Source organism: Scleropages formosus, chromosome 22 (genome assembly GCF_900964775.1).
Source record: "Scleropages formosus chromosome 22, fSclFor1.1, whole genome shotgun sequence".
Classification (NCBI taxonomy): Eukaryota; Metazoa; Chordata; class Actinopteri; order Osteoglossiformes; family Osteoglossidae; genus Scleropages; species Scleropages formosus.
The window spans coordinates 22,897,074-23,010,218 of NC_041827.1; the positions used below are offsets into that span (position 1 = coordinate 22,897,074).

At 46.5% G+C, this 113,145-nt stretch overlaps 1 protein-coding gene across 2 annotated transcripts; it reads left to right on the top strand.

Moving 5' to 3' along the window:
* The first annotated feature begins 258 nt into the window (after positions 1-258).
* srgap3 (SLIT-ROBO Rho GTPase activating protein 3) lies at positions 259-81,346 on the top strand. Of its 2 annotated transcripts, none has more exons than XM_018734119.2 (22): positions 259-403; positions 33,741-33,936; positions 42,660-42,822; positions 47,470-47,532; positions 55,379-55,564; positions 57,720-57,848; positions 58,997-59,218; positions 59,580-59,681; positions 60,769-60,966; positions 61,451-61,535; positions 63,403-63,430; positions 64,900-65,002; positions 66,262-66,322; positions 67,543-67,620; positions 68,378-68,512; positions 69,167-69,272; positions 69,716-69,943; positions 70,247-70,320; positions 74,626-74,806; positions 76,318-76,467; positions 77,316-77,631; positions 79,945-81,346. In XM_018734119.2, exons 1-22 carry the CDS (start codon positions 337-339, stop codon positions 80,356-80,358), a joined length of 3,285 nt encoding a protein of 1,094 aa, XP_018589635.2. In that variant the 5' UTR covers positions 259-336; the 3' UTR covers positions 80,359-81,346. The 2 variants fall into 2 exon arrangements, with proteins under 2 accessions (XP_018589635.2, XP_029103541.1); XM_029247708.1 differs by lacking the exon at positions 64,900-65,002 and adding an exon at positions 65,739-65,769.
* The last annotated feature ends 31,799 nt before the right edge of the window (positions 81,347-113,145 follow it).

Here is a 113,145-nt window from a genome sequence, read left to right on the forward strand (position 1 = left end):
GATTCTTCCCGTGGTGTTTGACTTGCCGGCACCTGTGTGTATATCGGAGAAATTAAACAGACGCACGCGCGCATACATACGTTCACCCCCCCTCCCCCCTTCAGCCTCACTGCAGGTGGGCATCCAGAGCGGAGCTCGTGTGAGCGCGCGCGGCCCGCCGCATTCCGTCCGCTTTGTTTACCGTGGATTGCGCAACATCATCGGCCGAGGGCGAAGAGGAGGAAAGAGAGAGAGAGAGAGAGAGAGAGAGAGAGAGAGAGAGAGAAGGAAGGAAGAGCAGAAAGAGAAAGGCGATCTGATCGGAGAGCAAACATCATCATCATCATCATCATCATCATGTCATCGCAGACCAAATTCAAGAAGGACAAGGAGATCATAGCGGAGTACGAGACCCAGGTGAAAGGTGGGTGTTGCAGCTCTACTCTTGTGGGAAGTGAAGTGTCTCCTTGCGGGGGGGTGGTGCCCGTTCACGGAGGAGCCCGTCCGTCCGCAGCCAGGCTCTGCAGGGGCGCTTCTGGTGCTGCTGCTGCTGCTGCAGGATCAGGTGGAGCTCCGTGGGGTTGGGGTTGGGGTTGGGGTTGGGGGTGCTGGGGTGCTGGGGTGCTAGGGTGCTAGGGTCTGTCCTTCATCGGGGCCTCTTTTGATTTCTTTTCTTTTTTTTTTTTTTTTTTTTAACCAGCATCAAATCAATAGGTAGAGATGCCAGTGCGCTTTTAGCGCACTGTTAATGAAATGTATGTGTATGAAGTGCGATGCGATGGCGGCGGGGGGCTGCAGGGGACCGCTGTCATGGTGCTCAATGCAGGGACCCCCAGCCAACATCCCCCTGACACCCCCCGGCCACGCTTCCCATTCCATGTGCTTCATTTCATCTGGTTCATGTAGACCCTGGAAAGGTCCCTTTTAGTGCCCTGTTTTTGTGTAGTGTGAAGGGCTGGAAAAAAATGTAAACTTTTGCTGCAAGAATTAACTGTGTAGTGCGCCAACCCCCCCCCCCCCCACACACACACACACACACACACACACACACACACACACACACACACACACACACACACACACACACACAGACAGACAGACAGACAGACAGACAGATTATCCAGGGACACATCTTGATCTCCAAAAGACAGGGAGCGACTTCCAGCTAGTGGCAGTATCGCTTGGACCCTGTGACGACTGAATATTCCCTGGAAAATGACACAACGCGCTCGTCTAAACGCGTGATCAGAGGACAGACTGGAGCCCGGCGTCATGCTAATGAGGTGGGGAGGATAATAAGGGCTGACTGGCTCCCGCCGAGGCACTGCTCACAAGTGGAAGCAACACAGATGGGTCGAGGAAAGAAAGAAAGCATCCGCCTGTGAAAACACCACCTTTGACTTTGATCGTAAGCGTCGCTCAGGGGTTCGTCTTCAAGAAAGGGAGGAACGAGAAGCTTGGAGGTGGGTGGGTGAAGATGCCTGTCCGTTCTGGTGCGTTACAATGATGACAGAGTGCAGCTCTGTCTGGGGATTGGCTCTGCGGATCTGGAGAGGTCGGCAGTAAGGGCGGTTAGTAGGGTCAATGGCGTGCGTTGTGTCCCCCGTCCCGAAGCTGGGGGTGCCAGGCGTGCTCGGCCTGCGGAGATGCCCATGGAGGCTTTGTCACCCATCGCTCTAAGCGCCGGCTCTTGACACCGTGGCGATTGCCAGGTTCGTCGAGCCTAACGGATCGGATCGTTTCCTCCGGTGCTGACTGGGTATTTGTGCTGAGCCCCTGGGATGGTGCCGAACCGTTGTCAGTCCTCGGCATGAATAATTCATTATCTTTGTCTGAGGCCCGGTACGTCCTGCTGACACCTCTGCGAGCGTGGAGGACGAAATCTGGTTTAGTGTTATTTTGCTGTCAGACAGTCCGAACCTTCGTGGTGGAAGTTCTGCGCGTAATTATTTGTTATTTCTTTAAAATGCTACGAATAAGAAGGAGCGCGAGGAGGAAAGCCACCGCATGACTTAATTCTTCTCGTTTACATATTTATGGTGCTTTTTATTGCGCCTTTGTGGAGCACAGGATTGCATCTTGTCTCTGCGCCAACAGGAGAGAATGAAGTCGACATAAACACGTGTTGTGATGAATGTGCTACTGCCTTTGATGGCACTGCCCACGTGTGAGCGGTGAGGACTTGTTGCACAGTTCACGATGACCTTGTGTCTTTTCTGTCCTCTTTCCTTCCCAGCAACCTACTGATGCTCATTCGCTTCCAATCCCTCGCAGACCCCTCCCCGGTTGCACAAGTATTCACGTTTCCAAGCAGCCTCTTGTTCGTTACAATATTTAGTTTACTCTTGTTCCTACTTGTAGGAAGAGCCTATCAGTAGCACGGGTCGCTGCAGTACACCTGTCCTCCATGATTCGGTCTCCCGCTTTTTCACTTATCTGCTCTGAAATTATTCATACCACCGCTTATCGTTAATCGGTCCAGATTTTTATTAACCCGGTCTGCGACATTTACTCTGGTGTGAAAAACCAAAACCATATTTGAAAATTGTGCCAAACAGCTGTGTGAGACAGACTGTGGACCGCACAGCATTGTGGGAATGCGGTACCCACTCTCTCATTTGCCATGCGGCACTTGCGTACTCGCGTGTTCGTATTTGCATCGTCCGTTTTGCCCAGTTGAGCTTTAATTTTCTGGTTATTCATTAATTTAAATCTGACATGAAGCCTTTGTCACCCTAAAGCCGGCCCATGCACACTATCGCAGTGAGTTTATGAAATGTTTATTTTCTTAAACTTACATTATATGCGACGCTCCTATTTATTCTATTGTAATGTGTTGCGCAGTTTCCTCCTTACGGTATCTGACATCACTTAGGGTGATTGTGGGGTGAACTTGGGGTCGACTTGGAATTGGATTTTTTCCCCTGTACGAAATAATGGAATAAGTAATTGCGTGTGTCGATATTCAGCCCGTTATCAGGAACAAATTAGGACGGGATAACGGGGGATGAGTGCACATTGCTTGAAGAAAATTCCCTTATTGGATTTGAACCTACAACCTTTTGGCTACAATTCCAGTTCCTTAAACACTATGGCAATCTTTTCATCTCCATTGTTGCAGTGTATTTTGAATATATATTTGAACATATTTCGATTGTGCGTCTCTTTTCTAGGACTCCGTGTACGGAACGCAGAATCCATTTCACAATACGTTGTCAGCGTCCGTAATGGTCTTCTGATGTAATGCATTTCTCACCGGCGATGACAGTTGCCTGCATCAAATACGCAGACTGTGTTCTTTGAAAGCAAAGCAATTCCCAAAGGTGAGAAAATACCTGAAAGTAAACATTTACTGTAGGTTAAACGCAGCCAATGAAGAGTCTCCTGCTGCCAAACCACATTCGGGGTTTCGCGTTGAGGGAGCCGTCTGGGGATCGTCTTTGCACAAAGCATCGCGAAAGGGCCCTGTATGGAGGAGCAGACCTGCTTCTTTTACTGTAAGAACATCTGACGTAAAGCTTTTTGGCATCAGTATTACTTTGCATAATATTTCTTTGTTTATTATTACATTAAAGCTTCCTGCACCATATACTGTATGAAGAACGAAAAACGGAGTAAAATAAAATGAGGACGAGATTGTACGTAGAATTGTATCTCAATGTTTTTCATTGGAACATTGATATTTTTGCAATTGTATATGAATTTCAGACTTGTGATTGCTGATGAGCAAGCCAAAAACATTGATAAGCGGGCCCTCGAGTGTCGCAAGCTCCTCCATTTATTTGTTTTAGCTGATTCTTCTTTCCAAGGCAGCTTACAGTGGTGGACTGTTTACCCGTTTATGTAGCGGGGTAATTTTACCAGAGCGATTTAGGTTAAAGTACCCGTAGGTTAGGGCTATTACAGCTGGGGGTGGGATTTGAACCCGCAGCCTTTTGGTCTGAAGGTAGCCGCTTTAGTCACCACACTACCAGCTGCCCCTTTTGAAAAGTGTTTCAGGTTTTTGCTGAAATGGTGACATGAAGTGAGTAAATCTGTTGGACAGGTTGTGGTGATCATGTGCTTTTGGTGAATATGACGACTCGCTGGACTGCGGGCGCTTTGCTGGGCGCCTGAGGCACGGGGTAGAGCGGTGTGGTTCGAAACCCATGTGGTTTGAGGGAGCTGCCAGTCTGGTACCTGTGTGAGGCTCCCAGGTGGGAGATTTGGTAAAGTCAGGTGAAGGGATTTCTTCCGTGACGTCGGGTTCGTTGGGTTCAGGTCGTTCTGGCGGGCGCTGATTGTGAACGTGACGCCAGGTCTGTGCGTTACTTCTTTGTGTTATGAAGTTCCAGTTAGGAACTTCTAAAGACATGTACATTTTCCAGGATATTTATTTATTACTTACTTATACGGTTTCCTCACTTTACAAAGTATTTGCGGTTTGCTGGGAAAACGTAACCCGAGTTTCAACAGCCACCAGTGTGAAGTGCCTTCGTTCAACTCGCTTGCACAGTGTTTACAGCTCAGCTCCAGTGTTCCTTACTGTTGATCCAGAAGTTTGACAAACCTCGCGTTTGTTCATCGAATGAATCGCCCAACAATCGGAATTGAATAATAGGCATTTCTGTTCTCAGCTGTTTTTAATTACTGTAATTTTCACGTAGCTTGAAGTTGATAGAGATGTTGATAAAAATGTCACAAATGGTTAATTATTGCAGCTAAATATGAGGTTTTACGGAATCTGGGCTCTCGGTGAAATGAGGGACATTTGTATTATTAAGCTTGAACTCATTGCAACTCGTGATTTTGCTTTTGGGGAAAAAATCAGGATGGGAACCGTGTTCGTGCAGCATAGTTTTCTCCCCGACGTGTGTAACGGTGCTTAGAAGTTACGCTAAGAACTGTGAGCATAAATCTCGAAACATCTCGTACTGACCCCATGGCCTGTTTACGCTTTGGGTGGAATATTTACTATGGCACAGCCTTGCATAAAGCAAGGAAACGAAATCCACTGGAGTTTATTCGCACGGTCGGCGCTATTCAGAAGCGATCGGACTCGTGCGTATGTCTCGCGTCGCGAGCCTCGTGTAAGACCGCGCTCGGACTGTTCGCCACGAGGCCCCGAATAGGGTTCGAAGCCTTTGTGCCGGACAATGGCTGCGCTGCTGCCTGTGGCCATTGAAACGAGGCTGCGTGGCTCAGCTGGGGGCCTCCTCCTCCTCCACGACCAGAAACGACCCTGAGGGCAGAGCTGGACTTCGGACAGACACGCCGTGCAGTTGAGCCTCCTCCTATCTGCTGGTTACATTTACATTTACCACGGTGACATACACTGGGTCACTCATCCATACATCAGTGGAACACATACACTCTCTCTGTCTGTCTGTCAGTCACTCACACGCTATGGAGGAACCTGGACCGCATGTCTTTGCACTGTGGGAGGAAACCAGAGCACCTGGAGGATCACCGCTAGACATGGGGAGAACCTGCAACTCCGCACAGTAGGTTTGTTCTCCTACGAGCTTTTGCATGGTAAAATCCGACGTGAACGCGCGCTGGGCTCAGGAGGTCGTGCTGTCAATCCGCTGTGGTTTGCGCAGGCGAGAGCCCCACGCTTTGGTCGACGTCTCTCGCTCGCCGGCAGGAAACGCCGCAGTTCCGGCTCGTCGCTCGGCCCTTTTTCGTCGCGTTACTTGTGCTTTGATCGCGCGATGGGACTCCTGCGCCGACTGGATGGACATCATTTCTGTAGCTCTGCGCTGTGAGGTTAATGCACTTAATGCAGTGACTGAATCTGCTTTTAATTGCTAATAGAGCAAGAAGAAAAGCAGCAAAGCGTTCTTTTTTTAATGAAGCGCTCTGAGATTTGGCAACTTCGTGGGGTTCTTTCGCGAATGTGCTTTTCTGCGCTGGACGCAGCTGCGTGTAAGGCCCCCCCGCCGAGGCGGCTGCTTTCTTTACGCGGTGCGGGCGACGCGCTGGCGCGTTGCAGAGTGACGGCAAACCCGAGCGGGGGTCCGTCTCTGGCTGAGGCCTGCGGTGCCCGACGTGTGCGACGGCTGCCCACGTAACCTCGCTCGAAAAGTCAGATGTTCCACTGTTGCGCTACTCCTGGGTCGTACCTGAAAACACGTCTCCGAGTGTTGCGAATGAATTATACATTAATTTATGAGGTCACATAGAGGACAGTCCTGCTCTTTTGTAATCTGAACGTAGTTGGTTCACATCCCACCGCCTTGATTGAGGTTCTTACCCTGAACTAACACAGTAAAAGTGACCAGCTGTGTAAATGCGTTAATCGCTGTAAAGAGCTCAGGGTTCGAAGGAAACGGAGTAAGTTCCACTGACGTCAGTAAAATGAATGACGGTAAATGTGTGTACAGTACAGCATATATAATATGTACAGTTCTGACCAATAACTCAGTTGCGATGATGAACACGTTTTAAGTGGTGTCACTGCCTGGCAACTCAGATATATTTATTTCCTGTGTTTGGTCACAGCTTTAATGCTTCGTGAAGCAGCTATTTAGTTTTAGCGCACGCAAATACGGACAGATTTAGTCACGTATACTGAGCCCCATTAGCTGTGATCTCGGCCCGAGGATTTAATCCTCTAGTTTGAAGTCTGCCCTTCAGCTCGAATAATACATTAAAACAAGTATTACGTTTTCTTCTCTCTTGCACGGCGCGGTGTAAGCGAAAGGAAGCGTTCTTTAAATTTATCTAATTAAATTCGGTGGTGTGGCCAGACTAGAAAGCACTAGGGATTATGTCCCCCCCCCCCCCAATCTCACATTTTGACAAAGTGATTGGCCAAATGTCACATTCAGTTTATCAGACGCCCCGGGAGTCTTTCTGATATGCCAGCAGGAACCAAAGTGTGCGTGTCGATGTCTCAAATGACCGTGGAACTGGCAGTGCGTACGTGGCCCGACGGGATGACGGGGTAAGCCACCCACTGTGTGTGTGGATGTCTCCGGCCGCGTGCCCGGGATCGAAGTGCCGGAACGACGAGCGAGCGCCGGCGCTGCGATTAAAAAGGGTCCGACATGAAGAACGCAGGGAACGGGAGGGAATAGATGGGCGAACGTTTAACGTGACGCCCTCCAACGTGTTGTGAATAATGTAGGCTGTTTGCACGAATAATAAAGGGAAGGAAGCGGCAGACAGGCTTTGGTAGAAAATGGCCAAATAAGTGACCGTAAAGCTACCAGGAGGTGGGCGAGAGGGAGTCTGCGGAGGAAGGGGGGAAACGGTGGTCAGCGGCGCTAAATGGGAAGTTGGCCGCGTGCTCAGAAAAGGGAAGCGTCCCGGGCCAAAGAATGCGGCACTTGGGTACGCATTGCAGCGGAGCCATATGGCCGCGTGGAGCGGGGAAGGGGGCTAAATATGACCCTGGCTCTTCTTCGCGCTCGGCTCTGATGGGGTGCGACGATGGCCGCGGGAGCTCTGCGGTGCGACTCGGCTGCGGTACGAACGGCGCTTCCGGACCTGCCGCGTAAAGAGCAGCTTGGTTCCGTAGAATCCCGACGCTGTTTGTCCTGATCTCGGTCCAACGCCGCCGAGATCTCGTAGCGTTTCCCGCGGCAGCTACACGGCAGCCACCGGTCAAGAGGTCGAGTACACCTTCCGGAACATTTTCCGCAAAGGCAGGAGGCGCCGTGTCGTCCCGGCTCTTCTGCAGCACTTCCCAGAGATGCAGGACGCCTTCGCGTTGCTTTGCTTTCGCTTCTCCGTCCGGTTCGTCCCGTACAGGTACTGCTCGGGTTCCCCAGGCGCACTCAAACTTTTGACCGGCAGGAGCCTCGAATGAAGCGACACTCCGTTTAGTCCGGAGGTTTGGAAGCACCTCGGCAGCCCTGACGTTTGCGTGTTGTACGTATATGGTGTGTTTGACCAGCGCTCCGACTCAGTAAGAGGTCACGGTTGAGGGCCTCACGCTCACACGAAATAAGGAGCTCGTTCGTAGCGCACGTCGGAGCCGTGTCTGTTGCCGAGGCCGAGTCCGGTCGAGAGCCGCTCGGGTGCCGTTATGCAGGTGGGGTCCCGTTTGGGTGAAGGGCCGTGAGAGTCGAGGAGCGGAAGGAAAGCCGGTAGACGGTTCGTTAACATTTCCGTGGGATTTATTGCTCTTTACCAGATGCGGGAACGCGTGCCAGTCTCATGCCAAGACCCGGGGTAGGAGGAGGGCCCTGGAGGCGGGTTGGGGGCTGCTGTTAAACCCCAGGTCTTTTGTCTGACGGTTGGTGAACAATAACGGCGACGCTCTGGTTCCTCGGGGTCGGCGGGAAGAGCGCCGATAATGAGATTCAGCTCCGGAATTGCATGCTGTCATTTCGTGACTTATTGCTTTTCGCTCGCATGTGCGTTTGTGAGGGAGAGCGAGGGTCGCGGGCGGGTGGGCGGGGGGCTCCCGGGTAACGTCCCGACAGGCTGCGGCGCGACTAGGTAGCACCGCTGATTAACGCGAGAGTGATGGATGGCGCGGGCTGCCCAACATACACACGGAACGAGTCATTTTCACTCTCCTAATGGTCGGCGGAAGGTAATGAATGCTCGCATTAAGGCACGCGGAGGTATCATGCCGGTTATTACTCGGCTGATATTTAAGAGACTTCCGCACGTATCCTTCTCCGTCGCCCCCACCCGTGCTGTTTTCCGGATCGTCACGCTAATTGAAAACGTCCGCCCGATAGCTACGCTGCTGCTCTTCGGTGAAGGTTAACACTTCCTTCATCTCGCGGCGCGGTGGATGTCGTCCCGCCGAGATGTTTCTGGAAAGTTTGTGATGAAGGAGCACGCTGGCTCTCCGGCTTGTGAATGTAACCGGGACAAAAAGTCTCTTTGCAAATACCGAGTCGTTCGGTTAAAAACTGAAATAAAATGTACGAAACCAACCAGACAGGAGCTGTAAACACTGCGAGATCAAGCTGGATCAAGGTGGTCCCACACTCCCTATTCTCCTTGGGTGCCTTTTAGTGATACCGAGCAGTGAGCCATGTAAATACAGGTGGTGTTCTCTCTGCTGCAGTCCCGTCTTAGAAAATAGACGCACGTACACACACACACACACACACACGCATTGTCTGAAACAGCTTGTCCCGAGTGGGGTCGCGGTGAGCCGGAGCCTAACCCAGCAACACAGGGCGCAAGGCCGGAGGGGGAGGGGACACACCCAGGACGGCACCCCAAGCAGGACTCGAACCCCAAACCCACCGGAGAGCAGGACCCGGTCCAACCCACTGCGCCACCGTGCCCCCTTCACGTAAGGAAAACAATTGGAAAATATTAATTGCATAACTGTCGTTTTTGGTGACCTTTCACTGACATGTGAAATGCCTTTGAAATCATGCTGATGACTACAGATCGATACAAAAATAAAATTACTGCATATATAATTTCATCAAAGCAAGAGCAGGATTACTTGAAGGTGGTGTGATTTTGGCCACGCAATAGCGAGTCAGCAGGAAGAGCGAAATGAAGGAAAGCGATTAATTCTCAATACGGCAGTAACTTCAAAATTCTGTACTGGTAGAAGATTTACTGCTGCAGCAACTTGTGATGGGAAATCTTAACTGTAGAATGATTTTATTTTTTTTTTTCCTCCTTCTCGAAAGAGAATTGTTAATTCCAGACGATTCCCAACACGATTGTTTTCCTGGCTCTTGCTGAACGTTTTCAGTTTTCCTTAATGGTCCAAGGGAGTAGAATTAGAAAACGTTTAGGAAACATCTGTAGGCAGAGTCACCACCCCCCCCGGCAGTGAATGCTGTGCTTGTTCGCACGCCGTAGGACACACCCCTGTGTACAGGGAGAAGGAATGCAGGGAACACACAAGTGCTGGGTGCTCTGGTTTCCTCCCACAGTCTTGGGTTTCAGGTGACATGGTGACTCTAAATTGCACGTAGTGTGTCTCTAGTATGTGTGAGACTGACCACCAGTCCAGTTACGTAAAGGTGTACTCTCACTTTCCTGTGTTTCTGGGATAGGCTCTAAACCATCGTGACCCTGACTTGGAGAAGTTGTTTCTAACAATTAATAAGCAACTGTCCGATCGGTTTGTAATGTTAAATCTTCAAATTTTGCGGATTTACTGCAGCAGATGTGGTTATTTCCCACAGCAGAGGCCTTCTGGCAATATGAACCTGGTGTGTTTGCAGTGCGGGTCCCCCAGACAGCAATATACTGGGCGTCATTTTGTGACGGCCTTTGGAAACACGCTAATAACTGCACATTCGTACGCTGAGGAATCGGCGTTTTCGTCTCAAAGAGTAAAGACGGGGTAATACAGACCCAGCGTATGTATTCTAATGACTACAGGACTGTATTCTGTTTTTTCTTGGGGTTTGGCAGATATACTGTAGTTTCTCGCTTCTTTGCAGCTCTGCTCCTCCATCGTGCTTGAAGTGAAAGGCGGCGCAAATGGAAGTTTATTTGTTCTGCTGAGAAGGAAGGGTGTTGCGGTCATGCTTCGAATAACAAGCAACACGTTTCAGGGTGGCGGTCGGGGGAAAAACCGCAAGTGGCCGAGAGGCCCTTCGGGGATCCGGGCTCTCCTTCACCTGTTTTCGGGCCCCTCTCCTCATTTGCATTTAAATGGAACGGAGCCCAGGCTGTAGGAGACTGGGGGGCCGCTCGGCGACGAGGATGACGATGGTTGGGTGTGTGGATGAGGATAAGCTGAGGGGCGCTGGGGGCAGGACCTGATGGTAATTCCAGAGTACCGGCTGGATACCAAGTGGGAGCGGTCAGGCTTTGCGAGTCTCCCTTCTTGCCAGTGGTTTTTCTTGCCCCTCTCTGGAACGGTTGGGTCAGGGGGGCAGCGGGGTCGGGGGGGGGGGGGGGGGGGGGTTGGCTGCAGTTACCCGATACGGAGACGGCTGACCTGTTGTTACACCGCCGGGGGGTGACAATGAGATCCATCGAGTTCCTTGTGTGTAGAAACCAGTTCGTTCCAGTTGGAGCCATTTGATACTCTGCAATGCAGAGTGAAATGTCATCATAAGAGTGTTTTAATGATGTTAGGAGGAGTTAATTAAGGGGGAGAGTAAAGCGGTGAAGCCCGTATTGTGTTTGGAGCCGTGGGCACGGGGTAAACCGAGACGTCGGCGAAGGTTTAAATCATCAGTGGATCTGTAGTCTGTAAGCAAGATGTTCCACCTGAAAGTGACTCCAGAGTGTTTGGTCAAGAGCTTCATGGCTTAATCCCATATTACATTATTACTCTTTATTCAGGGAGCATCTTTACACAAGTTGACTTGCAGTGTGAGGTTTGATCAATAGGCAACGTGCAAACGTTTACCTGTTTTTTACTCTATTAATGCAGGGTTTGTTCCACGGTCAAGGGTTCTACAGAAGGAGGTGGGATTCGAACCGAGAACGTTCGCTTTGTAAAGCAACGGCCCCTGATCACGTTGCCGCTTGCTGCCCTGAACTGAAAGTCACCTGTCACGCAGGTTCGGGAAACACCGCCAGTCCACTGTAAGACAGGTGTCCGCAATAAGATTTAAAAAAGTCTCGATTAAGACTCGGCGCTTATCTCGTTGCTGCTTAGCACAGTCTGTGTATTTATGTGACCCCCCCCCCCCCATCTCAGCTTGATATTCTTTTAATTCTGAGCATCAGGCTGCCAGGTCATGCTGCTTCTCTTTAATCACGATTGGCTGGACTCAGCTTAATACTGTCTCGTTCGCAGCGGTTGAAGCCTTTCTTCCCCTGTAATCTGCGTGCAGCGCTCAGTCGTGTGTTCCAGCCACATGGCGCGCCTCTCGCGCCGAGGTCTCTGAAACGAGCCCTTTTATTGCATTCGTCCGCAGTTTTTCTTCCGGCTGCCGTCACCGTCTCCCCGTCCCGCTGGGACGGACGAGCGGGGGGCCGGGGGGGGGGGGAACAGTTTTGCGTCCGTAACCGGGCTTGTTAGGACCGAGCCTTCAGAGGAGCGCAGGCGGACGGGTATCGCTTGGTCCTTCGTGACAAACTGCAGCCTTAACAAGCATCTCAGTGAAAAGTTCAGGGGTGCAGTCATGTATCTGTACTTTACTGCGTTTCTTGATTTACTCTTGTTTATGGCAGCAAAGGCTGTTGGGATTTTTCGCTTCCCTGCACTCCTGACCAACGCGAGCCGCACAGATTTTCCTTCAAGAGGAAGGATGTTTTCTTGTTTTGTCCTCCTGTTTTTAGTGTGAAACACCTGCCGTTATCCAGATTTCTTAGAATAAAACTGGACAAAATGCGAATTCAGGTCTGGAGGTACCCTATCGGAGAGGGAACAGTGCGCGTTTTCACCATTTCTGCTTTGGGAGAATTTTATTTGTCCCTGGACTGTTCTGAGTCAAATGGAAGTACTCTGTAAATGAACTCTGCTATATTGGTGACAGATGGTAACGTAGTGGTTAGAGCGGCTGCCTTGCGGTCCAAAGGTTGTAGGTTCGATCCCCACCTCTGGCTGTAGTCCCCTTGAACGAGGTACTTACTCTAAATTGCTCCAGTAAAATTACCCAGCTGTATCAATGGGTAAATAAGTGTAACCTTAACATTGTAAGTTGATTTGGACAAAAGTGTCATGAATAAACGTAAATGGTGTGTGAAGGCACCTCTTCGCTTGGGGAACTTCTTCCTGAAAAGCGTAGTTTTAGTGCACGTGAAAAATGGGTTTGAAGCAGTTCGGCAGGTTTGGTCATTTCTCTGGGTCCTCTTTTGTCTTCTGAGCTCAGGAATGATTTTTGATCGCAGCCTCGTATAGATGACGTTGTCCGGCAGGGGAGGACACATGCGTCCGAAACTACAGCAAAGCTGTCATTCGCCGAAAATGCAGACCGCGTTTCGGTGCGGTCTCTGCCCAGGACAGTTCGCAGTTCGTGCTCCTTTTAAATTGGTTCAACTGGTCCACAAAAATGTGGAAGGAGCTTTAAGATTTTAAAAAGCAGCAACAGTTGCATTTGCTACGTCAGACTTTGTTGTATAAGGACTGTCACCATGGTTACATACAGTAAGGGATACATATTGCAGAGAGATAAAACTTTATTAATCTCTGCAGGGAAATTCACGCACAGCAGCTCAACATGACACACCAGAACAGAGTGCACAGTTCTACTGACCTCAATTAGTATTTTGTGCTGCTTTGCAGCAATTAAGTCTAATTATTTTAACATTGTTTAATTATTTGTTATGCTGTGTTGCAAAATGAATTGGAGAACATTTATAAATCTGAGCATTTTTACGGGTGCAGTTCGAGGTGAATACGTTGACCAGTGCCACTGTAGCTATAGTGGGGAAGTAGGGCTTGAACAAGCAACCTTCAGGTTGCAATAGCTTAGGCAGCAACCAGCATAATGGTTAGATCATCTGTCTCTAGATTTGAAAGACATGGGTTTGAATCCCATTTCCTCCTCCAGTTCCTTTGAGTGAAGAGTTTACCTCGAAGCACTGCAGTAAAAGTTACCCGCGGTCAGGAGGCTCGTTTGGCTGGAAAGTGCTTTTCCTTTCATGGGTTCTTAGTTCAGGCCACAAGTGCGTTGGGTCCTGCTTTTGAGTCACGCGACATTTCCAGCAACATTTGATGCTGTCCCCGTTGAGTCTGGATGCCTTTTGTTGAGTATGATGGCTTGTGCCTCGAAGGTCACTTTGGAAAACATTTAATCTTATGCAGTATTTGTTGGAGGGTAAAGTTGCAAAAACATGGTAAGGTGACAAAAGTTGGACTTTTGTGCTTCCCCACATTCTCTCATACAAAACATATATGACTTGGACCCAATAAAAGTGTTGAAATGCTCATTTCAGGCAGTGCCAGTTAAATACTGTGGCCTACAGTGCATTAACTGTGAAATAATTCTGTGGTTTTGTTTTCTGTTGAATCACCACATGAACCGTTTTCTTTCCTAAAGAACTTCATATAATGTGTTTGGTGAAATGTAACTTTTTCCGTCAAATCTAAAGTAGGTATGACAGTCCATGGTTGACGGTGTCAATCTTTCTACAAGGAGAAGAGAAAAATAAGAATGGAAAGGTCTTAAATGAGTTTAACAAGTGGTTTTGGTCCCACATCAAGAGCTTTCCATCCATTTTTATTTCTCAGTACGTCTGATTCCACGGCAAAACGTCCTTCACATAAAACAGACCCGTTGAGTTCCAGCAGTTGACGTTGGGCTTTCCTGAGATTTACTGCTGTTGTATAAGCATTTCAGCTCAGTTCCCTTTGTAGGGAAAGACTTGGTGCTGTGGAATGGCATTAAATGCTGAGCACAGTGGTTTCAAATTCGTTTAAAAGGCTTTGAGGGTCGAGAGTTTGGAAACGGCTCAAGAATGTGCGCGCCGTCCTTGCCAAGTGGAAAGCGGACTCCTGAGCTGTGATTGAAGATGAAGGTGGCCATGAAAACACCTTCGTATGTGGGAGCCAGCGGGGAACGTCGTGATGAAAGTCACACACCTTCAGGTTATGGCGTCTCTTCCCAGCTTCTAAAGCACACTTACATTGTTGACCATCCAGCTGCACTGGAACTTGGCAGAACGTGCCATTCGCTTTGGATTAAAGAAACTGCTAAGAAAACGAGTTTTGGGAATTTAAAAACAAAAAGGGGGAAAAAAAAAAAACTGGTGTGATTCCAGTGTTTGTGCTGGAGAATGAGAGCAGATGGGATACACAGTGCTGTCAGCAGGGATCTGATACCTTTCCTTCCAGGGCTTAACTTGTGGAGAAAAGAGAGGAGAATAAAGCGGCTTGTGAAAACAAGCGGTGTAGGACAACGTGTCCCTGTGCTCTCCGACGGCTTAATGTCATTCGTACTTCGTGTTGTGCTTCCAGATCCCGGAAGATGCGCAAGCGCTGAAAATAGCCCCGAAAGGTGCTCTCCCTTTGCATCACGTTGTCTTGTTATAATTCTTTCCGAAATAAGAGGATGTATTACGGGATGCTTTGGCTGTCATTGCTTTCAGTGAACGGATCACACTGCTAGTTCCCCCAGAGAGGTAATTATTGGCTCTTTCGTAATCTGTTCATATGACTGACTGCCTTCTGCTTCTTCCTTTTAGCTTGGCTTTTTGGTTGGATGTGGGGTGCCCTGACTACCTCATAGGGGTACTGCTCTAAATATCACATCTTTAAAATGATAAATAAAACACTTTAATTCACTGGACAGCCCAAATTTTGTTTTTCTTTAAGATAGGGAACTCGCACACAGGCTATGTGGTTGACTCAGGTGTGTAACTGACGTTCCTAAGACAAGTTCACATTTGTCCTGCGTGATGCTTATAATAAATTTGGTCAACTTTTTGGAACTCTTTGTGTAGCACTGCTTTTGCCCTGTGTGGTATTTACTTGCATCTGGATCTGTTGGCATCTCTGTATACAGTTTCATTATCAATATTGCTGCAACCCAGTTCAGTTCTTTTCTATGCTTAATTGAAATAAAAATTTTATATATATATACATATATGTAAACACTGACTACCACAGTAGAAAAGGCTTATATGACTTCAAATAAAGCAGAAAGCTGAAATGATGAGGAAGCTCTCATGATTTTTTTTTTTTCTCTATTCTTTTTTTGGGATGCAAGATAATATTTTCAGTCCTCTCACCCTTCTATGAAGTAGTCACATGTACTGTAGTTTTGCTGTATCTCTCTTCTGGACAAAGAGTAATAAGTATGAAGCACATCTGGGTGACTATTTTACAGTGTTTCTCCAAGTCATCCACTGACTGATGACAAATGATTGGTTGCTAGTATTTAGTAGTATGCAATATGTGTGTGTGTGTGTGTGTATAAATAAGATATTTTCTGTATAATGCAGCATGCAGACCCAATAGCCTGCACTGTGCTGGTCCGTGATGCTTTAAGAGGAAAGGTGAAAGGTCAGCTAGGATGGCATGGTAAGAATAGTGTCAGTCATCACACAGGGTGGAACAGCCCTCCCAGTGTAACATGAAGCTCTCGCTGTTGTGAGAAGATGAACCCATTTGCAGAACAGCGGGAGGAACAGTGCTGTGATTATTTTGGCACATTCCCCCGCTCACGATTTTTCCATAGACAGTGTATGCAACTGTTCCACTGGCAAACTGTCATAACCTCCCTCCCGTACCCCTTTGCCGGACAGTTCTAAAAGCGTAACCTCTTTTACAGGAAGGTGCCTCTCATCCTCCAACACTGTTTCTGAGGAACTAATGGTTGTGAGTTTGGGAGTGTGTCACATCCATGGAGTGACCAGGTGGGGAGCAGTGGTGGGCGGATTTACGCAGTGGTTTATTTCTTCTCCCCATAATTGTTGAATAACAGTAATCAAACAATGAAACTCAAATGTAGAATCGGCAACTGCTGCGGGTCAAGTAAAGGTCAAGAGCAACGAACACAAATCAAACCTTTAACATAAAGCTCTCCGTTTCCTTAATTCACATTGAGTCCCTCCCTTCCCCACAAGTTCAAACTTCTGCTCAGGAAGGATAGTCTCTCCAGCCTGAAAAGACCCCAACCTGACTTCAACTTTCACTTTCATTTTTAAAGCTCTCATGGTAGAACTGGCCACATCTGGTGCTCGGTCCCCTCCCCCCCAACCTTGGCTGTTTGTCCTGGAAGGGAGTGCGCGTGGACGTTGGAGCGGGTGTGGACGTGTATGCGGACGTGGCCTGCTGCCTGATACAGGGTCTTTAGGAAAAGTCATTAATAGACTCCTAATTACGTCTGCACCTGCTTAATGAGCAATAATGCATGGCCATGTAGCACATGTTCCAATGAATCATGGCAATTAATGAAAAAAGCTATTAGTTTGGACACTGATGAGGACCACAGATGGTCTGAATTGCTCTCCTCCGGAAGATAACTGCATTGTGCTGTACGGCCGGCACCAGAATATAATTCGACAGATAGAAAGAGCGCAGGCGGTAGCCTCCATCTCAGGGTTAACGGAGAGTTTTCTCCGTTCAGCGCGTGTGAAGGGTGTTACCTAAAAGGTCTAAGGTATGTGTGTGAAATGTGGTCACTGTGAAGTCCTGCTTATTACCAGAACTGCTGAGAGGAACCTGTAAACATTTTGCCAGCAGAGACAGAGTCGCTGTGCAGGGCTTGAAAGATAGGGCGAAGGCTGAGCTGTCGGCCGGGGTGCCCCCCCCGCGCGCACGCACGCACTGTGGTTTCCACCCAGCCAACATAACGGAGAGGCTGCCCGTGGTCTCGTCTTACTCGGATCCTCTGCTCCCTCTAGGCATGAGAGTCCTATGAATAATTGATCGCACTTTTGAGACGCAGATGATCTTCTTTTGTCCGAGGAAGATGAGAGGCCTGCTGCTTTCCGTGGCTCCGCCGCCATCGGGGGCTCGTGAGCACCCGAGTTCATCCGTGAAAGGAGCTTCTGGGAAGCAGCCGTTGTGACTGCTGCTGCAGTTCGGGTCTTAAACCGGCTGAAGTGCTTTGGTGCTCTGTATTTTATTATTTTAATTAAACTTAACATTGCTGCAGGTTTTTTTTTTTTTTTGGGGGGGGAGGGGTTGGAAATCCACTTTACTTTTTTCCAGAAGGTGACCCCATTCAATACCCCAAGGGTAGAGTCTCCTTCCTGCCTCCTTCCACCTTCACTTTGTTTTTTTATCCTTTTTTCACTTGAGCAGTTCAGGGCAAATACCTTTATCCAGGATGTTATAGCAGCAACTTGGATTTGAACCTGGGTCCTCCATCTCCCGAGGCAGCAGCTCTAAGAGCTCGCTACCTTCTCTGCCGTGACTTTGGCACATTTACCCCTTACCGTTATATTTAAACCTACTAGTGTTTCTTTACTCCAGTGCTTTTCTTTTTATCATTTGCATCCAACTTTGATTATGACATTTGGTGCCTTTTTCACACATTTCTTAACATGACGCAAACTTTATATAAAGATGTTAAATGCTTGGTCTGGGGGGTGAGGCGGGATGTGGTGCTGCGGTACTGTATTTATAGAGCTTCCACAGACGCTGGGATGGAGATCCACTCCAATAATGACAACGAAAGCGCGGCCCCCCTGGGAGGGGGCCCTCCGGACAGAATAAACGTGTTGTCGCAAGCGATGCCGCGTGCGCCGTCCACCCCTGCGCTGACCTCTCAGAGCCGAGCCCCAGGGACTGGTGAGCACGTCCATGGCTTTGCGAGTGTGTCTTTGCTGCCTCTGCTGTCACCGATCTTAATGTGGCTGAAAGATGTTGCTTTTCTAAATGTATTATTGCTTTCTTAAATATCATGGGCTTGCTGCTACCTCACTTCATTAAAACACATCCAGATGTACATGAGTGTGTGTGTGTGTGTGTGTGTGTGTGTGTGTGTGTGTGTGTGTGTGTGTGTGTGTGTGGGGGGGGGGGGGGGGGGCAGCAGGTGGCGTAGCGATTAGAGCCTTCGCCTTACAAAGAACCAGGGTTCAATTCCTCCACCTGCTGTTGTGCCCTTGATCAAGGTACTCACCCTGAACCCATAGAGTAAAACTTACTCAGCTGCATAAATGGGTAAATATTTTAACCGAGGGGGTGCGGTGGCGCAGTGGGTTGGACCGGGTCCTGCTCTCCAGTGGGTCTGGGGTTCGAGTCCCGCTTGGGGTGCCTTGCGACGGACTGGCGTCCCGTCCTGGGTGTGTCCCGTCCTGGGTGTGTCCCTCCCCCTCTGGCCTTACGCCCTGTGTTGCCGGGTAGGCTCCGGTTCCCCGCGACCCTGTATGGGACAAGTGGTTTGGAAAGTGTGTGTGTGTGTGTGTGTGTGTGTGTGTGTGTGTGTGTGTGTGTGTGTATTTTAACCGATTATAAGCTGCTTTGCATAAAAGTGTTGTAAGCTAAATGAATAAATACTAAGTAATTGTGCACTGTACATGTGCCTGTCTGCACATTTGTACATGTGTGTGAATACAAGTGTGGCTGTTTTGTTGCCCCTCCCTGGTGGTTGAGCTTAAAAGGGTGCATCCAGTGTAGCGCGGCATTGGGTTTCCCAGAGCATCAAGCTTGGGTATCCAGCTGAAACGGTAATAATTGCACACAAGAGAAAAAATCAATAGCACGGATTAGTGTCTGGACACGGCTCCTCGCTCCAAGCTGGTCTGTTTGAAACTGAACTTGCGGTGGTGAGAAGACATCAGTAGCTTAGATTGTTATTTCTGGTCCTATTAGGAATTTCACACCTGTACCTCATACTGGTGACACTTTGCTGCTTCGTTGTGACAAACAGGCAATGATTGTACGTTTTATTTTTTTTCTAAATGGTTTCCAAAACATGATACTATCTGCTAAAACTTTCTAATATTTCGGTAAAAATGTGACCGTTATTACAGCGATCTGGTGTTGTCACACTCTAAATGGTTTAGCTTGTATTACAGTTTGTCTGTGCTTAATATTCAGATACAACAATTTCTCCACCCTGACAAATAATAAATTGGGTTTATTTTTCATCTTCTAAACGTTAGTGTTCTGAGCTTTACCTCTTCCGCTGATGCACAAACACTGTGAAGCTGTAAGCAAATAAATCTTAATAAACGCCTCCCAGCCAGACAGTAAATGGTATTTTATATGTATTTTCTGCGGATATCTAGTTATGCTGTATTGATCATTCTTCGCAGTGGTGAGCAAAGTGAGAGTTTATTTAACCTGCAGGGCACGGGGCCTGTCCTCACGTGCCCAGAGGAGAGCTGTACTCCGTGGGGGAAGAGGAGGTCCGACGGCTGAGGAAAGATCTACCGTAATGGAGATGAGCTGTGAGGTTATAAGGGAAAGGAATCGAGGAAGAAGGTTATAAGGAGGACGAGCCAATGCAGGACGCTCGAGCTTTATGCCATCTTATCAACACAGAAGCTGTCAAAGTGACGTGTAACACCCTGTGGTAACTTCATGGAAGTGGCATCACGGAAGGACACGTTATCTGTTTCAACACATATTTTCCTTCAGCGCTGATACATTACCAGTGAATCGGGAATAGAGAAGAAAAGGAAAATGACCGTTAGCCAACAGCACTGTTGGCGTTATCGGCATGGGGCATCACGTTACCATCCCTTTTAGTCCTCAAGGACCAAGAGGCATGAAGAAAGGAGCCGGAGTCTGAGTCTGAAAGAAGATTGAATAAGGCGGGTAGATTGTAACCCTTTAAGCCTGGATAAGCGGGATGTGGTTGAGGATGACGGGTGTGGGATGGGTCAGAACAGACTGGTGTTCAGCACCATGGCTCCTCCGTTCCATTTCTGTCATTATTGTTCCTTCTTGAGAGCCTGCACCGTCTTCAGGGTTGAACCAGTTCTTCTGTGCCACAGGCTTTCTTTTCTTAACTCGGTCTACACCTAGAAGTGCTAGCGCTAAAGACCCAGCGAGACTAGGGCAGTGCATCCCTGTGGAATCATTTTTAAGGGGTTGGGTCAGAGATGCGGGTCCTTTGTGTTGCTTTACTATGCCAGGCTAAAGTAAGGAGAGCTCAGCCTGATCACTATTGCCTTTCTCACTATGGCTCACTATGGGCCCATATGTCTGGGCATTTTAAGTGGGTAGTGTTTCCCTTTGGATTTCCTGCTGCCGTTGCTTGGCACATTGGTACAGACACCCCTCTGCTGACGTAAATTTGACTTGCACTATGTAAATCCGGATTTACATAAAAAATTCCCGGCGTACACATTATTTACGGACAGTGCTTATGCAAAAGAGCTGAAAAATGTTCAGTGCAAGTCGGCGTATCCAGGCAAAGCAGGAAGCTGCATCTTCCCAGTTCTTGCGTGTTTTGAGCCGTAAACGCATCGCCTCTCCATAGTGTGGTGCTTTATTCCCATATGTTTTTTTTTTTTTTTTTTAACCCATTTCATTATTCACGATGCCTGGTGGTAAATGTGCAGTTGAAGGAAAACGAGAAGCATCTCGCAAGCACAATCCATTTGGAGATGAAATTGAAAATAATAAGGAAGTATGAAGGTGGACAAAGATTATCATCTACAGCGCGGGAACCAGGTTTAGCCGCATCGACTGTGACTTCGATAGCGAAGGATGCTGCACGTATAAAGGAGCATGTGATGATGTTGAATGGTGGGGGAGGAGGGGGAATCTGACATACGTAACTCCTGACTTACGTAAGGGGTTGAAGAACCGTCTATTTGCCTAAGTTGAGGACTGTCTGCCTGAATTATGGCGCCGTCTTGTTAATACAGCCACTGTGAAAGTCATATGTAACATCCTTGTGGTCCTCCTTTGAGTGCAGGTTCTGTTGACACCCCCTGTCCTGCTGTTGCAGACTGTTTTCACTATTGCCTTTGGTTTCAATGTTGACATGAGCATCGAGTGAAGGAAAGGGCTTATTAGTGTTTCAATGAGACAAGTACAGTGGAAGAAATTATTTTGCTTCACTCATAGTAACACTACAATAGCCAAGGTCTGGCTGGCATTGCTGCATCACTGCAGCCTTTTTCATGTGATTTGTGTAAGAGTGTGTGGCAGTGTACTGTCAGCGTAGTGGTTTAGTGCTCGAGGAACTACTCTGACTTGAAGGTGACAGGTTTATATCCCAAGAAAGGAAGAGTATGGACATCGTGTCCTTGCCAAAAGTAAGAACTTCACCATCATTTCCTCGGAGAATATCGGCCGCTTGTACAAGTGGATGGAAAGACTGGTCTTGGACTGACTCGGAAATGAGAAAAAGAGAGTCGGAACCGAGTCCCAGAACCTGAGCCACAGGTGCATCAGCTTTGGGATTTAAACCAATAAGCAGCTTCAGAATTGAGTCCCAGGGAGAGAAGAACAGGGACATCAGCTTCAGGTCTGAGTCCCAGAGGCCCAGGAAAGGTACCAGCTGCAGAACTGAGTGACAGGGACGTCAACTTCATATCCAAGTTGCGAAGCACTAGCAGCAGCCATGGTAGCTTCAGAACTAAGCCATAAATGCACAGGGAGAGGTCCACCAGCCTCAGAACTGAGATACAGATCCAGAGAAACAGGGGCATCACCTCCCGAAATGAGACCAGGGAACTTGGTTCTAGAACAGCGTTCGCTCTAGTTGTCCCTCTTTGCTTTTGATATATGGGCCACTTTGCTATTGAGAGCATGTGCTCTACGTGTACAAGCAACAGTTGGACTTCACAATGTCTTCCTCCTTTTGCTTTGAGTGGATGATGGTTATCATGGGTAGAGCACGTTGCAGGCTTAAGAGGTTCAGCTCTTCACATTAATTGCAGCAAATTTGTTTTCAGAAATGAGTAAAGTGCAGTGCAGCAGTTCAATTGGTCAGTGTGAGAATATCTTAACATAATTTTCTGAACGTTGACTGTGTCTTCTCAGTTATTGTTTGTGGAAAGGGGATTTCTTCATTGCACTTGTCTAGCATTTTCCCCTTGATTCAGAGCTCACTTTGGCTCTCTTTCTGTTGTGGGTACCAAGATTATAGGGGCTGCTTCCTGAATCCCTGCCTCACTGATTCTCTGTGGAATATGGCCTTGATGTTACCCTGGCTCAGTCAGAGTCCTTTTCTCTGGTGTGGGTGGGTGAAATGAAAATGTAACTACCGTAATCTGCAGAAGGCATTGGAAGAACATTCCTCTTAGTCCTCAAGACCAAAGGTCATGAAGCAATGTTGTCTTGGTTTAGAACTACACAATTTGATCACTTCAATGATGTGATGAACACCTTTACCCAGATAGAGCTGCACTATGACATCCGTGTTGCAATAATACGTATTGATCCAAAGACACCGGGTAAGAATTAGATTTGAGTGACTGAGAGTAATTGCTCTCCGTGACAGGGTGAGGAGTTCGGCCGTCCCGGAGGAACTCGGAGTGGAGCCGCTACTCCTCTGCATTGAGCAGAGCCAGTTGAGGTGGTTTCGGGCATCTGGCAAGGATGCCCACTGGGTTCCTCCCTTTGGAGGTGTACCAGGTACGGCCAACTGGGACGAGACCCCGAGGTCGGCCCAGGACCCGCTGGAGAGATTATATCTCACAGTTGGCCTGGGAGCGGCTGGGGATCCCACAGGTTGAGCTGGAGGAAGTTGAGAGGGAAAGGGATGTCTGGGCTTCTCTGCTCTCCCTACTGCGACTGCGACCCCAGCTGGACAAGCGGTCAGGAAGATGGATGGATGGATGGATGACCGAGAGCACTTATGACATATAAAAATGATGAAGATATGTATACATTTGCTTAACTGCTACCAGGAGGGGATTGATAGTTGAGGTCATGATCCGGTCTTTCACTCTTTCCTTCCACGAAAAGTCATCAGCAACCGATTCCCCCCCCACCACATTTACAGTTAAAGCTCCACTACACTCCCAATACGCTTCAGTAATGGTCCGTAAACAATCAATTGCTTGCTTCTCTGAGTAATGCAGTATCTTCACCTTGTAATTTAGTGTAATTTAATTTAATTTGACTGTTCAACACGTAGGCTGTTACATGAAAGCTAATTATATTACCAGCAGGTGAGTGCAGGAGAAGCAAAAAAAAAAAGACTCCACACTAACAGCCTGGGGAAAATCAGCTGTGTATTCATGAGCCTGTTGTCTTTTCCAGGCCTCCAGCAGTGGGGTAATTGAGACGGCCAGTACTGTGAAATTAAATTACTTAAACTGTAGCATTTTCAAACCTACATTAGTTAATATTTTTAAAGCATGGGCAAGAGATGGAAAACATGTCCCTGACTGATCATGTCTTAACTCCAAACTAGGGAGTCTAACACTGGCTGTTTCACGATATGTGACCTGCAAGAGCATGTGCAAAATTATTAACGTATATCGTACTATAGCTACCATAAATAGTGCAAATTCTTTTGGATCACATTGTAGTACGATTGTAGACACGCAATCACGAACCCAAGTGGCACCTAAATAAAATAAGCAATTATTCAATTTCAACATTTAAGATTCAGTGTGCTGCTTGTTATTTTACCTATGAAGCCATTAGACCAGTTTCTTTACTTTTGTCCAAAGCGACGTAAATCTCGGAGAAAATACAGCGTGAGCATTACATCAACAGAAAGAGGCACTTAGATGCAGACGTGTGATTCTGAAGCACAGTTAATTTGTTACTTTCAACCATATGAACCAAAGATAGTTATGAACCAACTATGAATCAGTTGAAAATAATGATTGTGGTCCTTGGACACCCGTACTCTACACTGTCTAAATTATTTAGGTAAATTATATCTTAGGCTGTGCTGCGTTGGCACTATATTAACAGTTTTCCTTGCTCAGCAATCTTGGCCTGGGACCCTCAGCGAATGAGGGGGAAAAAAAAAAAACCCTTCTCGGTGGGTTGGGGGGGGCTTGTTGTCAACAGTGCTTTCAGCACATCTATAATCTTGCTGCGATAAAACTGCCTGCTTGTCACTGACCCTGCACAGTTTTGGCCTCCTCCGGTTTCTCATCCACTGGCCCTGGACTCTCAATGTAAATGTAAACCTCATGGTGAAACCAGTAGAGGTTAATGATCTATTTTACTGACCTGACAGCTTCGGGAGACTGTGCAATTCACTGCTTCGCAGTGTTTCACAGATACTGTTGTCTCTCTTTGTGTCCTCATACAAAGAGTGAAGGAGGATACAGGGTCATGGTCTGTATTTCAATGGCAGCAGTGATTTTTCTGAAGGGCAGGGTAAAGTGCCATTGAGTCAAAGTCGATTAAGTGCGGCCGTTTGCATGGTTTTCAAGGTAAGGGACCGTGCGGAGATGGTTTACCCTAGCCTTATTCCGTCGATGGAGAACACGCACAAGAACGGGGTTCGAACACACACACTCTGCACAGACTGAGCACCAATTCGAATCCAGATCTGAAACCGGAGGCCAGGACCTGTGGGAGAAGAGCGCTACCCACCGCCTCATGGTGCTGCTTCCTTTCGGTTCCAAAGGATATAATTATTGTAAGAGGCATGTCATTAAGACTAGTGTGTGACCTCACGGAATTGCATTTATTTCCTGTGGCATAATACTGCCAATTATCATCATCTAATGGCAGCTGATTTTCCACTTCTGTGAACAATGAAATTAGGAAGTTACTTGGTTACCAAGTTTGCGGTTTCTTCGTTCGAGCCTGTAGCCTGATGCTGCGCAACGTTAAGCCACATCTCGAGCGAAGTTGCTTATTTCCAAACCTGCCGCTGGGGTCCCGGGCCGAGACGAGCTGCGAGGGTGGGTGGGACACTAAACATCCTCTCATGCAGATGGAGGATTGCTCTCTTTCGGCGGTTTTACCCAAATCCCATTGTGTTGGATGCTGCCACCAAACTTTGGGATCTACTGTTAAGTGCATTGCCTTGTCCGTCCATCGTCAACAACCGTGTGAATACGGGCAGGACGTCTCCTTCGTACGTTCAGATATTTGTCAAAGGTCATACGTTAAGCAAGAGACCGGGGGCACAAAGGGTGCGCACGCGGACGGTTTGTGACGACCGCACTGCAGCCGAACGGTGACCTTGGACATAACTGCGTGGTGTGTCCACTGCTGAAACTAAAGGACAAGGAGCAGATCAGATATCGGTAACGTGCTTTTCCCAAAAAAGAGCTACTTGGTTTTGGATGAAAATAATCCAGTCCAGTCCTCAATTGGGTGTGGCACCCAGTCATCCGCTACCCAAGCTAACAATCCAGCATATTTCATAATATTTAATACATGGTCTATTTGACCGGCGTGAAAGAGTCGGAATTCAGCTTTTTCGATAAACCTTTCTGGAGGTTTTTCTGTTGCATCGTTTCCTGGGATTTGTTAACGTCGCCGTGTTTTCGTTTGTTTATCAGTTGCCTCATGAAGTGACGCGCCTGGAAATAGACTCCGTGTGCGATCGCTAGGCCTCATTAGCAAGCAGAACATGCTGCCGAGAGCGACTGTGTGGGATTCGGCTGGCTGTCAAAAAAGAGCGCAGGAAAATAAACCAAACCGTTTCTTCTTTCTTTTCTTTTCTTTCTTTTTTAACTTCATCTGCTTGCAGGGAAGCAGCAGCCGTAACCCTGGGTGGGGAAAGCTGCGAACAATGTGCAGCCTTGTGCCGAGCTGCGTACTCCAGCTGCTGGCTGCTTCCTCGACCAAAGGAGGAAACCACAGACGGAGAGATAAAAACATCTCCGATTAAGTGAGATTTATTATTTCTCGGGGGAAGCGGTGAAGGCCAGGGTCTCGTTTTCCTACAAACCCGCCCATCACCCAGTCCTCCCTTGCAGCGGCGCTCCGTCCTAGGGGTCGCATGCAAAGAGATGTCACAATATCATTCGGCCGTGGACTGGTGCGGAGGTGGGGCTGCGGGGCTGCGGGATGTTCGGGGGTCTCCTATTTCCAGCAATTGTTTTCCAAGGCTCTCCAGCTTTTGAAGACGGGAAGGCCGTTCAGCATCTATCTCAGCACATCGTAGCCTGAATTACCGCGTAGGGCTGGGGGCCTTCGTGTGAAACGATGTATGTCGGCCGACCCCTGACCCCAGGGAGCCGTTTCACTGAAGCGCCGCCGTTCAGTCGATGCTGAAGACAGTCTTCACACGGTCGCCGCAAGATAGCCGGTGAAATAGTTCTCTAACGGTGCAGTCGACGAGCACGTTGGATGCGCCTGCGAAGAGTAGGCAGCTTTATAATTCAGCTTAATCACAGCAGCGCTTCACGTATGTTTTTGTACGACTGGTATGCAAACGATGTGCGGTGCTCGAGACCTTGATTGTGCTTTGACGAGATGCACAAATCATCTAGCCTTACGTTTGAAGGGTCGATGTCCGAATCCCAGTGTGGTGCCCTTCGTCGCGGTATTTACTCTGAATTACCTCAGTAAAAATCACCCAGCTGCATTAATGGGTACACCACTGTAAGCAGCCTCACATTATAAGTGGCTCTGGAGAAAATTGTTGGATAAACAAATAAAAAGAATGTAGTAGGCGCAGATACCGCGACTTTTAGAGTCATTTCCTTGCTGTCGGAAGCCCCGGGTTCGAGTCGCCACTCCTGCCGTGTGCAGCATACAGACATTCGGAGGGCCATTGCCGTCCCAGGCGGAACCCCAGGTCACGTCTCGGGGGATAAATAATCGCACTTACGGTTCTGCCGATATGTAACGTCACCAGTAAACGTACAGTTTCTGGATTCGCTGGTAACTGACTTGGAAAGCGGTGGGATTTTTATCGCTACCAGTGAAACTGGTGCGTGCTTCTGTCAGAGCACCTTAACCGCACACGCGTGCGCTGTCGGTCATTCCTTCCCCGACGTGCCATTTTCCGAGCTGCCGCGGGGTTCGTTCCGAGCGGCCGCTCTCGGAGCGCATCATTCATCCGCATCGCATAGCAAGGCCATTCAGGAAGATACTAGCGAGTGTGTTTCTACAGAGGGGTGGAGTGTGACAAAGCGCAGTCTGTGCATCCAAATGCATCCATAACAGGGGAGGCCTGTGTGTCTGAGGGCCCCGTGCCACGTCGCTCTCGCCGGCTGCGAAACGATTTGAGAACATAAGTGTTTCGGAATTAGCAGCACTAACTGATGTAAACGATCCTTAGACAAAGGGATGAGGAGTTAATAGAATAAATTAAATGATAAAGTGCATCGTACAGACGTGCGTCGCTTAACGACAGGGATACGTTCCGAGAAATGTGTGCTTTTGTGATCTCGTCGTCGTGCCAACATCATAGAGCGTACTTATACAAACCTAGATGGTACAGCCGTGATGCAGTGAAGAGACGCGGTAAACACGAGATTTATGATGCTGCTGCTGCTGGTGTAACACAGAGTACTGTTTTACAGTAAACTTTTATAAGTAGAAAGAGTACACTGTAAAATGATAAAAAAATACTGTATAATAAACACATAAACCAGTAACACAGGTGTTTATTATCATTATCAAGTATTACGTAGTGTACATAATTGCATGTGCTATACTTTCATACGACTGGCAGCGCGGTAGGTTCTTTTACAGCAACAGCACCATGAACACGTGAGGAACACTTTGCGCTGCAACGTCGCCGGTCGATAAGAATTTTTCAGCTCCATTATAATCTTATGGGAGCACCACGGTATATGCGCTCAGTCGCTAAGCGAAACGTCATTAAGCGGCGCATGACTGCGTTTCTGAAAAGCCGGACCTCTGAGCTGAATGACACATTTAAGTATTGAATAAAATCTTCCTACAGACTAAATAAAAAAGTTGCACGTGCAACGTGTGTTAAAATGGCTTCGTTGGTGCCTTGGGACCGGCGTCTGGCGGTACTTGTGGTTACGCAAATGCGTCGTGATGAATGCGTTATGCTGGTTTACCAATAACGCACACATTGTACACGTGTTGAATATTTAAAAGTGATACGGGTCTTGTCTGTTACGTTCTGCACCCTTCTTCACCGTGTCTGTCTCTTTACACGCTGTTCATCCCTCAATGTCTTGCATGCTCCGGACCTGCATGGATATACGTGCTGTAGGTACACGGCTGGTAGCGCAGCGGTTAGAGCTGCTGCCTTCATACCCAAAGACAGCAAGGTACTTGCCCTAAAAATCGCTCCAGTAAAAATTACCCAGCTGTATTAATGGGTAAATAATTGTAAGCAACGGGGTAAGAGGCTTTGGAGAAACGCGTCAGCTGGATGAAGTGATGTAATATAAGGGCGTGCTCCTAAGGCCTGTTGGTGCGTCTCCTCCGTCGTCCCAGCCGGTAATGTGAGGACTGCTGGCTCTGCTGCCGGAGTGGGTCTCCTTGCTCCGGTTTCTGAAATAAACGCGTAAACCCAGACACGGAGCCATGCGGAAAGAGTGGGTGGTGAGGAAGGTGCTTTCGGTTCCTGCGTTTCTCAATTAAAATAACAGAAAAGGAAGGAGAAATGACGGCCTTAAGATAAAGGTCTGCGTGTGAAGTGCCCCGTAATTTTGCCGCCGCCGCCGCTGCGCTCCCCCCGTCTTATGGCTCATTTCTCATCCCGAGACGTGCTCCACCCCACTTGTTTTTTCGTTCTACGAACACTCATATTGCTGCACTGCTGTCATAATTTCGCTTTACCGTCAGGTTCGCAGCATAGTCATAGCAGATCTTGCACTTTTTTTCTATAATTGTGTATTGCGACTATCTATCTATCTATCTATCTATCTATCTATCTATCTATCTATCTATCTAATTAATTTAGCTAATGCTTTTCTCCAAGCAACTTTCATATTTGGTTTATGTTTTAAGCTACTTCTAGTTGTAGTTTACCCTTTAATACAGCCAGATAATTTTACTGTGTCAGTTCAGTGTAAGTACCCTGTTCAGGAAGAGGGTTTCAAAACCCAGGTGCGAGTGCAAGGCGATAGCGCTGTGCACTAAGTCACCTGTTGCCCCCAGCATTTTCTAGCATTTTCTAAGCAACTCCCATTAAAAAGCCTAAAAGCAAGAAAGCAGAGACCAGCGAAGTGGCAGTACGATCAAGCACACGTAGCCGGTTTTAGTGGTCCGTTTTCGACTGGGTGGTGAAGATTTATAAACAAACAAACAAATACACAAAAAGTTTGTTTTCAGTGCCTCCTCGGTGGAGATCTTGTAAGAGCCAACTTTGTGTGTCACCAACGGGCTTTTACCGCGGTTCTAAAAGGTCAGTAGAGCGATCATCACCGGCAACCGAAATTCCCAGCATTCCTCTTTGGCTACGAACGAAGAGGAACGCAGAGGTTGTAACCGCAAAGTAAACTTCAGAGTGGTTGTTATGGGAAGGAGTTCAAATCATTCTTGATTCAGGGAGTGTTTTGCAAGGCTTTTGGAGACGTGAGAAGCGCTGTAGTACGCAACCCGTTTTCCCCGCTGGTGTGTGTTTGCAGGACTCCTTAGCTTCCCAATGTTCTTACGGAGTCACGGTGTTGCCTATCGAAACCCATAGGCTTCCGCGGCTGGTGTCAGCTGACTGGGGATTTAACTCTTCTGGATTCGCTACACGACGCGGTCGAATCCAGAAGAGTTAAATCCCCGGTCAGTTGTCCCCGTGTTGCCATCGATGAGCGTCAGGGTAGTGTTTTCGGGCGTGGTACGAAGCTGAGAAAGAGGGAAAACTGGATAGACGTGGAAAGTGAAGAATGTCTGGAGTGGACTTTTCTCTCAGCTCACTGGCGATGGTTTTGGTCTCTGGGCTGTGTGAGGTATCTGAGGAATGGCATGATGATAGCTAGATGCAGGAAAATCACACAAGGCTTTATTGTGCCCTCTTCTGTCATTTCTCTTAACTTTAACTATTTTATTAACTATGCTTTCTGTTCTATTTGCTATAATTTAGGTGACTCTTCCGTCCAAAGCAACCTGCAAACTTACGTGTGCTCTACTAAACTACTTACAGTGATTTACCCATTTTGACAGTTGGCACAAACAGGAACCAGAGCAGCAATAAAGAATATACCTGGTTCTGGGTCCAAGCACCGTATTGGGGGAGGATCACATCTTGTCAATAATCATGAATGTCTCAAAAGTGAAAGAGGTGGAATGATACTTTAAATGATTCAAAGTTTTAAACAGCACAAATACACAAGTAAAGAATACACCTGGTTTCACATCACTGTGCTTGCTTAACAGGGGTGGGCGAAACCAGATCCCGAAAAAGTAATTGCTGTTACCTTAAAAACAGAAACTGCACAAATTCTAACTTTCATGCCGCACAAGAGCACAGAAGCAGCTGTACCGAACAATGAGAGATTTTTTTTTTATTTGTGCTATATTGTTGGGGGGGAGGGGACAGTGGACTTGCTCGTGGATTCTACAGCTAGAGAGAGGATTCACACCCTGCTCCTTTGATTATAAGGCTTTAGTTATGACCGCCAAGCTTCCTGCGGCCCCTGAACTTGCTGCTGTTACTTTCCTTTGTCCTGCGTCTCAGGACAGCTGTACGAGGGGCTCGACAGCGTACGCTGATGGACGCGGTAAGTTACACTGTTTTCCATCTTCTGGTACTATGTGGGCAGCAGTCTTTTGCCAACAATTAGTCAAGATCCTTTTACCTTCTCTTCTCTCTTACAGCCTCTGTTTTACAAGCTTTCTGGTCGTCCATCCAGTTTCTGGTATGAACACAACAGACTCTTTGCTCATATTTGATGCCGATGTGCACTTTAATTTACACCCGACAGGCCTTGGAACGGAACCTCCTGATCTGTTGAGAACTCTGCAAGGTGACGCAGAATTAGCGTCATGTTGCTACAGCTTGTCGACCAAATTGGCCTGTGACAGGGGCCATGTGGTCTGTTGTTCGTTTTCACTGCGTTCCGTGTTATTTGCAGGAACCTCAAACCTGACTGTGCTCTCAAAACGCTCTGTCAACACTCTTCCCCCACTTTGCGAAGTAAATGCCATCCGAGTTACTTATCATGACACAACGCAGTGGAAGTGTCCCTTCATTTATTAAATAACTCAAATACTGCATGGAGGGGAGTGCTGTGGCACGGTGGTTTTGGCCAGTGCCGGCTGTGTGGTGGGTCTGGGGTTCGAGTCTCGCTTGGGGTGCCTTGCGGCGGACTGGCGTCCCGTCCTGGATGTGTCCCCTCCTCCTCCGGCCCTACGTCCCGCGTTTCCGGGTTAGGCTCTGGTTCACCGTGACGCCACTTGGGCCAAGCGGTTGTAGGCATTGCAGAAAAAAATAAATCAAAATGCTGCTTACATGTGTCCAACTCTTTCCTGGCTGTTATGTACCGTACGCTTGCAAACAAGACATTAATACACATGATGAATTCACCCTTTACCGCAAGGAACAAAATTTAAGAAACAAAAGAAATCAATGAAAACAATGCAAATAAATTCACACTCGCTGATCAAGCTGAAATGGTGCCTCGGCACTTGGGCTGTGCAATATGATACTGTATAGGTTCACAGAAAGAAAGGGAAAAGAGTCCATTAAATGAATAAAAGTAAATTTAAGGGTCTTGCAGCACACGGCTTTTACAAGGTTCACCAAATCCATACTTGGTCCTTATAAATGGAAAGAATTGCCTCAAAAGTTGATGTCGGGGTATTAAATGCAACAGTGGGAACTGTAAATTCTTTTAACACGAAGGGGTCCGTCTTGGAGATGACTGTACTGAGCCCGTTCACTGATGAATTCACTCAACCAAAGGTCGCTGTGTGAAGTGTGACATTGGGAAGAAGGTTTGCACACAGTTGCATGATCTCAGCTTGGGTTTAACATGAGTCTAGATCTGCAAAGTCATCCAGGTGTGAAGAGGGACCAAGAGCGAGGCATCTGGAGGAAGTGGCAAGGGCTCGGCCCATGCGTGACACGTTGGCAAGAGCTGTAGGGTGAAGAACTCTCCAAGAGGGGTTCCACGCTTTGTGGATTCGTCTTTCATGAACCTCAACGATGCAGGGAGGCACATGAATCCTTCTGAGCTTCAGGCGAAGGCGAGGTGCCAGGACCACTTAGGATCTTGGTGCGTTCCTCCCGTCGTCTCGAGTTTCCGTCATTGGAGCCCGCGGATAACCTTCGGTTAAGGCAACGTTTGGTGGTGCAGGAGAACCGACCGCGTGCAAAACCTTTTGTTTCAAACTGCACACGCTGGCTGCCCTATCACTGTATGGAAGCTGCCTTGATTTCAATGGCACAACTGCAAAAGCAGGCAAAGCTGTAGTTTTGTTCTCGCAAATCCCGCTGTAATTGGGAGGTTGGGAGACCGGTGTCCCGCGTTTTCAGCAGAGCCAGAGCCAAGGCGACGAATCGTGATACCTAATCATTGACATCTGAGCGTGGGATTACACGTCTGTCTCTCGGAGCTGCTGTTTGCACGCATGTGGAGCGTCGGGAACCTGCTGGAATGTCCCAGCTTCCCAGTGCTTGTTTTAGGGTCAGCAAAACCTTGAATGACCAAGACACACTGCAGAAAATGGAGGGATGGTATGTGTCTCATTCCTGCTGAGACTGTTCTCTTGCTAAATGCGATTTTGCTTTAGATACAAACTGTCAAATATATCCAGGGAGCTAAAAGCAGCTACTCCAATTTACTCCTCTTTACTCCGGTGTAAGTGTACATTGTATGGGGCAGTAATGCTGGAAGAGTGAGTGATGTTGAGGCTGGGACTTACATATGTTTCTTAACTTTTAATGACATTTTCCCACTCTGGCACAAACTTATCGTGCTTGAAAAGTAATCCGATTTAGGCATCTTCAGTGGAATTATAAAAATTTATTAGCGCTTCATCAACGGATAAAAATAATTGAAAAAAATCGCAGTTGGTTTGTGTTTGCAAAACCTTAAAGGAAATGACTGAAAATGACTCTTGTCTTTAAGCAGCGGTGAATCACAGTGCGACACTTGGAGATGAGTTGGGTGTTTTGTCAGATTTCCTCTCCTATTTTGGCTTGTGCTGTACTTTTGAAACAGATGGTTGTTGTTGTTTATTGAGTTCGCTGATGCTTTTCTCCAAAGATACTTAAAACGTCGGGTTTATATCAGTTCATATGCATTCTTTCTTGACTTAAGCATATGCAGCGTACAACTGGGTAGTTTTTACTGTATCAATTCAGGGTAGGTACTTTGACTTTGACTTTGGGTTCTACAGAAGGTGCAAGATTGGAACCTAGGCCCTTCAAGTGCAAGGTGACCACACTCTACCTTGCCCCCTACTTTAACTAATCCAGCTGATGAAGAAGATATCGAAATTCCTCATCTGTCAATACACCTCTGCTCCTTGGTATAGTCAGTATAGGACATCTGTGCTGAGGCCGGTTCCTTCCCATGTGTGCTCTTTACCCCAGTTGATATCGTGCTCATCGTGTCTGCGGCGAAGAGTATCATTCACCTGCGAACGATGAGCTGAGACCGTGACAGAACCGGAGCCCAACGCTCGCCGTTGTCGTCTCGCAGTACGGAAGGGAGACGTCTGACCTCCAAGTCCACTAGTGGCTATGAAAAAATGACCGCACCTGTGTGTTTTCGGCCCGCAGAGATCCGCAACCAGCTGGTGGAGCAGTTCAAATGTCTGGAGCAGCAGTCAGAGGCACGCCTGCAGCTGCTGCAGGACCTGCAGGAGTTCTTCCGCCGCAAGGCCGAGATCCAGCTGGAGTACTCCCGCAGCCTGGAGAAGCTGGCCGAGCGTTTCTCCTCCAAGATCCGCAGCTCCAGGGAGCACCACCAGTTCAAGTAAGTGCGGGACAGCCTGAGCGAGAGCGGGGGCGTGTGGGAGGTGGGGGTGTGGCCCGCACAGACAGCCAGGAACCCATGTGGCTGGAAACCATGCGGCCGCTCCCAACTGGGTCACGTTTGTCATCCAGTTTGTGTCGGCACGGGGTCGCTCGTGTAGCCCTGCCCTCCCGCTGCTCCACCTTTTGTTTTGGTAATTCTCCAGGAAAACATTGCTGGTCATGACCGGAGAGGACAGACCTCCTTCGGTTGTTATTTCGAACACGATTGTTTATTATTACGATAGCCGTACCGTGCAACGGACGTGGGCAGCGTCTTCCCTTTTCCTCTTCGATGTCCAAGTAAAACCGAGAACGTTGTGATGAGCCGTCGAGTGAGTCGCGCTTTCGATTTCGGCAATCGCAGGTTCCCATAACTGGAGTGGCTCCCATCCAGACAGAAAATCTTCCCAGAGCTCTTTAAGCACCTCATGACTATTTATGAATCATTGTTTAGACAGGGTCCCAATGCAAGCTTGTCTATAATTTACACCGCATTATTACGTTACATTATTTATTTGCTTGGCAGGCTCTAAAGTGACCTACATAGCTGATGGTTTCGCAGCTCCAGCGTCTTCCTTATGTTTACTTGAGCAATTCAGGTTAAGAACCTTGCTGAAGGATAGCAGTTCCTCTGCTGCCGTTCAGACTTTTGACCACGCTGTGCGGCGGCACTCTGAGGTGCTGCGTCGCCCTGGAAATTGGTTTGTGTGCAACAGTACGTATCGCGCGTGAGGCGAACTCTGCACGCCGTACTGTGGAAAACGGTCCGTAGGGATGATCTGCTGCCTTGTTGGGCCGCCGCCGTGTTCCCGTGCTCATGTTTGGCTGAGATGCTTTAAATGTAAATGCATTGTTTGAAAAGCTCTCTGTTTTGGCCCCCAGTTATAAACAGCATTAGCAACACGGCCTTATTCGTGGCGTGCAGACTGCCGCTTCTGGCAGAACATCGAAACTGGGGCTCTGATGTCGGAATGTATGCGTTGCGTGTAACGGAAAATAAAAATAGCTAATATGTGTCCGGAAATGCAGATCTCCAAAATCTGTTGTGTGTTAGAATGTGAGAGGTTTAGGGGAACGATGGAGGCGGAAGGGGCGGAGCTTGTGGGGGATGAGCTGCGATCTGGCCATGTAACGGAACCTGGCTCTGGCTGGTCAGCAGCAGAACGAGCCTCCGGCAGAGCTGAGATGGGTGAGCGCTGTGGGCCGATGCATCTACATCTTTATTGCTGGGCAGCCCCCCCAACCTCCCTTCCCCCATCCTTAGCCGGGCCATCTTGCTCATGCCTCCAGATGAACGTGCCCCACATCCACCACCCAGGCACATCTTTCAGAAGCTCCACCAGCCCATCCCCTCCCCCAGTCTCGTCCCACTGATCTGTCACCTTAGTGCTAATGAGGGTGTCCGCACTCACCAAGCTTCAGCAGTGCAGCCACAAAGGGTGGGTGTGAGCCAGCTGGGAGCGGGCAATGCCACGCCACCATACCTCCTGGGTAGGCGAGCTCGCAGCCTTGGTGCTTCTGTTATGACCCCTCTGTCTACGGCAGCTGGTAATGTTGGGGTTAGGGTTGGTGTCTTTACACCCAAAGGGGGCAGGTTTGAATGCAGCCTCCAGCTGTAGTACCCTTAAGCAAGTTACTTACCTTGTATTGTTCCAGCAGCTGAGGCTTTTTTTCAAAGCAACTTACAATGATTTACCCTGTTATTCAGATGGGTAGTTTTTACTAGAGCAATTTTAGTATCTTGCTCAAAGGTACTACAGCCAGGGGTGAAACTCAAAGCCTTGACCTTTGGGTCCAAAGGCAGCAGCTCTAACCACTACGCCACCAGCTGTATAAATGGGTAAATAATTTTAATTAACACTGTAAGTTGCTTTAGAGAGGCCTTTGTTTATGAGGCCTATGACAACTGCTTAACTTGGTGAAAACAAGATGGTTAATGCATCTTGCCATTTGGAGATATGCCTGGCAATGGGCTTGTGTTTATTTCCAGTAAATAAACAACTGAGGCTTACCAGATGTTCTTGCGCAGCAACTGGCCCTTGTCATCGTCAGCTTTGGCATATGTACATCCTCCGCAGCTGGATAATAGCAGAATACACGTTGAGCGTTTGCTCTGAAGATCTCTGCGAGATCATTGCTGTGGCCTTGGATCCCTCTTTGGGTGCTTTGGTTTTGCCCTGTCATGCCTGATCCTGGGTGGGGTTACCTGCTACATTAAATCATAGACATATGACAGTTTTCGTAGTTTAAAAACTATATGAACAGCACTGGGTTACAGTAACATAGACACTTAAACAGTACGTAGAGAAATTTAGGGGCAGCTGGGAGTGGTTAGAGCAACTTCCTTTGGACCCAAAGGTCGCAGGTTTGGGTCTCACCTCCAGCTGTAGTATCCGTGAGCAAGGAACCTACCTTAAATTACTCCAGTAGAATTGCTCAGCTATATGAATGGGTAAATAGTTGTAAATAGCTGAACACTGTAAGTCACTTTGGTGAAAAGCATCAAGTAAATGAGTACATTTCAAATTCATCCACATACTGTAGACTTTCAAGTTTTATGTATTTTGTGTGTGGTCACACCATGCTAAGTTCAAGACTGGTTTCCAGACCTTCAAGAATACCTTTGAATTACATTTACATTACATTCATTAATTCTCCAAAGCGACGTACATCTTGTTGTTGTGCAGATCAAATTCAACTTCCTTCCAGCAGAAGAATTTATAACACTTGAATTGACCGGCAAAGTTTTGCAGTTTTGATGCATCACCTCCAGTGGCTGTGAAACTGACTTCAGAATAGATGTGAACGCAGACCTTGCTTGAGTATTGTGACAATATTATTAACCATTGTTTATTTGACATCTTTGTCCAAATCAACTTGGTGTTAGGTTTGTGCACTAAGCTACTTACAAGAGCTTACCCATTTATAAAAGGATGAATGTGCGCTCATAGTGACCGCTTGGTGATTTCCAAGGCCAGGGAAAAACAGAAGTGGTTTTTTCCTGCCTATTTCGTGCATGTGCAGGGGGTACAAACACGGGGGGAAGCATGCAAACTCTGCACACCCTGAGCTGATCTCGAACCCCACACCCACCGAGCAGCTCAGGAGCTCAACACTCTGTTACCATGTCTTCACCCATTTATACAGTTGGGAAATTTTTACTGTGTCAATTCAGAGTTATTCAGAGTTGATCAAGGATACTACAACAGCAAGTGTCGATTCAAATCAGGATCGATCGAGGCCGGTAGGTAGCACGGCACTTTGAGTCATTGGCAAGGCCGCCGTGCTACCTACTGGCCATCAGTAAGCAGGATAGGGGTATTTTTTTAGCAACGGAGTTTTAATTTTCAAAAGGAGACTGCTAATTTAAAAAAAAAAAAAAATGATGGTCAATATAATTACGAAGAGACAAGCAATGAATGTCTGGTTGAGATAAGACTTTTCCTGCAATGACAAATGATTTTAGCCTCCAATCTGATATGCTTGGTCATTAAAGGTTTTGCAGTATCTCTCTGAAACAGACAGACTCCATCAGCATCCACCCCTGAAAAAGCGGTGGTCTGTTTTAACAGTGGTCAGTGCATTTGCTACCCTTTCATTTTTTTTCCCCCACATCTGAAATCTCTGCCCATAGCCCAGTGAACTGAGTAGGCCTTAATTTTTTTTAACGGAAGATACCCCCTGAGAATCTCCCTGGAGAATGGATTGTGCAGTATGTTTCAGATAGTGAGTGATTTTCCTTATGCAAATTGCATGTGTGCTAAAAACTTGTCAATCCAACTGCTCTTGAGTCTTCCAAGAAACCCTAATGAATGTTCAAGAATCAATATAGACGTTTTCCTCACAGTCTGAACATTCAGGTTATGAGTTTTCCAATTTTTTTTTATTGCCTTTTAGTTGCTTTTTCCTTGCTGTTCTCTTATCCAAACTTGTATGTTGTGCAGCAGATATTACCTGCTTTTCCATGGCTTGCCTTTAGTTAACAGAAAAACGCACTCAGAAGCAATAGAACCACAACGGAGGTACCACCCGGAGCTGCATTGGACAAGCTGAGTCTAACATTGTTTCTAATGATAAAACAATAAAATATTAGTTGTTATTGCTATCCTATTTATTCCTTATTTGTTTCAGCTCTAGTTTTGTAGTGCTGTTTGCACATAGATCTGGTACTTGCCAAGAACTTGGATATTTACGTATATGTAATGTCTAGACTGAACTTTACTCTTACAGAACAGGCTCACTGGGGTAACTAGCAGACATTCTTTGTAGGGGAGCAAAAACTATGGTTGTTCTAGTCTCAGAGCATCTATTTTGCGGCCTTGAGCTGGAAGGAGCCGCAAAGGATTCCCAGGGGAAATGGCTCTTCCATCATCTCTGAAGGCTGTGTTAAGGTTCCACAGGGGTTACTCTGTATCTTTTGCAGTGACTCTCAGTCCACTCCACTTCCTCTGTTCAGGTTCGCAGGCCAGCCATGTTCCAGAAAGTGAGTAGTATTGAATAGTGACTTGTGACCTTCTTAATACGAAGTTTGAGCTGGGCAAGTTTTGGAAACAGGACTCTGGGGTAACTCTTGGGTCGGCATCAGCTGATCTGCTCTGTGCTGCACACCTGAGTGTCCTGAGCTAACAGCAGGCTCTCTGTCATCATATTCCTGCATTTGTAATGTGCGTTAACTAGGGCACAACCTGGCTCTTTGTGATGTCTGTCCAGGATTGCTCGCTTCTGTGCTCTAGGTATGCCTGGAAGGCACCAGATGTTTCCTATCCAACATGGACAGTCCCAAAACGGTAGGACAGGTGGCCTAAAAGCATGTACCACACTCGAGTAGGTCTCGAGCCTCTGTGAACGTGCTTGAAAGCAGAGCGTTTGAAGATCCAGGCTGGGCAGCTATTGCCTACATTGCGGGGCCTTTCATTTTGTCTTTGATTTCCTCGCTCATCCCTCCCCACCAGCCTTCGCCTTTACTCACAGATAAGCAGCCGTGATCGAAAGGAATCAAAGCTTTTCCCGAGGGCCGGGTCTCAACGCAGAAGAAGGAAGTGGTGCGATGTGTCTGATTGAATAAACACGCTGTGAACTTGCAGCACCCATTGCTAGAGCATGAAGTCATGTTACTTATCAAATTCTGAATATCAAAGTTTTTCCTTCCTATGGGCTATTCTTATTATTCCCTTTTCATCCATTTTTTTTTTTTTTTTTCCCACCGTGACAGATCAGACTTTGTGGACTAGAACAAAAATTAGAATTTTGGCTTTGACGTCATCAGTCGGCGTTTTAAATCCGTACCATTTTGCTCTTTGCATAGCGTGCTGCTTTGATTTTATTGAAGGTTGATAAAGCATAAAAATGTAATTTTAAACTCATATTTGTTGAGGCTGGGTTTGTATGTGGCAGCAGGTAGTGTATTGGTCATGTTGATGTGCTCAAAATACCCGACTCAGGTTTCTATTCCCACTCCGACTGTTGTACCCTTGAGCAAGGTACTGACCATGAATTGATTACACTGTTGTATTAGTGGTTAATTCATCGTAAGTAGCCTTATGCTGTTGCTTTTGAGAAAAGTATGATGGCATGATGTCTCTCTGATCACAAAAGTAAACCCTATTCTTTGTGCTCCTTTTGCCGAATAAGTACAGCCACTCTTTGTCCATCCAAATGTGGTGCTTACAGCCACAAGAGACAAATCACTGGGATGGTGGGGCAGAAAGAGGGGAAAAAACAATACAAGGACCTGTATCCCTCACTTGGACAGTATCCTGGTGCAGCCATAGTGTAAATGGTCTAGTCTGGGGTAACCAAGAGGCTGTCAGTTCAAATCCCAGGGTTTTCCTTACTGTGGTACCTTTCTCTTCCTCAGACCCAGGATCTAGTGTGGTTGTAGAGGGCGGCACGTGTGAAATGGTAATTGGATCCATGAGATGGTGTTTATTGTTGTTACGAGAGTAATGTCTTGGTCTCCAAAGGCCTGAATACGTGCCGATGGGAGCCCTAATTGGCAGCCTTTTGCACTCAATTCCCGTTTAATGTGGAAAACAGCCGGCAGCTTTTGGAAACTCTGCCTTCCAGGACCAGTGTCCAGGCCGCATCTGCCACAGCTCTGCCCTTTTGTGTGCAAATGATGGCCGACGAGGAGATTTCAGGTGACTTTCTTTGCAAGCTGGAGTTTGAAGCTAAAACAAATCCTGGTGGCTTGGATCGTGCAAGTTTCTTGTTCAGTGTCGTGTTGATAGGTTCCTTTCTTCATCACCCTTCTGACGCCACCCAGTGCCCCGCAGAGATACCTGGGAAGAGCAGGGGTGACCATGAATCAGTCCTCACCACCGCCAAGTCTCTTTTTCTGCCCAGAGTTATAGAAGTATAGTTTTTGATAGCTGTTACTGTGCATCCTCTGATGAAAAAGGCCTTTCTTTACCTTCGTTTTCCAAGCTTTTTTACTTCTGTCGCAGACCTTTAGGGCTGCATGTGACTAGTTGAAGTTAACGGACCTCATTTCAATAACTAGTTTTGGGGAGATGTGTCTTGTAACAGAATATCTGAAGTTCCCGCTGAAGAAAGGCAGCGGGGGCTTTTGAACCCACCGAGAAGCAGAGTCTGGGCAGGACTGCATCGCAATGCCTCAAGCTGCGAAAAATAGTCTCTTATATGAAACATCCATTCTGCACCACGAGAGGTTTTATGAAACATGTCCAGCACATGTGCTATAAAATAAAATGCCATATTCTTCATAATTTAAAAACACGATGGTTCTGTAATTCTGTTGAAAGAAATATTGAATACTGGGGCAGAGGTAGAGTGGTGGACCAGCCAAAGGAGCTTACCCTGAACTGATACAGTAAAGATTACCGACTTGTTCAACTGGGTAAAGGAGTTTTTTTTCCTGATATATAATACCTTACAGTTGTGTTTCTGAGGTCACATTGCCGCACACCTTGTAAAGGGTCATTTCAGGGTAATTTCCATATTCAGTCAGTCCACTCCTGATATTTTCAGCTGACCTCAGGCATCGTTGGTCTCTGCAGTAGCATAATGACTATATTCTTTCTCATATTTAGTCGCCGTAGGATATAGATATTGCTGTCCAAATGTACCCTGCACTGGTTGTTTATCATCTGTGTGTGTGTGTGTGCACGCTAGGAATTATGGCGAATGGCAGTCAGATTTCCTGAAATGAGATTATCGCGTTGGCACATACCGTGCCGTTGTCATTAACGGTGATTAATTTGAAGGAAAACAGTGGGGCATTGCAACGAACGAGACGCCTTTGATGTATTTGTTAGCTCATGGTCTCCATCGGGAGATTCCCCCTCTGGGACTCTATCTGCAGTCTCAAAACCAAAGTGTTGTTGTTTTTTTTTTTCCCTCTACTTTCCCCAGAGATCTTAACACTTATTGATTTGCGTTCAGATAGGATTTGGACAGCGTAGAGATGAAGTTTCAAAGAGACAGCTGAGAAAGCGGCTTACGTTAGTTAGCCTGAGACGGTCGCTTTCGGTCATCAGGGTAACCGGTGTAAAGGAATTATGCGGTCAATATGGTGTCAGCTGCAGTGTAGCTGGGGACAAGTGGACGAGCATCAGTTTGCTCAGAGTCCCCATTTCACAAACCAGAACAGGCTCTGTGGTGATCAGGGCTTCCATTAACCACTGTGAGGAGCCCATGGAAACTCGCGGTTTTGGTCCTCAGTAGCTAATGCTAATGTACCTCATGTACTGTATACGAAGATGATTTCATACAAAGTGCCTGTATGAAACTGGACATTTGTGGAGTGCAAGTCAGTCTTACGGAGCAAAGAGTGAGAATTAGAAATAGTTGTGTCCAGGTGATGAGTATTTCTAAGACGGTCACCACATGAGTTGTCACTGCAGGTTTCCCGCTCTCTAGTATGGGGGGGGGGCGGCAAGGGTACTGCATAAGTAGATGGGATTTGAACTTGTGTCCTTTGGGTCTTAAGATGTTGGCTGTAACCACTATGCTACCAGCTGCCACTAATGTTCGCACTGTGCTTGTGTGGGTTTAGTCCAGGTGCTCTGGTTTCCATCCTCAGTCCAAAGTCAAGGTTTCCAGGTGAATTGGTAGCTCCGAACTGCTCATAGTGTGTGTGTGTGTGTGTGTGTTACATTGCTCTGTATTATAGAAGGGTGAGTGATTTTTAGGGAGTTTAGTGCTGCGTATCTAGCAGTGTAAGTTTTGCTAGATAAAGTGTCCGCTGAACACTAGATAATAATCATTTTATGTTGCTTTGGACTAGAGCATCTGCTGAACGAGTAAATGCAAATGTAGTTTACGAAGGCCGTGCCCGTGCGCGTCAGACGTTTGCGCTAATTAACTAATGCAGCGTGTAACAGAATGCAAACGCTGTCGAGTGTCGTTTCACTGATGTACGCAGTCACTTGCTCTTAATGTAGTTCCGTGCACTACGGCGATCGCGTGGGTCGGAAGCATGAGCTGCGATAAACGGAATGTACGAGAATTTAATGCGATCCGGCAACGTGCGTTTTTGTCACGCTGAACTCGGCGAGCAGCAGGAAATGCCCTGACTTTCATTTGCAGAAGTTGGTCAGCTTTGTCGAGGTGCAATCTAAGAGTGTTAAAAAGCAGCGAGCAGAAAAAGAGAAGTGTGAACTGATGCTTTGAAAGGTGTCAATGCTCTTTTTTTCTTTTTCTCGATCTTTTCTGCTGCAGGAAGGACCAGCATCTCCTGTCCTCCGTGAACTGCTGGTACTTGGTTCTGAACCAGACCCGGCGAGAGAGCCGCGACCATGCCACTCTCAGCGACATCTACGTGAACAATGTCATTGTGCGTCTCTCGCAGATCAGCGAGGATGTCATCAGGCTCTTCAAGAAGGTCAGTCCCACAGAAGGTCCTCTTAACACACACACACTCTCATTATTATTACTATTTTTATCTGACATGACTTACAGTGGGGGGGCGCAGTGGGTTGGACCGGGTCCTGCTCTTCGGTGGGTCTGTGGTTCGAGTCCCTCTTGGGGTGCCTTGCGACGGACTGGCGTCCCGTCCTGGGTGTGTCCCCTCTCCCTCCGGCCTTACGCCCTGTGTTACCGGATTGGCTCCGGTTCCCCGTGACCCTGTATGGGACGAGCGGTTCTGAAAATGTGTGTGTGTTTGTATGTGTATGTGTGTGACTTACAGTGTTAAGCCACCGGCAACAATTGATCCATTTATATAGCTGGGTAATTTTTACCGCATCAGTTCTGGGTAGGTACCTTGCTCAAGGGTACTACAGCAGGAGGATGGGTTCAAACCCTGGTCATTTGAGTGGAGGGCAGCAGCTTCAAGTGCTCACGGTTTCACAGCTGTGTTCCTCAGCAGTGCCCTGAATAAAGTGTGAATTTAAAATTGATCGTTGACCTGAGTCAAGTGCGCAGTGCAGCGGGAAGGCCTTTCCGAGCGGAGCGGGGGGGCGGGGGCACGTGTTTTTTTTGCACCTTCCTGTTGGGGGGGTTAGCTCGGTCAGCACATTGCAGGAAAGCCTGAGGTCTGACTCAAACACGGCCCAGTGTTTACACCTGGCGGGGCTTCCTGTAGGTGGGCCTCCGGTGTCCGGTACCGCAGGAAGCCCCCCCGTCACGTCCTTCGCAAACTGCACCCAGCAGGCCGACAAGGTGCGAAGCAAAAACGGTGCCGCTCGATGCCGTTGCTGAGACGAATGACCCATTTCCTTTGTCCGTGTCGACGCGTTCGGGATTCGCTTTTTTTGAAGACGGGCTTCCGGGCGTGAGGCCACGTAAAAAAAAAAAAAAAGCGCCCGTTTATTTATCACTCTGCCTTTTTCATTAACATCAGCTCTGTACATCCAGGAAAAATGTTCCAGTCGTCACCATTTTCTTCCGAAGGAGATCAAGTTTTGTTAGGAGCTCTTGCGTGCGCACGCCACACACACACACACACACACACGCGCACACACACACACACACACACACACACAACAGCCAGCTAAATTCAAGCTTTTCTTTTTTTTTGTTTTTTTTTTCCTAAAGTATCTGTGCCATGTCACTTCCGAACATTTCCTACTTGGACTCCCACAAGGCGTTTTTCTGAGATGTCGTACAGCCATTGGCTGTTATAAATTGCGGCCGCACTCCATCCTTGTGAGATGATGTGAAGTGTGCAAACTGCCTGCGCACCGTCGCATGTTGATGATGAACGCTTGAGTCCCACGGGGAAGCAGAGAGGGAAAGTGTGTGAGTTCGCTGTTGACGCCCAGGTGGCTGTCTGTCTTGTCTGGCATTTCTGGGATGTTATTTTTTTGAGCGACGCCTCCATACTGTGTTTGTAACCTAGTTTTTGTGCGCGCCGACACGCTCCGTGTCCCATCTGTGTTGTTGTGTGTGTTTTTTTTTTTTTTTTTTTTCTTCCTTGCGATGCAATAGCTTTGGGGGCCACAGGCACTATTCAGCCTCTGCCAAATGGGCCCTTTAGCTCTCTGGCAAAGGAGGGGTTCCATGTACCACAATTGCAGTTCGATATCCGAGTAAACCATAAACACAGAGAGCTCGACAAGGGGTGTCCCCCGAAGCCTGGTGGAGAGAGAAAGTGAGAGGATGGGGCGAGACGGCAGGGTGTTTCACTTACTTGGACAGCTTCACAGCCTTCGTCCTGCAGCTGTTTGTTCTCCATCTCTGGGGAGTGTTTTTTGCAGAAGGTGCTTCAACAATAGCAGTCATTTCTGCAAAAATAAATTAAAAAAAAAAAAAAAAAGAAGCCAGTACCGACTGGCACTAGTGCGAGGGTTCCAGCCCTCCTTCCCTACGCCAAGCCCGTTCTCATGGACCAAATTATATGAAATGGCAGGTCGCACGTAGCCCTTGGGCCTCGTGTTGGACGTCCCTGCCTTAGACAGTGCTACGTGATCACACCCTTGGTGAAATGGTGTACTGGTCCCGCCTCTGTGTCGCTCCGATCCTGTGCGGTTCCGTTGTAAATCAATGAATGAAAAATGTATGAAACAGCGTATTGAATTCAAGTGCAAGTACTGCTTTTTTTTTTTAATGTATGAAACCTGAGGTCTCCACGCAGCGGTTGGTCGCGAAAGCCTTTGTTCCAGACAAAATGTTAGTTTGGTCTGAGACTGTGACAGTGATTTAAGATGATAGTCGCTTATGGTTGAAGTACTGAGGTGGGAGGGGCCTGTGGGGGACCGAGAAGAGTGTGGAGCGGGATCTCGAAGGATCGTGGCAATCTCACTGCAGCCACTTACAGCACCCAGACCTTGGGCTGTCATCTTGTGTTTGCGGCGAAGATGAAGATGAAGAAGAGTGTCCGTTTGTGAGCATGTGCAGTGTCTGCAGAGAATATCCCTGCTTATAAAACAATGCTCCGAATGACACCGCTGTTACCTATGGGCTTCGGGGGCATGTATTGAAGTATTGATCTCTATGTATTAAAGTCCATGATGATTTATGAGCAGAAGGGGGCTTCTTGGGAGAGCAGGACTCTGCCTGGCATCAAGTTGGGGAAACGTGATGCTGTAAGTGGAAACTTCATGTCTGGGGACGGAAGCCTCTTAAACAACTGAAATTAAGACTCGAAGGGGTGAGTGTATAGAAACCGCTGAGTTGGTATTTGATAAAAAGAGGAAAACTACACTGGATCAGTAGAAATGTGAGATTATTTTGTGAGCACAAAGGGAAAGAAAAGAGAACAGCTGCAAGAGTGCAAACACTCCCATTTGTCTGGGAGTCGCCAGACTGAGAATATCGACAAATTGGAGACGACTGATCACAGGATCACTTTGTGGCATCCATATACCTACTGGCAACCAGCCTTAATGTTTGGACTACTTGAATATTTATGTTTATTTATTCATCAGACACTTTTCTCCAAAGCAACTTCCAGTGAACTCTATGTAGTGTTACCAGTCCACACACCTTATTCACTGCGGTGACTTACACTGCTAGATACACTAGTTACACTGGGTCACTCATCCATACATCAGTGGAACACACACACTCTCTCTGTCACTCACACACTATGGGGGGACCTGAACAGCATGTCTTTGGAGTGTGGGAGGAAACCAGAGCACATCCACGCAGACAGCATGCAAACTCCACACGTCCTCTCTCACCACCCAGGCGCTATGAGACAGCAGCGCTACTCGCTGTGCCACCGTGCCACCTGTTTACATGTATTCATTTAGCAGACAGTTTTCTCCAAAGTGATGTACATCTCAGAGAAAATGCAGAGTGCATCACGTGGACAATATGTATGGAAAAGGACGCTCATCATCGAGATGCGTGGAAATGGATGGGCGGAAGTGTTACAGCGTATTTCTTTAATTCACTGTAGCTTTGTCTGGAGTTTGTACAGGATGTAACATGTTAGAATGTCGGTGGACGTGTGAATTATTCAACTTTAATTTTTGTGACACGGTTAGAGCGACTTTCAATTTACTAACAAATCCAGTTATGAACAAACGGTCGGGCCCAGCGTGCGTCACATTTAACTGTCACACGATGCGTTTGCCAGACAACACGGTTGATGGTTGCAGGATTTTTTTTTGCTCGCTATGTCCGAGTGAGCTTGAGGGATCGTTGGTCACCGGCCGTGTATGGGCGCCGTGCTCTGCTGTAGGGGGCGACGTCTCTGCGATCGGAGCCCCCACTGTTGCAGTCGTACCCGAACCGTTCACGCCACCCGTCGGAGAAAAATCTGCCACTAAGTGCCGAGAGCAAATAGCAACCACAAGAGAGTGAGAATAACGCAACGTCAGTTTCACGTCCGCAAAGCGAGAAAACGTGAACTTCGGATTTTTTCGTTCAGTTCAGCGGTCGTTCTGGCCGCCGGAGTCCCCCTGCCCCAGATCTGGTCTTTCTGCTCTTGTTTTTACCCACATTCGATTCTCTTGCTCGTTTCCATGCTGCGAGTGAGCTCTGGGCAATACGCAGCACGTTGCTCTCGCCGTTGCATTTCGGTTTGCTTGGCTGCAGTTCCGATGTGACTCGCGGGTTTCGTTGCCCGGAAGAGGCGTCGATTCCGTGGTGAAGCAGTCAGAAGTTCTCATTCGCCAGAACCTCTTTGTTCAAACTAAAACCTCTTCTGCTGAAGGGAAACTGCTGAAAAGCCACTTGTTTTGTTAATGCTACCGACCTTCTTTCTGGGACTTAGTTACGAGACGTCCGCAGACCAGTTGGACGGTAAACTATGGAGATGGGTTGGAATTAGGGCCTGGAGAAAGAGCATCAGCGGTGATGCTTGGTCAGACAAACGCTGGACAAACTCAACAGAATAATAAAGATACAGGAATACAAAAACAAACTCTTGAACATTTGCAAGCTCGCTGTAAAGGGAGGAGCCGCTGTATTATTCTGAACATACCAACTAATACTGTGCTTTTTGATTCTCCAACAGCTTTAGACCTGAGTCTGCTTTCAAAAATAAGTACAGCGAAAGTGACAAATTCCGTGCCGAAACTCGTGGCAGTGATGTTCTCGACCCCTTCCCTCAATGTCGTCTCGTTTGTTTGATTTTCAGAGCAAAGACATTGGAATCCAGATGCACGAGGAGCTGGTGAAGGTCACAAACGAGCTCTACACTGTGAGTAGCCTCTTCTGGTTCCTGCTCCTCTTCACCTGTCTGTCTGCAGTTACCTGAAAGCTCGCTGGGACGTCGTCTTCTTAGCACCGCCCTGCACCGCACAGCACTGGCCTATCAGGCTGCAGGGCCAGTACGGCACCTCGTGTCTGATTGGTTAGCAGGATGATGAACAGCTCTGTTGCCCGTGTTGACCAATCACAGTTTAGCATTTTCCCTCTGCCTCTTGCGGGAGGAATATGTGATCCCCAGGCAATGTCTCTTATCCTCTCCTTTCTGCAGACACATTTCAATATGTGACACAACGGTGCAGTGGGTTGTGTCGTAGCATTTGGGTAGTGAGTTCAGATGTGGGCTTGAGTGTGGACAGATTTTTGTGGCGTTTGATTCTTCTCATTATGTCATTGTGGGTTTCCTCTGGATGCTCTGGTTTCCACCCACAGTCCAAAGACATTTTTCAGGTGAATTGGTGACTGCCCAAACTGTGTGTGTCTGTGTATGTGCCTGCTCTGCATCCAGGGTGTATCTATACCCCCAGGACAGGCTCTGGACCACCATGACCCCTCGCTAGACAAGTATTGATTATCGATGCATGCATGGATGGACAGATGATGTGTCACAGGCAGCACTAAACAGTAGAAGTAGCAGATGTGGATTTATGCGAATTTTACCTGCCGCTGGTGACTAGACTATTGCCTCAGCTTGCTCTCCCCGCTGCAGCGGAGCCGGTTGTAGACACGCCAGAGCAGACGTGCAGAATCAGCATCGAGGTGCTCGTCCTGCACGGACTCATCCCTGTGATGAGCGGCATGAGCCAGAGGGCAGATTATACACCTTTGAGTTTTAACCCCGTTCCTTGGGAATTACTCATGGAAGGGGGCACCACTCCCACGGCTGGACTGGTTCCCAGCGCTTGAGTTGTTCCTGTAAAGCCCTTGTTCCCCCGCCCCGATGGAGCGTGCTGTGTCACCAGAAAGGGAGAGCACTTTTTCACGAAACGTCAGAGCAGCCAGTAATCACAGGGCAGACTTTGGCAAAAGAAAGAGAAGAAATCCATCTCGGTGCCTCACGTCAGCCAAGCCTTGAAAATCCGCACGTGCCGAGCAGGAACCGCCGCCCTCTGCGGTGCTGTAGGGCCGTAGGGCTGTAGGTGGCAGGTTCGGGCAAAACATGCGTCAGAAAGCAGTTTTCAGCCTGTTGTTACTGAAGGTGTATTTTCCTTTTGTTGCTTGATGTTTTTTTGGCCAAAACACAGACAGTGGTGTCTGCCATAATGCAATAGGATGCGCGCTCCTGCAAAACAGCGCGTTGTGCAAAATGGCACAGCGAAAATATGGGAAAACAGGGCTGGGACAGACCACTGAAAACTGGACCAAATCTATAGCAAATTTAATTATTATCGTAATGAAAATTTTAGCATGGTTTAAATACACGTTAAATTCATAAAATAGTCCGGTAAAAGTATGACTTAAATATGTAATTATATTAAATAAATAAATTATACTGTAAATAACTAAAAGCTTCTCCTCTGTCTTCTCCCTTTGTTCCTCCATCCACGCGCTTTTGACCGCAGTCTTATTTGCTCACACTTATTCATCTTCCAGCAAGAAGTCTTTCTTTACTTTTTCTCTATTGTCTGTATTTGTACATAATGTTGACTTCTTTATTCTAGTAGCGCGAGTGATGTCGCGCGTGTTCCTCTGCGCACCGCCCTAAGACACCTCGGAGATGAAGTCACGTCTAACCCAACGCGGGTTTCCCTCCCGTTTCCCAGGCGAACGTGAAGCAGTTTGTGTTGTAGAAACTCGCGTAACGGCCGAGTTTCTGTGTGAGGAAAGTCATCCACATGAGAAACTGTGAAGATGGGGGGAAATTTTATCTCCGGTTGTTTGGATGCACACAGCGAACTGGGCCACACACACACACACACACACACACAAAACCCATTTAAGAGGGAATACAATGACATATAATTGACCCTTTGCGGTCTGTTCAAATTACAGTATGATAATAGTCATCTGTTTCATTGGCATCGCACCGACTGTAAGTGTCGCCCTCTTTCATTACGTGTTCGAGTTCGTGTTGCTTCGACCGTTTGCTCACAAGGTCTGGGGTCCTGAGGTCTTCAGCTGGACAAATCTGAACGTGCTTGATTTGAGAATTTAACGTGTGTTTTACTCTGCAATTTACATTACAAAAGGGACAGGTACTTACCTTAAAGTTGTTCCAGTAAAATTACCCTGCTGTATAAATGGGTAAATAATTGTAACCTTGACAGTCGCTTCGGAAAGAAGCACCAGCTAAATGTAAGTGTTTGATTCGCTGTTTTTCCTCCATATTGGATGAAGAAACGTTACGTTTTGTGTTTAAGCCGCTTACTAAACTGCTTACACTGGTTGAGCCATTTATGCAGCAGGGTAATTTTTACTGTATCAATTCAGAGTAAATATGCTGATGAAGGGTAGTACGGCAGGGGAGGGAAGTCAAACACAAGTCCTTTGTCTGTAAGGTCATGGTTCCAATCAGTATATATTATCCGTTCCCTCTGCCCCCAATTCAGTACTTTACCATGGTGTTAATTTTTTCAGTCTCTCAAAACTAAAGCCTCTTTTCTCACTCAAGTTTGTAGAATATTCCGCTGATTCAAAAAGCACGGAGGTTCTCGGTTCTGGCTCCGTTGTGGTGGAACAACCTTCCCCTCTCACTCAGAACTGCGGAAACTCTGTCTACATTCAAGAAGGGTCTGAAAACTTATGTTTTCCGGACTCATTTCACCCAAGATCTCTTCAGCTCATGTACGGTGTAAATGTTCACGCGTCGTAACTTCATGAGCATCCCCAGATGCAGTCTCTATTCAGCCACTACTCCGGCATTGTATTTGCTTGCTTGTGTATCTTAATATTATTTAAAAAAAAAAAAAAAGTGGTAGGAGGGTATCAGGATTTGGCTGTCCTGTATTTTATGCACCTACTTGAACGATGAACCTCGGTGCAGCAAGTGGTAGGTAACAAATTAGGTTTACCTGAGTCACATGTCTGCAGCTGTGTCTCTTTCTCTTAATGTAATGCATAAATTGTACTTTTGCTGAGATGTACGTCGCTTTGGACAAAAGCGTCTGCTAAATGAATAAATGTAAATGTAAAAAAACTGAAACAGCCTCTGAGATCCTCAGTGTGCAGCCCTGAAACCGCCCGTATCATGATTACAATTAGTGGGGTCGAGTCTTTAGGGAGACGAGGTCTCTGACTGCTTCTTTATATATTTCATGCTGTTTCCACTTTTTGACTTCACTCAAGTACTTCATAGACCCCATACCACATGTACTGGAATTATTAAATCTCAACAGATGCATGAGTCACATTTTTGTCGCCAGTCATGATTAATTAAAACAGCAAATGTTCTCATTCCTTGAAAAAACAAGGCTAATTTTAAGCCTTCACAGATGCTTTTCTGTGTGTTATGATCATAACATCAAAGGCAATATTAAGCTAACTGAGGTCAGACATGTCTGAATACTCTATGCAAAACAGTGTACAGTACAGTGTAGGCACTATGGTATGCGTACACTACATATGTAGAGCATACAGTATATACAATATAACTGCATTTTGTTCCTATCTGGTGTTTCTGCTATAATACGTGTCATATATTTATCATTTCAGTGTTCTGATGTTTGTGGTATTTCTGAGTAGTTCCATGAATGGGTTAATTTTCAGCATTCTCAATACCTGGTTTAGGAAAGTGTGGCTTGTCAGGGGGGTGGGGGTGGAGGTGGGAGTGGGGGGAGATGATGTACGCGGGTGCCTGCCGAGCAAATCGAAAGGCTTGACTCAATTATAAAATGCAGAAATATAAAAGAGCATGGGAACAGTTTCTCTGAGATTTTTTTTTGAGAGATATAATGTCTTGATCTCTTTCTAATGGGAGTTCCTACACAAACCTGTTTTGTTTCACACTCGTGCTTGTTATGAAGAAAAAGTTCAACGTACTGCAGAAAAAAAAGGCAAAATGGAAAAACTCGGGGAGAAAGAGCCGAAATCAGTCATTGCGCCAGGGAGCCAATTACCTGCCTGGATTTATTGCTCTTTTTTAAGGTACAGCACTTGTTCCCAAATGTTCTCCTTTTAAAGCCCTCGGCTCCCATAATGAAGCCCAGCGATCTTTCCCTTTGCAAATCGGGCCATAATGGTTTGAGCCGCTTTGTATTTTCCGCTCTAACGAGTTATGGAAATGAAGCAGCCTTCAAAAGTCCAGGTCTCGAGCGGCCCGGTACCTCTGCCGGCACGTTGCTCGTCTTACTGTACGTCGAAGGGAAATCGAGGCATTTTTTAAAGGGAGCGAGACGCGTTCCTTCACGTTCCCCTCCAGCCTGCCGTTGCGTTTGTCATTTTGACAGCTGCTGTAATAGCCTTTCTGGGGGTTGCCGTGTTTGCGGAGGCGACCTGCATCTGATGGATGGAAACGGGTGGCGGATTCTCCGAGCAGGAACCTCCAAGGATGAACCGACGGATATAAATATCTGGGGGACGTCGAAGAAAAGGCCGTCGATAAAGGGCGCGTCACGTTTCTGCCGCAGCTCATTTTTCAAAGCAAGCTATCTCACCTGCGCTTGACGTAAGGAAAGGTGCTCGGAAAAGCGAAACGTGCTAACGCGTGTAGCGTATTAGTTTCCTCCCGGGGTGGGAAGAAACCGTTTCGGGTGAACCGGTGCCTCCGAACCGTCTGTAGTGTGTCCCCGTCCCTCTGAGGTTAATTTGGGGCAAGTTCAAACTCCGTTGTCAGTTTTTTAAATTGCGTTCAAAGCTTTTTAGGGGTCAAAGCGTGTCTTTGCGTATCTGCGCCTCACTCTGTTTCCAGTGCACCGATGCCTCTTCCTTTTTGAAGCGTGATGTCATCGCACACTTCCTGTCAGCCATTTTGTTGCTTTTGCCTGCAAGATGGCAAGAATATTTTCCGCTGCACAAGCTGCGAAACTTGTTACAGATTGGATGCGTGGTGATTTTTGAGATTTTGAATTGCAAGGCGTTTCTGAGCGGGATTCTTTAGAAAGTGTGTGAGAGTGCGAGCAGAGATTTTGCTGAGGTACCCTGGTGAAAACACGGATGGCTTTGAAGGATTTTTCTCTGGATTAAGATGAATAAGATGGAGTTTTTCTTCTGTCAAAAGATGGTAGCACTAAATGCACTCAGGATGAGTTTGCTCCTGATTGTTTTCAGATCCAAAGCTGAGAGAATTGGTGCTCGCTGTTATATATATATATATATATATATATATATAACGTTATTTTTTCAGCAACGAGAATCATGTAACTTGCGTCTGGAATTCTAAAACCGAGGGATGTAAAATTCACCCAGTGCTATGCGGTATGTAATTTCATTGTGGGTTCGCCTCCAGGGGCTATGAAGGTGTGTGATTGCCCTGAGATGGGCTGGCATCCCACCCCAGGTGTACCCTGCCTCACACCCTATGGTTTCGAGATAGGCTCTGGATGGATGGCTGGATGAAATCGAGTGCTTTCATTGGACCCATTTTGTCCCTCTGTTCCAACCATCAAACGGACACAAGCTATTATCCCAGGAAACGACAGAAGGAGAAGCTGCAACAGAGGAAACGCAGACGGCTCGATTTCAACCGACCTACTTGTTCACACGCGTGATTTTCTCTCCTCCCTTTACAGTCTCCTTCGTTTTGGCACCGTGACTCAAAGTTGCTAGGAAACCCTTTTTGCCTTCGGAAGAGGAGATTGACAGCTATGGAGAAAGCCAGTGCTGACCTAGTTTTTAACCCAAATTCTGCAATATGAGATCTTCCACCACCAGGAAAAATGTGGGTTTCTCTTTATTTGTATTCGCCGCTTGCAGTCTGTGCCCAGAGTGAATCAAAGTCGCACATGGCATTATTACCTGCATCTAAATAGCCCTTCCTTCCCAAATCACGCTGCACGGTCATAGAAAGTGGAATTCATAGCTAGGAACTGATGTAATTCTCCTTAGTGATTGCTGTGTGAGGAGGACACATTACTGTTATAAACCGTTTCGTAGAACCACTAAAAATGACCGAGCGCCTCCAGTTTAAACGGACTCTTTGTGCGGTGAATGTGATCGGGCCCACGGGAGTTTCCTCCGCGCGTGTCCACGTGCGTCTGTGGTGAATGGGGACAGCGTTGGCGAAGGTGCTCGCTACAGCTGAGAGGTACTTTACCGCATTACCGTTTTGCCAGTGGCTCCTGGTGTTTTTTGCTGGCGATGTCGTTAAACTCACAGGCGCACATGTGCACGTGTGCGATGACGTACGCATTCGGAAACGCACGTTCATATAGACGCACGAAAAGTATTCGTACCTCACGCACACACGCACAGAAAAACATGCCGTACGCATGTATGCGCGCCGGACTTGAACGGCCTGCTTGATGACTTTACAGGGCCGTGTCGCTTCTGGAGATGGGCGCGGCTGGTTCTGCACATACGAGTGGGCGGCGCTCGCTGGGGCACCGCTGGAGGTGCGGATGGGGGGTGATCTGTGCACCTGTGCCTTAATTAGAGCGGGGGGCTGCGGCTTTACAGCACAGACATCTGTGTTTGCCTTCTGGGAGAGTGTGTGTATGTGGGGTGGGTTGTCTGCATCCTGGGGGGTGGAAAACCCACCGCAGCTCTAAGATGACAATGAAACCTGGGGCTCATGCTGCAGTGCTGCTCAGCGGAGAAACGGACATTGAAAAAGCAAAGTTTGTGTGGGGAAACACTCCAGGTCCAGAGACTCGACCGCAGAGGTCGTCTTGCCGCAAGGGGTCAAGGGTCAGCCCAGATGTGCGCTTAGAAGGCGCACCAAGGCCCTGCACTTCCTATCAGCCCTTGGCTCCGAACGGTGACAGACTGGCATCTGTTAGCCGTACAGCGCACGGTTTGAGGAGGGTGGGTGGGGGCTGTGACACGCCTGAGCAGCGGAGCAGAAAGCCCCCCCACCGTAACACAGCACAGCACCAGTGGTCCCGAGGGTCAGACGGGGGGGAGGGTAGCTGTCGGGACAACATCCAGAAGAGGAGAATATTGCTTCGGCTTCACCGTCTCGTTTATCTATTGCAAATAGAGACCATTATGAAGGCATTTTACTACTACTGCTAGTAATAATAATAATAACATCAACAATAATAATAATAATAATAATAACGTAGGCTACTTGCAGTTATTTATTAGTGTTTCATTTAGCCAGTTCTATTGTCCGAAGCGACTTACAGTATGAAGTTTGTATTCTCCCCTATTTGCAGCTATTTACCCATTTATACAGAGGGATAGTTTTTACTGTACCAGTTTGGGGTTAAATCTCTTGTGCAAATCAAGGATTCAAACCCAATTCCTGCAGTTCCAACTGTCAAAAAAAAGAACAATTTAAGATTTTTTTAAATTAAATATTTTAAGAAAGCCTTGATGCTCTGTTCATGAAGCATGGCTTGTGCTAGATGCTCAGTCTTGTGTTCATGGGGGTGGGGGGGGTGCATGAGTCCAGGATCTTCATTCCCCACTCCTGGCCATAGGGGTTCTGTTGCCCGTCTGTGTTTCACACTCATGCATATCAATACCAGGTCCCATTACCAAAACCGTTACGGGAATTGCGATAGGCTTCCGGCACAGAGAGCGGCAGTGGGTCCATATGACTCTTGTAGCAAGTGTTCATCACTGTGTCGTGTGTCTACACCCGTGGCAGAGTCGGCATCACCTTGAGGGCCGGGGTCTTCAGTGCTTCATGTGTGTTTCAGTCTTCAAGTATTGATGAAGCAAAGCGATGCTGCCGAACGTTGCCGTAACCCTTGAGATGTCTGATCGTCGCGCTCCCACCTCCTCTTCCTCCCCAGGTGATGAAGACCTACCACATGTACCACACGGAGAGCCTGAGTGCAGAGAGCAAGCTGAAGGAGGCTGAGAAGCAGGAGGAGAAGCAGTTCAGCAAGGTGGGCGACGTTGGCGTCAACCTGCTGCGCCACGAGGAGCGCCCCCAGCGCCGAAGCTCCGTCAGGAAGATCGAGAAGATGAAGGAGAAGGTAGGGACCGCACAGGAGTGGCCCGGGGGCCTGGTGTGAAGGGAGACGGATGAAGATGAACAGGGGCGGATGATTCAGTTGTCTGCGATTGTGTCTGCTTCTCCAGTGTGAGGTTCATTGTGCTGTCAGTAGGTGCTTGTTTTGTTTCACTGTAATATTTGTTTTTGTACTGTTATATTATTGGATTATTGTAATTTATATTGATAAATGAGTCATTGATGTTATAGTTATAACAACAATATGTTGGATTATTCTATATTTCTAAGGATTGATATTTATAATAATTTTCATTCATGAAAATGATGGTAAATATTTTCAGTTATCATAAATAATATGATATTTTCTGTGATGGACTGGCATCCCATCTAAGGTGCACCGCCCTTCAGCCTTGCCCCCAGTGATTCTGGGATAGGCTCTGGACCCCCATGACCCTGACCAGGACAAGCAGTTATCACAATTACCATTGCGAATTAGGAGCAGGGCTGGACTGTGCCATCTGAGACCTCCCATAAAGTAGGAGAACTTCATTGCTTCACAGCTGGGTGACACACATTCTGCAGGCTAGAGGACAGTGAGCATGTGCAAAAAATGGCAAAAACAAGAGCGAACCTGCGAGAGGCCGAGAACGCGGTGATCAAACTGCAGCATCCATTGTATTGGGACATACATAAATTAAAATATCTGTGCTAATTACATGGGTAGTTGGATTTTCCCTCTGGCACATTTGACTTTGGAGGTCCTTTAATAAATTATTAACCAGACTTGATTGCATATTCGAAATGTTCTCAGTTGTCTTAAAAGATTTTCTCTGTTCCTTGTACCTTGATCTCTGTTAACACACTTTTCTGGAAGTTTTTCAGGGACTTTCTGTATTTGCTTTCGCTGCTTGGCCGGAGCATTGTTTTTCGATACGATGTGGCGCTCATGAATTATCATCAATTATTAATGCGGCGAGACCAGCTGACTGCGCTGGGTGCTTATTTCTTTTTGATACCAAATGTAATGTTTTCCAGCTGGGTCCACTAGCAGATGGGATGTGTTTGTTTAACCACTGCACCAAAAACTGCGGGCATCTCTGAGACTAAAACTCTCAGTGGATTTACAAGGGAATGCTCTATCTCATCCCACCGGAACTGTTTTTATACAGAAAAATCAAAAGAGGAAATGTTTGGTGACTTTTTTTATCAGATTTCTGCTGCTGCTGCTGCGTGTCTGTGCGTGCGTGCGTGCGTGTGCAGTTTCAACTAACATATGTCACAATAAAGTATGGACTGCTGGGTCCCCTTAAGGTGCTCTCCCTATGGATGGATTTCATGTAAATATATTCAATTCAGCTGAGGCCTTTGTCCAAACAGACTTGTAATGTTGACATTATATATTAAATTGCAACGGCAGCACAGCGAGTAGCGCAGGTCTCGCAGCGCCTGGGTGGTGTGAGAGGACGTGGGTTTGATTCCCGCTCAGTCTGTGTGGAGTTTACATGTTCTTCCCGTGTTTGTGTGGGTTTCCTTCGGGTGCTCTGGTTTCCTCCCACAGTCCAAAGACATGCTCTTCAGATTCCCCCGTTGTGTGTGTGTGTGTGTGTGTGTGTGTGTGTGTGTGTGTGTGTGTGTTCCACTGATGTATGGATGAGTGACCCGGTGTAAGTAGTGTATCTAGCAGTGTAAGTCACCACGGTGAATAAGGTGTGTGAGCTGATAACGCTACATAGAGTTCATTGGAAGTCGCTTTGGAGAAAAGCATCTGATAAATAAATACTGTAAATGTAAACATTGCATATGAAACTGTTTACAAGTATTTACCAATTTATAGAGCAGGCTCATGTTTTGCTGTAGCACTGCAAGGTCAGTACTGTTCTCAAGGCCACTCCAGCAGGAGGTGGAATTAAAATGTGGATTTTTCAGTTGCAAGATGGTGGCCCTGACCGCTACGCCACCTGCTGGCCCTTACTGGAAATGTGTGTGTTGGGTGTTGGGGTCAATAAAGGTTCAGCAAAGACGATGTGTTTCACTGCATGCCCCCAAACCCCCCGCTGCGATTCTGTGAACTCTGAGCCTCGTGTCCCTGTTTTTCTGCTCTTTTTGCCACATCACCATATTGATGGTTTGTCATCTGATCATTTTCCTTCTGTCATGTTGTTCCGCTCCATCCCCAGAGACAGGCCAAGTACTCCGAAAACAAGCTGAAATGCACAAAAGCTCGCAACGACTACTTGCTGAACCTGGCGGCAACGAACGCCGTTGTGGCCAAATACTATATCCACGACGTGTCTGATATGATCGACGTGAGTATCTCTCGTGAACGTATCCAAGGCTCATATGTAAAAACTCCAGTCATTCCTATTCTGTTTATTGTATTATATTTTGGCTTCGATATAAGCAGACGAGTTGGAGGAGAACTCGTCCTTTTCGGGAAGGTCCCTGCTGTCTTTTTTGTGTAGTGCTTAGCATCCATCATTTAACCCTAAATTGAGGTGCTGCCTTTGTGAGACCCCCCAGGGATTCACAACTGTTTTCTTAATGTCTTTGTCCACCAAGCAGTCCCAGTGGACCTCATCAGTGAGCTGAAGATGTACATTTATCATTTTTATAAAACGTATCAGACAGACAGACGCGGGGCTGCACCAGCAGTACCTGCATTCGTACCCTGGTGAAACCGTAGGCCACGGCACCTTTTCTTATCGTCATTTATCCGTTTTATATAAAGCCTTTCTCCAAAGTGAGTTGCAACGTCAGGTTTTTATACTGAGTGTCATATAATTATCTACCCGTTTATGAAGCAGAGTGATTTTTGCTGCAGCAGTTCTGTAAGTACCTTGGTTAAGGCCAGTAGAGCTGGGGGTGGGATTCAAACCCGGGTCTTTCGACTGCAAGGCGACACCTCTGGCTACTGCGCCACCTGCTGCCGCACCTCTTCTCAGTTGTCCTAAATAGTTCCATTAGGAACGCATGACTTGACGCAGGTGTACCTCACCGTGCACGAGCGGTTCATTGGTGCCCTTGCAGTGACTTTCGGTGCACGAAGAAGCACAATAGTAATTAAAAACAGGGCTGATTGTGCTACTTTATGATTGGGCTAATTAACTTGAGTCACCTGCTTTCACTGCGGATGTGCATGGTGCTCATTATCTGAGCTCCACTTATCATTTGGAAGTAGTGTCTACCGCTCAAGCGCCACTGTCATCACTGCTCAACATGAATCATTTCCTTTTCTCCTTTTTAATGGATGTATGGGCTTCAGGTCAGAGGAAAAGCTGTAATTCTGCTGCCTCACGATATAAACAAGAATTGTGCGTAAGCTGTTAGGCAGTTCATTATTCCGTAAAACCTAGTAAAACGTAAGGATCTACCGTGGTGTCTTCCAGTGTTTGAGGTTTAACCCTGGAGCACAGATGGGCGCCCAGGGTCACCGTGTGGTTTTGCCCTTTTTCAGTGCTGTGACCTGGGTTACCATGCCAGCCTGGCGCGCACCTTCAGGACGTACCTGTCGGCGGAGTACAGTCTGGAGACGTCGCGCCACGAGGGCCTGGACGTCATCGAGAACGCCGTGGACAACCTGGATGCCCGCAGCGACAAGCACAAAGTCATGGACATCTACAACCAGGTCTTCTGCCCCCCCATGCGCTTTGAGTACCTGCCCCACATGGGGGACGAGGTGAGTCCGCGGGGCAGCCTCGTGGGAGTGGGCTCGGATCTCGGCTCAGATCCCAGCTCCGCGGTAGACCACGTTGACGAGGAATTTCTCAGGCGTGATCCAAGGAAGTGCAAGGCAGCTAAAAATTCTGAATGTTCAGCAGCTTTTCTGAGATTCTACCTATAAATAGACAGGAGAAAATCTGCTGTCAGTGACATCCGAGCTGCAACCGAACGATGATCCCGTAGCAAAGCGAAGCAACTTGATTGTTCACGAAGGATACGCTGACAGTGAGCGTCGATGGCCTCCGGTCGAACGCTCGGCTGGCCCGTGAGCACGTTGCGATGGTGCTGTGTGGACCGTGTACTATGTGCCCCTTCAGGTGTGCCAGGTGAGCGCCCAGCAGCCCGTGCAGACCGAGCTCTTGATGCGATTCCACCAGCTGCAGTCCCGCCTGGCCACGCTGAAGATTGAGAATGAGGAGGTGAGGCACCGAGCTGCGTGTCTCCTGCTGTCTGGCTCACGTCCTCCTGCTGTTGAAGCGGAGGTTTTCCTCAAAGGCGCCGCGCAGAATTCACCGTGAATTTCGCCGCCGCTGCCGGTACAACTGTATCTCTGAGAAACAGATGCCAAATGGATTAGGTGTTTCTGAGGTATTGTTCTTGAGGTGTTTCTCCAGAATTCAATTTTTTTTTTTTTCAATCTAATTTTGGAGGGAATTTTTTGTTTTTCGGGTGGTTGCGCGGTGTTTCTCACGGAAATCACAATTTACAATCGGACCGCACTGTGTCAATGACGTGTCCCACACGCATCATTTTGTTTTAAACAGTTGGGAATGAATGAATGAATGAATGAATGAATGAATGAATGAATGAAAGAAACTTTATTAATCCTAGAGAAGAATGCTACTCATCTGCAGCAGTATAAAATGTACGACACACACACACACACACACACACGACATTGGCACATACATGCATACATACATACATACGGTGGCAAATCTGAGATAAATGACTAGGTAATCAAGTAACTAAATACACGCAAGTGGTCCTCATAAGCCACACGTGTCTCTAAATAAATAAGCAAGCACGCAAGAAGTTCATGAAACACACTGATGAAATGAATGGAAGGTGTTTTGTAAACCTCTGCAGTATATGACAGGGAGCCCGGGGCTGTTTCAACCACGCTACCTTCACAGCCCCCGCATGCAGATGGCGGACTGACTGATGTGTTACCCGAGGGGCGTCGTGCTCCTGCCAAGGAGGGATCGCTGCTGTACCTTCGGGGAAAACAGGCTGCCGAGAGACTGCTTTATTTACAGGGCGCACGCTGCTTCTGTGTGTCCGTCCTCAGTCGCAAAGACAGTAACACAAGTTCTGAGGTCTTCTGTGTCGGTCAAAATAATATTGATATATGACCCAGAGCAGTCGAATAGAAAAAGAGGGGGGAAAGGATTAAGGGACAAGCCTGGAGCCAACAGATTGTTAGTTGGCCATCCATCTACATTATTGTGCTCTATTTTATTTCAGAGAGTTTATTAGCTGTGCGGGCGGTTGTTTTGTTCGCAGGTGAGGAAGACCCTGGATGCCACGATGCAGACCCTGCAGGACATGCTGACGGTTGAGGACTTTGACGTTTCCGACGCCTTCCAGCACAGCCGCTCCACCGAGTCCATAAAGTCGGCGGCCTCCGAGACCTACATGAGCAAGGTGAACATTGCCAAACGGCGGGCCAACCAGCAGGAGACCGAGGGATTCTACTTCATGGTGAGCGTTCGGAGAAGGGCTTCTTGTGGTTGGTTTCACTTGTTCCTGATGATTTGCCCCTTTATACAGCTGGATAATTTTTACTCAAGTAACTTGGTGGAGGTGCCTTGAGGGTGCTAGACCTGGAGGTGGAATTTGAACCTGGGTCCTCCGAGGCCGAAAGCAGCATCTCTAACCACTATGCTACCTGCTCGCTGCCAAAGTTAATTCCTAGGGTAAATCACCTCGCTATTCTCAAAAAGCCACAGAGAATTAGAACTAATATTGTTTTCCATTAACTCTTTCAGATGTTGGTTTGTGTGGCCATCAGCTGTTTGGCTTTGGTCACAGAGGAGGGATTTGCAAAGCGCTTCCTTGCTATTTTGAAACACTTGGCTTATGCTGTTGATGCTCAACAAAGGTGCAGTTGCACCCCAGGGACAGATGGCCTCACTGTGGCTGGTTGGACCTGTTTTTCAGACCTGTATTTTATGTCCCTTCACAGAAATTCAAGGAGTACCTGAACGGCAGCAACCTCATCATTAAGCTGCAGGCGAAACACGACCTCCTCAAGCAGACGCTGGGGGAAGGTAAGAGTCCGGCCATCCCTGTTTCGTAGCCTACGGTGTGCGGAAGAGTTTGAGCGGTGAAAGAGGGAGCTGTCAAGGTTTGTTCTGTAACAAGGGGTGAGCTTGTAGAGATCTGACTGAGCAAAAAAAGGCGGCCAATGACTAGAAGAGCGCGGTGCTTTGTCAAAGCCGAGTGGTATGCGTTTACACACCGTATCGCCCTTTATGGAGCTGATTCGCAAAATGTTGTGTGACTGAAAGCTTTCATTTGGTGTGACCTCCTCTTGATGAGGTCATGGGGCAATTTTTTTTCTTTCACTCTTTTGTCAAGTGGTAATAGAGAGAAAATGCACATGAAGGCCGTGTCGCCAGTCCAGTGGGATACTCCGCCTCCTCACCGTGAGCAGTTACGCCCAATCGGTCAGGGAGTTGTCAGGCGGGGGCCATCCGCAGCTGCTCATGTGCCAGGTGTGATATTAATTGAGGGGGCCAGCAACCTGAACCAGCTGAGTCCAGCTGCACAGATGCGCAGAGCATCCTCTCGTAAAGGGCGTCCCCAATGCCCCCCTGTAAAATCAGCCGCAGCGATTCTGCCCACCACCTTTCCTTTGTCCCCACGCCGTGGCCATGCCGTGCACCCGACTCCCTCACAAACCTCCTATCAGTACAATCGTACCCCGAATACGCCCATTTGGATTGCGATAATTCAGCTTCGTAAAGATATTCATTTAATGCCGCTATAAGTTTAGAAGGCACAGCCACACATTTATGAGGATTTTGTGGCACCTTCCAGTTACAGTCTGGCTTGTGCTGCTTTAAGTTCTCGTCATAAACTTGTGCTTTAAGATATTTTAGCACATGTGGGTGTCAGTTTTGGGCCTGTGGAATGCATGACATTTTTAGTGTTGAAACTATAGATAATTATGTCTTCGGGTTGTAAGAGTTCGCTTCCTGAAAGCTTTTTTTTTTTTTTTTGAAAAGCGGTGTCTTTGTAAGGCGGCGGAAGACTATCGAAATGTTCGCTCCACCTTGTGAACACAACATAGGGTATCTCCTGTGATGATATCACTTACCTCTGAAGTTTGCGGTTTTAGATTCTTTTCTTTTTATTACCGAGAAAAAAAAAAAAAATGTTTTGGCGGGTGGGGGGTCCTAGCTGCACTCGCAGAGCGACGAGCACCAGGTGGGAGCGTTTCCTCGCCAGTGAGGGTAATTTCTGTGCTCATTTTAAACTGGAAAGACTGAAAGCACTTGTGGTGCAGAGGAAATAGAGCTGCATTTATTGGGCGGGTGGGGTTTGGCCGGGGTGGCAGCCAGCGCTGGCAGTGTGTCCCTCAAACGGGCCATTGTCACTGCACATGAATGCGTCTGAAACCACAGAGCTGCTCTGTGCAGCCAAAGATACTGCGATAAAAAAGAGCAGCAGCAGCAGCGTTACTCGGTTCTCTGTGAAACGCTGTTTTGAGAAGCAACCCAGCGTAGCAGTCGGGTTCCACCGTGTGCTATTTGACCACATACCCCAATGTGCGCTGGGTCACATCTCGTCTCTTAACGCGTGCTACAAAAGCACTTTGCAAGGTAACTGATCGGTCAATAATTATTGTCACTGGTGCCATTTGGACAAGTTGAGAACAACGAACGTAGCGCTTGGGCACAAATCGCTCACTATCACCCCCCTATCAAGGTGGCTCCACATCCCACCTGGGGCCCTTCTGAGGTCCCTGCAGCACATATTCCAGGTGCAGAGTGATGTTTCCACTGAAGCGTTGAGCTCTTTTTCTGTTGTCCCCCTTTTCTCCTCATGAAATCCGTCATGACATCCAGCGATGGACGCAGCCAGCGGGTGATTGTTCCACTAACGCTTCTTCTTCTTCTCTTCCTCTTCCAGGAGAACGGGCTGAGTGCGGCACGACAAGGTAAGAACATTTGGCGACCACCAGTACCATGAAAAATCCTTTCTTTGATGCAACGAATACCTGGGTGTTTTCTCAGCGCTTTGGACAAAGGGCGGCTTTATCGACACTTAGCATATGTTTGGGTTCGACAAGCCCAATGAATAAACCTGTCGAGCAGAAAACGCAATTAGCGCAATTGCACGTGCAGCGTGAAAATGCGACACGGCCGCACCGGAAGGCTTGGCGCTGCTCCCTGGGCGGAGCTGCCCAGCAGGCTGTGGGCAGATGCGTCCCCGTATATTGGGAAGGACGCCCCGGTAGCGCTGCCAGCCCACATGACTGGCTGCCGCCCATTGTTCTGGGGAGGCCTGAGCCTGGCCCTCGTCCACGGACGGAGGAGACGGGACTCCGGCAAACCGCCGCCGCAGACAGAGACGCAGATGTTGCAGAGGACGATGACGACGCCAGTGAATAGCGGCCCCTTGTCCACCATTAAGTTATCTCCCGTCCACGTTCTCTGCGCTGCTCAAAGATCATCACCAAATCGTAATGTGCGTAGAAACATACGGTTGAACCTAAAGCCCATTCAGATGCTCTCCACCAGCACCCCCAGACCTCCTGTTAACAATGGGGCAGCTGCTTTCCTGTCACCAGCAGGCAGCGCCAGGCTCTAATATACAAGGCCTGTTTGCCAAATCAACCTACCCACCCCCCCCCATCGCCCTGCACGACTGGGGTGTCTGGCTGCGCTCTGGGTTTTGGCGCCGGGAAGCGAAAAGGGACACGTTGGAGAGCTTCCTACTGGACTGGAACCCTGGGCCTGGAAACAAAGCAATGGATTCTCCACCTGCTCACGGGACCCACTGCCACACCAGCTCTGTTCTGCAGAGCTCTGAATAAGGACTGTACCCATTAAAGAGTGATACACAACTTTACAGACTAGACTAGAGAACTGTAAACTATAACTATATAAAACTCTTTCTCTATCTTCAACTCTTAGGCCCATAAGTTCTTGTTTTGTCCTGCAGTTCAGCCAATAATCATTATTATTATTAATTCAGTTTTTTCTTGTTCATAATTCTAAAATTCTGAGATTTCAAATTGTTTAAAACTTTGTTTTGCCTTTGATGATAATGCAGTGCCCCCCCGCACGCGCACGCACACACACACACAGAGACTGTATTGTATGTTATACATTTGAATTTGTATGTTTTACTTGCACTATCTTCCATTAAGAGTGTAACCTGTTTAGAGGAGGTAGTTAAAGGCCGGGTGCTGTGTTCTCGAACAGACTTGGCCTCTTCACCCAGCGGTCGTCTGCTGTGGGATTCATTAGAGAGGCAGTCCATCCTGCAACATGAATAATTTTCGCTGTGGGGCGACTTTGAGTGGCAGTAAATAAGGGGTGCCGAGTTGCATGCTCCGTGCCGGAGCCCCAGGGGCACTTGCAACCGTCTCATCTGTTTTGTTTCCTCCCATGGTCTCCCCAGGCCCCCCACACTGCCCCCTAAGCCCCAGAAAATGCGGAAGCCTAGACCCCGCTCCGTGTATAACCATAAGCTGTTTAATGGCAATATGGAGACCTTCATCAAGGTACCCACCGGCTGTGGTGTGTGTATGAGCGCCCCCTGTTGGGCCGGACGCACTCGTGGCTTGGGCCCTCTGTTTTTTTTTCTCTGCACTGCTCTCCCTCATCCTGTAACCTCTGATTAATCCCTCTTTGGCTCCGCCCCGTTCCTTTCCATGGCTCTGATGATGCAGTTTACAACAAAGGCACCCAGAGACCCAGTGGCACCAGGTGCCCGTAATGAGGGAAACTGCAGCCTCTCTGAGCCTCATTTGCACTGATTCATTTAGCAGATGCTTTTCTCCAAGCTATCTAGCTAGACTTTGACATTAAATTTGACCAATCGTTGCAGTCAAACCTCTGTGGTCCATTGTTTTTGTGCGGCGTAGCTGCCGGCTCACTGAACGGCCCCATCAGTCACAGGAAGGGGTGTCAGTGGAGGAGGGTGTAGATTGGATGTGTCCCAGGACATGAGCAGAGATGTGACCTCACAGCACTCCGCAAGGATGTCGCACACCTTTGAGCAGTTTGACGTCTTGCTCGTTGAAGCCCTCTGAAGTGGGGACTTGTAGGAACATGACGGGCGACACCAGGGTCTGAGGTTCGCCGGAGCCCTCGGAGCCCCAAACCCACGCCCCCCCCCTCCCCCCCTGCATCTCAGACCATGGGGACAGCCTACAGCGGCCTCCCCTGTGCTTCTCTAACCATTGTGGTTCTTTGCTTCTCTTCTTCTGCTCTCTGCTGTGCTGCTTTCTGTCCCAGGGGAAGACGGAATACCCGGGCCCGCAACCAGGTACCCATCGGCGGGGTGGGGGTGGGGGTGGTCCGTACCGGGGCCCTGCTCGGAGCCTGTTCGCTAACCACATTCTGCCCTGTCTCCTCTCCTCACACACACTTTTTAACAAGGGCCACATCCTGGGTTTCTTTCGTGGAAAGGAAAGGTGTGGATGTGGGACGTCTCATCGTTGCATCGCACCTCATGTCTCTCTTTGTGTTGTGCATTTGTATGCATTCCGGATCACTTCGGAAATTAAACAAATACAGAAATGCAATTTTGCCTGCATATTTTCAGTGACTTTCTGAATATTTTTCCTTGTGCTCATCGAGATTTAGTAGTGAGCTGTCATACAGGATGTATCTGACCTCATTAAAAAAGACGCCAAAAGTAAATGGCCAGGAAACCTATTAGAGGGACCCGATTAAAGTGATATTAGGAATATAATAGAGCTATCGGTCTTGACGTGTCGCTTGGCTGCTGCTTACTGAGGCCCGCTCTGTGTTTTAGGATTCGGGTCAACCCATCCCACTGGTGGTGGAGAGCTGCATTCGCTACATCAATCTGTATGGTGAGTAGAGCGCCACCCTTGTGACTGCCCTCGCTGACCCGGCCGAACACGCAGAGCTGTTTTCAAGCAGCCACATCGCCGACTGTAACACTGCGACAAGGGATGATCGCAGGTGCGAATTAGACCCGCTGGAAGGCTGCAGTTGGGGCATGCCACCGTACACAACATACAGGCGTGTGTCTACAGGGCGACCGACAGCCAAGTCTACAATATGATGATTCTGTTGGTGTGTTGCGAGAAAACGAAAATCTGAGCTTCTTTTCTGCAGCAGCTCAGCTGTTTATGGTTTGGTCTCCGGGGGTTGGTATGAAAGATGGGGAGTGAAACTCTCTCTCTCTTCTTGATGGTTCTATAGTGTAGGTTATTGCTGGAGTTTCATCAGTACTCTGTGAGTTGTCGTGCTGTTGAGTGATGGGTTTCCATGACAACGTTCGTGTCCGTGTTCATAACGGAATCACTCGATCCAAGCCTTCAAAGCGGGACTGGCTTCCTTTCAGGCAGGAAAAATTGATGCGGGTGCCAATTATGAGTACGCTTGTGCAAAATATGGAATAAAATTTATTTTTAGAGTTTGCACTTGCACTGAAACTGTTTCACATTATTATTATTATTATTATTATTATTATTATTATTGTAAAATCATAACGTAGCCACTCTAACCACTACACTACATGCAGCTCTTATAGGATAGGCTCTCGACTACATTGGACATGTAGCTGTGGATGGTGAGTGAGTGAGAGAATCAATGCCTTTATTAGTCTTTGACAGCCAGGTATCGAAGCCCAGCACTTCCATGCCCAAGGTGACCAGTGTCACGTTGAATGGCAGTGTCCTTAACCACAGCACACCCAGATCCTCACACTTAGCACTGAGCCGCTTGGGTTTCCTGAGAATAGGAGCATTTCAGAAGGACTATGGAATCGGATGGATCACCTCCACACACCCCAGTATCGAACCATTGTTTCTGATCCCATCCAAGGAAGCGAGACCTTAGAGTGAAATTGTACAAAGCATCATTGATTTCTTCAATATGACTATTATTACGTGTTTTTTTTTTTTTTTTAATGTATAACAAAGACCATGTGCTTTGGAACTGGTTCCAAAATCAAGAGGTCTTGTCCTAAAAGAGAGGCCCCTGTACAAGCAGATTGCATTTCCTTTTCTCCGTTAGGTTTCCAGATTGCTTTCATGTGCCCAACGCCTCACGTCTCTCCTTGCAGGTCTGCAGCAGCAGGGCATTTTCCGAGTCCCAGGCTCTCAGGTCGAAGTGAACGACATTAAAAATTCATTTGAAAGAGGTCAGTCTCCTTCAGACTTGCTGTTTTTGTCCTTAATTATTTTTAAACGAGTTTCTGTTTCCTCCTCTGCTCTGGCACTGTCTTCTCCTTCTGCACTGCACATTAAATTGCTGGACGCCTTCACCAAGTAAGAGGAAAATGCTATAACATTTCAGACTTTTCTTCTAGCTGCTATTGTTTGTGCTCTATTTGAATTACTGTATAAATGATGACACATAAAATACCAAGAGAACCCAACTTCCAGCACAATACAGTGCAGTATTTCATACATTAAGTGAACCGCTGCATTTCACTGAAAGTATTCCTATATAGAACTTATAGGGCACATTTATATTATTGTTTTTGTTGTTAATTTATGAATGTGAAGGCAGCACGACCTTTAGTGCGATACACAGGTTAAGTTTTGTGCATATAAAGTATATTTAAAATATATATTTAAGTTGTGCGAAGATATAAATATATACTTTTACACAATTAATTATATGTGTTGCTGCAGAAATCTTTGTAAAAATTTGTACCTATATACAGTAGATGTATGATGTTTATACACTGAGTACAATGGAAAGGTTCACAACATATGAATGAATGAAGCTACCCATCCTAGAGGGATTATGAATGTTTGTTTTGCTCAGAATTTTAACTTATTTGGCCGCCGTGGACATGTTCTGTGGTCAGTTATTTTGTGGTGTTTAGCGCTCGTACCACCCTTAACGCTGCATGATCAGGGAGTTCAGGTAAACGTTCGCTCTGCCTCCAGGCGAAGACCCCCTCATCGACGACCAGAGCGACCACGACATCAACTCTGTGGCCGGAGTCCTGAAGCTCTACTTTAGGGGTCTCGAGAACCCCCTGTTTCCGAAGGAGCGTTTCCAGGACCTGATTTCCACCATCAGTGAGTCGTCGCCCCAGCCGAGGCTAAAGGCCACAGGGTCGAACACCTCGGGTTCCGTTCTCGTTACCGTGGTGCCTGCTGGTCCTCGGAGGCTTTGCTGTGCTCCAGAACACTGTGGAAAGTAGCTCTTCAGGACTCTGTGACTGCGCTCCTTGTCGGTGTGATGTACGAGCTCCTCAAACTCCGGACTGGAAAACCAGAAACCTGCTTTATCGAAAATGTCCAGCATCGCATATGGAAGCCATTGTCCGGCTCCGAGTCCTCGCCCTGTGGCTTCATGTGGATTGTGCTGGGAGGCGAGAGAAGGGGAGCACGTCTGTCGTTTCTGCAGCCCGGGATAGATATCTCAGTTACACATTGTCCTTAGCGCTTAATGTCCTCCACGTTTCCCTACCAGAAGCGCCTTTAAGATATTTTCCAACATTTTACTGAAGGAGCAATAAAAGTATGTCTTCATCCTAATTCCGTCTTGATTAAATGTACTGCTCCCCGAAGATCTGCTCTCTGATAGTTCCACGCTCCACTTCAAGTCACGTTGGACGTTGTACTGTGTGCACATTGATAACTACCACATGCAGACTCTTGGACTGCCATATTTTCTGTCATGTCGATGAAAAGCTGTTTGTAAGTAAGTTTTTGTTCTGTCTCCATCAGAACTTGAATCGTCTGCTGAGAGAGCTCACCACATCCAGCAGATCATTGTGACCCTTCCTCGCTCCGTCATCATCGTCATGAGATACCTGTTTGCGTTTCTGAACCAGTGAGTTTAGGATGTACCTGTTCTTTCCAGTTGCTCTGACAATGATGTAGACTTTGCCTGCAGTGAACCCTGATGGTCTCTCTAAAGAGCTTTTTTTTCACCCCCCGCCATGAGATTTGGACCATGTCCAATTGAGTATTTCATAGCTTCACTTTGGCATATTAACAGGCCCTATTCATGATCTTGAATTGCCCTGGAGAAGGTGTGAAAGGGTAGATTTACTACGGTACGATCGTCAAGGTTTCCAAGGACCTGCAAAAGAATTCACTTTGCTCAGTTGTCGTCAAGAGTCTGAAAGCTTAGAAGCCAGTTTGGTAAATGGGGCAAAATCATAGTGAGGCTGAAACCTGCAGGCAAACAAAAATAAAGCCCACTTCGGGGTACTTGAGTGGTAATAAAATTTGACACTACTGTCATCTCACCCCCACCCACCATTCCTTCAGCCTTTCACAGTACAGCGATGAGAACATGATGGACCCTTACAACCTGGCCATCTGCTTTGGACCCACGCTGATGCCCATTCCCGACGGGCAGGACCCCGTGGCTTGCCAGGCTCATGTTAATGAGGTCATCAAGACCATCATCATCCACAATGAGGTCATCTTTCCAAGCCAGCGTGAGCTGGATGGCCCTGTCTATGAGAAGTGCATGACAGGAGGGGAGGAATACTGGTGAGTGGAGCGGTGGCCTCTGCCTTCTCCTGGGGATGTTCACTCAGGAGGCCTTGTATGAAGGAAGGAAAGAGATGGGAACGGAAGATCTTAACATTTAACCTGAAGCTGCAGAAGGTTTGGATGGATGGATGGATGGATGGATGGGTATAAATGGGTAAATGTTGTAGGTAAGAGCACTGTAAGTCGCTTTAGAGGAAGGCATCAGCTATATCTGTAAATGTATATTTCAATTGTAGGGCAATCGGTGCACAAGAAGCCGTTATATAGATCCTGCCTGATTCTTTCTTCCTACACTCACAGTGACAGCCCCCACAGCGAGCAAGGCACGATCGATGAGGTGGACAACGGAACAGAACCCCACACCAGTGATGACGGTGAGACCCCGAACCGTCCTTCCATCACAGATTCATAAGGCATTAGTTTCGGACAAAGGTGGTCCACATCCACAGAACAGCAGGTCCGGGAGAGCGATGCCACACCTGCATGAATGAATTTTTTGCAAGCAGATGAAGTTCTTGTGTCGTATATGGCTCGTTGAATTTCTCCTCCTTCTCACCTTGGCCTCCAACATTGTGTGTTCACACACACAGCACACAAAATAAGTCCCTGGACTTCATTACCCCATTTGTTTACACCTGTAGCCTCAGAGGCACATTGACTGCTTTCACATGCAGGAAATTCGTACCCAAGTCGCTTGCTGACCCGATGGAGAACTTTGTAATAACTCAGTGTTGTGTACATGTTTGGGATGGAGATTTCCTGAATCCCAGCTCTCGCGTTCCTGGAGAATTCCTCCTTGCGGTGTTTCAGAGGGCTGCTGTGTGTGTGTGTGTGTGTGTGTGTGTGTGTGTGTGTGTGTGTGTGTGTGTGTGTGTGTCTTGACGTCTGTAATTAAAATCAGATGCAGAAGCAGGCAGCCACTGTCGCCCTCACTCAGCCGAAATATAGAGGATGTAAATCTTTAAGTGAGACTTCCTCTTTTAAGAATTAGAGCACAGATGAGGGTTTGCCCCCCCCAACCACCCACCCCCTCATTATGTAGCATTGATCTTCAAAAGCAGATCCCATCAGCCCTTGTTTGTGAGCGTCGTGCACAGCGAATGGAATCGATGGGTTACATTTGGGGACTACACAGGCACGAGGAGCGGGGCCCCCCAGGGTGTGTTGCTGGACAAACAGAAAAGATTATTCTTGTGTTTTGTAACCATTCGAGAGGAGGGGTGGATCCACGACCTTAGAAACGATGCCTGTTGTATGTCCAACAATTTTGGACATAAGTAATGATTCTTAATTGGACGGCTGATAATGCAATGGTTAGAGCTTCTGCCTTTGGACCCAAAGGTCACAGGTTCGAATCCCATCTCTTGCTGTAGTACCTTTGAGCAAGGTACTTACCCTAAATTACTCCAGTAAAATTACCCAGCTGAATAAATGGGTAAATAACTGTAAGTGGCTTAACGTTGTAAGTCACTTTTCTCCAAAGTTTCAGATAAATGACAAAATGTTGTTAATTTGTCTGACGCCATCCATCAAGGCAGCTCACAATGTGAGGTTTGTTCACTGAGCCATTTTTACTGTATCAGTTCAGTGTAAATACCTTGATCAAGGTTACTACATTGAGAACAGGGATTTAAACCCAGGAATCCTGAGTGGAAGACAACAGCTCTAACTTTACTTTCTAGACAACTGAACCTGTTTGACCCAATGGGGTTCCGCTACCGTAGGGGGCCCCCGCTAGGGTTCCCACCTCCAGCCTTGAAAAATAAGGAACGCTGTAGAGAAAAGGTTCTATGTTTGTTTCAACACGCTGTATGTGACAATATAAGCCAATAAATGTAGATATTGATTTACTCTTAATACAACGTAATACAATGTATTCCTGACACTAAAACTGAATTAACCCTAAATCCAGGAGCCTCGTCCAAATGGTCCAAACTGGGCCCCATGATCGCTAAGGGCGGCCCCGGGCGCGTGTGCACTCTCTCCTCTCTCTGCCCTCTCGCTCTTCCCTCTTGTTCACGGTTTCCACTCAGGCCCCGCGGGTCCTTCCTTATGGTGCGTCTCCTCTCGCGTCCTTCCTCTGCGCTCCGATACACGAGCTCAAGCGAACCCACGCGGAAACTCGGCTCACGCGGAACTCGGCCGATGGTTTCAAATTGCCGTCGGCTGGCTCGGAATAACAAACGTCTTCGTTCCGGGTGCGGGCAGCCGCTCGACCTGCTCTGAACCGATTGGTTCCGCCTGCAGTGCGCTGGAGCTCATGGCGTTCCTCCAAATACACGTCAAGGGTGTAATTGAAGTAGCAGTTACTAATATTTGAATTTGCACTTACTTGTTTAGCATTGTTTCTTAACTCGTTGTTATGCAGTGATTATTGTACATTATTGTTTTGTAGCTGTAATATTGCTGTATTGTAATTACTGTGTATTTACATCATATAACGCTGTATGAATGCTCAGAGCCTCCTTCCATTTATGCGGTGGGTTTAGGGGTCAGATCACGTGACCTGGATCCCAGATGGGATGCGGTACCATCCTGCTATGGGGGTCGGGGGGTGGTGCCATGGACCTGCTGTCGCTCAACGTGACCTTTTTCTCAGCAAAGGGGAACGTGACAGTTGATGTTCGCGGAGATGGAAATCAGCGGCGGTTGTGTTTTGTTTGTCTCTCTGTAGGTAATTTCATCCTTGGCTGGAGGCCTTAATCGGACTGATTGGGCTTTCTGCTCGGCTTGTCCATTTCCCGCTGATAGGCCATTTATTTTATATATGTACTTAACCCCCGACCCTCGCATCTGATTAAGTGAGAACACCGAGGCGTGGTGTTTCCCACTTTGTGCGCCAACTGCTCCCCTCAGTCCGGGAGCGCTCATCCTCTCGTGCTCGTACCGGGGGGAGAGCCGCGGGAGAACGAGAATCCTGGAGTGACATTTCGGTTCCCGAAAACGGTGCTTTATTTATCCAAATTAACCTGCAGGTAGTGTTCCGGTCAAATTCGGCCCACAGCTTTTATGGATCGCGTGTTTTTTTGTCTTGCGGCCGATTGCCGTGAGGCTCCGTGGCGTCTTCCATTGCAGGCATGACAATGGGACTGGTAATGATGGCTCATTTCACCAAAGTTTACATCTTGTACATCTGTGCTGTGTCTGCTCAGGTCAGGCTGGCCGTAGGCAATGAGTAAGTGAGTCCAGTGGAGACAAGGAGTGTCAGGAGTTCATACACACATAGTGGTATCATTTCAGCTCAATGAGGTGTCCAGACGATCAACTCTGCAGAGATGTGGAACTTGTGACAACGAGCAAGAATGACATTGGTTAAAGGTCTCACACAGCATTAGGTGATCATACATATGTGTTTTATGCACTAATTGCTTTATAAACACTTATAATGTGCCACCCAGTTGTGGGCAGGCACAGCAGGAATAGAGTGCTGTCGAACACAAACCAGGGGTTACCGGTGTACTTACCCTGAATGTGAAACCTCATTGTTTATAGCTCACCGTCCGTCCCTGTGGGACCGTGTACTTTGCTTTAAATTTTTGTGCGGTCGCACCTTCTGCTCTTCGCACCATCGACTTCCTCGACCATCTGATCACGGCTGCGCTTCGATGTCGCCGTGACAACACAAGCTGACTGTGGTGTTAGGCTCCAGAAGCTGCGACAGGCTTTGCGTGTCGGTGCCCCACGGTGACAGAGATTTGGTGCTTCCCAGTAAGTGATGGAGAGTCACGGCGGGATGCCGCTCAGGGGAGTGTGTGGGTCATCCGGTCAGCCGGGGAGGACAGGTGACCCTGATCCCTTGTTTTCTTTGTCCCGCTGCAGATAGGGACGTGGACAAGCAGCAGGTGAACACACTTAGTGACCTTGAGCGCACTTCTTTCTGTCTCCCTGTGTTTCTTTGTGTATTTCTCATGTCGCTGGTGTGTTGGGACTCTTATAAAGCTGTGTCATACATTAAAAAAACATGGGCGTCAATGTGAACCTTCCTGTATCTCAGTGCTATTTATGGAAAATGTTGCCCCTTTATCGTAGGTGAGCTTCAGCTGCAGTGTCACGTTATTTTTTTTCTTTCATGTATATACAAATTGTACATATATATACATAATGTGTCTAATTATGTTTTATATTACATATAATAATATAAAAATACCTTCAAAATTTTCTTAGGAATGTTATTATTCTTAGTAGTACTATAATTATATAGATATTATAAAATACATTATAAATAATAATAAATACTGTAAACTCAAGATTTTCCCATTTAAATTATTCACTATGTTGGATAAGCAGAAACATCAGATAATCTGGAAAAACTATGCGGGATAAAACAATGTCAAATAAGCGAAGGATGGAGAAGTGCTGTATATAATTGTTTTCTATTACTTGTTAAAATTTTTAGCAAATTATTTAAAAATATAGATTTTGTTTTATAAATAATTTCTGTAATTTTCCCACCTCTTTGGGTAACTTTGTTGAGCTGGTTCCTTTATTTGAGGTGGCTTACAGCGTAGGTGTTCTACAAAAGGAGTGCCAGCAATGCCGGAAGAGAGTTGGGGGGCGTTTTACGTTGGCCTTAGTTGGCAAACACATCGCAGCCAGAACTGAACCACAGGAAGATGTTGGACGCTGGTCGTCTCACAGTCTCTCTCCGTTTGTGACCCTTCGCCCCTCCACGTGCGCAGAGGTGGAGCAGATCGAAGCCATCGCCAAGTTCGACTACACGGGCCGCACCCCGCGCGAGCTGTCCTTCAAGAAGGGGGCGTCGCTGCTGCTCTACCACCGAGCGTCTGAGGACTGGTGGGAGGGTCGTCACAACGGAGTGGACGGCCTCATACCGCACCAGTACATCGTGGTGCAGGACATGTGAGTCCCCTGCGCTCTGCAGACCCCGTCCCCGCCCGCGTCCACGGCCCTCTACAGCGCTCTGTCAAACCCCGTTCGCTGCAGTGCGTCGGGCCAGAGCCGTGCGCCTGCCAGCGGAAACGGCTCACTAATTAGCGCAATTACCCAGAAATAATGATGGGAAAATGTGATTTCATCAGTACAATAATAGGAAAGTTGCAGCCAGAGTGTAAATGAGTCTCCCATTTTTTCCCCAGTAGAACACAAGGTCACGTTTATGTTTTTACAACGTTTTTACAGGCTCTTAATGTCATATTGGATGGTGAGGCGTTCAAAGAGATGGATGCATGAATATGAAGGACACAGTGGAAAGAGCTGTAGTAACAACATTAGTTTGTCTCACAAACCCTTGTGATGTTGCCTGTTATTTTAATTTTATTATTATAGTCATTAACATTTAGTTCTTTTACTGACGCTTCAAAGTCACTTGCAGCATTAAGCTACTTACACTGATGTACTCATTTATGTTGCTGCCCTTATTAACCTGTATGTGACACTTTTGTCCAAGGTGTGTTGGGCTTGCACACTAAGCTACTGACCACGACTTACCCTTTTATACACCAGGGTAATTTTTAGCAGAGCAATCCGAGTTAAGTACTATCATCAAGGGTGCCGCAGCAGGAGCCGGGATTCAAACCCAGGATGTGCTGATTGCGAGGCGACAGCTCTGACCGCAACGCTACGTGCCGCCACGCGCGAAGCGAATCGAAACGTATGAAATGTGTGCCTGGAAATTCATTAATTTGAAAGTTCAGCTGCTCACGTTTGACGCAGTCATTGCGCGAAAGCACTGCAGTGTGGAGCAGTGTAAATCATTCCAATGTAGAGCTTGCTGGATCATGTCATCCACTGCCTTTGCCTTCAGCTCGTCATTAATTATTTGGCCTGGATGCACTGGAGTGAAAGATAATCATGAGATGCCCATTTAAAATTAATTTTTATTTTTATTACTTTTTTCTCTGTGAAACACTCAACATGTTCATATGCATGACGGTCTTTCGCCGAGCTCTTTTCATGTATAATACGTAAATCCATGTCGCACGCGCGCATCATTCGGCACACATTTCCAGCAGTTACATCATCGTTCGAAGGAGAAAGAGCCAATTTAAGCAGGAACGATCACAGTGAGGCCATTATGTGTCTCTGATTGGGTTTTCCAAGCACGGGCCTCTCTGTCGTTCACCTTGCTCGCAGGAAAATAAATCAGTGCGCCACAATTGCGCCGTTGTTTGACATGATGAGGCCCTATTCTTCAGAGCGCCGCTGAGGATGAATAGCAGCAGAGCACTCGGGGAGGGAAAGAACGGGAAGCGGAAAAGCGAACGCTTGCGGAACGAGCGCTGGGGGAAGGGAGCAGCTCTGAATGGGCTCAAGTGAGAGTTTCCTGGCCCTTGGAGACGTCCGACGTTCAAAGGGAGGGATGGGATCGCCACGGTGCCAGGCTGCAATGATTGCCCTCCGTTTCTCCGCAGGGACGATGCCTTTTCAGACAGCTTGAGCCAGAAGGCTGACAGCGAGGCGAGCAGCGGGCCCCTCCTCGACGACAAGGCCTCCTCCAAGAACGACATCCCGTCCCCCTGCGAAGCCTCTCCCGATTACAGCTTTGGGGGGGTCATGGGAAGGTGTGTACGGGTCGCCGCCGGGCCCTTGGCCTCTGAGTTCGCGATCAATACCTTCCGTTGGTAGGACCCCAACTCTGAACGATTGCTTTCACACGGACTCCGGATGGATTTAACCTGTAGGAGCCGGGGGTAGTCGGCTATTTTTTTCACACACTTTTTCACCACGATGAACAGCGCTGTCAGGACCACGGTAATGTGGCCTGTAGGCTCCGAACTGCGTTCTCACGAATCCCGCTGCAGGTTCAAGCGGCGCACACACGCACACACACATGCACACACACGTACACGCAGCACAGCAGCTTAGGGCTCCGAACGACCGTGGCGGAGCAGCAAGGTGCCTTTTATTTAGAGCATCTTCAGCTCCCGATTCTCCAGGCTGCAATTAACCTTCAAATAAAAGTCGGTTCTGGGACCGGTGCCAGGAGGATATTTGTCTTTCGGCTCCGTTTCTTTTATTAGCGCAAGTCCATTTGCTCTCGTCTTCCGTCGTCGTCTTGTGTCGGGGCAGAAACGATGCAGTGATGTGCTGCGTCGAGTCAAGTTGAGCATCTCGGCTGTGTCTCTCGCGTTCGTTGACATTTTGCTATCCTTTAGGGATCGCCGTGTGGCCGAATGCGCCGCTCATTAGCATTTCCACATGTTGGCAACACACGGTAAATGAGGTAAACACACGGTAAATAAGCTACTCGCCGGCCTGATATGTAGCAGAGGATTTGGAGCGGAAATGTAAATTATCTGGTGTTTTCCCTTGTGCCCACTTTTCCTCCTCCTCCTCTTCGACAGGCCTGCCGGTGCCAAGTGCGCACTGTTCTCCCTTCGTGCCTCATTCCCCCCTCCTGTGTCCACAGGGTGAGGCTACGCTCTGACGGGGCGGCCATCCCCCGCCGCCGGAGCGGCGCCGACACCCACAGTCCCCCCAGGGGGACAGATGCGCCCCCACGGGCCACTGCCTGCCCCAGCAGCCCCCACAAGGTGTCGGTGACCAGGGGCCACGTGGAGAGCCCCGAGAAGCGGCGCTTGGGCACGTTCGGCAGCGCCGGCAGCATCAACTACCCCGACAGGAAGGTGTACCCCGAGGGCCACCCGCTGAGACCCGGGCCTGGAGCCACGCGCCACAGCAGCCTGGGTGACCACAAATCCCTGGAGGCCGAAGCCCTGGCAGAGGTACCGCGGTGCCCGTGTCCTGTTTTTGCACAGCTCACACCTTCTCGCATATAGCGTAGCCTGAGAGAGTCCAGCAGGTGATGGGGTAGCTTCAGTTTGGGTCCAGCAGCTCCGGCCCTCCTGGAAAGAGCGGTACAGCGGGTTGCAGCTGATAGTCTGGTGGTTAGAGCTGCAGTCTTTGGTTGTGAAGGTCACAGGTTTGAATCTCATCTGCTGCTGTAATACCCTTGAGCAAGGTACTGACCCTAAAATTGCTCCAGCTGGGTCACAGCGACATGAAGCAGTAAGAGCACACTGAGAATTGTTGTCCACATACACAGAGCGAGGGCACAAGGTCAGAAGGTTACAGTGTCTCTCAGGTGTGACCGTGCAGCATTTCGACTCAGTTCCAGAAGGGTGTTGAGGCCTTGCAGAATTCATGAGAACCGTCATGCAGGTGAAACCCTCGTTTTCCACACTTTTCGCTGTTTATGTTACTTTTCGTTGAGCCACAATGGCCTGCAGTTACACTGATTTATTTCCCATTTTCCATAAGTACCCCGGCATATTACTGATGTAACACTGCAAGTCCCACTGATTTTGCGCAGTGCTGACAGTTACAGAGGTTCCCACTATTACTGGATCCCACATAAAAGAGATGCTTTTCTGCAAAGCAGAATGTAGTTTCTATTAACTAGTACTTTTCTCACACATTGATCCAAGGTGACGTACGGTGGTAGATAAACGGAACTCAACTCCCGATAAACGTTCGTGCATTAATACAGCAGAGCAACGTCTCACACACACACACACCCGCTACAGACAGTTTAGAGCCACCAATTGCTCTGAAACACATCTATGGATTGTGGGAGACTGGATAGAGTCGACACAGAGTGAGCCGAGTTCGAAACCAGCTCTGAACCCTCAGGCCAGGAGCTGCGAGGCACCAGCTACTACGTGTCCAGTACAAGTTTAACAAACACAACTGTTCTGGAGCTTTCAGCGCTGAATGAGACTCGTGTAAGTGGACGCCCTGGGGAGGGGGTCGGTCCAGCTTCATACGCTCCGCTGCGCGCTCTAATAAAGGAAAGGTTGTAGCAGAAGACCAAATAATTTGGATGAAGAGCAGGCGCCCCTCCGCCCCCCCAGCTGACAGACTGAAAACAAATCGGTTGTGCAACAGAGAGGGCGTTCCAAACAAGCCAAAGACGGGCCCCGAGTTGAGAAATTGGACAAAACGAGGTCATTAAACTGCAGCACATTTTCCATAATTACTCTGCTGATTCGTTACATATTCCAAGAGGACACACAGTCCTGATGATCCGCAAAGCAGGAGTTAACAGCCAGCAGGGTGTGGGAACTGAGACGTGCTGATTTGTGCTAATAAAGCCACTATTATATGCTTTTTATACTTTGATTTGTTTCGAACATGCTTTTCTAATGTGATGTAGGTGTTTGTGTGAGTGACAAGATCTCACTGACAGGTGGGGGACATACAGTGGAATTTCTCAGGGGGGCTACTGGACGTGGGGCATGCAGTTGGGGTGGAAACTGTCAGGTCCAAGTGGCTTTCAAAACACATAGTCTGGACCACTCCCATCCATCTTTTAACCACATTCAGGGTTAACATGAGTTGCAGATCATCTGTTGTGAATGATGACTTGAAATGCCATCACTTTACTTTCGTGTTCATACGTCTGTTTTTGGTACTTGCATCACCGGCCTGCGAATAAGAATGGCCACATTCAGCAGTATGTACAGGGTATAGAACATTTATCCACATGTACACAAGTTAGGAACAGTGAAGTTACAATTCTTCATTTAGCTGATACTTTTCTCTAAAGCAGCTTACATCTGGGTATTTTTACCACGGCAGTTTTAGGGTAACTGCCTTGCTCTCGGGTATTAGCTGGAGGTGGGATTTGAACCTGTGACCATTGGGTCTAAGGACAGCACCCTTAACCGCTGTGCTACCAGCTGCCCCCTATTAAGTGTTTTGAAGTTTATGTGTTTTACAGTTACAGTCTTTACGGCAGCAAAGACTGACTGTTATTTATTGGTAAAAGTGACTTTGGAGTTAGGAACAAATCAAATTTCCAAGAGACTTGCGCTCTCAGTTCTTTTTGTAAGCGGGGGAACCAATTTTCTATGTACTTTACATATAGTGTGTACTTAATATGTATCTGTATGTTGATTCAGAGAAACTCAGCTTTGAGACACAGGACCCAGAGAGAGCAGAGCTGGACTGAAAGCAGCTTAGTGTCAGTGTTCACGCGGTACTTTGTGCAGAGAGTGTGGTTTTTCACCTCAGCGGTGTCCTGCTGTGTCCAACAGGACATCGAGAAGACGATGAGCACAGCTTTGCACGAGCTGCGGGAGCTGGAGCGCCAGAACACGGCCAAGCAGGCACCGGATGTGGTGCTGGACACCCTGGAGCCGTTGAAGAACCCGGTGGGTTCAGAGCCGGGCAGCCCTCTGCACACCATGGTGATCCGCGACCCGGACGCCGCCATGCGCCGCAGCAGCAGCTCGACCACGGAGATGATGAGCACCTTCAAACCGGCACTGTCCGCCCGCCTGGTCGGCGCCCAACTGCGACCGCCGCCGGCGAGGCCTGCCCGTCCCGCGCCCACGCAGTACCGCTCCAGCAGCTCGAGCTCTTCGGGTGTCGGAAGCCCGGCCGTTACGCCCACCGAAAAGATATTCCCCAACAGCTCCTCGTCCGCCGACAAGTCAGGCACTATGTAGCCCTGGCGCCGCTCCACAGCGGCAGCCGCTCTTCTTCCGCAGCTTGGAAGAAGACTTTCGCTTTTGACTTGTCTTTGAGTCAAAACACAAATGATAGGTCAAGGCAACAACCTCAGGTGACCATGCGGTGCCGTGTTTGACGGACCAACAGTGCAGATGGGAGCATCGTGCACATCGCGGCACCGCAAGTCTACCGAACACGAACGATCGCGGAAGAGCACGTTCAAGAAGCCCCAGAAATACAGACTTCACACTCATTTCTTGTTTTACCTCAAAAAAAAAAGAAACAAAAGAATGAAAGGGGCTAAAATGAAGTCCTTCTCTCTCCTCGCTCCCGGCCCCGAAGAAGGTCCACATGTCTATAGAAGCACTGGCTGTTTGGACCAATGACCGAGTTGACCGATGATCGATGACTTGCTGAGGTCTGTCAGCTTGGGGGAGGGGCGTGGGGTGACCCCGCCTTTCCTGGACTGGACCTAACGTTGGGCCGTCAGACTTTCTGTCAAAGCTCGTGATTTCCTTTACCAAGAGCCTTTGGGTTGTAAATAGATACTTACTTGAAGTGGTATTCCTTCCGTTTGTAGTTCGAGGGATATTCATCTACATAAAGACATAGAAAAGGTGTATAAGTATATGTATGAGATGCAGAAACCTTAAACCAATATTCTACCTATTAGTAAGAAACCTGTGTAAGACATGTAGTTTAACCTGTATATTAACTTGAGTAGGCGTTTTTGTGAGTGTTACCTTGTATAGGCCATGATGGAAAACAGGAAAGAAGACGAGAATGGCATTTGTCCTGAAACACACACACACACACACACACACACACACACACACACACACAAAGCAAAAGCTGATCAAGAGAGACTGCTTTTTTCTTGCCTTTTTTCAATTTTCATACTCTTGATTTTTTTCAGAAAAGATGTGAATTACAGCTTACAAAGGTTTAAGCTGGTATTTGCAAAAAATTATTTTCCTTTCAGCACACAGCATATTTTTCTGATGTAATGCATTGTAATTTCATCCTGAATTTTATTCAGTGGAGTTTACAAATGTTTTGTTTACATTTGCATTTAAATGTACGTCTCCTTCGTTACAGTTTTTAATCACTCCATATTTATTTTTGTGGAATTTCAGTTATCGATAAGTCTCAGTTTTTTTGGAATGGCTGGAAATCCTTGAATGCAACGAGGATTTTAATGTTTAGAACACGTTCTAGGAACTGGGGAGGAGGGTCTACTCGGGAACACCTTTTTTTGTGACAAATGCCATGTTCAGTAGCAGGATCAGCCGTACAGCTACAGTTCTGGAAGTAATATGCTAAATATGCAATATGCAGTCTCCGCCCACTCAACAGCTGGACCAATGGGGAGAAGGGGGCGTGTCTGTTCCCATTTTCTGTACAAATGGAAACTGCGCCCCCAGCCCCAGCTGCATTTGTTTTCGAGATGGGCTTTCGGAATCTCTGGGGGCATCACATCACTACTACAGGGTCTCGCACGAATCTGCAGTTGAATCACTTTGACTTTCTCTGCAGACTTCTGTTCACTTAGAGCTTCTTCACTTGGCCGTCTCAATACGCCGCTGTTCTTTTTCAGCACAGTCACAGTGTGGTATTCCACTTAAAAATCCATTAAACCTTAATTCCGATTTCAGTAATAACCAGTGAAACATACAATAATAACAGGAGGCCGAGGTGGAGAGACCTGCAGATTCAGGTGAAATGGAACGAGAGCTGAGCAGTGTTTCCAAAGCCCTCTAATTCATCGCAGAGCAATTCGCTCTCATGAACATCGATCAAAGAAGGCGAATAACAAACCAACGATTCCAGAACTTTCTACCATTCTGATTTTCTTAGTTGAGGATTTCAGCAGGAAGAATGCAGAGGTGCGAGCAATCGCTCCAGTGGACACTCTCAGCGCTTTCATGTTGTACATTTCTGTTCGCTCCCTGGGGCCAATTTGTTCAGCGTCGCTCACAGGCCACGCCGAGAATTTGCTTGTTTCTGCGCCCGAAACGGTTCCAGAATCTCAAATGTCCATTTCGAGCTGTACTGCTTTCATAAGAGCCGTCAAAGCGCTGTGTCGTTGCGTCGCGTCCTCAGCTCTCATGGTCTCCACGTCTGGCAATTCCTCCTAGGTTGAACCCTGAGCCACCAGCTCTCGCTTCCACACACATTTGCACACACATGTTCTCTGCAGATTTATTAGAATCTGTGAATATTTTATTGGACAAAGGCACATTTGGGTACGAAGCCACTCTTTCCCATTTTTGTCCCTCTGTGGACACAGAGACATTGTGTTTTTTCCGTGGATCTTTAGCTTGATGGTCACCATCTGTGCGCCACCTCTCCTCCGTTCTGGAAAGATCCATATATTGCTTGTCTTGCTGCTGCAAATAAGCTGGCAAGTACTGTTAACAATTTGCCTTTTTTTTTTTTTTTTTTTTTTTTTTTGAGATGACCGTTATATTGAAGGAATGTGACAGATTCTTGATGCCACTCTTGATTTTTGTTTTTGCTCGGTGTCTCCAGGTCTGGAGCAGCACAGCAGGTCACCCTCCTTCCTTCTTCACACTTTTCTTCCACATCCATCCTGGTCGCATCCCGCTCGGCCCCGAGTCAGCTTTAACCGCCCGTGTCCATCCTCCATTCCCAAACGGGTCTCACTTTTCCGTGTGGAATGCGTGGAGCGACTCGAGAAAAGACCCGGCGGGAAAAGGCCTCATTCTTTCCCTGGTACGAATGTCCTTTGCACCTTTGTCCCCGTCCTCTCCACTTAATGACAGAGACCGTTTGTGGTGCCTTTCCTGTTAACACGCACAACGTCACGAGGGCGTCTCCGCCAGTTTGCCTAAAGAGCCGTGGTGCGGACGGCGCGTGACTTTCGGCCAACTTGATTGAAGGGAAAGTTGACTGACAGAGAATGGAGCGCACAGAGAACATTTCGAACAGATATATATTCCATCGAGAATCTCAGGAAGTGCCACATAGTTTCAGTCCTGATATTATCATGATTATTCCGTTATTATGGTGCATTTTCCATGCATAAAAGTCAAATATTGGGTGATCCCACCTTGTCTTGCACTTGCATATTTGCCATGTGATGGGGATGCTCAGGGAAGGCTCTCTGTAGGAGTCTTGCCATTCCTGATTCCGCACACGCCTGCCCTCTGGTGGCCAAGTGTGCAACTGCGCCTCTCACAGACTGTGAAGCCAAACCAGGTCTTTTTTGAAATTATTATTATTATTATTATTATTATTATTCATCTCATTTGATGAACCCAGTCTTGCAGACCTGTCTCATCTTCATTTGAGGGACATACATATTGCTGTCATTACCCTCCTGCTTTCGGATAAGCAACATCTTGTCCTTGCAGATTTTGAGCACTTTTTTTCTTTTTATGAGCTGTAGGCAATTTCCTTTGTCATTTTAAGCAAACTCTTATGCTCTCATGCATGCTTAAAAAAAAAAAAAGTACATATTATAAGCACATGATTTAAAAAAAGCGAAAAAGGCTAATTAACAGAAATCAAAGATACTGTGTTAACATTTAATGTTACTGTAGTATTTTGCTAATTTATTGCCTTTTAGATTTTGTTCACAAGGGGTGTTTTTTAAAGTGCCTTTGGTGCACAACATCAGTTTTTAACACACTTGTAAAGTTACTTTTTTAAATCGATAGATACTCTGTATGGTCAATTATACTTGATGTGAAACTCATGGTTGTTCTTTCCCCCCCCCCCCCGCCCCTGAAGACTGAAAAGAAATCAGTTCTTGCCTCCCGTTTCATCCGAGGGGGTGGCTCACTAAGCGTGTGAGGTTTGTGCCATGTGGCCTCGCCTTTAGGTCAAGGCCCAAGACTCTTTCGCACATTGGGCTTATAGCAAGGGTGTGTGCGTGCGTGCGTGCGTGTGCGTGCGCACTGTGACTGCAGTTCCTGCGTGATCATCCCGAGCTCTTTGTCCGTCTTCGCGTTTAGACACACGCAGGGATCCGGTGCAAGTGTAGCCGTCACACATCCCGCCTTCACCAGCCGCGCCCCCCCGCCGCCACGCCGCCCTGCACTGGAGCGCGCTGTCGCTGCCCATTCCTGTCCTGCATGCTCAATTACAGTACCGTTACTCTGTTTCCTATGGTGTTGGCCCATGTGTGATGTGGAAAGAAAAAAGAAGAAGGATTGTTGACTTCCGGCGTTCCCACGTTGTTCCCCGAGCTCCTCCTTAGAATCCCACCCGCCGCACTCCGCACACACGTGCGCCGGCCTCCTCCCAGCGTTCAAGGAACTGCTGTGATGCCATGAAAATGTGTAAAGTAGCAGAAAATGAATGAACTGTAAAGAAGGCGATGGCAGAGATGCTTTGAAAGGAATGAGAAAATAGGCCTCGGCTGATGTTTGGAGCTTCCTGCTGGAAACGCTGCACTGGGGAAGCACCTCTGTGGGCCTCCCGTGACGCTGGGCGTGAGCTCTGCTCTGCTCTGCTCTGCTCTGCTCAATATATCCTTTCTAATACTGTCTTGTAACGCTGTTTGTTCATGATTGTCTGAATGGTTCAATCCTCTCTTATGTATTGTACACAGAGTCTCCGACTGGATGTAGAGAAACTAATGTCCAATAAATACAACAGAAGTTCCCCCCCCCGAATACCTCATGGTCCTTCACTTGAAAAGCTGATGTGTTAACGATACAGTGTTTGTTTACACTTACGCTTTCCCGTTTCCAAGTGTGTTGTTGAGAGACAAAATCACATCACTTCAAAGCTGGTTTCATTCACACAGCACCCTTGTGCAAACAGTGGGAGAGTCGCTATTTATTACATTTTTATTATATTCAGTTTTTAAACATTTGTATAGGAGGAGGGGGTGCAGGGGGCGCGGTGGCGCGGTGGCGCAGTGGGTTGGACCACAGTCCTGTTCTCCGGTGGGTCTGGGGTTCGAGTCCCGCTTGGGGTGCCTTGCGATGGACTGGCGTCCCGTCCTGGGTGTGTCCCCTCCCCCTCCGGCATTACGCCCTATGTTGCTGGGTAGGCTCCCGTTCCCCCGCAACCCCGTATGGGACAAGCGGTTCTGAAAATGTGTGTGTGTATAGGAGGATCATGGTTGTAATTTAACTTTTTACTCATGCTCACTGTTTCTGGCATTTTGGAAAATTATTTTTATATTTCACTCGCTGCTTTCATGGCAGCGTCGTCCACCTGGCAAACGGTCGTTTCCAAAACCTGAATCTCCATCTTTGACCTACGGATCAACCGACAGGTGTGAAGAACGGTGTAGGGAAGTAAAAGAATTACAAGATTTGTGTGCATTCAAATGTTCCATTTCAGTGAACAATTATGTAACGCAATGCATCCCACACTCAGGTTATTACTTATGTATTTTAACAGATGGGGCAGCAGCTGAGTGTGTACAATATGTAGCAGCGCCAGTCATGTTGGGCCATCATGTTTGGATAAAACTACCTGCCAGGCAACTTATCAGCGTATTGAGTTGCAAAACTATCATTCCAGTCCTTCCAACATTCATCTGAATGATCATGCAGTTCACATAGGAACATGTCTAGTGGAGGAAAAAGTTAGACGCTGGACTCAGACACATTTGTAGAAGGAACTCCTGCTTTGGACCTCAGCAATAAAATATATAAAATATATTTTCTTACCAGATATGTGAGAATAATTGACCTATGTTCCATAACTTAATGAAAAACACAACTTAAGCTCCGGTTTATTGTTGTTAAACATCTCTTGAATAATCGTACGAATAGTCAAGGACCAGGAACTGTAATCTTCCAGGCTGCGAGGAGGAATCCGCTGCAGACTTTTTGCAAGGAACAACCAGCCATGCAACAGAATCCTCAATTAGTAATAAAAAAAGCTAATAATAATAACCACTGCACGTTCCTGCTATCCAGTCCATCAGGGGTGGGCATGTAGCTGATGTAAGAAAGCCAGCAAGTAGGCAGTTGGATCAGACCAGATGCGAGACTAGAACTTGGCAACTTGAGTGTTACATACAGTGATATTAATACACACAGTATGTACAGTATGATACATACAAACTTTCGCTGCACCAGGTATCTGTATGCAGGTGAAAAACTTGTGAAAACAGGCACAGCTGATGGTGGAATGGTTACAGTTACTGCCTTTGGATCTATAAGTTGCAGGTTCAATCCCCATGTGCAGCGTGCTGTAGTACCCTTGAGCAAGGTACTTACCGTAAAGTTACCCACCTGTGTAAATAATTGTTAGCTTGTAACTGTAGTAATTGTAATGGTGGCACAGCGAGGAGCTCTGCGTCTCACAGCGCCTGGGTGGAGTGAGACAACATGGGTTTGAGTCCCGCTCGGTCTGTGTGGAGTTTGCATGTTCTCTGCAGGGGTTTCCTCTGGGTGCTCTGGTTTCCTCCCACAGTCCAAACACATGCTGTTCAGGTTCACCCACAGTGTGTGAGTGACAGAGAGAGAGTGTGTGTGTGTTCCACTGATGTATGGATGAGTGATCCATTGTAAGTAGTGTATCTAGCAGTGTATGTTACCTTGGTAAATAAGGTGTGTGGGCTGATAGTAACCCTACACAGAGTTCAGTGGAAGTCACTTTGGAGAAAAGTGTCTGATAATAGATACATGTAAATGTAACCTTAATATTGCAAGCCGCTCTGATGAAAAGCATCAGCTAAAGAAATAACTGTAAATGTGAAATGCATGGAAACGGTTGCAGTCCTGCCACAGGATGGCAACATTGCAGCAGCAGAAAAGTGCCTTGAAAAAACAAAGACAGTTTATAGCTTCAAGACCACGAATGTGTGTTATACACCTCCATCCAGCCATCCATCCATCCTTTACAGCCCCAGTAAAGTATGCGGTTCCCCTGAGTCGTGATTTATGTTCCTTTATGTTCTGAAGAAACGTGTTGTGTAAATTAAGTGAGGGCACTGGCATCAGTGGAAAGATATTTCTGTTAGGACCCTAACCTGCTGTCTTTACCTTGTTTTGGACCTGATAATAAGAAGCCCCATCTCCATCCACTCCTATCGCGAGCATTGCTCGTAGTTTCCTTCATGCCGTCAGTCTACAAGGTGTGAACAGTATACCTGTTTCCAACTTGCACAGTTACACCACACATTTTACTGACAGTTTACGCACAGCATCTTGTCCCAACCCTAAGAATGTCTGCCCGAGCTCTCTGTTAGCAATGTGACCCCAACCCTAACCCTCCGTCAACAGCAAACGCTGCTCTGCTCATCTGCTAACACTGACCTTTTAAATACGTACATTTTAACACACTGGTACAGAGCAGGTGCGGCAAGAGCACCTTCCCCATCCTATGAGCAGCTATAAGACGGAAGCACACATGCAATAAAATAGCCTTTGTTAAAAAACTGAATCTTAGATCACCTGTGTAGGTGATATACTCTGATTAACAGCTTCCATAAAATATACAGTATGTCCATTTAAATATGGGACCTGTAAAACCGTTATAATCCACATAAGTTATTTTGGACATAACTGCATGCCAAGCAATTTATCAGTATGATGCAGATGGAAGTTACAGAGCCAAGGGCACATTGTTTTTGTTTTTTTTTTTTTTTTTTCGGGGGGGCACATAGCCCTGCTCTCCTGAATTATAATGGCAGCCCATAGTCATGCTGAGCTGTTAGGCAGCTTTTAAGCTACGAAATTACCGGGAAATACGGTAAATAATAAACAGCCACTTTATTAGGTACACACATAGTGATACTTGAAAGTACATAAACCCCAGAGGGATGATCATCGTGTGAAATATTAAAATGAACTTGCAAATACAAATGTAAATCTTGATTTGTACAATTAAAAATGAATGAATGATTATGGTTAATCATTAGTAGTTAGTCTCAGATGGAACCCTTTTTTTCTCCAAAACAACATGAATTGACCAACAAAGCACTGAGTAAATTCCAGACGCTTCTTGGTTCATGCTACTGTACCTTGACAGCTTCACACAGTTCGTACAGCCTGTTTAGAAGACCACTCCATCTGCTAACATCGCGTTCCACTTCACCCCAAAGATGCCCTATTGGCTCTTTTGGTGTGAGAGGTAGGGTCAGTGCAGACCATAGGAGTAAAAGCACGTTCATGTTTGTGGAACCATCCTGAGATGATGTGTGCTTTGTTGCCTGGCACATCATCCAGGCTGTATCTGGTCAAGATATTTTGGTTCTTTTTGGAAATTATACGTAGGTGGTACTAAACAACCTAATGTGTTCATGAAAACAATCTTAACACCATCACACCACCACCAAAATTATTTTTTAATAGTAAGAATAATAATGCATTTCCAGCCCATCTGAAAAACCCTGAACCAATTTTCCAGAAATATCACTAAAACACTGTAAAACGCCGATATAACCATCAATGCATAATTTCAGTATGATAAAAAACACTGCATGATTATCAAACTCTTACGTTAATTAATGAACATTTTTCAAGTCAGTACGCTTCTGCAATGTGTTTTCCTTCTATCCAGCAAAGAACAACGAACATTCAATAATGAAAATCGTGAAAAAAAAAAATATTGGAAAAATAAGTGCATGCAACAATTTAAAATAAAGGACAGGGAAAGCAATTGTTGCCTGGGAAGGTTCGACGAGCATGTCGGAAAGGTGGAATCCAGTTTTGGTGAGAAGAGGATTTTATTGTTTTTTTTTGTTACTCATGAAGGAATTTGTGGGCCGTGCTGGGAAAGGCAGAACTGCGATGGTTCAGGGTCACGTCGGGTTCAGCTTCAAGACACGGAGTTGCAGGTTCCAGGATTCCTGCGTCTTCTTTTTCACCCACTAATTGAGAGCGTTAAAAAGCCTGTTAATTGTATATTCATTGCTGATGTCTAAAGTATTTAAAACTTTACCGGTGTGTTCAGGCCATCCTGTTGCCTCCCCGTTTCTCCATGCGACACCTCATGGTTCAGCAATTTACTGTAATGAACTGTTACTGTACTCACTGAGTGGACAGAAGAACAGATGATTGTGGGTGGAAAAGGGAAGAGGCTCGACAGTCATTCTTGCACTGTGACTGCACAAATCCATGGAAACAAAGCAAACGCGAGACAGGAAGCCAACAGGAAGGATGCAAAAAGTAAACTAACCCCAACTGGAGTACATTATTGCTCTTCTGTTTCACTTGCATGATGCACAACTTTAAATTTTTTTCAGACATGCTTTGGATAAATGTCTTTATGCCGACTTTTCAATCCAGAAGTCAAAAATTGGGTATCAAAAACCAAGAGCTGTAGTACCAAAATTTCAAATAGGGAAATTTCATAAATCAACGGATGCCTGTACATTCAGAATTACTTAACTAACACACTTTGACCATTTTCACATTCATTTCAACAGTAACTGGAGCTCTTGACCCAGACTGAATGCTTTATAGATTGAGTCTCAACCAAGTAACAAATTAACTGTGAGGGGCAGATAAAGTGTGAATGGGCAGGTGTTCCTAAAAAAGCGGCCAGTGAGTGCTTTCTGAAGGTAAATATTGATTTGATATTCTTCACTGTGGAGTTGCCAAGGGTTAGAGCATCATGCATCTACAGGGGCAAAATCCCTTGTGAAATACACTCCACTGATATTTATAGAGCCATACATCAACACATCAGAAAGACAACCATTTGCCCTTTTCTTGAAATGTAGTGCATGTCTTCCAGGCTCTGCTCAAGCAAAGCCCATGAACACTTTCCTCGTGGTAACTACCTGCACAACTTACTCTGTCTATTTATCCCCTTGTGGGTAATGTAACAATAACTAAGTCTGTGTTACTTTAATGGTCTCATTGACTCTATTACATTGGTTGTGTTTTGTAAAACGCAAACTGCTTTCAAAATGTAACGAGCTGCGTTACTAGAGAGCGTCATGTTCAGGTGGAAAAAGATTCAATGCAAACGATTATGTCTGTAGCCCTGTGGAGAGGCAGACAAAGAGCTGGGTATCATCGGTGTATCTGTGGAAGGTGATGACAGATTTAAGGGAAGAGGTGTAGGATGAGAAGAGTAGGGGGCCCGGTACTGAGCCCTGAGGAACACCAGCTGAGAGAATGGTTGAGAGGATGATCGGCAGAACACTTGGCAGGATCTACCCAATGGGTAGGGCTCAGAAATACAATAGGTAGGGCTTCATATCTGCAGCTCTTATAATCTTTAAGATTGAGTAAGAAATTCCTGTGTCACCAGTTATGATAATTTAATGAAAGGCGAGAGCTCTTTGATTTCCTAAGCATTACAATGAAAATTCCTTTTGTCTTCTCAGGTGATCCTCCTCATCAGGTGTATTCAGCTTAACAGATGTTTTATTAATATAGAAATCAGGTACTGGGTAAATTTGTCTATTCATTATGTCAACTACCATCTTAGATAACTTTTCCACAGACGTGTGTTTGCCTACCCATCACAGAGGAACATTTCCTCTCTTCTGTTTCCCTGCCTACCTATTACTTTCTGTTTTTGCATTGATGTGTTGTGTAATTAAAAGACCAAAAACAGGTAAAGTTTTTCAAATGAAATAATTTTGTCCTAGGTCTTGACTTGTGGGTTTGCGTTGTTGTTTCTTCATCACATTCAGTCTCTGTCTGCTGCCCCTAGAGCGGACGAGCTGCGTGCAGGACACCGGTACGAGAACGTGAGACACACAAGTGATGGGTGACCTCAGGCGACTCCAGCTGACTGACGTCTCCTCTCTCTCTCTCAGCCTTGGCCATGTGAAAACACAGAAGAGAGAAAATAGGTGGATTATGATACATGAATGTTCAGGTGAGCAGACAGATGCTCTAGAGGGCAATGATGGACAGGTAGTGGAGTAACACATTAGGAAATGTTGCAGATGAGGTCACAAGCTAACTTTTATCCAATAAGTGAAAGAATACAACGATACACACATTCTTGTCACGTTCACCACAACATTGTGCACAACACCACTGATGTGTACATGAAATCTTTTTGGATTATTCACATTCTGACTATATTTGATTAATAAAGACAAGGACAAATGATTTGTTCCTGTTTTGGGACACATTTAGTACGACTATGCAGGCTTTTATTTTGAGAATCAGTGACCTGGTAACTTCCCCGTGCTGCATGTGGAAAATCTAAAAAAGCAAGAGGCAAAACGTATGACTGGAGCCGGAGATTGAAGGAAACCACATGAAATTGTGACTGCTGCTTTTGACGAGGAATCATAGTAAATTGCAGAAGCGGGTTTTCAAACGCCGCTAGTGAAATGCAAGGGAAATTGGGTGTTCCGTGGGCACCGTGCCGTAACAAGATCGGTTCACTATGAGCCACGCAGCTGAGCCTTGGAATTCCTTGCTCTGCCGACTGCACTGCTAATTTACCGCGCCTCTACTTGAGTTGCGAGCCACACTCAGCCCCAGGTGCAGAAGAATACCTGCAAACTAACAAAGGTCTCATGAAATTTCAAATGTTGTGCCGAGTGAATTTTCCCTGCTGTCAATACGCAGGTGATTTGCAGAAAATCTCAGCCAAACCTATCAATTAGAGGCAATGACTTGCTCTGCGTTGTCCTCTCGGGACGGTGGTAATACTGCGAAATGACGTGTGTGTGTGTGTCTGTGGTTCTGGCCCCTGGCTATAAGAAATACTAAACGTTTAAACATTAAAGGTTCGGTTCCTGCAATTAACACTAGAATCGAACCACAGAGAAGGGTGAGCAAAGCTGAATAATTTTGGTAAGGTAAAACATATAAGCTATTAAATTTGTTCTGGACAAACGTCTCTGGCAGGAAAATTAATGATGTAAATCTGTCTTTCCCTTAAAACCCCCCATATGTGTGTGCGTCTGTTTTCTGTCACAATATTGTTACGATAATATACTTATAATGAATTTTCACTGAAAAGTCTTTTCAAGAGTTCTGCCTCCACAGGGATTTGCCTTGACCTTTGTTTTCATGGTGTATTTTTGACATATTTAAATATAACCCAAACGCCTTATTATTCTCTTCATAGAGCATTGCATTTTTTCTGTGTTTTGATTCCTTTATTTAGTTCCTGCAAAGCTTTACAAAATAAAAAGGACAGCTTCATAAAAAATATCAAACAGCAATTAAAAGCAGTCATGAATGTTGGAAACGGTTCTTCTGTTACAGGACAGAAGTTTTTTGTTTCATTCAAAGTGGCTTAAGTGAACCAGCTGTGTTGGATGCAGGTGGTTCAGTCGTTCCCACTTTTTGAACTTTTCTGCATATTTCACCGAGTGTCTGTTTGCATTCATATCTCTTAAATGTTTGTGTGCTCTTGTGCTCAAGCTCTTATTATGATTACATTCATTATTGTGTTGTCTTGTTCACTTGGCGTCCTCCCTGGGACACGAGCTGCTGACCATTGTGTTACAAATCCATGCTACCTGCTGCGCTGCTCTAAGAAAGGATGGATTGGAAGGGGCATAACATCATGTCATCCCTTATTCATTGTTAGAAGTAATATTATCGGTAGGAATTACCGAAAGCTACGGTTATTACTGAGCTTTGTCAGGGAGAAGGCCGTTGCTGTGATCATTTAATAACAGATATAAGTGTTTTTCCTTTTTATCTCTGAGGTTATTAATGTCCTACGAAACATTTGTCACAATGTCTCTTATGTCAGGGACGAAAGCAGCGTCATAATAATTATTGATGCCATTGCCTCTCAGCCGGAGCCCGAGCCCAACCGCAGGGGCCTCCTTCTATTCTCAGAATGTCTGAGGAGAACGCCTGCCCTGCTCCTCAGGCCATATTAGTTGTGGCACAGCAGTAATTGTCTCAGCGTCTCTCTTGGACCCAATAGATCAATAGAGACAGCTCAATTTGCCCTTGTGGAAAAAAGGAGACGCTGAACTGAGATCGCTTTCCAGGCATGAGTGTGAGCAGCGGACCTGCATCGTGATTAATTCCGCGGGGCACCCGTGCACCTTCCACGAGACGTCCTCGATGGTTCCTGCGACCGAGTTCGCGCAGCACAAAGTTGACGCTCTCTCTCCTCCTCCTCCTCCTCCTCCTCCTCCTCCGTCGCGGGGATTTGATTTTGCGCTGATTTGTTCCTGCCGTGCAGGACTGCTGGATTTCGCTTCCAGAAGTGTGTTTCCACAGCTTGTTATAAAATGTTATTATAACATTGTCATTTATTACATGGATTCGGTCTTGCTGGCGGGGGTCACAATCAGTTGAGTGCGCATTCCAGGCTCGTTCACTTGGTGTGGCTGCACATCGCTGCTCCACAGATGAACCAGATTAAGCGACGTTGCCTAGCAGGCGCGCTGTCTCGGTGCGGTTAAGTTCAGGTCCCGTTGATTTGCTCTGAAATTAGGGGGAAACAGACCAATTTGTACGTGCCTTCCTTTCTGTGGCAGGCTTTTAAAATAACAGGAAAGCTGCAGCCGTCCGAAGTTTTAATGCTGTCTGTCAGGAGTGCGTTTGCCTTCATTTTATTGCCCCACATTACGAGGATCACTGAGCTTCAGAACTTGGTGGCTCTCATCTAGCTGCACAACATGGCATTAGAACACTTTGTACCCACTAAATAGCGAAAGATAAAAAAACGTGAAGATAAACATACCATTCATAGTCGGTAAGCACTTGTCAAAGGCAGGGCGGTGGTGGTCTGGAGCCTATCTTTGACGCACACAATAAATGGGTGCAGAGTCACCGGATCACCTGAAACACATGTCTTTGAATTGTGAGAGGAAGCCCTCGTGGACATGGGGCGAACATAAAATGTTCCCACAGACACAGCCTGGGTCAAACCCCTGTCCAAACACACATTCCAGGATCTGCTCATCTGGGATGACATCAGTATAAGATCAGGTAGTGCTACTGAACGAATTTTGTTTCAATTCTGCACTGCAATCCTCCCTACAGGACAGAGTGACCTGAGTCTGGGACGTGCGTCTTAGCCAGCTGAGACACTTTAGGCCTTGTATATACCATTCCAAGGGATGCTCAGCCCATGGTCTGGATGAGAATGAAGTCGGGACTCAGGGTATAGTCTGAGGACGGGGTACAGCTGCACTCATCACTGCCTGTTTGCACCTTCCACCCCATTGGCTTGCTGTGTGCTTTGCTTTTCTTGCCCCCAGCTCACGATGACTCTGCTTTTTGGCACCATCCATCCATCCATCCATCCATCCATCCATCCATCCATCTTCTTGCCCGCTTGTCCTTCTAGGGTCGCGGTGACAATAGGGAGAGTAAAGAAGCTCAGACGTCTATATCCCTTGCGTCTTTCTCCAGATCAAGCTGGGGGATCCCCAGCTGCTCCCAGGCCAGCTGGGAGATATAATCTCTCCAGCAGGTCCTCCGCCCACCTCGGGATCTCATCCCAGTTGGCCATATCGAAGAACCTGAAGCAAATTCAGCATTCTGGATTTCTTCACAGGTTGATGGAATATGCAATACTAAAGACAGACAGACAGACAGACAGACAGAGTGGGGAATAAGAAGTGATTGGAATTATTCACTGGGAAATCTCTCAGAGACATGTTTTACAGTCATATCTTTTTCAAAATGAGACAGTGAAATTACACCTGTGTCCTTAAACACGTCAATGCCTGAATTTGATTTGCACATCCCAAAATAAAACATTATACTTCAAAATGGCATTACTTTAGCAAAGACTTTCGATGAACATAAGAGAATTAATCCATTTCAAGCATTTCCAGTCCCGTCGATATGGGAGTCTGCTGAAGAAATTAATGACATAACGTGAGTGTGAAGAAGTAGCCAATTATTCAACCAGGGAGATACCACATGCCTTTTTTTTCCCCCGACTCATATTACTTTCCCTCGCTGTGTGCCTGGCAACAGTTCTCCCAGCCAACAGCCCTGAAGCAGCTCAGGTTGGAATCCACAAGACCTCATTAGGAAGGCGGCTTGTGGACACAGAGGGCAAACTGTAAAGCAAACCCCTGCTTATCCAGCCTGAGACCCAGGAGCACAGGGCCACTGAAGGAACCTCTAACAAGGACCCCTAAATGGAGGGAGAAATCAGCTGGGTACTGTCAGTAATTACTCACCATCTCTTCCATCCCCCAGTGCCTTCAGAAGGGTGTTACTGATGCATAAAACTAATTATGGGCCACAAGTGGGATCTAAGTGGTCAAATACGCATACGAGTTTAATTTCTTCAGGCAAGGCACCACCAACAGCCCACGTTATACAGCAATAATTATGACTTTGGATGGAAATGTTAATTTATTGTCTATTTGTGGACAAACTGTATATTGAAAAATTGACTCATTACGGTTGAGAAAATGACATGTCATACTGCTGCTCCCACCTCAGAAAGTCGTTCTTTGCAGATCCTTTTTCAAACCACATTTGTCTTTATTCACATTTGCAGTCGAACAAAAAAGTTTGACCTCATAAAGATACTTTCTCTGACTATTTATTTATTTACACAGACATACATACTCCAGGTCTTACGCACTGTATATGCAATACTCTCAAAGAGAACATATAATACCGGCTTGGGGCTTTGAATGTCAATTCTTTCCACTCCTCTTTCGCACTCAGAGTAATTTTTGTCAGTAAAGTACTTCTGATCACATCTTATATGAAGCAAGGATGCTAGATGATCTTAAGTAGATTTGCTGATGATTTTTCTTGATCCCATGTGCTTCTGATGCTTCCCTGTGGACAGAGATGGACATGGTATCGTCTGAATCTCTACTTTGAATATCAAATCCAGCTGTGAAAGTTTTTTCCCCACATTTGCTCTTTATTTGTGAGGATCCGTCCTATTTTAGTCGGTCCACTCATGTTTGTTCAGCCTTCTAAGACATCTGTGTAAATAGTCTCATAGTTGTGTGGTATATTAGTGTTCTGGAGAAAAACTGCAGGAATTATTCTTTAATTACACTTAGCAGGGTCCCATAAGGATGAGAGAGAGAAAAAAACACACTGGGAACCACATTATAATTCTATATTGCTGTATTTCCATTTGGAAGGGGTGCGGTGGCGCAGTGGGTTGGACCGGGTCTTGCTTTCTGGTGGGTCTGGGGTTCAAGTCTTGCTTGGGGTGCCTTGCGATGGATATGTGTCCCCTCCCCCTCCAGCCTTACGCCCTGAGTTGCTGGGTTAGGCTTCGGTTCCCCGCGACCCCATATGGGACAAGTGGTTCAGAAAATGTGTGTGTGTGTGTGTGTGTGTGTATTTCCATTTGCTGTGAAGGAGACAGGTTTACTGTGGAAAACAGGCTCCATAACTTTTCAAAAGCAAAATCATTCAGACTGAAACATTGTCTACTTTCCCCCAAAATGAGCAGAGAGCAAAACACCACACTCGACAATTCACAACTAATAACTGCTACTAAACCTTTGGGTGCCTTTCTGTGAAGAGAGATGTCCCATTTGCAAGCCCCCAATTTTGCTGGGACCCCAGGGTTGTCTAGGGGTCTACAGGGGTGTAACAAAGTGTTTCTACTAAGTTATGAGTTTTGAGTTGATGACACAACAAATAGGATACGCAAACAGGAGTGCATGTTTAGGGTTCAAATTAAATTGTAAATAATCAAGGGTACAAAATAAAGCTCCAATAAGCAAACCTTCAGAATCTAAAGGGTATTGAAAAAGAAAGAAAAACCTAACCGACCTAACCTTGGTAGACAGGCCACTTTTGAACTCAAACTTGGAAAGAAAAAGGGTCAAAACCCAACATAAAGTCTTATGCCACCTTCCAAACTACACTACTTACGTACTGTCTAAAGAAAGAAAAGAAACAAACAACCAAACAGGTGAGCAACGAGTACAGAAGTGAGATAAAAAAAACACACACACACACACACTTTCAGAACCGCTTGTCCCATACAGGGTCGCAGGGAACCGGAGCCTACCCGGTAACACAGGGCATAAGGGACACACCCAGGACAGGACACCAGTCTGTCACAAGGCACCCGAAGCAGGACTCGAACCCCAGACCCATCGGGGAGCAGGACTGTGGGCCAACCCACTGCGCCACCACACCCCCGAGATAAAAACAGAAAGAAGCAAAAATATCAAAGTAGCAACAACAAGAAGGTGAAGCAGGAGCACAAGAGAGCTATGGAAATCACACTAGAGTAGGTTTGTTCATCCAAAACCTAGCTGTCCAACACCTTCCAGGAAATGTCTTTTCAACATCTGGGAAGTCCCGCCTTTCGGGTCCAGCCAATCAGGTCCGTCGCTCCTGGACCGATGTTGATGGACAGCTGTGACTCCAAATCCAGGTGAGGGGAAGGGAACCAAAGAGAAGACAAGATTTACACTCGTGTGGACAGAACAGCTTTCTTCTGCACCAAGCTGTAGAGCTGAGCTAAAGGTGGCACTCAGTGCTTCTACTCGTACTACGAGTGTTTTATTGCTACCGCGGTGCCATTACAATCTTGAAAGCGATTCCATAAGTGCATTCATGTGCTTTAAATCTTGTTTGCAAGAAAGTTTAATAGTTCAGCTGCTCATGTCAGAAGATGAGGTACAAGGACAGATTTACTGTATAATTTGGTTCACTGCATTTATTTAAATCTGTTCATTATTCATCCATCAAGTAGAAAAATGCAGTTTTGACACAAGGACGGGTTTAAAGCAACAAAGTGATGTAAGCGCAGTCATTTTTAATTTAACCTTTATCTCCAATCTTAATGGATTTCTGCAGAAATAATAAAGCCTAAAGTTAAGGATTAATTCGGGACTAAACCTTAAAGATGAAACCTGTTAAATTTCGTTTGTAGAGAACGGGCGCTAAAGCAACAAAAAATATTTCATTGTTCAGTTCAGTCTCAGACATGCTGTATATTCTACTATTGCTCTCAAACCTGAATGAGCCTTTCATCCTCACCATGTAAACTGCACATCGGTGCATTTTGACGAACTTTCACCAGTAAATGGAATTATTCTCAGTAGAATGTGCAGAGAGATTTGGATGATTCACATGCAGACATTTATTGTTTTTTTTTTTCTCTCAGAATGATCAAAATGCTACTAATACTAATGGTATTACCGTTGTTTACTCAATTTAATTTCCTTTTGTATGTTTTTAAATTTCTTTCTGTTGTCTCAGGCCACTAAACCAAGACTAACACAAATATAAATAGAGTACGGAGAGACATGAAACAATTAACATCAGTAACAACAAGACAAGAGTGCAACAAAAATGTCGAAGGCAACAGAGGAGAGGAAACAAACCTAAGGCACTTGAAGGAGAAATTACATTTGTGGCTCTTGGGCATCCTAACCCTAACCCTAATCCTAACCCCTAACCCTAACCCTATACCCTTATATTGGTGTTTAGGAAGCTATTTAGAGATTAACGGTTAACGGTTCAGTGAATAACAGAGTCAATGATATACTGTTAATTTATTTAATATCAATACTGAAGCTACCTCTGTTTGCAAAGGCCAACGCAACCATATGGTAAATTCACATATTCACCTCTGTTTTTAAATCCAGTTTCTTCACATCTCAGACCTGATGAGTTATGAGAAAGTGTCTCATATTCATCGTGAACCTGTGCAGGGCGACCACTAATGGATTCCGTCATGATGCTTTTTAGCTTGGCATGGAATCAATTGTGGAAAAAGAAGTTGCTGGAAGAGCTCTCTGCAGCGCTGCCTGGCTAATGGAAAAAAAACCACTGGGCTTTAGCTGCTGGCAGTTACCTTAACCAGGCATCTTTCTCCTTTGCATTCTTTGCTTCACTTCATAAATCAATTTTCTGCAGAAAAATAAATAAAGAGGACTGCCACTCTTGTTCTGAAAAAACAGAAGAGTAAACATTGAAGTAAACAAATACCTTATTTATGAAGTTTACATTGCGGTACTTTTTGGTGTAATTGCTCGGTCATAAAAAATCCCCACTATCGAGGGCAGACAGCCGACTTCTGAATTTCTGCAAGTGTTTCTAAATTAAATATTGATACAAAGCAACCACACACTTTGCAAGATGGTTCTTGCAAAGCTTATGAATACTTGTACTTTCCTTCAAGATTCTTTCCCTGGGTATGTATTTCTTCAAGTACCCTAAGTGCTCTTTAAATTATTTTTATTCGGCAGTAATAATTTAAGTGTTTGTTGGTCTGTGTGAGGAAAATGCAACTTTCATCAAATGTTTCACCTCAGCACAAAGGCTGCCAGAAGGACAACGCTGGACAGCGTTTTGAATCATTGCACCAGGTTCCCTTGGTCCTGAATCTCGTTTAATGATGCAGAACGAGGATTTTGTCCTGATGACTGTTTTCGAGTCCAAGCACTTCATGCCTCTTAATGACTTCAGATAAATCAGCGTCGAAATATAGTGAGCAGTACTACTTATTTAGGAATCACTGAGTAGGTGATTCATGGCTCTGTTGGCTCGGAGTAAAAAACACCAATGGACTCAAATGCCCTTGTGTCCCAGAAGCTCTGAAGCTGATGGTCTTGATGGTAAAGATCGAGTGACTCGTCCAAAGTCGTGCTTTGGTGGGAAGCGCAGATGGAGACACATAGAGCTGTTTGGCTTTTGCACAGATAATGCAGGTTAATGGCTACTAATTACCGCGCAACGAGGTATTTCCGCTGCAGTCACAAATTACATTTACATTTATTTATTTAGCAGACACTTTTGTCCAAAGCAACTTCCAATGAGCTCTATGTAGTGTTATGAGCTCACACACCTTATTCACCACGGTGACTTACACTGCTAGATACACTGCTTACATTGGGTCACTCATCCATACATCAGTGGAGCACACACACTCTCTCTGTCCATCACTCACACACTATGGGGGAACCTGAACAGCATGTCTTTGGAGTGTGGGAGGAAACCAGAGCACCCATGCAGACATGGGGAGAACATGCAAACTCCACACAGACTGAGTGGGGATCAAACCCACATCCTCTCGCACCACCCAGGCACCGTGAGACAGCTGTGCTACACTTTCACAACCAGATTTTTTTAATGTCTTCTTTCTATATCTAATAAAAAATTTCCTCTATTTTGATGCAAGAGCCATAGAAGAGAACATTTTAAGTGTATCCTGATGTACTGCGCTTCCCGGTTCTGTAAAGCAAACAAAGTAAATGAAGCTCAAAATATTATTTTCATTTTGAAACATTCAGTTTGGTTTCACTAAAACACCCAGTTCCTCAAGGCTCCTGTTCCAGTGATCAAAGTGAAAAGAAAAAAAAAAAATGAAGTATGAACTGCATTGAAATGTTTATATTACTGGACTGGAATAAAAGGATCATTTACCCTCTAGGTATAATAATAAATGGTCTTACAGTTTATGATGTGAATGGGAGGTCCGTGACTGGATTGTCTGAACACCTCACCTACCGCAGACAGGAACGGTTCGTGTCTCCACGTGAGACTGCGTTACTGTCGGTGGCTCCGCGTCTCCGTGACGACGTCTCCGGCAGAGTGTCCAGGATCAGAACACAATCAGGTGAAGCACATACTTTCATTTCGTTCCCTCTTCCCTCCATCTGGGAAAATAAAACCATCTTTCAAAATCAGAGCCTTTCTTCCAGTCCCCATCAGCACTTGTTCCCTGTTCCATTTTTCTGAGCCCAATTTCATTTTTGAGTGGCAGAAATACCGACTGAGGACCCAAGGGATTTCAGGGGACTTTGTGATCATCGCTTCTTTCCGACCTTTTCCTTTTTACATTTAACCGTAAGAACAACTTTGTCTGTCTTCACTCGTCTTTTTCGGAGCAAACTTTCCTCGATGTCACGGGGAATTCTTTTCTTCATGGAGATTCTTCGTTGTACTGCATTCCTGCTCTATGTGCTTCGTGCCGTTAGGTGTCATTTGCACCCAGGCCAAGTACTGAGGCCAAACATTCGTCTGTCGCTCCCCATCAATCCAGGAGACGCGATTGACAACAGCAGGCACAAGTATCGCTCCCTCCTCCACATGCACACGTTATCGCTCTCTTGTGCTACACTTTGAGCTGTGTACCGACGGCACTTTTACTGTCCTGCTCTTTTTCCGATGCATTTGATCCATAAATCTCCATATCCCGTAACGCTAATTCACATTTGTTTATTTAGCTGATGCTCTTCTCAAAAGCAATTTACAATCTGCTTACAATGATTTGTCTATTTATACTGCTGGCTAATTTTTGCTGCAGCAATTCATAGTGAGTACAGTATCTGGCTCAAGGCTACTACAGCGGGAGATGTGCGTCAAGCCTTAGTCCTTCAGGCGCAAGGCAGCAGTTCTAAATAGGATGGTACTTGATGCCCAGGTGTGGCTGTGAAGGCAGAATGTGAAGTGATGAAATTATTTGCAGGTTGGGGCGGCGCAGTGGCACAGCAAGTGCTGCTGGTGTCTTACAGTGTCTGGGTAGTGGTGCGAGAGGACGTTTGTTTCTTTGCATGTTCCCCCTGTCTCTGTGTGGGTTTCCTCTGGGTGCTCTGGTTTCCTCCCACACTCCAAAGACATCCTGGTGTGATAATATGTACAGTTTGGAGTACATCCAGTAAATGTTCATTCCCTAGGTTCCCAAACTCTTTCTTGACGAATTGTTGCTGACACCCAGACTTGCCACTTACTATCACTCCTGAGCTAAGACACTACAGAGCACAATGTGTGTATGTGCACACATATGTGAAAAAATGCAAATATATGATGAAAATATATATTTGCATTTATTCATTAGCAGACACTTGTATTAGGCATATAACATACACATGTACATAACACTTAGGAGCTCAGGGGAAAAGTGAGTCCAAAAGAGATGGGTTTAGAGACCCATCTTAAACTTTGAGAGGGATTCAGCAGTTCTGAGGGAGACAGGGAGGTTAGTCCATCACAGTGGAGCCAGAACCGAAAACCTTTGTGGTTTTCATCTTGGACCTCCTGTGTGTGAAACCATCAAGTGAGCAGAGGTGGAGGAGCACAGCAGCCTGGTATTTTTGTGTGAGAGAATATTTTTGTTTTCAACCAAAGGACAAGCAGTTCAAATAGTGCTTCTGACTGAATCAGGCATGAGGGTCTGTGCACTGTACTCTGTTGGCTTTGGCGTTTGGATTTCAAAAGCGGTCACGTCTATTTGCCTTTGAGAGACTTTTTTCAGCACACGGAGCTTATTTACATAATTGCATTATCATCAAATACATAGACAATAAATAAAGAAGTGCCACGGGTCCCGACTCTGCTTCTGAAAGCTGTACTGGGCTGTTTGTGTGAAAACGCTTCTTACAATAACGTCTACTAACTACAGTTTGATCTTTTCTCATTTTTCTTTCCCTTCCAACTGCCAGTATATCACTTGAGGCTCCTTCTGAAATCACCCTCTTGGTTCATGTGCATACATGATGCATTCATTCCTTAGGTCAACGGTTCGGAGTGGCTGGAGCCCTGCGAGTGACTTCGTGAAGCACAGGCTTTGCATGGCTGAAAATATACAGTATGCCGTAGCTCCATTCCGTCTGCTTAAGAAAGTGGCAACACTAACTCTGCTTGTCTCCGCAGTGGCGTCACTAGGGTTGTGTCACCCAGTGCGCTAACTTATGGTGTGTCTGTCCCCGCCCCTGTGGGCCTCCTCCCGTACCAGATCATAGAGAATCCTTAGTAATGTTTTTTCTACTAATGCTAGTTGTGAATCGTAATTCCCCTCTATCAATAAATGTTGCAGAGGAGGCTCCGGCCGATAGTTGAACCTCAGATTGAAGAGGAACAATGCGGATTCTGCCCTGGCCATGGAGCAGTGGACCAGCTTTTTACCCTCTCACAGGTAACCGAAGGGGCATGGGAGTTCGCTAATCCAGTCTACATGTGTTTTGTGGACTTGGAGAAGGCCTATGACCGTGTTCCCCGGGAAATTCTGTGGGAGGTGCTTCGGGAATATGGGATACCGGCGCCACTACTGCGGGCCATTTGGTCTCTGTACATATGGAGAGAAAGCTGTGTCCGCATACTCGGCATTAAGTCAAGCCTGTTCAATGTGGGTGTTGGACTCCGCTAAGGTTGTGCCTTGCCTCCACTCCTGTTTGTGGTCTTCATGGACAGGATATCAAGGCGCAGTCGAGGCCAGGAGGGCATTCTGTGTGGGAGTCGGAAGGTGACGTCTCTGCTTTTTGCATATGATGTTGTCCTTTTGGCACCATCACATGGCTGCCTCCAACACGCACTGGAACGGTTTGCAGCCGAGTGTGAAGCGGTTGGGAAGAGGATCAGCACCTCAAAGTCTGAGTCCATGGTTCTCTCACGGAAAAGGATAGTATGCCCCCTCCAGGTAAGGGGAGAGTTTTTGCTCCAGGTGGAGGAGTTGAAGTATCTTGGGGTCTTGTTCACGAGTGACAGAAGAAGGGAGCGTGAGATCGGCCGCAGACTGGGAGCAGCGGCAGCAGTAATGTGGTCGCTGTACTGGACTGTAGTCGTGAAGGGGGAGCTGAGCCATAAGGCAAAGCTCTCCATTTACCGGCTGATCTACATCCCTACCCTCACCTATGGTCATCAACTCTGGGTGATGACCGAAAGAATAAGATCGCGGATACAAGCGGCCGAAATTAGTTTTCTTCACAGGGTGCTGGGACTCACTCTCCGTGACAGGGCGAGGAGTTTGGGCATCCAGGAGGAACTCAAAGTAGAGCCACTACTCCTTCACATTGAGAGGAGCCATTTGAGGTGGTTTGGGCATCTGATAAGGATGCCCCCCGGGCGCCTCCCTTTGGAGGTATACCGGGCACGGCCAACTGGGACGAGGCCCCGAGGTCGGCCCAGGACCCGCTGGAGGGATTATATCTCACAGTTGGCCGGGGAACGGCTGGGGATCCCCCAGGCTGAGCTGGAGGAAGTTGTGGGGGACAGGGGCGGCTGGGCCTCTCTGCTCTCCTTGCTGCCACCGCGACCCTTTTAGGACAAGCAGGACAGAAGATGGATGGATGGATCAATAAATGCAATAGCGACATAAACTACTAGCAAAATTAAAACGACATCTTTAAATTACAATATCGTACACACAGCCTCAGTGTATTTACATTTACATGCTTTCATGCGGTAAAGTGAAAATTCGGTAAGAAAACTATAGAATTCCAAGTAAAAACATTTAAGAGCTACATCAAAATTATGTTTATTTTAATGTTATTCATATCGGTTCACAAATACTAATGACCACAATATTGTAGCTAAAACACCAGAAAATGTGACAAAATCAGCGACTATAAAAAACAGCGGCAACGAAAAGAACAGTGTGTGTTATTAGCGCATGGAGACGAAGTGACATGAATCGAAGTGTCATTGGAACTGTAACTCTAATTGTAATTGGGCAATAATGGGAGCTCTGATTCTGATCATTTGTTTCTGTCTTGTGTGATTCAGCGAAGAGGCTTCAGTTAGTGAGGTGTGATGTGAACCTGAACTCCTGAGTAACATAAGTGGACATCAGTGAGACGGACTGTTTGCCGAACTTCGGAGACGATATGATGCTGCTGGCAGGAAACATACGGCCCGTGTGGAGAAATCAGAGAACAGGTTTTGCGGACTAGTTTGATTGCTATTTCAATGTGTCACACAACATTATTTTTTCAGGTTAGGGTTTTACAGCAGCGTCTTGCCTTTGAATCCAAAGCAACGAAAAGTTGTCTAATTTCCAACAAAAGGACTGTCAGATTAATGAAATATCAGAGAGGTTGTGTTGTTCTTTTGCTTTCATGTGCAGCAAAAATTGTACTGAATAAAGCGAAGGTTTTTATAATACCCAAAAAGACAAGATGACGACTAGAAACACACCAACCAAACTAAAAAAAAGCAGCATGAAATCAGTTCAGCTTTCAATATACAGTATTATCTAATGCACTATTTCATATAGCACAGCATGTCCACAGTTACACAGCAGAGAATCAAAGCTGAATTTAATATTTTGAAACCGTATCCTGAGTCAGATGCCTACTGTTACAAAAAACAGACACAACCTCCACTGGTCTTTCCTTTGCCTAAACATTTGAATCGTAAAATCCTAAGTGAAAGGTAACCCAGTGTGGGAAACTTGTTTTCACAATTTAGACCTCACTCTTGGGCCACAGACGGACCCAGTTTCCATACGGTGCTGTATTAAAGCACTGGGATTTGGTGTCTGCCGTCTGATCAACTTGAAAAATGGGGGTTTTATTTCATGGCTGAGGCTGCATTCTCAGAGCAGCATCCTGCCAGAGAAGGGACTTTTATATTGAAATATATATATTATATGCATATTATATAGCTGCTGCTTCATCTGTAAAGGCTTTGCGGTTTCTGAAAGGCTCATGTGACGACCAGAGGCCAGCCGTCATGCAGGAACGAGCGTTCGGATTGAGCGCGTTGAGCCTGAGCTCCTCACACTGCCTTTCTACCTCTTTAGTGGTTTGGGACTGCTGTTCTTTTTATTTTTCAGTTACAGTGGCGGATGTTCTCCCCCCATGTTCTTGTGGGTTTCCTTCTGGTGCTCTGGTTTCCTCCCACAGTCCAAAGAAATGTGTTTCAGGTGACTTTACATTGCCCATAGTGTGTGTGTGCGTGTGTGTGTGTGTGTGTCGCTGCCCTGTGTGATGGACTGGTGTTCAGTTCAGTTCACAGCGTACCCTGCCTTCCGCCCTGTGCTCCTACGGTAGGTTCTGCACCCCCGCGATCCCGCGCTGGACAAGTTCTTAATGACAGATTGATGGCTGCAAATACTATAATGAACTAATTTCCGCAGTTGTGCTGCTCCACCTGCCAACACATCTTGCCCTTCAAGTTTTGCTGTAAAATTATATTGGGATTAAAGTATGCAATGTTCATATGGGAAATTATTTTTAAAAATCTACGTAAAATCTCAGTTTCAAAGTAATGAGTGCAGTTTTCAAAAAAATAAACTGTTTAATGCAAGAAAGTTCTTGGTTCTGTACTGAAATTCCCCAAAGAGGTGGTTGTATGTCAGTGTTTCTCTTTTTCATCCTAACATACAGCTGTATAATCTGAGCCTCTCTGAGACAGGAGTCAGTCAAGGGGAGCCCAGGAGAGCCTCTCCACCCCCCAGCTCTCTGAGGACACTGAACCCAGTGAGCTGTTACTCCATGGACACAAGGTGAGGTGAGAGCTCAGCGTTTACACTGAAAAGCTGAGACAGATCTGAGGTCTTCGCAAACACGCACCGTCTGCCATCGCCGTGACTCGCTGGGCTTTCGGACGTTTCTTCGCGTCGCGGACGTTTCGGACACGACAGCGGACTCTTCCGAACGCTCAGTGCTCCTCCTGTCCCTGTGGGTCACATTGCACGAGGAGTGAAAGCACAGCAGAAGGAATTCAGTTTTCATGTTGGCCTTCATCCTTATGGTCATGGTGGTTTCAATCAAGTTGTGCATGTGTCTGAACGCATGTTCAGATCAAATACAGGGCGTGTTTTAAAAACATGCAGTGAGCAACTGGCTATTGTCTTCAGGGACATATTTAACAGCTCCTTAAAAAGCTCAACTCTACCCACCTGTTTCAAAAACACCACCATCATCCCCGTTCCTAAGAAAAACAAGTGAGCTGCCTTAATGGCTGTTGCCCGGTGGCACTGACCCCCATTGCAATGAAATGCTTTGAGAGGCTGGTGCTGCGACACATTAAGGACACCATCCCAGACACTCTGGACCGACCCACTGCAGTTTGCCTACTGCCACAACAGATCCACTGAAGACGCAATATCACACACACTTCACACAATTCTGTCTCACCTGGATAATAAAAACTGCTATGCAGGGCTATTGTTTGTAGACTATAGCTCAGCATTTAACACTGTCATCCCAACCAAACTGATCCAGAAACTACTAGGGCTGGGACTATGTGCCGCATTGTGCAATTGGATCCTGGATTTCCTCACCAACAGACCCCAGTGTGTGCGGATTGGTAGTAATACCTCCTCCCCACTGATCCTCAACACTGGCACTCCACAGAGAAGTGTCCTGAGCCCAGTGCTATACTCCCTGTTCACACATGACTGTGTGGCCAGTCACAGCTCCAACACCATCAAAAAGTTTGCTGACGATACCACCGTTGTGGGTCTGATCACCAACGACGATGAGACGGCCTACAGAGAGGAGGTGAGGCTCCTGGCAGAGTGGTGCCAGGACAACACCTGTCTCTAAATGTCAGTAAAACTAAGGAGCTGGTGATTGACTTCAGGAAACAGGATACGGTTCAGGCACCCACCTGCGTAGGAGGGAACATGGTAGAGAGGGTCAACAGCTTCAAATTCCTTGGGGTCACTCTCACTGCCAAACTCACATGGACTGAGCACATAGCATCAACCTTCAAAAAGGCTCATCGACGCCTCCACTTCCTCAGGCGTCTGAAGAAAGCCAGGATGTCCACTACACTCCTCACCACTTTCTACAGGTGTGCTGTGGAGTCCGTCCTCACAGGGTGCATTACATCCTGGGGTGGCAGCTGCTCCATACAGGACAAGAAAGCCCTACGGAAGGTGGTCAAAAGAGCTCGGGAAATCATCGGCACGCAGCTACCAGCAGTCGAGGACACCTACAGCAGACGCTGCATCAGAAAGACGACGCGCATCACGAGAGATCATAGTCACCCTCGCACGGGCACTTTTCTCTTCCCTGCCGTCTGCGAAACGGCTCAGGTCTATTCGAACCCGCACGGCTAGGTAGAGGAACAGCTTTTACCCCACTGCTGTAAGACTATACAACACTCACCAATGTGCCACCTTCAGTAACTAGAGTTGGACTGAGAGTTGTTCTGCTCCACCCAAGCATATTGGTAAATTACACTGTCACTTTAAGCATTCTCATTCTCTTGTTCTGAGTTCTCTGGCTGTCTACTGGTATTAGTCTTATTACTGTTACCGTTATTTATTACCATTGCTATTAGCATTACTCACTGTCATTGTCATTGTTTTTTTGTGCAGTATTTGTATTGTCTCTGTCCTTGTCCATAGTCTGTGGAGAAGCATTCAAGAAGAATTTCATGATACTTGTACACGGTACTTGTACCTATGACAATAAACTCGAAACCTGAAACTTGATTTCCTTTACATGTAAAATACTTGTGAAGAATATTTTATTAGTTCTTATTTTATCACCTCTGACTGTGTCTGTGTTCACCAGGCCCTCAATAACTGCTTTCTAAACATGTGTAAGTCAATGCGTTGGAACAAATGGCAGTTAAATGCAGTTATATAATAAATCAATTACAGTTTCAGGACAATCAATGTTATATTTTGAGAATAATTAAACAACAGGGTTCAATCTTGAGTAATTAAGTCATACCATGAATAAGCTCTGAATAATTTTTACTATGCACAGCTCTCTGTACTTAAATCAGTTCTTATTAATTACTTTATTAATGTGTCATTGCTTTTTTTTATATGTGGGGTGCAGTTTGCTGATTGTTGAAAATGATTGTTTGGTTGAAAAGTTTTGCAGATTAAAGCTAAATTATATGTGTTTATCTGTGTTGACATAAAGAGCAGTACAGTACTATGGTAACTCAATGAAGTGTCTTTGATACAGATAATATTATGAACCGTGTGGATGAAAATGAGCCTCTTAGACAAAGCAGGACTAGATCACTTCAGAGAAAATCGATGTACAAGTTCCCTTCGATCTAGCAATCCGGAGATTTTGTTGAGACTAGTAGATGATCCATGGACTGAATGTTAACCATACAATGTACTAATCTGCTTTAATTATTGTCCATTGTCCAAAACATTATAATTCACAGTATAAACAAAAAAATGTATCTATTGTCATTACTTTATTTGTTGTAATCCGTCATGGCTTTAAAGCCATTTGGGTTTGAAAACCCGTGAGAAGCATGCAGTGCTGTAAAGGGTGAAGAAAGTGGAACAATGTATAACAGTGCTTTACAGAGTTTTTACTTTTGGTTCATGTCTAGCTTTCTGTGTGTGACAAAGTTTAATTGCATAGTTATGTGTCTCAGATATTTATTGATTTGTAAACAACAGGTTAATTACCATTCAGAAGTGTTTTCTTTACCCCGAATATGGTGTAGAAAAATATCCTCAGCAAATATTGTGTGAAAATTGAGTGAATTCACGCTTGATTTCCAGTAAATTGGTGAGCCAGAAGGGTAACTGAGAAAAAAGGGACCTGTAATAGACTTTTCTTTTTTTGCAGTAGTTATCAGTTTTATAACACATCTCTGAAAAGGCTATGCAATGGTTGCATGGCATAAGTGACAAGGTGATCAGTATCAATTCAGAAGAGACACACTGGACTCCAATTTACACACTGGAGTTTCACTACAACGTTTTCTATTATTTACTTTAGAGGAATAATGAGCCAGGGCCAAGAGCCAGCACTCCCCTCCTGATTTATAAAAGATTTATGAGGGTGGATATGTCCACAATGCTAAATAAAAAGTCTGCCTGAAATCTGGTATTTGTTCAAGGAGTGGGTTTGGAAGGGCTTTGACTTCCAGTCATTTGCTTAAAGTTGGTTCCCACTTGTTGGACAAAATCCATCATGTTAGCAGTCACAGTCTGAACGTCCATCAGACTGAAATAATTTCCCTCATATACAGCTAGTTTTTGATAAGTAGTCACATGATTCAAACACAAAAAAACCTCTAAACTATAGTGTGTCATAAGTGAAAATTCACAGAATGGAGTAGGTGGGTTTGGAGCCCTTGGAAGGAACTGGTTCTACTTTCCACCTGGAGTATCAGACATATCTGTGCGCACTGCTGCCTGCCTGTTGGACATCTCCGCATGGACGTCTGATCACCACCTACAACTCCACCTCTCCAAAACAGAGATCCTACACCTCCCAGCTGGCCTGTCTTCCAGTCATGATCTCTCGATCAAACTGTACAACTCACCCATTTTCCTACCTCCTCGGCTAAGAGTCTGGGAGTGACGATCGACTCAAGTCTGTCTTTCTCTCAGCACATCGAAGCCACAACCTGGTCCTGCAGATACATCCTGCATAATATTCGTAGGATCCATCCTTATGTCACAGCTGACTCTGCCCAACTGCTTGTCCAGGACATAGTGACATCCCATCTGGATACTGCAACTCTGCCCTGTGTGGCCTTCCTGCTACTGTCATCAAAGCTCTACAACTGATACAGAGCGCTGTTGTTGCTTCACGAGTTGTGTTTGGCTTGCCAAAGCGTTTGCACATATCTCCCCTACTCATTTGTCTGCACTGGCTTCCCATAGCTGCCCGGATCAAATTTAAGACCCTGGTTATGACCAACAAATGCATCAACAGAACTGCTCCCAGATATCTACAAGACTTGACCATCTGCTACACCCCAACCAGACTGCTTCACTCTTTCACATCTGCCTGCTTGGTGGTTCCGCGCACGAAAGGTAAAGCACGGAGGTTCTCAATTCTGGCTCCGTTGTGGTAGAACGACCTTCCCCTCTCACTCAGAACTGCGGAAACTTTATCCACACCTAAAAAGGATCTGAAAACTCACCTTTTCTGGACTCACTTCACCCAAGACCTCTCCAGCTCATGTACGATGTAAATGTTCATGTGCCATAACTTTCTGATCATGCCCAGATAAACCTTTACACAGCAGCTACTCCTGTATTGTGTATAAATGTTTGTGTACCTTAAAAAAAATTATAGGAAGGTGATCAGGATTTGTCTATCTTGCGATTTATGCACGTGCTCGAGCGATGAACATCGGTGCATCAAGTGGAAGGTAACAAACTAGGTTTACTTAAGAATCACATGTCTGCAGCTATGGCACTTTCTCCTAATGTAATGTACAAATTGTATTTCTCTGAGGTGTATGTCGCTTTGGAGAAAAGCATCTGCTAAATGAATAAATGTAAATGTAACTGCAGAGGACAGCACCCACAACACTCTCTGTCCATGATGCCCGTGATGGATCATCATAAGTTGTGGTTGCCAGGCCTTGAGTGCTGGAAGGTGGATAAAGAACGCTACTACATGTGGTTCAATCCCATTTCATTCAATTCAGCAGCATGGCTGCTTTTGGAAGAACTCTTTTCCCAACTGTTTTCTTCTCTCTATGTCTGGCTGCTTCTGAAATGTTGACCCATTGACAGTAGCTGAAGATAAAGAAGAAAAACAAACACAGTCTAAATCTACATGGATGCTGCAAAGGATGTTTAGGGGGTATGAGCTGCTCATGAGGCCTACAGGGAGGTGTTTATCTTACCCACATAAATGTGATTGTCATTGTCATCAGTCTGAGCATTGAAACAGGTACTGGGTTAAGATAAACGGGGGTCACCAAAAACTTTTTTGAAACTGTTACAGTAACGACATCATTTTTGGAGTAAGAATTGGAAATTATGTTTATATTTACTTTTCCCATCTTTTAAAATAATAAAGATGTTTGACGAATATAATTATTTCCACTGAATGGAGGGCTTGCACTGAGTGAAATGTTTACCCTGTTATCAGACAAAGGGCTACACTGATGAGAAAAACATACAAAGACAGATTACTCTGTGGAGATGAAATCACTTGTTATGTAACCGTGGTTTTTCAACTTTACCCTGATTTATTCCACTGAGTCTACCTCTTGTGGCATTCGGCTCACGCCTAAATCCACTGTCAGCGGGTTAGATGGAGCAGGTCCCAATTCTCCTGAATTGCATATATTTATTTTTGATTTTGTTTTTTCATGTGTGGATGCTGAAAATGGGACAAAAACATATTTTAACACTAAAAAATCTATTTGAATTTTGCAACACAACAATTGGTTGTCTAAACCAATAACTAATTCTCTTCAAATGAGCTATGTTGGTGACAGAAGAGAACAAATTTACTTAAGGATGAAAGTTTCAAAAACAAATTCAATAAAAAAGGGGATGTACAGTATGTAAACTCCATATGAAGTGGAAAATTTATTTCAAAATAAACACCGGAAAGATGATTCATCACAGCTGATTATTCCAAGGGAGCCCGAAGAGGGGAAAAGAGAAGGAATTTGAGTGTCCTCCAGAAAACCTCCTGATCTCCTGTCTGAAAAATCCAGAACCTTAAAGAAGGAGTAGTTCAGCCTACAGTCTATGTGCCTTTCGTACTGTTGCTATAGGGATAAATATCTGAATTGTTATATATCAACTTGGTGAAATACCAGCAATACAAGCAGATATTTTATTAAATTCTGAAATATTTCATATTCTTAAGGTGAAATTAACCAGCACTGAAGCTTGGAGTGTGTCAGAATGTTATTAAAACTTACATTTTCACTTTGCAGGCAATAAGCAAAATGCAGGAGCTTTTTTGTTCGCAGTAACCGTAGTTCTAGCCCCAAGACCACGTTCTACTTCTGCTTGGCTCGGATGGTTTTGCGCTCGTTGCTGTACGCTTCGTTTTCACAGTTCTAGCTTTTGGTCATAAAATGCTAATGCTGGGCATGTGTACCCAAGGTCACGATGACACTTGCTTTAAGAAAGTTTTTTCCCTGGATTTCTAGGAATACATACTGCATACACAGCTGGGGGGGGGGGGTACCATGCTCTTAAAAATTCTCATCGGTTTCATTTTTATTCCTGCTCTTGCCCTGTCATCGCTGTCCTTGTGATTTCCGCTGATTTCCCCATCAGGCACACGTCTCACTAAACAACACCCGCACAAATGACGGAAGAAGGGAAACAAAAAGGTTTGGAGAGATGTGGGATTTCTGATTACCCGTCAGGTAAATTAGGGTTATTTTTTCCAGGCTACATTGCTTGCGACCATCTTGCGTCACAAATGTTTCTGGTCACCTTATCGCCCCGTGTTGCACCAAGACACATGATGATAGGATCAGAGCTATTTGTATGTGGGGGGAGAAGGATTGCGTAGCGCTGTTGCCTTACAATCGAAGGACCAGGGTTTGAATGACACGGTACCCTTG

Excerpts from the sequence above, each read along its gene's own strand:
- srgap3 (XM_018734119.2), top strand. The coding sequence starts at position 337 with ATGTCATCGCAGACCAAATTCAAGAAGGACAAGGAGATCATAGCGGAG. Across the intron at positions 59,219-59,579 it reads TGCCCCACATGGGGGACGAG|GTGTGCCAGGTGAGCGCCCA; the intron begins GTGAGTCCGCGG and ends GTGCCCCTTCAG. Across the intron at positions 68,513-69,166 it reads GGACCTGATTTCCACCATCA|AACTTGAATCGTCTGCTGAG; the intron begins GTGAGTCGTCGC and ends TGTCTCCATCAG.